Below are 137,161 nucleotides of genomic sequence, written 5' to 3' on the forward strand. Positions count from 1 at the left end.
GTAAAGTTTATATGGTCCTGAATCTTTTTCAGAATGAGTGTGGGTATATATAAATGAAATATAAATGCTCTAACACCGTATTTATGGTCCATGCTGTACTGAATATAATAAGGCATATGGGATCAACAAGGTTGAAGCAGAACACTAAAAATTTATGGTACCCTGTAACCAGAACACCAGTAAAAGCAATACTACTACTAATAAAAATGCTAGCAGTTAGTTTTCTTCCAGTATTTGCACCAAGCCTCACTGTTAATCATTTACTTCCTTACAATTCCATGGGGTTTAAGACGTAGGCCTTAGAGAGCATTTGCTTCTGAAAGACCCTGTTTTCAACAAATTTAGAAATCTGATCCAGTCTGAAGCCTTCACACTTATTTGTAAGTTTGGTGAGTCAGAATCACTGTAATTGCTAAATGGTAATTCTTATGAAGCTACCTGGGGGAAAAGTATTATCCCTCACATAACACAGCAAGGTTTTAATAGGAATTCTTGGCTGGGAAGGGACACCACTGTAAGTAAGAATTCAATTTTGCTTTCTGGATAAAAAGAAGTAAAGGAGAAAATTACGATAGGTTCTGAAATTTAGGAAAATGGAGGAAAGAAGTTGTTTCCAGAGACTTTCTATAAAAAGCACATGTGATTGCTGATATGACATTGATGAATATAGATTGAAATGAGTTTATTCACTCCATTTTGTGATGAGATCACTCACTAGTTAGAGATGCCATGCAATTAAATTAAATACAAACTTGCTAAAAACAAGGGAATTGAAAGGGCAGAATTCTACCTGACATCCCGTAACATGAATGGCTTTGAAAGTGTCATTGGAAAGCGTCACTTAGGTGCAAATCCTTAGAGGTTGGAATTTAAAAGAGAATGAACACATTTCTAGGTTACATGAGACAGAGGTTATCAGGATCCTCATACCCATGAAGAACTATTAGAAGAAAATAGAAAGGGAAGAAATATACAGGTTCATCAACTTGTATAAGTTCATTCTTAAATAACAATAGTAAATAACTATTCAATTAAAAAAAGGTTAAAAAAAAGAAAACAGGTAAGTCAATCTGAAAATGTCCCTATGTACATTATCTTGAACAATTAAAAAATTTAGGAATCAAATGCATATATCTACATTTGCTGAGAGATATTTGTTCATCCAGTTTGGGCAAATGTCACAGAATTTAGAGTCAAAGGCCTAGGACAAATTCCCACCTCTACCACTCACAGGGCTTGGACAAGTTAACTGTTTGGAACTTATGTTTTCATTTGTAACAGGGTTCCCCTGTAACAGGGGAACCCTGTTCTTGAAGAACAGGGTTCTTCAAGAAACAAACATTTTTGATCGCCTTACTACGTGTGGGCTCAAGGATATGGAAATCCACAAGACATGACGTTGGTTTGCCAGAAGCTTGTATTCTTTGGCAGATGGTGATACTGAAATCACAGGATTGTTGAGATGACTAGAAGAGTGAAAGTGTTTGCTAAACTATAAGATTTTATGCAATTTTTATTAATGAATAAAGTGATTCATAGTTTGCTAATGGGAAGACATAAAAATTAGGCATTTAATAAAGAAATGTTAGATAAACTTTATTGCCTCACAAGATTTTATAATCCTGTTCTTCCCAACCCCTTCCTTTGCAATGTAGTATAATACTGATTTGTTTATTTATAACTCTCCCTTTCAATTCTGTTCCAAACAGGGATTTAAGACTTTCCCAGTCCTACTCCATTAACCACCATGACCAACTATGTCCATAATATAAAAGCTAACATGACGTTCATTCTTACCAGGCTCAATTCTTTCTCTGTGGAATTGCGAGGACGAGGTGAGGCAGACATTTCATCTTACTCCTAATTCCCATCTGCTTTAATATTGCTGGGATGCGCAGAGTCATTCATTCAATATCTCTTCAAATCTGCTTACTATCCTAGGTTTGCAGCAATATCATTTGAGGAGTAAAGATTTCCCATTTGGGCAGGAACATTCAGTGCCCTGGGGATGTGTATTCCATTCTCTTGTCCATGGTATATTCTTGTGGCATCTTTTAGATCATTTATATCAAACTTATAAGCTCACTGATGGTCATCAGTGCTTCCGACTGGGAACCTTACATTTGACACCAAAACAACTGCCTGCTTCAGGAGAGTATTTGCTACCCTAATATGTTGTTACTTCCTTGGGATATGGTATTTTGGTTTTCACCCAGTTTTTTATAAAATAATATAAGCCTAAATGAGCATAAGATTTTTGTATTTAGAGCATGGGAAAGAAAAGCTTATTAATTGGAAAGCATGCATAAGGGAAGAGGACGGATCTTAGCTAGCCAGTGAGTTCCAATTACAGTGGTATTGAATCATGTTAAAGTTGACTTAAAGGGGTCATACACCAGGGCAATCCCCCCTTTTCCTTACTTATAATAAAAATGATGGATGCAGTGAAATCAAGAATGAACATTTGTGAAACCAGTGGAAACATTTGTGGGTGGTTTTAAGACACAGTGTTCAAGTAGTAGATAAATGTTTGGTGATGGCGTGATCAATATCCTTAAGAAAGGAAACAAGTAGGATTGAGGGCCATCGATAAACAAGTACTATTGAAAGAATGAAAGAAACTAGGTTAAATTCACAAATTACACGTATAAGACTATATGGGTGATTTAAAGGATTTTTAAAGGTAATTTTGACTATTGGAGATTTTCACTTTACTCATTAACCTTCAAACCTAAGATAAAGCTCCACTGTATACCAATACAAACAAAAAACAAACCAATTTCTTGGTTTCGTTTTCAAAGATGTGGCTCTAATTGCAATAAAAAACAATATCAAGCATGAAAATAAAAGGTACTTAGTAAAATTATAAGTAAAATAATAGAAGGAAGAGAATATTTTATATTTTAAAGGGTAAAAGTTAATCATACAGTTGAATAATAAATGGAAACCCAATGCATGATTAATAAATGGTCTCCGGGCTTCCCTGGTGGCGCAGTGGTTGGGAGTCCGCCTGCCGATGCAGGGGACACGGGTTCGTGCCCCGGTCCGGGAAGATCCCACATGCCGCGGAGCGGCTGGGCCCGTGAGCCATGGCCGCTGAGCCTGTGCGTCTGGAGCCTGTGCTCCGCAATGGGAGAGGCCACAACAGTGAGAGGCCCGCGTACCGAAAAAAAAATAAAATTAAATTTAAAAAAAAATGGTCCCCAAAGAAATTTTGGGAACTATTAGGTCAGTAAAGCCAGAGAAGCTTCTTTTCCTAAGTCCCTAATGCCTATCTCAGAAGCTACATATGCTTAAGGAGGAAAACTCTCTTTACACCCATAAGAGCAATTAGTATCGTATTGAGTTGACGTGGGAAAGTGCAGAGGGCTTGCTGGGTGGTCTTGGTAAATTTTTTACTTGGGTAGTTTAACCTCTGAATTTAATTTACCTCATCTATTAAATGGGGGTAATAATACCTTGAAGGGCTATTATGAGAATTGGGTGTAATGTATTTAAAGGTCCTTACCATAGTGCTTGGGCTCCTAAAAAGTAGAGACTGCTATGATTATTACATTAACACCTGGCCTGGGCTTCCCTGGTGGCGCAGTGGTTGGGAGTCCGCCTGCCGATGCAGGGGACATGGGTTCGTGCCCCGGTCCGGGAAGATCCCACATGCCGCGGAGTGGCTGGGCCCGTGAGCCATGGCCGCTGAGCCTGCGCGTCCGGAGCTTGTGCTCCGCAACGGGAGAGGCCACAACAGTGAGAGGCCCGCGTACCGCAAAAAAACAAAAAAACAAAAAACACCTGGCCTGGGCTGGGCACCATTATGATGACTTGAAGAAATTCATTCACAACCTTTACTTCTAAATCAGAAAGTTTCAAGAACAATCATAGAGGAGATTGATACAATATTAATTAATCCAATATTTAATCGTCTTGCTTATTCTCTGGTTTCTAAAATTCCAATAATAAAAAATTATAGAATTTTAAACAAGAAGAAAATAAATGGAGGAAAACTATATTTTTTTCTTTAGTCAGGTTTATTTAATTTTCAGAAAATATACTTTCAAACAATAAAATTACACGATTAGTGACAACTATGACAAAGAGATGAGCACAGCTTATAACTTATAACCACAAAAGAAGAATACTTAGTTCAGTGATTATCATCCGAAACGTGATGACTCAGTGATGATAGATTATAGGGCAATGAAACAAAAGCCAAATTGTTTGTCTTGTAGTCCTGTTTTAAAGAACTTTGGTGGGAGAATTCTTATTGCTTCTTGGAAAGTGATATCGATGTTATAAGTCCCATATCTGACTACCTTGACTGGAATTGCTGATGAGATATGGCAGTTTTCTTCATCAAAAGGGAAGTATTTGAGCCAGCTGAAATATAAGATGAAACTCTCCTTAAGGTTATGACTTTACCGTTCTGATTGTTTGGGACATTCTTTGGGGAACTATAGTATTTTGAGTTGCTTCTCACAAAAGAGAGCTGGGTTGGACCAGAAGGCTCTAAAATCATTTGAGAAACGAATAATATACTCTTGACTGAAATGTTAATTCCTTATTCAATCTGGGAGTGAATGGAATGTCCTGCACTTAATGAAATAAAAGTGTTTGATTTAGATCTCTTACCAGTTTAATCTTTCATTCATAACCCACCTTTCCCCTCCTTATTTAAAGAAGTGGGGATAATTGAGAGAAAAACAGTCATAAGGGCATGCAAAGAATGTCTATTGCTCCCTTCCACAAATATTCACTGAACACGCATGTGCCAGACGCTGAGAATAAGCCCTCCCTGAGCAGTATGTGTATCACCTTTGGACCTCAGCTTCTAACAATCACATTATAGGGATCATATTCTTCTTTAACAACAACAACTAACTAGGAGATACAGACTTCCACCAGCTACCTGTCCCCCCCACCTCTAAATCAGGTTTTGCTCATCTTTTCAGTGTGTATAGTAGTAAAAAAAAAAAAAATACAGTCGGAGACAGGCTGTACTACAGCACAGCTTAAATGACTTACCTGCATTACAATTACCGCGAGGGTAGCTAAGTGAGGGGTGTTTAGGAAAGGAACTTTATAGTTTGAATGCACTTCTAGTATATGATAGGCACTGCGGTAAGCAGTTTACATCCTTTCTCTTAAATTCTACATATTATTCCTATCTGAGCTTAATTTCCTCATCTAAAAAAATGGGATAATACTTCGAAACCCTCTCAGGAGGATTAAATGGGACTTATAGAAAGGAAGGTAATTAATATTTATTGAATAACTACTATGGGTCAAGCCCTGCGGTTTGTTCCTTCACATACTTTATCTCTTTCATTAGCTCCATCTTAAGAAAATGAGGTTAAGCAGAAGTGACTAAAGCTATTTTTCCCCAGTAGAGGAACCTTCACCAAGAACCCAGAAAACACATATTTACGAAGTGCTTACAATGTGTCAGGCATTTTTCTTGGTTGTAGTGAACAAGACAGAGGTCTGTCTCAAAGAGGTTTGGCATACTCATTCAGAAAATGTTTGGGGCTGAGAGGGGGCAGATAATGGCTCATACAGAAGAAAAATCAGTGGCACTGTTTTGGGCCAAGGTACGTTTCAGATGCCTATTAGACAGCCAACGGGTGAGGCTAGGAGGTGGAGAGATACGTCTGGAATGTAAGGGAGACATCTGGGCTAGAGATAAAACACTGTGAGTCATCAGCACATAGATAATGTTTAAAGCTATGGTGCTGAATGAGATTTCCTGGGAAAAATGTGTAGGTGGAGAATACCGTTAAGGGCAGAGAGTCCCGAGGCCCTCCAACAATTAGTCATCTGAGAGACGAAAAGTATTCAAGAACCACAGAAGTGACCAATGAGGTAAGTAGAAAATCGCATGAGTTCAGGGTCATGGAAGCCTAGAGAAAAGTTTCAAGGAGGGAGTCATCACCAGTGAAGCTACCTAAAGGTGCATAAAATACAGAGAACTGGCCACTCATTTTGGCAAAAAGCTACCGTAAAGGCGCATAAAATACAGAGAACTTGCCATTCATTTTGCCTTTCACTGAACAGGTATTTATTGAGTACCAACTCCGTACTAGATACTGCTCAAGGGACTAGAGTAGAGATACACCTGTGAACAAAACAGAGGAAAATCCCTGTCCTCATGGGTTTCACATTCTAGTGAGGGGGGAAAAAGATAAACAATTAAATTATAGTATGCTAGTTCATTCTGAGCCCTTTACAGGAAGCGCAAGCAGAGGCGAGCGCTCTGGGTACGGAGAGTGGGGCTGCAATGTCAAATAAGCACAGTCAGGCTCTGGACCGGGAGCTGGCACCTGTCTGTCGTTACATCAAGGAAGGAAGCTTCCCTTTGCTTCTGAATGGCACTCGGTCTCCTTCAATTGACTTGAAGGACACCGGGGTTGGGGGGAGCGGGCGGCGTGTGTGGAGTGGGGAAGGACCCTTACTGGGGCCCTACTTGAAAGATCCAAACTTAGCAAATGGAATCTTGCCTAGAGTGCTGGGAAGGCAAGCCCTCCTCGTTGTGTCGCTGGCAGTCAGAGGAGGATCTAATTCACACAAGGAAGACCTTTAGAAGATAACCGTGGAGCCACACATGGGAAGAGCATCCCAGGGAGAGGGCCCAGCAAGGGCAAAGACTCCGAAGTTACGGAGCATTTAAAAAAATAAAAAATAAAAAAATAAAATAAAATAATCAGGGAAGACAGCACAGAAGTGATCTGTGAAGTCCTGAATGAGCAGAGGGAATGAGCGAGGCAGGTGTCTGGAGGAAGAGGTTTAAAGAGGGAAGAACACGTGTGAAAGTGCCTGGGAAGCTGTAAAGACTCAGGAGGATGCCAGAGTGGCTGCGGCAGAGTAGGTGAGGAGGAGGGTGACTGAATGAGGCGAGGGGATCGGAGCCTTCATTGTGAGACAGGAAGCCCGGGTTTTGAGCAGAGGAGTGCCATGCAGGCTACTGTGTTGAGCAGACACTGTTGGGACCAGGGATGAGAGTGGGGAGCAAAGGCTGAAGCAGGGAAATTAGTTTAGAGGCAATTGCTATAATTTAGGTGAGAAATGGTGGACCTTGGGCCAGGTGGTTAAGTGAATGCAATGAGAAGTTTAGAGCAGGGGTCCCCAGTCCGCAGCCTGTTAGCAACTGGGCCACGCAGCAGGCGGTGAGCGGTGGACAAGCGATGGAAGCGTCATCTGCCGCGCCCCATCGCTCACATTACAGCGGCCTGAACCATCTCCCACACCCCGACCTCCTGCCGCCCCCGTCCGTGGAAAAATTGTCTTCCACAAAACCGGTCCTGGTGCCAAAACTGTTGGGGACCACTGGCTTAGAGACTAGTCTCAATGTTAAAGCTGATGGGATTTGCTGATTAGCTGGATGTAGCCTGTGAAAGAAACCGCCAAGCAGGATGCTAAGATTATCTGCCTGGGCGACTGGAAGGATGGAGTTAAGGTGGGGAAGACGCCAGGAAACTGGGAATTGTTTTTGGACTTGGGAGATCTACTGCTTAAGGGGAGAGGCTGGCCTCAGTGGGAGTCATGGCCAGTTCTTCACGAGAGTATCTGCAGGCAGAAGAGGAAGCAAGTTCTTTCTTGGTGGTTTCTATTTTTTTCAGTGACATAGCAGTCAAGGTCATCAGCCAAGAGGGAGTATGCAGGGAGGTGTCTGAAGTTTGAAGAGAGACACAGTTGTCGAGGGGAGGAGGGGAATGAAGAAACCGGGGTAACAAAGTAAAATTCACCAGCAGCATTAAAGGCCCACTTGACCTTGACGTGGTTGCGTTTCCCTTCATCCATATTAAGGTGCACAGGTATGGGTTTGGAGTTGCAAGAGAGCTGGAATCATCTGTGACTGACGGTTTGCTGAGTACAATGGAACAAGGAGGAGGGGAAAGACATTTAGAGTCCAAGGAATTCACTCACCTGACTGCCAGGGGTAAGAGAGGAAGTGAAAACAACCACCACTGACAGCTTCAGGGGAAACTGTATCCCCAGGGGAGAGACAGGATTCACTCAGAGCAAAGAAAGCAAAGGAAGCATTCAAAAGGATAAGGATGCGGGGGATTTCTTATTCTTGGTAAAGCAGTTTCAGTGGCCATGATGCCGCTGGATTGGAGTGGGTCAAGGAGCAAGGGAGAGAACAGAAGTTGACAGAAAAGCAGATCACTATTTCAAAAAGCGTTGCTCTAAAGGCGCTGGAGTTAGCTGAAGGGTGGTTGAAGGCAAGGTATCTGTGTGTATTTTAACGTGAAAAGTATTACAGCATGTTTTTATACCAGTGGAAGAGGGTAAAAAATTAACAATGCAAGAAAGAAATGGGATAAATGTGGGGATCTTTGCAGAAAGCAAAGCCCTTGAGAAGGTCAGCGGACATTGGATCCAAGGCATAAGTGGAAGAACGAACTTAGAATTCGGCAGAAGGAAAGAGGCAAAGAAAGCTGAAGGCAGGAAGGTTGATGGAAACGTGAAATGGGAAGATTTGTTAGTTCTTGGGAATGAATCTACTTATCTCTGAAAGTATGAGGAGGTTACCATCTGAGAAGTGATGGGGGGAGGAAGATTGGGTATTTGATGTCAGATAAATAGCTGTGAGGAGAAATGGTCACCAGGTAGGGAAAACGAACTAACTAGGGAAGTGTAGTAGGTTTGTTTGACAGCATGGATTGCCCACCTGAGAGGTGTGGTCATAAATCTGAAGTGAGATCAGTCAACATAGTTGTGTACTTTTTCCCATCAGGCCTGGCTGCTTTGGTACAGGTGCCAAGTAACTGGCTCACAAGGACTGTGGGTTTTGCCAGGTGAGTATGATGGGGGGGGTAAGATACAAGGGGGTTAGGATGTTTCCAATAAAGTGGTGAAAATGCTGGGCCATCATCTATGCTTCATAAGGAAGGAAGCAAGGATATGAAAGGAGTCATGGACAATGACAAATGGTAAGATCAAGGGACTGGAAGTCTGGATGAGGTTAAAGACTTGCTGGAGTGAAAGAACTGGGGTAAATGAACTCAAATGGTTCAAGACGATAAACCGAGAGGGGGGTGTATGAGGTTATAATTTAGAAGATGGTGTATTAGTTTCTCTCCCAATTAAATAAAAGCATTAACCAAATAAAACCTTAAGATCAAGATGGTGTTGCTTTTGGCTACATTAAAAAAAAAACACTTTCTGATTACATCTCTGGGTTGGTCACAGTTTATTTGGCTAGGAGAGTTTGAGTTAATATCACTTGATTTGAATTTTACAACAGATCCCAATATAAGATGAGTGCCCTGGGTTACAATACAGGCAAGCACTACAGCATATAGGGGAAATCTATAAAATTGTTTTGACATCAACATTGAGGGATATATATGTCCTTGACTTTTCATATAAATTTATGATATCAATATTAAAATAAGAAAATGCTCATTCTGTAATTAAGTAGACATTTTCCAATGAATTCTATTATCCTAACAACTTTAAAGAGTAATAGGAATTCTCTGGGAGTATATATAAAAAAAAATTAAAGGAAAATATTTTGCTGTTAAGGGGTTTAGAAATAAACACAAAAAACATTCACTATAAAATTTTTATTCCATTGTATTGCCACTTAAAATACAAGAATAGGGCTTCCCTGGTGGCGCAGCGGTTGGGAGTCTGCCTGCCGATGCAGGGGACACAGGTTCATGCCCCGGTCCGGGAAGATCCCACATGCCGCAGAGCAGCTGGGCCCGTGAGCCATGGCCGCTGAGCCTGCGCGTCCGGAGCCTGTGCTCCACAACGGGAAAGGCCACAACAGTAAGAGGCCCACGTACCGCAAAAAAAAAAAAAAAAACAAAAAAAAAAAAACAAGAATATAAGCAAATATCATCCAGTTGTCAGAAGATCTGCAGCATTTAGTGACAAATCAATAGCTTCATGGAAATTTTCAATTCATTAAAAAAAATACCTGAGTCATTTAAGAATAATTAAGATGAGCTTTGTCTCTACGTATAATAAACTTCCACTTGGCTTATACAATTCCATTTTCTCCAACGGGAAGCTGTGTAGGATCCAGTCCTACCTTCTTCATTGATACGGCAACATCAAATAAATAGTCATAACACTCACACCTGTTAAAAAATAAAAGCAAAAAGAACTAAAAGTGTTCAGTGAAAAGAGAGTTCTCCAATCCTAACAATCACATTTTTCCTCTGCATCAAGTTAACCCTGTTCCTAGCAGATTTTTTTTTCTTTCCTCAATTCTAGGCAAAGTTTCTCTTAGTCTGTCTCCAACATTATTAAAACACGGAATCATACCGAATCATGCCACCATACTATACACTTCTCAGGAAATAAAAGGGAGTTTAAAATATACTACTTATGTAAATTTAAATTTTTTATTATGTGCCATTTTTTGAAATAAATACAGCAAATCTTAATGCAACTTGGGTTAGCTTTATTCTAGCCCTCAACTCAGAGAACAAGATCTGTATCTCCTTCTTTGTATCAAAGAGCATAGTGCCTTGCCAAATAACAGCTCATCTGAAAAATATTTCTTAACAAAAGAATATATAATACAAATAAAATATCTAGAAATAATTAATGATAAACTATTTAAATTTAAACCAATTTGACCAGTAACACACAAAAAAATCATACTCCGTTTTCAATCATAAAACACATTTCATTCTCTTTTAGAGTGTGGTGACTTGCCCCGGACGTTCTTTGGTTTCGGTTTACACTTACATGCTTTTAGCCTTCTCCCATGTCTCTCCCCAGACATAGACTCCATGCCGTCTGACTAGTACTGCACAGGAGTCTGGGTAATCATTCATTGCTCGGGCCATTCGCTCTTCGAGGTCTTTCTCCTCAGGTGTATTCTCAATAATGGGTACTACTAACATATCATCATATCTATTAAGACAAAACAAGCCATTTGCTTTCCTTTTTAAAACAAAGGCATTCATATATAAAATTTATATTTCTCTCAAATAACAAGTTAGACGTTCTCTTTATATCTGAAAAGCCACTCCAAATTAGGAACAAGATGTTGCATGTTATTCTGTGTATCTTGTATAAACAACTGTATCAAGAGACACCTTGGGAATTTGGCAGGCGTTGTTACAATCCTAAGTATAAGTGGCAGAAATTTGTACAGGATACCAAAACCTAACAAAGAAATTATCAAGATCATACAAATATTTCCCTGAAGGATAGAGAATCACAGTAGTTTTAACAGGAGATGAGAAATGATAAATTTCAGAATTAGAAGCATAGGAAGGATTAACAATTGAACTACGTATTAAGGCAGGAATTTCCCAACGATACAAAATCATTCTGTTCTATCTCTGCAGGACCCAAAAGTGTCTTGGATAGACAAATAAATAAATGCAGGTGTGGTTTATGGCCCTGGGATAGCAAAAACCTTTTGGAGCTAAGGTATGACAATATTTTCAGAACGTTCTCAAATCTGTGACATTAGAACTTCTTTACCTTATTTTTAGTAAGTACATGTGATGAAATCAGAGTATGCATTTTTCATTTTTGTTTCTGCAGTAATATTTAAGCAAATAGCTTGTTACTGGTAAAACTATGTCTATTTGTGAGGTCATTTACAGCCAATCAAAACTCAGACATGTTTTCCTTTTAACATGAATTTCTCTTGCCTTGTTAATGTTACATCTGCTTTTCAACTACCTCTGTGATGGCTAAACTTAACCAAAATAAGTTCTATCCATATATTATCAGAAGTTACTACTTTAGGGAAGGTACAGACTGAGTAGCTGTCATGTGATAAAGAACCTGGCCAACCATTATCAGGAACAGTACGAGGTTGCCCATTACTTCACTTAAGTAAAATAGAGGTAATTATAAAATATCCTTAAATGTGGAAGGAATAAATTGCTAGTCCCAAATCTTTCCTAGTATTGGCCAGGAGAACCACAAACTTATATTTTCCTCTACCATATACCGAACAGTCAGAAATATCTCCAGGTGCAAAATAATTCACAGCAAAATAAGACCTGAGGAACAGAGCCAGGGTAGTCCTTTGACCATCAAACAGTATTCTTTTCATTCTACCATAGGCATGTTGCATCCAAAAGGTACAACAATTATAGTTAACATGGTAACCTCCCCCGATAAGAATTAGGCATTTGAAAGTTATTATAATTTTTTTTAAGATGGACTTAAAAATTTAAAAAGTAGAATAGAAAATGTAAAAACTCCATTCTTTCTTACTCATCCACCTTTTATTGCCCCTTCTTTTGACTGGACACTTAGGATTCTCCCCAAATACTGATGAAGTATCACTGCCCCTGAGCTGTGATAATGACCCTGTTACTGATTTCCCAGCCAGGTTCAAACAGAATTGCAAAAGCATGTCAAAAAACTTTGTACTCTTTAAATTCTGAGACATTCAAAATAATATATAAAGTGTATACATTGTGATGCATAACAAATGACATCTTTTTATTCATGGCATTTGTTTTTCCACAAAATTCCAAAGGCTCTCTATTGTGCTCCGCTCCTCTCCACCGTCTCACACGTTCTTCTGACTTTTTTTTTTTTTTTTTTTGCGGTACTTAGGCCTCTCACTGTTGTGGCCTCTCCTGTTGCGGAGCACAGGCTCCGGACGCGCAGGCTCAGCAGCCATGGCTCAGGGGCCCAGCCGCTCCGCGGCATGCGGGATCTTCCCGAACCGGGACACAAACCTGTGTCCCCTGCATCGGCAGGCAGACTCTCAACCACTGCGCCACCAGGGAAGCCCCTTCTGACCTATTTTTATTTCTTCACCAAAGCAATCAAATGCCGATGAAACTGATAGCACACATAATGCCTCTCCTTCAAGACCCAGATATGGAAAAGGCAATATGCGGCTATGCTTTTTTTAGTATGTACACTTTCATAATTTAAATATTTAACTTTTGTAAATAGGTGTTTCCCAGTGCTGAGGAATGCTTTAGGCACACAATAAATATTAACTAAAATCAAGTCCAATTAACTTCTCAGCACACTAGTTTAAACACATACAGTCTATTATGTTCAGTAACAGTAAGATATTGCTGTAAGAACACTTCAGAAAAACTGGCACCCTTTTCCTCTAAACAAGGCAAAGTGGATTCAGCCCCTTTAGGAAATTGGGAAGGGTGAAGGCTCAGGAACAAGAATGCCTGTACATTCAAACAAAATGCCGAGCCTGTCCCTGAGCCCTGGGAACGTGTTTCTTCATGTCACTACTCTAGATTGACGAATAATTGCTACATTTTTGTGGGCTGGTGGGTTTAGCTGATTTTATCCAGAAGGCCTCTATTCTATACTATCTATGCCAGTTTCCACACTGAAAAATTATAAATGTATAGAGATCTACTTAATTAAAATAATTATAAAACTTTTTTAAAAATGAAAATATTCCAGAAATACTACATGAGATCAAAATGAAGCATAAGATTCAGTCAGAGCTGAAACTTCCTGAAGACAAAGTGAAGGTGAGGAGAGCTTGCTCTTGGGGTTTTTCAATAAAGGAACACACTCTTTCCAGCTCTGTAGATATCTCAGCCAGGATTTTTGCATTTTACTCTGACAAACATTTAATTATTCATGTTGGCAATAATTTACCAAGGCTGGGTTGGGGATGGGGAAAAGGAGGGGAGGCATCTGATTTGTGTCACTGAGAATAGATCTGGAAGTATAATATTAAGGGGGGTACTATCTAACACAGATCTACAACATCTCATTAAATACATAAAAAGATCAGTATCCTGTTTATTACAAGAAGGAGAAATACTGTTCAAATTTTTTTTTTTTTTTTTTTTTTTTTTTTTGGTACACGGGCCTCTCACTGTTGTGGCCTCTCCCGTTGTGCAGCACAGGCTCCGGACGCGCAGGCTCAGCAGCCATGGCTCACGGGCCCAGCCGCTCTGCGGCATGTGGGATCTTTCCGGACTGGGGCACGAACCCGTGTCCCCTGCATCATCAGGTGGACTCTCAACCACTGCGCCACCAGGGAAGCCCTGTTCAAATAATTTAAGCAAAAAATAGGGGAAAATACCTGTAATACCCTCCTGAGATACATTTCTTTATTCCTTTGATCATCTCTTGATGTGTAATTTTAAACTCCCTTCCTGGGAAAAGAAGGGTGGCCATGACAGCAGCTTTAGAGTGGGTATGAATCACAGCACCTGCTCCTGGAGGGGGAAGAATACAGTTATATGCTCAGTGAAAACTAAATTGCACCTTTTAAAGAAAAAAATATATACACATAAACACACACACTTATTTGTATATGGCTGTGGACTCGTTTTTCTTGGCATGGAATAATAAGTTGGCAGCGGGTAGGAGGGGAGAAAGGAAGAGAGGAAAGAGAACTACTGATAGAGAAGTCAGAAAGCACAAGGAAAAAAAATTAAGCTTTATCCAGCATCAGGACAACGCACGATACTTTACACATGCTCAAGAAATATCCTTTACATGGTCTGAAATACAACTATAATGACTGTGGAGATCATAATCATAATACTACCACCACTCAATTAGGGATTCCTATGTGCCAGGCACTGGGCAAATCCCCTTTATAGATGTTATCTCTTCGTATCATCACAACAACCATCTCCCCCATTTAATGGTCAAGGACATGAGGCTCAGAGATGTTAAATAATTTGTCCATGGTTATTTAACTACGTTGTCCAACTAGACAGTAGTTGAAGAACTTGGATTTGAACCCAGTTTAGTCTGTCCCTTAATCATCAAGATATGCTTCATAGTGTAGGCCATATCTTAGTAACATAAGGGGATGGTAGGAATTTTAAGACATAGATGCAAGGGATTTACCTAAAAAAGAATTTGTATGCTATAAAACTCAGTAATGGCTACTTTTGCAATGGGAAGTTTATTTAGCTTTTTGCTAGGAAAGATTCTTCATGCTGTTAGAATCTGTTGCTGAAGTTTCATCCTTTCAGTAGTAGCTGATAATGTCTGGGAACAGCACATGGCATGATTACTAACTCTATATTGATTTTATTCAGGGGCTATACTAAAGCATGGTCCTAATGACTTCATTGCTAAGGCTGAGCCAGTACTTCAGTTATACTTTCCTATTTTTACATTGTCCTCTAGGTTCAACCTTTCCAGGTTGGTTTTCTACCACAATTTCTGGGAATTAAAGTAAGAGTCCTATTTTTATCATAAAGTAAATTTTTCAATCACTCCTACTGAAGTGAAGAAAAGGTCATGATTTTCCCTCATTTGTATTTTGATTAACTTCTACTACAAGTTCCCAGAGATATAACTCTGAACTAAGAGTAGGAATTGGATTGTAAATATAATATTTAGTTGGCTAACTTGACAATCTAGTGGAATCATATTGATCTAGGTTGGAATTCTGGCCCCAATACTCACTGGCTGTTTATTTTGGGAAAATCTTCCCAGAGCCTCTGTCCTCTCATATATAAAATGAGGTAATAATGGACCTCCCACAGAGGCTGATGTGAGGACTGAATGAGTTAACATATTTAAAGTCCTTGCACATAGCAGGTATTCAAGAACTGTGAACTACAACAACAATTGCCATTATTTACAGGAGCCTACTCTGAAAATATTCTTTACGTTGAATACATTTTCTGCCTACCTCTCATTATGTAAGCATTCATGAAAAGAGGAGTACACTGGCTTTTTTTAAGATTCTTATATGGTGGAGGTCCACTTATGTCCTTTTCATTGATGTCACAAACAAACATGTCTTCAGGCTATTTAGAGGGGGAAAAAGAAAAAAAGAAGGCTTATACAATATCAATTAGAAATGTCCCCTTTCTTGTGTGTGTGTGTGTGTGTGTGTATATATATATATATATACACACATATACACAATCCCATTTATATATAGTATATATAAACAGTGCTAATATATATACATATTTAACTCATATTTTAAATATTTATATAATTATAGTTTCTCTCTCAAAATTTTTTAGCCATTTTGAAAAATAAAAAAATGTTTTCTACTAATAAAAATCATCTCAAGAAAGTTAAAAAAATCGACCTTTAGAATTTGAAGAAAAAAGTGATATGGAAAATTTAATATGCATGTAATGATGTTGATGTCATTTCATCAACTTAGTTTCTCAGCTTTGCCATGTAATTTCACAACTATATTTCAGAGAGACTATATATAATCATTTTAGAATGGGTGTTATAATTTTTTTCACATTTCATAATATAAGAGGAAAAATACAGAGTAAAATTTTCTTATCCCTTGAGAAACTTAACTGCTACTGAGAAATGTTAATCTCGATGACGTACTTTATTTTTAAAGTTCTAAGGAATTATGTAGATCCACAGGTTTTTCCTAGTAATACATGCATATCTCTGACTTGTAACTTTCGTTTACCAGAGTTTATTACAAACTACAATATAAATGTTTTATTAATGAAGCACTATGCCTTAGACAGAATTAAGTATTATGTGCTTGTTTTAACTCTATTCTGGGTTTATTCTAGCATTAATACAGAATGGGTCTTCTCAAAATGTTGATACAAAGTTTTATAACTTTAAATTGAAAGAGCTTTGCCATTATTAAATATGAATCAGTTTGGTCCATTTGAGACCACCAATCTGATTACCCTATTAGCCTGATAAAGATGGTGTTATAATGCTGCAAAGTTAGAATCATTTTTTATTATGACTTAAGATTGCACTATTCGCTTTTGCCCTCTAGAGGCTGAATGAGAATTCAAAACACCTGATTGCAAGCAGGATACTTAACACCTTAAAAAATTTTAATAGTTACTTAACAAATGTTTGTTGATTAGTATTTAAATCATCACAATATAACCTCCCTTCAAAACTAAGATTTCTTTTAATATTAATTCCATTTCACAAAACAGTAATCAAGTAGAGAAGAACAGACATTTGGGTTTAAGAAGTATCCCTTTACCATACCTGAATGCGTTCCTTTTGCACTCCTGAAGGAGCAATGTAGATTTCATTGCTGGTAACACAAAATACAGAAATTGGTATTTATTTAACTCTAACGTTCTGCTTTTGCAAAAAGAAAAGTATACCCTTGCAGTCCAATCATTAATGATCTTTATAAATCAAGTCATACAAATAGCTGCTTTATTTAATTAATGGTGTAGGCTGTATAGAAAGAATACCAAATTAATTTTATAATGCTGGTGACACAGTAAAATGTTGATAGTTGCTTTTGTTACATTTTCATATATATTTCTTTATTTCCTTTTATGGTGCAAAATCAATGGTAACCAGGCTTTTATCTGGTTAGGGGAAATACAAATCTGAAAACATAAGTCTTTAGCATCTTTAAGCATGAATAAGCAGAGTTTATCTTACTATACATGGAACACAGTTATTCTAAAGTCCAATCAGGGGAAATATGCTCACTTGGAGTAGATCTCTGCTTGCAAGAAATCAGGGTTAATTTTATTGTTTGAAATGCTCTTATTATAAAACATGATGCTCAGAGACCTCTGCTGGATGGTTTGTTAAATTACAGCATTAACACTGGGCTACTTTTTGGGTGGAACAGTATATGCTTCCTAATTGAAAAACACTTCTATTTTGTGAAAATATTTGGTAACAAAGCCAGAACAATTGCAGAAAGTTAGAAATATAAAAGGCATGGCTACATCTGGAGATCTCTGTGTTACACAGCACATTGTGCTAAGGGAGATGCTATAACAATACCACTTACCACAAAGTGCTTTCAAACTTGCTCTGGAAATTAATCTAAAATCTTCTCTAAATTCTCTCCACCCTCAACAAAGGTCCTTTGGCTCATGTATCAGTTTCAGTTGCTGCCAGAGGGCGTTAAAGAACTGCCACATAATGCAAATGAAGGAAATACCAGCACCTGCGCGCTCCAGCGTCTGCCACCGAGGCATGGACGTAGGGACCCTGAATAAATATTAACTGTTTCCCAGTGAAAATGAGGATGACTGCCTATATTGAATTGAGCTATCGAAGTTGGGGTTACTAATAAACCTATAGACTAGGAACTTAAAAAAATTTAAGAAAGCACCTTTAAGGATCTACTGGTAAATTAAGGTCTAGAAAATAAATGCCTGATAATGGGAGTGAAATCCAAAGCAGAGTAAGCTTTGTTCAAGCATTCATTTTCACAAAGTACCTATTGCTTTAGAACTTTGTTGCATAAGAAAACCATAAAGTGGCACTCCTCTGGAACCAGTGGGAATGCATAGGGATCATTACTGTTAAAACGGCCCCTTATAAATACCAGGGATCCAAATCTTTTGTCCTCATGTAACATGAAAGAGACTCTAGAATCATGTGTGGTACCTAGTCCAGTCACCTCCGCTGTTAAGTGGACTTGTAGGTCTTCTTGTGTGCGGAGATATTTATGCAGTCCTGGGAACAGACTCAAATAAAGTTCGAAACAGTCTGCTGGTAAATAAACTCCACCTACGAAGTGGGAAAATCCAGGGTTTTTATTCAGTTTGTTCAAATAATTTGGGATGCTAAATGTCTTTTCTTTTTTTTTTTGGCCATGCCACATGGCTTGTGGGATCTTAGCTCCCCGACCAGGGATTGAACCTGTGCCCTCAGCAGTGAAATCGTGGAGTCCTAACCATTGGACCGCTAGGAAATTCCCTGGTATGCTAAACCTATTTTTATTACTGCCTTTATAAAATGGAAATCAGTTTAGACTTTGATCAACTTTGAGTAATTAAAAGATTAGCTAAATAGGTTTTAGAAAAAAGTATACCTACAAAGAAGGAGATACATGGATAAAAATATTAATACAAAGATGACAGAGCCTTTATTTTAGGAGGGAAACATGCCAAAGACTAAAAGTGAAGTATTTACTTGGTACTGTAAGCCACAAACAAAAGCATTTTGAGTTTCAAGGTATTAAGCTTTAGAATTTATTTTCTCCATACTCCCTGCTCTTTCACAATGTGGTAAGCAGGTGAACAAAACACAAGAGTTTATAATACATGTTCAATTTTTATTTACTTAAAAAAAATCCTTTAAACCTTCCTATGATTCAATTATCTTGTCTACAATATAGGTTTATTAATTTTAATTCTAATAGCATACAACAGGATTAGTGTCTCTGACACATAAAAAAATAATGCTGTGAAAGACAGGAAACCAGCCTAAGTACAATGGCTGCTTAGTATCCTGGAATTGCCTTGATTATATTTTCTTGGTCCTCCATTTTCTTCCTTCTGATTTAACTGTTATATGTGTCTTAAGCTATCTTTTTTTTTTTTTTTTTTTTTTTTTTGCGGTACGTGGGCCTCTCACTGCTGTGGCCCCTCCCGCTCCGGAGCACAGGCCCCGGACGCGCAGGTTCAGCGGCCATGGCGCACGGGCCCAGCCACTCCGCGGCACGGACCCGTGTCCCCCGCATCGGCAGGCGGACTCCCAACCACTGCACCACCAGGGAAGCCCAAGCTATCTTTTATTATATACATTTTTGGCACCATACACCAATAGCACAAGCTGAACTGATAGTAGCCAAACCTTGGAATCAGTAAATAATTTCATATTCCCCAAAGGGCTTATTGCTAGAATTATTCTGGAAACACAATCTATTGGGTTTGTGCTTCATTCCAAATTTATTCGCTCTAAGCATCAGATAAAGAAAACCAAACTTTCACTAACATGAGAATAATACTGCTGATAAAATTATTGATATGGGTCTATGAAGTCATTTAAATATTAGGGAGAAAATTCAACATGTTACTACAAATTACCCACTCTACTCTGTAAAGCAAAAATTTAGTAAGATTCCAAATACAGTGCCATAAAACTGTGGCTGTTTTCACCTGTGACCTCCAGGAGGCTCCTCACCAATTAAGAAGCTGAGGAAAAAGCATTTTACAAACACAATGCAACTTCCCTATAAATTGACTGTAGTGCCATAAAACCAATTAATTTTAAGAGCTGCCAGTGAGTGTTTTAGGGTGACCACACATAATTTTAGTGCATGGTTCTACAAAGAATTTTAGTTTTACAAAGAATATAGTCTTTTATTTCTTTATGATCAAAAATATTCCCTCTTGAGATCTGCAATGGTCCCTTACCTGCATTCTATTTTTAACTTAGCTGTTTTTTTTGAGCCAGTTGGAAAAGTTATTTTAACTCAGTTTGGTAGAAAGCTCTCTTTTGTACATATACAAACTATTTCTGCAAATGCAAAAAAAAAAGCAGTTAACTAAAGGCAATGTTTAGAATATAATTTATTATAAGTAATACAGGTGAGAAACCAAATTACTAGGACTCAACTCCTAAATGAATAAATGAAACAACAAGTGTTGTTATTATAGGACTTTGCTGTGAACAGATCAACTTGAAAGTTTTGGCAAAATAACTTGAAAACCTGCAAAATGCTGATTGACACATTAGCACTGGGTTGATGGTAAGAGAGGACGCACATGACGGATGTCCCATGTATTGATACCATGTGGAACAGAACGTTTCCAGACTGAGAGCCTCCCTACACATGAACTGTGACATTTGTTTACTAAGGGCTCCCCTGTCATTTCCCACAGTTTAATTAATATTTCATGAATTCCTTGGTAATTTGAAGCAGATGAAATTTCAATGGCATCATCTTGTGGTATGCCATAAAATCCCCTTTGTTCAAAATGTTCTGATTACATTTTACATTCCGTTCTTTTCTAAACAATTCAACATTACATAAATATTGTAGTAATCCAATTTTGTTAAAGAAAGTGAATTAGGATAAAGAAATAAATCAAGTTACTCAGTTTTAACATTCAGCCTCCATACAATATTATTCCTAAAATATTTCAGGAGCAAATACATTAATCCTGTTCCAGAAACACTTAAGAGAGTGAGATTCCACAACCTCTATTTTCATTGTTAGTAGGTTACTTATTTCTTCACCCTCTTAAAGGAAAGACAGTGAGTAAGTCTAAAGAACAATTAACTACTATTCATTCCTTCTGTTTCAAGGCCAGTACCTCTTGTTTTGTCCTGTGAACAACATGGACCTGCAGGTGCTATGTCCATTAATAATGATACATGCATTTAGAAAGGCATATTGCCTTTTTTTGGACTCAAAAAAATGTAATTTTTAGCATTTTAGGTGGTTAGTAATCTATATTTAAGTGACTTTAAAATATGTATCTGAACCTTTGAAACAAATCCTGTCTATCCCGAGGGGACCCTTGGTAGTTCCAGACATATGAACATACCCAGCAACATGTTATTTAACTTTGGTACTCCATGGACTGGGGACCAAATTATTCTGATTAGAAATTATGGTTCTTAAATCCTTAGATATTTATTATATCTGCAACATCTGCACAATTATTCCATTCAGTTATGCAAATACCTATTTCTCTATTTAGAAACTAAATACCTTCAGTATCATAAAACTGATCATTGGTTGTTCTTTGTACGTAATACATGTTAGGCTCTCTGTGGTCTACTTATATGGAGAATTCTCAGAAATGAAATCAGCCAGAAACTTACCCGTGCTTCAAGCTGATTCCTCCTCCAGTCCCAGTGACCCAGCCCAAATGGTAAAACTGTTTGCAGAGCTCTGGGATCAGGTATTTTGGATGTTCCTTGTCCTTAAAAAGAAGATAATGATTTCTAAAATAGACATTATTTTATCAAATGACTATTCTAGATGATATCTCTATTAAGAAACCAATTTAAGGAAGTTTAAGAAAATCTACCATAGAGAGGTACGGGGAGGGAGAAAATTATTACAAAATATATTTTGTTTTTAATGTTTGGAATGTGGATCTACTATATTATTTTGCAACCAGGAATTATTCAGGGCCATACAGTCTAATATTATGGAACAGGTTGCAAGAACAAGGTGGAGAAATGCCCAGATTATATTACAAAGTATCTACTGAAATGGCTGAAATAAAATAGGATCTAGTGCTGAAAGGGACATGCTTCAGTCTGTCCAGAAAATTTCTTTACACATAACATCTTATTCAATTAAGGCATGATATACATGATATACTATGATAGTTATTTGTTTATTATCTGTGTTGGTTCAATTTTATTTTTATTCTAAAAATGTCCTTTTTTTCATAGCAATTGTATTGTTTTCTCTTATTACAAAAGCAATATATATGTATTATGGAATTATAAAGTCAAGAAATAATATAAAAAGCACTCAGAAACAATCATAATTAATACTTTCTAGGCCCAATCCTATGAAGATATATGTTGGGATAAACACTGAGCCTTATTTATTTATTTATACTGAGGTATAATTGACATAGAACATTATATTAGTTTCAGGTGTACGATATAATGATTCCATATTTGTATAAATGGTGAAATGATCAGTACGATAAATCTAGTTGAAATAAGAGCCTTACTTTTAAATGTCTAATGATTACCTCTTTAGAAAACAAAACAAGGCGTTTCCCCCTCTGTTTTAAAGCTAAAATTAATGAAAACAAAAACTATAATAAAGAAATACAATGAATTCCATTTTGGCAGTATAATATACAACCTTACCTTGAAAACAAGTAAAACTGCTGAATAAGTCATTCAAAAAATATTTCAAAATATACTGCTGAGCTGGCAAGAAAATAAGGTTTCACAGCCATAAAAGAAACAAGAGTGAGTCTACCTGGGAGGGAAGTGAGATCCAAAGCCCTAATTTCCCTGAAGGTATTTGCAAATCTCTGGTGACCTCTTCAATTTTGATAGCTATGCCTGTCACTAGAAACACAAGATAAAGCCTTGGGTGTGCTCAGAATAGGGCATCTAATAGAAAATCCCTACATACACATGGGACCCCAAGGGGCTATACCCTCCAGGTGAAAGTGAACAAGAAGTAGTCACACTGTGCAGAGAAGCACAGCTAGCAAACCTGCATATATAAATCTTGGCACTGGGTAAAGGGGAAAAAAACATCTTTGAGTCCAAAGAGGGATTATTATTGAACAGACTAAATTTTCAGCTATTTAATTGGATTTCTGAAATTATGATATTTTCCCAAATTCACTGTTAATATTTTACATACACATTTTATTTTAGATAAATGCTACGAATGATCATTTGATGGAGTAGACTTAAATATATAAAATTAAAAACATGGGAATGTTGACATTTTTTAAAAGTTCTGATTGAACACAGGCTTAGGAGTTAATGGACACAAAGGCAAATCTATATTATACCATTTATTGCTTACGTGACCTTGGGCCTCAGTTTACTCATCCATTAAATAAGAACATTATGAGGATTAAAATGAGATATAATGGATACAAAGCATGAAGCACAATGTGTGACACAGTCAATATTCGTTTTCTTCCCATTTTAACGAGTTAAAAATTCCTGAATTAAAATTAAAGTTATATTGGTCTTTCTTACATCTTTCCTTATGAAATCTAGCCAAAATTACCCATGCCCTGTATAATTTGCTATTTCCTTTTTTAGGGATACAAGTGATATTTTAATTACATATTAAATTACAGCTAATGAGAAGACTCCTGCAGTTTTCCAATCCTTAACCATCAACTTGCAGGGCACGTTGCAAACATTATAGAAAACAGTCTGTTATTAAGGGCCTCCCCTGTCCCTTTTGTCTTTCCAGTACTGAGGTATTAGAACAATTGGCCTGCTTCATGCTACAGGAATAACAATGGTAAGGCAGCTGTTGTTAATAAAGTTTCATTCAATCGCTCAAACCCACAAAATTACAATTTCAAGAAAAATAATCACTTAGCAGCAGGAACCAACAGAGATATTTAGTAAAAATGCAGTCATTTAAGTTATCCAGAATAATAAGAAAAGTAAAAATTAAAATATGTATTTTAATAAGAATTCACAAGAAAGAAAAGGTTTAGTTAGTATTTAGCTCTTCCCTGAATGTCAATATTACTTGCCTGTTATTGTTAGGTCTGTTAGAATAAGAATTTTGAAAGACATATCTAAAGATGGATTACAATCAACTTCTTACAGTAGAGGTTCCATACAGTGAGGAAGAAACATTTAACAGTATTTTGTATACACTTTCAAAACACTAAAGCCTAAACAGTTTTTGAATCAATACTTCATTTCCCCAATTTTTCAATCTAGTTATTTTAAGGAAATCAGCCTCGACTGTCACTGAGAGATACCTGCTCACAGCCAACAATGGCTCTAATCCCTTCCCCCACCTTTTCTTTCAATTTAAGCATAATAGAGGCATTATTCCTCAGGTAGAGGTTTTCCCAAGGGACTCTTAACAAACATAAAATGAACACGTGTCAAATGTATTTAGCCCATCAATTAAATGAGGGAACCAAAAAGATGATACAACGGTGTCCAAAGAGAATTCAAAACACACACACATAAAAATAATCAGGAATCCTGGATTTACAAATAAATGATATAGAAAAACTGGACAATATCCGCTGAAGCAATAAGTTGAATCTCTATAAGACAACTTGCCTTTCTATGAAAAATAATCATCTGCATTACTGTCAGCATTCTACAATTCATAGACCTGTCAAATAGCGTAAAGATAGCCCCAAGACACCTAGTGGTCTTTTCTGATCATTTCAGTCTTGCAGAATTTTTCCTCGCACTGGCCTAAGAATGGACTGTATACAGGCACAGTCAAAGTGTCAGCATTTTCTCTGTCTCTGGTCTTTGTTTCCTTCTGCACTTCTGATTCATTCTCCTCGTTGCATACTGGTTTTCTCTGCAACTTCACCTCCACTCAAAGCCCTATTTCTCCCTCCTACCTTCACTACACTTAAAAACTCTTCTTACGGCGCCTCCCTGGTGGCGCAGTGGTTGAGAGTCGGCCTGCCGAGGCAGGGGACACGGGTTCGTGCCCCGGTCCGGGAAGATCCCACATGCCTTGGAATGGCTAGGCCTGTGAGCCATGGCCGCTGAGCCTGCACGTCCGGAGCCTGTGCTCCGCAACGGGAGAGGCCCGCGTACCACAAAAAACACAAAAAACAAAAACTCTTCTTACCAGTTAAGCACTGACTAGAAATCAGAAGACAAGGAGGCTGGCTTTAGCTTTGACCCCCACTACAGCGAGTCTGTGACCCTTTCTGGCCATCAGTGTCCTTATTTTAATAATCTGGATCAGTGATTCTTAGACTTCTGAATTTCAAGACCGGTAGTTTTTGTTGCTGCTTTTAAAATTTTAGGGACTGACATAAGGTTACCAGTTAATGACATTGGTTATATTTAACCATCCATTATCACATTTTTCAAAAAGGAAAGTGTATTTTTAACATAAAAAAAGTAGAAGGATAATGTTGTAATGAAACATAGTCCTTTAAATGAATGCAATTAATTTTGTGAAATTCACTTTACCATCGTCCTTATTTTTCTTATTTTGTAAGAATTGAGTAAAAGCTCTCACGGACACATATTTGGGGAGGATTAAAGTTATCTTTTCCTATTTGGTCTCCTTGCCTACAATTTCTCCTTTTTCTTCTTCTCCGGCTTACCCTTCACTCTATTATTAGTACAAAAATAATAACACTACTTTGATCACTGAACTCCCTTCCTCAAACCATTTAATGTTCAAATATCACCCCCTGGGTCTCTTATTTAAGTCCATCTGCTTTCTTGCTCCAATTTAACTTTTCACATATTTTCTTTCACTTTTTTACATACATCTCTCAGTTCTAGTCAACCTAGTTGTGGTAATCAACCTCCAGGATGGCTCTCCCTGCTTCCTCGTATTCACATCCTCATGTAGAGTTCCATCCCACATTGTACCAGGCTGGTCTGTGTGAAGACAGACTAAGATGTGACAGTATGTCACTTCTGATGGCAGGTTACTAAAGCCTACAGCTTCTGTCTTGGTTGCTCTCTCTTGGATCACCTGCTCTGGGGGAATCCAGCTGCCATGTTGTAAGGGTACTCAGCCTACGCAGAAGGCCATAGAGTGAAGAACTGAGGCCTCCAGCCAATAAAATGTGAGGAACAGAGGCCTGCCAATAACTTTGTGAGCTTGGAAGCAGATCCCAGCTGCAGTCAAGCTTTGAGATACCTGAAGCTCCAGCTGACAGCTTGACTGCCAACTCATGAGAAACCCTGAGCCAGAACCCTGAGCTAAACTCTCCTGGATTCCTAATCATCAGAAACTGTGTGAGACAATGATTGTGCATTAAGCCTAAGTTTTGGGATACTAGCTGTGCAGCAATAGATGACTAAGACACATTTTCTTGCCAGCCAAGAATACATCTTTTCCTCTTTGCACTGTTATTGCTCATGCTGGATCTCCAATTATCCCACCTCTAGCTGTCAAACTCTTGCTTGTCAGCCTTTACACCAGGCTTCCTACCCACTTCCCCTATGATTCCTTCTCTCATCTTCTCCGCAGGAAGTGATACTTCCTCAAACTCTGTGCCATGGCATTTGCACTGTGTACCTTTTTTTGGTATCTATTATATAGCCTCTCATTCATTCATTCAACAAACCTTTACTGAAGGTCCTGAATAAATAAATACGAGTAAGAGAAAATCCTTACCCTTGAGGGTTCAAACTCTAGTAAAGAAGTTAACAGCTGTGAAACGACAAAGCAATATATAAAACAAGATGGTCCAGGGCATTATGGGAACAGAAGCTACTGGTGGGAGGGGGCAGGAGTTGGGAAAAGCTTCATAGAGGAAGGGATGCTGAGCTAAGTTTTAATGAAGGATGGCCAAGTATGCAGGTAGGTGAAGAGGAGAAAGGGCATTTCAGTCAGAGGGAACTCTGAGTAGTTGGAACCGGAATTAAGTTCTATGGGATGGAGGGGGGAGGGAAAAAGACTGTAAGGACCTTTCATCTAAGGACCAACCATCTATGCTATAGATGGCTGATAACTGCTGAGTAGTTTTAAGTAGAAGATGATAGGATCATACTTTGTTTTTGAAACGTATCTACAGTGGCAATAAAGAGAAGAGGCTGAAGCATGACAACCAAGGAAGCAAAAGACCAGACCAGAAGATGTGGAGGATGTGGAAATAATTCAAAATGAAATGGTAAGGTGGTGATGGTGGAGATGGATTTGGAAGATAATTAAGAAGTTAAAAAGAAAGGGTGGGCTTTGGGTGAGAAGACTGAAAAAAAGGAAGGCTTAGAGGAATTCTAAGTTTCAGTTGGCTGAGTAGCTAAGTGGGTAGTGATGCCAGTCATAAGTATTTCTTGAGTGTCTATGTACCAAGCACTTCCTGGGAATTCAGCCATGAACAAGACAAAGTCTCTGCGCTAAAGGAGTTTATACTCTAGGGAGTAGTTTAAAAAAAAACGATGTCGACTGAAAAAAAATGCACAATGTGACAGTTAAGTTTAATTGGGGGCAAAATAACCCGGGAGGGAGCCTCTCAGCTCATAGGAACTGCTCCAAAGCGGTGGGGTGGGGGGGAGGTCAGTAGAGAGGTGATTTTAGTGAAGGGGAGTTACATGGAATCAAGCACAGTGAGAGGCCCGCGTACCGCAAAAAAAAAAAAAAAATCTGAAGTCCTGTTCTTCCTCGAACATCTCATTCCTAACTCCTCTCTGAACTCCTTTCAGCGTGTGTTGACGGTCAACCACTCCAGTAGATAGTGACCTAAACCTTGCAGAGGCAGACAGTGTACGACAATTTTAGTTGGCAGTGAAAAGAGGAAAAAATAAATAAGCTGTAATAAGTGGGAAAAAGGAAACAAGGGACTTTGCTAATCTGTGTTAAGCCACTTATTTGCACAAGATAGTGGTTGACAAGTATTTCCCAATAAAATATGTCATGTTACTACTTTTTAATTGGGGCGTTCAGCCCCGAAAGAGAATAACAGGAGGAATAAGGACTTTCCCTGTATCTTAAGCAAGGCTTCTCACATTTTAATTGTTTATTCGTCTAGCTCTCCTCCAAACCCCAGGCCATGGTCTTAATCACCACCCTGAGCACTTGGGTGTTCCATAAAATTCTTAGTGCGCAGAAGTGAATGAAAAGTTATGAGCAGCCTGAGGGTGGATTTTCCTTTGACTTCTGCTTAAGGAAAAATCCTTTTCACGATCATCCCATAATCAATCTAAACCGAGACAGGCAAAGAGCAACTGTGCAGATGAAAAGTGCTGGCTACAGTCCACAGATCTGGCTCGGAGTACGTTTCCGAGTATCTACTGGGCGGCAAACGTCGGGCTGGTCGCCAGGGCGCAGAAAAGAAGCTCGAGACCACAGTCTTAGCTTCATTTCCACTCCAGAGCTTCACGTTTCCCAGCTTGGTCTGTCTTCATGTTAAGTTGTTTTGAAACACACACGAAAGACGCCCGACGCTCTCCTCCGTTATTTTTCCCTTTTCAACGTTTGGTGCCCAACCCCCGCCATCCAAGAATCCCATCGCTGGAAGGAGGCCCGCCTTGGGGCCCGGGGCCTCAGGTCTGCACGAGGAACGGAAGCGGCGGCGCGCGTGGGTCGCGTCCGAACCGGCCTGAAGCCCCACCCGACCTGCACCGCGCTTCCGCCGTCGCGCAGCGCCAGCGCCTCGCCTCCTGGGAATACAGTGCCCCGCCCCTACCTGCGCGCGACACTGCAGTGAGCAACAGTCTCCCTCCGGAGCGTGACAGCTAGACATGGCCCGGACGAGGGGTACCCGCGCCCTCCAACCTTCTCACAGCTTTGCTTCTGGCGCTCCGCCTGGGTTGACGCGGCAAGGGCAGAACTGCAATCAGGCGGTCCTGAGGGCACCCTGGGGGCGGGGCGGACAAGGCGAAAGGCGGGTCTGGGAGGGCCTCGCTGCCTGGAGACCCAACCGCGGAGCCGCCTGACCGGGAGGCGGGGCCAAGCTGTTGGAGGCGGGGCTAGAAGAGCTTGATTCCAAGGCTCAGAGGGGCGGCTGGCGTCCAGGGGGCGTGTCCAACAGGGTGGGAGGCGGGGCCTGAGAGGGCCTTGATGACTGGGCGATCAGGCTGTGCAGAGGGCAGCCCGGGAAGATGGCGGCCTCCTGGAGGCTAGGCTGTGATCAGCGGTTGCTGCGTGGGCTGGTTAAGGGGGCTGCTGTGTGGTCTGCCGGTCGTGGAGCTAGTTGGAGATGGTTTCACAGCACGCAGTGGCTGCGAGGTGAGTGGCTGGGGCTCGCACAGCTTCTGTGTATCTGAGCAGTGGGCCTGGGGCTGGAGCTTTTCGATTGAAGGCCTGCATCTGGGTGTGAGTTGCCAGGGGCTCACTGTTCCCTTGGCTTTTTCTCGGGGAGGAGTCTGCTGACTTGGCCTACTGCATGCCGCAAAGGGCTTTTGGGGAAACTAGGAGAACTTGATTCCGTCCCTGGCCGCCTGGGTGATATGGCTTCTCCGTGACCTTGCCTTGGAATTTGGGTTGTGAGGCATCTCTCGGGCCTTTTCCCAGTCACATTTCAGGTTTCTTTAGAGTTGTTAGGTTGACCAAGTTTGTTGAGATTTAAACGTCACCGTTAGCCGTTTTTATTCATTCTCCTGACCTGTCTCTGTTGGGAGACCTTCGAGGCCAGTTGGGTTGCTCCACGCGACGACTGTGGTAAAGGACCCAATTTGTAAATGTCCAGCCATTAGACATAGGTCGGGAAGAATGTTTAACCAAAACATGAGCCTGAAAGAGTGAAAATTTAGGAGTGGAATCTTACCAAGAAGATGTCGACTTAAAGACATACAACATAAGAGTTGTGAGTTAAGTTTTATTCAGCGGCCTACTGACGATTATAGCACGGGAGACAGCCACTCAGCTCCGAGGAACTGCTCTGCAGAGGTAGGGGGGAAGCCAGATTGTATATGAATTTTTTTTGTCTAGGAAATACATACAGTCAAGCATATATCTTGGTAAAAGATTACTGCTAATCACAAAGAACAGATATCTCATGTTAATGGTTTTAGTGTATTTCTACGAATAGGAAGATGTAAGAATCCAGGGTCATTGAAATTCTTCCTGAGATATGCTTCGAACTATCTAAGGGCCTGTTTATCCAAAGCAGAGTGCTTCATCCTGAATTACTCTCAGGTCGCACTGTGGCTGGGCAACTTGAGTGGGTTCTGACTTAACCCTTGTAGAACTGGATAGTCATTGAAATTCTTCTTTGTTCACAAAATTTATTATAGAAAGTTGTCATTAAAGAGTGGTATTGACACAATTAACATAATTCTTACAGTGTTTAATACTATGTAATATAGTGTGCCCGGCATTATTTTTCTTCACATGGGTGGCGGGCAGGTACTGAGTGTATTACTACCTGCGCATCATTCAATCACTCCACAGGATGAATTGTAATATAAAAAATTAGGTGCAGTAGGCATTGCCTACATATTCTGAGCTACTTGAGGCTCAGAAAAAAATGTTACACGAAGTTAATGTTAAGATGATTTCACTGAGATTTTAAGATCCAGTGATGAGACTTTTTTTTTTAATAAGTGATGTAGTCTGATAATATCTACATTGTGAAATGGTATTTCAGCAACCGTCATGATAGCATTATTTTAAATAAGGCACTAAAATTCCAGACTGTGTATAAAGGATGGTAAGACCATTTAAGAGTTAAAGTATACGTCACTGACCTCGCTGTAAGTTTCTAAGATGATATACTCTTAAATACACCTTATTGTTGTCTTGAGCATCATTTGCCTTTGCGAAAAAATGTGTAAATCCCCAAACTCTTATGTATGTGTTCATTCTTTTCCTACACTCTTGAGTGGTGATTTCTTTTTGCCCTTGTTCCAAGATTGCAGAATAAACTGGGATTCATGTAGAATTTAAATTTTATAGTTTAATACCAAGAAGACCAATATTGCAAGCTGAAACCTCTTCTGAAGTGTTTGGTTTATTTCATCCAGAGAAAATAGTTCTGCAGCCATTCTGACATACCTTACAGTTCCAGCAGGGTCTTTATAAATGTATCATTCAGTGCTAAGTGTATGAAGGAATCAACAGATTCTGTAAATAAAATGGAGTGTATGGTGACTCTTTTTATTTTTTGTACTTGGTAAGCAATACATTTACTATAGCTGGTGATCTACTGGATACTTTTCTTCAATCAAGGCCTTTCTTGTGTTAATGAAACATTTCTAGGGAAGAATTAAGGTTGGTAAATTTAAATTCAGGCGAGTTTCTTTGGGAATCTACTAGCACTGATTTTTAGAGAGGCGTAAACCTATTTGAAAACTGATAAAAGCTATACCACTTCTTCAGAAAAATGCATACATGCAAAATTTTGTATGTGATTCTAGGGAACTTGTAGGTCTCCCTGTAATTTATCTATAAATGCCACCTAGTCTCCAGGCTATTACCATGAACATTTTGGTCATTTCCTGCAGAAAATAATTGTGCTACTTTGCAAGGGTGTTTGCCATATCTGAGAACAAGAAAGGTGCATTTTAATATAGGGGTTCGAACTATAAACAAATGACTCTTGGATACATTTACACAAGTGACTACAACAAAGGCAGTTATCTGGAAATTTTGATTCATATCTGGGTTTGGGTTAAGTTTGTGCGTTTAGGCTCATCCGATCATTCACCTTTACCTAAACATCTGTACTTCTCTTTCCTTTCTTTGCTCATATTGTTCCTTCAAATGGAGTGACCTTCCTTGTGGTTTGAAATTTTTCTTGTTACTTCAATGCCACCCTCTTAAATCTTTTTACAGGCTCCTGGCAAGGGAATCGATGACACTCTAGAAATGGGTAATTTGAGGAGAGTTTTATAAGTGACTATTTTTGTGAATTTAGGCTGTAGAGATGGTGCTGTACTAATGGGCTGTTTTTTTGTACTTTTTTTTTTGCGGTAGGCGGGCCTCTCACTGTTGCGGCCTCTCCCGTTGCGGAGCACAGGCTCCGGACGCGCAGGCTCAGCGGCCGTGGCTCACGGGCCCAGCCCCTCCGCAGCATGTGGGATCCTCCTGGACCGGGGCACAAACCCGTGTCCCCTGCATCGGCAGGCGGACTCCCAACCACTGCGCCACCAGGGAAGCCCTAATGGGCTGTTTTGAGTAAGGTGCTGTGACCACCTCTTGGCTTGAAGAGGCATGGGAAGCGAGCACTTCCTGGAACTGGGGAGGAGGGAGCCTGTGGGAGGACCTCTGATGGAGCTGTGCCCTTCAGTTAAAGGATCCAGCCAGGCCAGGCAACCCTTCAAGGAGGGGGCTGGGGAAAAAAATGTCCTGACCTCACTATTCTCTCTCCTTTCGGTCTCCTGCTTATTCTGCTCATTGGCAGAACCCAACTGGAGGCCAAAGCAAGGAGGCCTGTTGATGTAGCCCATATAGTAGTATGGGGGAGGGTTGATGAATAGATCTGGAAGGGCAGATGGGAGATGCCTCCCCAACCCACCTGACTTACCCATCAGTCATTACACTTTATATTGATGCCTCAGCTTTAGCACTGATACGATCAAGTCTTGGCTCGTGTGTGTCTGCATGGTAGGTCTCATGCTAACAGAGGGGAAGAGAGCAATTGTAGTTTCTACACTTGGAAGAATCAAATGTAGTTTCCTTGGGTTGTTTCCCTAGGCCAGTGCTTTGCACAAGAGTAAGCACAGGCTCTTTATAACTGACCTGATTTTTAATGGGATTTTTCTTTCTACATTTGAATAGCTGAATAGGAATCAAGTCTATGTAGGCTTCTGGGGCACTTTTTTTTTTTTTTCCGGTACGCGGGCCTCTCACTGTTGTGGCCTCTCCCGTTGCGGAGCACAGGCTCCAGACGCGCAGACTCAGCGGCCATGGCTCACGGGCCAAGCCGCTCCGCGGCACGTGGGATCTTCCCGGACCGGGGCACGAACCCGTGTCCCCTGCATCGGCAGGCGGACTCTCAACCACTGCGCCACCAGGGAAGCCCCTGGGGCACTTTTTATAGAAAGAAAAATGTTCCTTTTGGAACTATGGCATCTAATTTGCATTTTGGGGTTTTTTTACTTGTACTCCTAACTCGAGTCATCCTTGACTCCTGACTTTCGTATGCCACATCCAAACTATCAGAAATTGTTGTTGACTCTACCTTTTAAATGTAATCTGACCACTCCTCACCACTTCTGCTACCAACTAGACTGGTGCAAGCTACCACCACCTCTAATCTAGATTACTGCAGGAGTGTCCCAATAGATGTCTCTACCACCACCCTTGGCCCAGTACCGGCCATTCTCCATGCAGCTTTCAGAGTGCTGCTTTTAAATTATAAATCAGATCATGTTACTCCTCTGCTGAAAACCCTCCAAGAGCTCCTCATTAAACTCAGAATGAAATCTGAAGTCCTTAACTGTGGTTTACAAAGCACAATATGATATGAATCCTCCACCTCTCTGAGTTCAGCTCTGACCATGCCTCACCTCACACTCACTTCACTCCAGCACACAGCCTCCCTTGGTGAGTTCTGAACATACCAAGCATGCTCCCTGCACATTCTTTTTTTTTTTTAACTTAAAAAATTATTTTTAATTTATTTTTCTTATGTGGGTAAACATACAATTTATTTTTTCTATGTTCTTTTTAAATATTTTTAATTTATTTATTTTTGGCTGCATTGGGTCTTCGTTGCTGCATGTGGGCTTTCTCTAGTTGCGGCAAGCAGGAGCTACTCTTCATTGCAGTGTGCAGGCTTCTCATTGCGGTGGCTTCTCTTGTTGTGGAGCATGGGCTCTAGGTGCATGGGCTTCAGTAGTTGTAGCACGTGGGCTCAGTAATTGTGGCTTGTGGGCTCTAGAGTTCGGGCTCAGTAGTTGTGGCACACGGACTTAGCAGCTCTGCGGCATGTGGGATCATCCCGGACCAGGGCTTGAACCTGAGTCCCCTGCATTGGCAGGCGGATTCTCAACTACTGCACCACCAGGGAAGCCCTCTGCTCATTCTTGTGCTTGCTGTTTCCTCCGTTTCGAAGGCTCTCCATCAGAGATTTGCATGGCTTCCTCCATTCAGCTCTACTCACTTTGTCAGAGGACGCCTTCTCTGATCAAACAATAAAATAGTTCCTCTACTGCGACTGGGTCCCCTTACTTTCCTTTCTTTTCTTAGAAGGATCTGGTCCTTAACATGCCTTTTCAGTCTCTCAGGACAAGTGTTCTAAGTCAGTAAAGGAGAACAGGTAACATGTTCATGGGTATCTTCACTTTGTATTTAAAATCCCATTATTTTAGCTTTTCTGCAGGGTTTATAGTTGTGACTGTCTCAAAGCATGTGCAGTTTTTCTTCTTTTCTTTTTTGTAAATTATAGCCTTGTGAACATAGCCATGTCTGTGGAACTGTAAACAAGTTCAATTTTTTTATTGTGGTTATTTATTTTACTCACTCGAAATTTTTTTCATGACTTTCCATTGCTATTTAAATAATGTCAAACCCATTAACTAGGTATTAGAGTGTACTAGAAGGTACTATGGCTACCTACCATAAGTCAGTAGTCCCAACATACTTTTTTTAACTTACATGGCCTACCTTTCATTTTCATTACATTCTACTCTTTAGCCAAACTAAACTGTAATTCCCACCTCTTTATTAGCATATGATGTTTCCCTCACTTGGAATATCTCTGCTGGTCCCTCACCTTGTTTTATTTGCTCAGCAGATTTTTTAAATTAAAAGTTATTTTTTATTGTAAAATATATATAAAATCTACCATTTTAACTATTTTTAAGTGTTTAGTTCTAGGGCATTAAGAGTGCTCACATCGTGTGCAGCTATTACCAGTGTCTCCAGAACTTTTTCTTAATCCTAAACTGAAACTCTGTACCCATTAAACAACAACTCCCCATTCTCCCCTCTACCTAGCCCCTGGTAACCACTCTTCTTTCCCTGTGAATTTGCCTCTTCTAGGTACCTCATAAAAGCAGAATCATAAAATATTTGTCTTTTTGTGTCTGGCTTATTTCTCTTAGTATAATGTCTTCAAGTTTCATCCATGTTGTTGCAGATATCTGAATCTCGTCCCTTTTTAAGGCCAAATCACATTTTATTGGATGTATATACCACAATATTTTGTCTATGCATTCATCTATCCATGGACACTTGGTCTGTTTTCACCTTTTGGCCATTGTGAATAATGCTGCTGTGAACATGGTTGTGCAAACACCTGTTCGAGTTCCCGCTTTCAGTTATTTGGGGTGTATACCCAGAAGTGAGGTTGCCTGATCAAATAAATGGTCATTCAATGTTTAATTTTTTGAGGAACCATTGGGTTGTTTTTCCACAGAAGCTGCATTGTTTTACTTTTCCACCAACAGTGCACAAGGGCTCTAATTTCTCCACATCTTGCCAACACCTTGTTTTCTGGTTTTTTTTTTTTTTTGATAATAGCCATTCTAATGAGTATAAAGTGGTACTAGCACACAAATCAAGATTTCCTTTTTTGAACAGCTAGAATCTCGACTCTCAGCTCTTTGGCATTCTCATAGCACGTTTATATGCTACCCTCTAGTACTTATGTATTTGTCTTGACCTCCCATTTAAACTATAATCCTTTGAGGTCAAGATTCTGGTCTTATGTAGGTCTAAGGCTAGGATAGCAGGAGCTCAGAAAGCATTTGTTGAATGCCTAATTTTACCCTTTAGCTTTGGTAGTCAATATGACAGTACCACAGAAAGTAAAACATTTGCCAGTGACATTAATGAGAGTTTGGTTTTCAAATGTGCAATACAGTTAAAAGAGAGTTCAAGAGTTAGTGTACTTTAGCAATGAGGACAAGGCTGGATAAGGTAAAGAGTAGAAAGGAAACCTTCATGTTTAGATTGGGAAGGTGAAAGGAACCTGTGAATCCATGGCTCATTACTGAGGAAGGATTTGTAAAGTAGGATATTGTGATACATCTAGCCAACTGGCTGCCTTCAGAGTCTACTCTTAACCATTTCTGTGCTGCCTATTAATAATAAACAGCTAACAGTTTTGAGACTTACTTTTTGCCAGACTCCATTGTAATGACTTGGCATGTGTAACCTTATTTAGACCTTACCAAACTCTTTATTTTACAGAAGAGGCAATCAGAGCACAGAATGACTAGGTAACTTGTAGGTGCTGGATTGATAATTTGAACCTAGGCAGTTTGGCTCCAGTGCCTGTTCTCTAAATCACAGTGGTGTGCTGCTGCTTAAGTTAAAAAGAAAAAAAAAAGTCATTTTATTAAATAATAAAATATTTTAACACAGTCGTGCATGCATATAGTTTAAATAGTCAAATGGTACTAAAAGTCTTATAACAATACGGTGGGTCTCTGACCCATCTCTCCCTGCTCCCCCCAGTCATATTCCTCCTTAGAAGCAACAAGTTTTGTCTCTTGTTGCTTCTAAGTGTCCTCTGGCATTTGTTCATCTCTCTATTTTATGTTATATATTATATATGTTATATATTATCTGTGTATGACTTCTGATCAGTCATCCCCGTTTTCCTTCCACCATTCCCCCAATGTAGTTATTTTGCAATTCTTAATTAAATCTATATTCAGTGCTTACACCAAACAAATAATGCTTAACTGAGAATTGTCCTATATCGTCCCATATTATGATTGTTACCTTTCTTACTTCTTGCTTTTTTTCAAGTCGTTGCCTTTAAAATTTTTTCTTCAGTTTTCTCTGTAACTATTACTAATTCATCCCACACCATCTAATAGCTTTTTAGCACAATTTCTGTTATTGTCAGTCACTTCAGCTGATCTCTCAGTTAACTTACTTTTGCACTTTCTATATACAGTATCTCCAGGTGTGTAGGTTCAACCTCTGTTCCAAAGGTCTTCTCTTTTACCTCTGCAGAGGAAACAACCTCCAGTCTTCGGTTGAATGAGGGTTGTGTTACCCAGCACTTAAACAGCATTTACGCAAACCTGCCACCCCACCACCCCCAGTGTTTCCAGAGGTCCTCAGTACTGCCAGTTCTTGGGCCTTTGGGAAATTCTTGTATAAACCAGGTTGATTATCTCAGCTTTCTCCACTTCTAGTTTAGCATTCAGCTTTCTAGTCAATTATTACTATCTACATTATTTACTTTTCTGCTTCCAAAATTGTGTTCTATTGTTCCTTCTTTTCTCCCTATTCTTGTGGGTTTTTGTTTAAAGGTAACAAGAAACAAAGAAATAAAAAGCAGGTATAATAAAACCATCAACTAGAGATAGGTACTATTGTCATTTTGGAGTATATCCTTTCAGTCTTTGTGTACATACAAGCTAAGCAAGTAGAAATTGGATTATGCCATATATACTGTTTGTGGGCGTCTTTCATTACATTTATTACTCTAAATGATATTTTCTCACAAACTATTACGCATACATTTTCTATTGTTGTTCATTGACATTTTCAATGTATTCTTATACCAAAATAAGTATTTGACATTTTCAATCTATTCTTATACCAAAGTAAGTATTTGTGACATTTTCAATCATTCTTATGCCAAAATAAGTATTTGAACAAAGAAGACCCATATGACAAGCACTTATCTTTTAAAAAATTGCTTTACCTTTATTCAAAACTGCAGTATTAATATTATTCTATGCCCTGGTATTGATTTTGAAATTACCTTTACGTCTTATGGCTTTATTTCATCCAGCCTGCAGATGGCAGAATTGTTTTATTTAAGCAGAAATTTTAAAGGTCAATTTTATTTAATGAGTTCTTGCATTAGAAAAGAGAGGTGATTAAATGAGCAGCATCTCTTCCTATTAAAAAAGAAGCAAATTAATATAAGGAACAGAGAGCTGCACTAAAAAAGTACAGGGTAATTTATTTCTTCAATTTATCTGTCTTCATTTCATGATTTTTGTGTTTGGATTATAGTCGTATAAATGGACTAGAGCATGACGTCCAAGCAGTACCATAAGTAAATTGTGGAATTTCCTTAATTACTTCAGTCAGAGTAATGGGGCTTAGATCTGTTTCATTATTAGCCACAAAGCTATTTGTTCTGCATTTGTATTTTAAGAGTTTGCTTATATTAATCTTTTTTTTTTAAATCTGGAAACCTTTTAGAATTGATGTATAGATCATCAGTTTAAAGCTTTTATAGGTTTTGCTGAAGTACGAGTGTTTTGAGATAAAAGAAATCCTCTAGAGAACAAGAAATTAGATTAGTGTAGTTTGCTGTAAGATTCAGTAATTGATCATTTGCTCATGTGCCTGAGAAGGAAGGTAAAGCAGCAATATACTGAGTGAAAAATTTCAACTTATTGTGTCATTATATTGAGGCAATAAAAAAAGAGATTAAGACAGTTGTGACGGATTTGTGAGACCCTGCTGTTAAAATCAGTATATTTAAATATAAACTGGAACAACGTACATTACGGTAGTTACCTTAAAAGGTTTTAAATATGTTTTTTAACTGCTATAGAAGGGCAGACTTTATAAGCCGTTAGGTATACTTTGTTAGCTTGATGAAAAGAAACAGAATTCTAAAATGACTACAAAAGGGTTAAAGTCTAACAAAATTTGGGGTATTTTTTGAGTACTAATTGAAATAACCTGTATGACCAGTGGAGTAAAAAACTGCATTTCCTTTATTCTTACTATAGTTGTGTCCAGTTATGAGTAGGAACTGTAATTGGTGCCCATTTCAAGGCCTCCTCAGTTTGACAGGAAAAAGGTAGAATGTACTGCTTATTGGAATGAGAAGGGAAGCTCCGTATAATTCCTAATGAAATTAAACAACATTATGTGTAGGTTAAAATTCCAAGGAGTCTAGAAAAGCCCACACTATCTTCAGTAGAATTGATGGCAGCCATAAAGACCAGATATTAGTTATATGCAGCCCTGTCATTCAAAACTGATATTATGATTATATAATTACTTTCCCACTGGAAAAAATATATTTGGAAAAGATGTATATAATGTTCAGGTTGAAAGAGGATATACTAGAATGAAATATGCATTATTATTAGTAAATTAATGCTTCCTTTTAAAAATCATTTTCTAGCATGAGCATCTGAGGATAGGTTAGTTAGACTTAGCAGAAAATACATTGCACATTGTGCTCTCCATATAAGTCAGTATAAGCAATCCAGAGATAGTACCGAATAATGGAAACGTCCAAAATGTCTTTCTTTGGTTTTTGTCACCTTCATTTCGGAGTAAGGATAATGATCTATTACAGAATTTTTATATTTTATTGTCATTCAGAGAAGCAGTTTCAACTCATCTATGAAGGGTGGCTGTATGAGGAGTGATTCTGTTCTTTTTATTTTTAAAATATGAAAAATTTTAAGATTCTTGATGTGGTAATTCATAAAACGCAAAAAGTTTCATAATGAAGTACTTAATGTCAGGACAAATGTGAAGGTCTCGTAGGTGAGAGATTGTAATAGGAGAGAGAATCATAAAATAAACATTAATTGTATCATGGCAACTAGAACCAAGGTATAAAAATATTGAAGAGAGACTTTGTTTTGAGAGAACTGAGTTGATATTTGTCATAAATTGGAATCTGGACATAGAATCATAGAAGTTCATTTATTTTGCTTCTTTGTAGTGGAACTCTATTTGATGTATAAATTTACTGTGTGTATGATTTTGAAATATTGCATCTTGTAACGCCAGGCTTGAACTTTTTGATAGAGAGGGATTGTTAGGCTGCTTGATTGGACACGTGAAGAATGCTCACATGGATTTGATATGTCTGGTTCTGTTTGAATTTCTGGATGAATAGGCTATAAATAACCAATGATTAATTAGGTGATAATCCATATTGGTAAGGATAATCAGTTAACGATGAGCAGCAGTACAGTGTAGGAGAGGACAGCCTTGAGAGCTAGGCAGAATTCAAATCCCTGAATCAGTGGATTGTAGTTTTCTCATTGATGAAATGGGTGTGTTGACTTAGAATTTGGTTCAGGCTCTATCATTGTTGGGGTATTGAGAGTGATGATTCTACATTTCTATCCTTGTAGATTGGTACCAATTGAGAAGGCAAAAACCAGACAGATGGAGATCAGAGTAACAGTTTTAATGTTGATGGTTTTGTTGTATTGGAAAATGTGACTTAAATCTGTGGCCTTCTACAGTTGGACTCCTCAGCACAACCCCTGTTTAGACTTTGGGCTTTTGTTTGAGAGAGACAGTTTGTGTATACAAAGCAAACACACATCCTGAATTGCTTCCCAGCACCCACTGGGCCCTGATGGCAGGAATAGAGAGAGGTGGGCTTACTATCTGCCCTTGAAAGGCAGGTCCATTCAGGCCTAGTGCATAGAAGAACTGAAAGGAAAATACAGGTTCCCTATAGGCAGACAGGTCTTAAAATGAGGAAAAGGCTGAGGCAGTTGTATTTGCCTGGATCCTTTTCCCAGTCCTTTAGAGGGGAGTGAATGAACAGTGACGGGAGGATAAAAGCTTCCTTCCAAATGCTTCAGAAATGGTACTTCTTTACCATGAAGCCATAGGAACTCTCCATTTGAAATTACAATAACATTAGTTCAGTTCCCCAAAGGAAATATTTAACTACATTTAACATTAGCATTCAATTCCCTTATTATTATTTTTTTTAAGAAGATGTTGGGGGTAGGAGTTTTTTAATTAATTTATTTTTTTATTTTTGCTGTATTGGGTCTTCGTTTCTGTGTGAGGGCTTTCTCTAGTTGTGGCAAGCAGGGGCCACTCTTCATCGTGGTGCGCGGGCCTCTCACTATCGCGGCCTCTCTTGTTGCGGAGCACAGGCTCCAGACGCGCAGGCTCAGTAGTTGTGGCTCACGGGCCTAGTTGCTCCACGGCATGTGGAATCCTCCCAGACCAGGGCTCGAACCCGTGTCCCCTGCATTAGCAGGCAGACTCTCAACCACTGCGCCACCAGGGAAGCCCCCCTTATTTTTTTTTAACACATCTTTATTGGAGTATAATTGCTTTACCGTTGTGTTAGTTTCTGCTGTATAACAAAGTGAATCAGCTGTATGTATACATACATCCCCATATCTCCTCCCTCTTGAGCCTCCCTCCCACTCTCCCTATCCCACCCTTCTAGGTGGTCACAAAGCACCGAGCTGATCTCCCTGTGTTATGGGGCTGTTTCCTACAAGCTATCTATTTTATATATATGTCAATGCTGCTGTCTCACTTCCTCCCAGCTTACCCTGCCCCCCACCCCCATGTCCTCAAGTCCATTCTCTACGTCTGCGTCTTTATTCCTGTCCTGCCCCTAGGTTCATCAGAACCTTTTTTTTTTTTTAGATTCCATATACATGTTAGCATACGGTTTTTGTTTTTCTCTTTTTGACTTACTTCACTCTGTATGACAGTCTCTAGGTCCATCCACCTCACTACAAATAACTCAATTTTGTTTCTTTTTATGGCTGAGTAGTATCCCATTGTATATATGTGCCACATCTTCTTTATCCATTCATCTGTCGATGGACACTTAGGTTGCTTCCATGTCCTGGCTATTTGTAAATAGTGCTGCATTGAACATTGTGGTACATGTCTCTTTTTGAACTATGGTTTTCTCAGGATATATGCCCAGTAGTGGGATTGCTGGGTCATATGGTAGTTCTATTTTTAGTTTTTTAAGAAACCTCCATACTGTTCTCCATAGTGGCTGCATCAATTTACATTCCCACCAACAGTGCAAGAGGATTCCCTTTTCTCCATACCCCTTCCAATATTTATTGTTTGTAGATATTTTGATGATGGCCATTCTGACCAGTGTGAGGTGATACCTCACCGGGTTTTGATTTGCATTTCTCTAATGATTAGTGATGTTCAGCATCCTTTCATGTGTTTGTTGGCAATCTGTATATCTTCTTTGGAGAAATGTCTATTTAAGTCTTCTGCCCATTTTTTGATTGGGTTGTTTGTTTTTTTGATATCAATTCCCTTATTTTTAACCCTAAAACATCACTGGGGGAAAAAAAGCCCTATTCTACCCTTTTCCACATTTGAATTATGTCAGATGTGGTGTATTTTGCTTTTTTGGGTCAGAGAGTTGAATAATCTGAGGAGAGAATAGGTTTTGTGGAAGATTTCAGGCAATGTAATTTGTTACTATGGCTACTGCTAAATAAGAACTGGAGCACTCTGAACTATTTTATTAGTATAAACTTTATGTAAATTGTAATCTAACAGCTGTGTGCTCTTTAAGTATGGTTCTGGACAGTGGAATTATCGGGAAGCACATCTGGCCAAATATATAGCGTGTCTCCTTTTTTGATATCTAAGGAAAAAGTGGCTATGCTTTATTGAGAGGTCACCCTGGTTTGAGTCTATCTTTTTGGATCCCTAGCTGAACTGTGGTATGAAACACAATCTGAGATTAATTTAACTACTTAAGTTCACTTACCGTATCATTCTTAACAAAGCAAACCTCTGCTTTTCACACTTAGCAAGAACCTTTGATTTCTGAATAGTGTAATATTAGATTAAAGTAAAAACACAACCAGTTTCTAAAGTTTAATCTTGATTATTCTGTTGTAAGTCTAATAATTCTTCTGTTGTAGGTTATCAGAACTCTAGTTTTTTTTTTTTTTTTTTGTCTTTTCCTTTGGTCATTCTACTTGTAAATATTTTTTTTCAGCAACAAAAGGGGAAGGAGAAGAAGATGAAACATAAATCAGCTTTTCTTTTTTTTAATCTTGTAAGCACCTGCCTTGAAAATATGCATAGAGGGCTTGGGGAACTATGAAAAAGGAGTTGAAAATATTCCGGAAAAGATTACTGAACACTTAGTTTGACCAGTTGGGTGTCTTTCAGACTGTGGAATATTTTTTTTCTCAAATTGAATTAGATATTAATTTACTTGAACTTGTTGTTGCTGCCTCATGAGGTGCATTATTTTTTGTGTTTAATCTTTCCTTTTTTCAATTTCAGCTGATCCTATTACGATACTAATGCCATCACTGTCTCCTACAATGGAAGAAGGGAACATTGTGAAATGGCTGAAAAAGGAAGGTGAGCAATGCATTTCTAATACCTGTGTTATTTGATCGTTCTGGTGTTTTCCTAATCAGGTGGTTTACACAATACATGATATACATGAAATGATTGGTTCCTTTGCTTATTAATCTTAATTGTTTAAATAAAAATTTCTCATGGTAATGTAGCAAAGGTTTTCTGGGTTCAGCCTGTATCTCTTCACAAGCAGAGAATGGTAAACTATTTTAATGCTTTTTTCCAAGTTTTAGTTCTTATTCTTAGCTTTTAGTTTCAACATCATAAATTTGTCAATCCCCTAAAGTTAATTTGTGACTTTATAATGATTCTTTGTGTCTGCTTCCTGTAGCTAGGCAAGCTGATTATAAATTTCATTGGAAAGAATAGATAAGAATAATAAGAAAAACTCTCATTAAAGAAGAGCAGCAGAGGAGAGCTGTAGACCTACTAGATATTGAAACATGTTATTAAGCCTTTATAATAAAAACTGTGGTATTGGTGCTTAAAAAGACAGACTAACAGAACTGAATGGAAAATGAGGAAATAGACATGAATATTTAGTGTTTAAATAATGAAGGAAGACGATATTAGATTTAGTCTTTGTACTATCCCAATGATAAATTACAAGTGAATCTGTCACTTAATATACAAAAATGAAACCAGACGAGTACTAGGAAAAAGGCTGGTGAATTCCTCTGAACCTGGAAGTGGATAAACACCCTAACTACAACTCAAAATCCAGATGCAATAAGGGAAATATAGATAAATTTTATGGTAAAAATAACAACTTTATTATAGCTGAAAACATAATAAATAAATAAATAAAGTAAAAAAGATGACAAATTGGAGAAGGATATTTGCAGTTTTTAATCACAAAGGGTTAGTATTTCTAAAAAATAGAGAATAAGAAAACTATCAACTCAGCAAGAAAATGGGCAAGATATACGAACAGATGGTTTGCAGAAAAAGAACTGCAAATTGCCTCTAACATATGAAAAGCTATTTAATATTTGTACTAATAAATATGCAGATTAATACTACACTGATACATCATTTCTTACCAATCATATTGACAGAAATTAAAAAGTTCGACAAGTTATTCTGTTGATGAGACTGTGGAGGGAATGGGGGGAAGCAGGCACTCTCAAACATTGCTGTAGGAAATGCAAAATGGTATAAGACCTAGGGGAGAGAACTTGTCAATACCTAGAAAACTTACATTTATATTTACCCTTTCGCCAGGCAGTTCTATTTCTAGGGATCCTATCTAAAGGCAAAAATAAGAAAAGATGCACATATGAGGCTATTTATCGCAGCAGTGTTTGTAATAGCAAAAGTTAGAAACGATCCATCTGTTGGTCAGTACACAATTTGATGAATAACATATACTATATCCACAACTATAGAAAGGAATGAAGAGTGTCTCTTTATACTATTGTAGAGTGACTTTCAGGGGAAGAAAGCAGGGTGGTGACTAATAGATATAGTGTGTATCATTCATTGAAGAAAGGGATGGGAATACTAATATTTGGAAATTTTTTTAAAAAAAGGATAAAACAAAAACTTAACAACAAAAAAATGGTTATTTGGAGTGTGATGGAGGAAACAGTGTGGTGGGTGGAGAGAGGAGCAGAAGCTAGACTTCTCTGAATACATCTTGTTTTGTCTCCTTAACTTGGAACCATATACATATTTTGCATAATTTTAACACAGAATTTAATTTTAAAAGATCCCTAAAAATGGAAACCAATTGAAACAGAAGAACCTAATTATATATTGAGTTGCTGATATAACAACCATGCAGGGAGGGGCTATTTCAGATGTCAACAAACTTGACTATCGCTACTAGATTGTAATTAAAGGACAATGACATCTCTAAAAATATCTTAAACTGTTTAGAGTAATAGTATTATAGTGGTTATGTTGGTATTGTTATTCTAAGGTTTTTAAAAATTATGGGATAAAGCAAATGAGTGGTTAAGATGATATTATTGGGAATCCAGCCTTTGAGTGTGGTTTAAAGGAAAAACAGATGAAAGATAGCTAAGGTTAAGGAAAGATCCTGTGATGGTAAATTTTCTAGCTCTTTTTCATGGCAGGGCCTGGAAAAATGACAAACCCACTAGCAATGAGCACCCCTAACAATGAGACTATAGTATCTAATGTCATTTCCTACTAAAGTAAACCAAAGCTCCTTGGAAAATAGCTATTTCCAGGTCTGGGGCAGGAAATGTACAAGATGAGCTTGTAACATCTTGTCAATTTAGAAAGGAAAACAGTTATCAAAAACTCCTGAGGGCGTCTTAAAGGACTCAGGAGCCAAAAATGGGACAATTTGAGGATCAGTAAGAATAATATCTACAGTGTATTGAAACACATTAAATATATTTAAATTTGAAGCTCACAATAATACTAAAGAAAAATACAAATAGTTGGTCTGCTTTGGGGGATGCTAGTAAATTAACTCATTTTGAAAACTGGTAATAAGTGGAAAGACTCAAGTATTTTTCCCTGCCTTTCCTATATGAACTGTAGCATAGAGTAACCAAGTAGTTGGTGATGATAAGTTTCTAATTATTGGCATATCCCAACTCTTAAAAGATGGAGGAATGATAGAATGTCACTGTATCACAATTTTGCAGTCTCTAATGAATTAAGGGATATAGCCAGTGACCATCAATGGTTGCTAATATCACAGAAAGAGAGAAAACCAGATAGTACCACCAGCTATAAGGTTGTCTTGCCAGAAAATTGAGCTGAATTGATCAAGCCTGTAGTTCTTGCTACCAATTTCCAGGAAATATAGGGGAAAGAGGCATGTATCTAATGACACCGTGAGGAATATATCAGCATAACCCAGACTGTGGGGATTTCTACAGGCCAGTTTCGTCAACAAATAAATGTCAAGGGATGGGAAGATGGGGAAAGGAAGGAGGTAGGGGAACCTATAGCTTCAAGGAGATTTAAGAGACCGGTTCCAATGTAGGGAACTTATTTTGTTGATGATTCAAGCAAATAAAACGTTTGGGGAATTTGAAAATTATATGTTTAATTAGATTAAGAAATTAATCATTTTAGAGGTTTAATGATACTATGCTAATAATTTTTAAAATCTTATCTATAAGAGATATGAGTTGAAATATTTATGTATGAAATGATAGTACATCTGGCCTTAACTTCACAACACCTCTGGTGGGAGGATAAGAGTATAAGTATTCATGAGTCAGTTGACAGTGTAATAGTTGTAAAAGTTGGTTCATTAACTTTCCTTATAACTTTTGTATATGTTTGAACTTTTTGTACTAATATATATTTTCTAAAGTTGTCCAGTCAGTAGTCTTTGGGATATAACTTGGAGTGAGAAACTACTCTTTCCTCAGCTTTCTATAAGCTCCAAGTGAATTTGAATCTTGCTGTTACTAAGAAAATACTTGCTACAATACTACCTACAAAGCTGTATTAATCTATTGTTTATAGCAACCATTTTGCCAGATATTTTTAAATTTATTTTTTTACTGAGGTAACATTGGTTTATAACATTGTCTGTTTCACGTGTACGACGTTATATTTCTACTTCTGTATATGCTACAGCATGCTCACCACCAAAAACTTAGTTTCCGTCTGTCACTACACAGTTGATCTTCTTTGCCCATTTTGTCCTCACGTCCTTCCCCTGGCCCTTCCGCTCTGGTAACCACTACTGTGTTCTCTGTAGCTACGTGTTTGTTCCTGTTTGGTTTGCTTTGTTCATTTCTTTTGTTTTGTTTTGTTTTTTATATTCTACATATCGTGAAATTCTACAGTATTTGTCTTTCTTTGACTTATTTCATCTAGCATAATACCCTTAAGGTCCATCCATGCTGTTGCAAATAGCGAGATTTTCATCTTTTAATGACTGAGTAGTATTCCATTATATATATGCATATATCTCACATCTTTTTTTTTTTTGGGCAGTGCGCGGGCCTCTCACTGTTGTGGCCTCTCCCTTTGCGGAGCACAGGCTCCGGACGCGCAGGCTCAGCAGCCATGGCTCACGGGCCTAGCCGTTCCGTGGCATGTGGGATCTTCCCGGACCAGGGCACGAAACCATGTCCTCTGCATCGGCAGGCAGACTCTCAACCACTGCGCCACCAGGGAAGCCCTATATCTCACATCTTTATCCATTTATCCATTGATGGGCACGTAGGTTGTTTCCATACCTTGGCTATTGTAAATAATTATTTTGCCAGATTTTAATACTTAGTATGGTGCTTAAAAAATAAGACTAAGCATATGAAGGCCAAAGAGATAAGGATGCTACAGCGCTCATGGTGCAGAAGGAGGACAGAGGAAAAATTACTGTGAAGGAAGCTGGAGAAGGAGACTTTTTATTTTTCTGACAGCTGCTTTCTTTTCCTTTTTCCTTCCTCTGGTCATTGCCATATGTGTCTGTAGAGTAACCAGGTACTGACTGTGGGATGGATTCTTTTAGCCATCTCCCTATGCTTTACTCATTCTGCAACATGTTAAACTTTTGGGGAGATGAATCTCCAGTCCCTTATTAGGGCTCATTGGACAGATGCACAGAGAAATTGACCAGATGAGTTCCCCATAGCCATTATTATGCTTCAGCGTGAGAAATGGTCTGGGAGGATTTGACTGATTCCAGAGACTAGCCCTGGCAAGGACTTCTGGGGTCTCTATATGTGATTCAGTGGGCATGGGAGGTCATCCAGGCAAATGTTGGTATTGAGTGGTCCAGGCTAGCGCTCATAAAATTGTATAGATTAAAAGCTTTTGCACAGTAAAGGAAACCATAAACAAGATGAAAAGACAACCCTCAGAATGGGAGAAAATATTTGCAAACGAAGCAACTGACAAAGGATTAATCTCCAAAATACACAAGCAGCTCATACGGCTCAATATCAAAAAAACAAACAACCCAATCCCCAAATGGGCAGAAGACCTAAATAGACATCTCTCCAAAGAAGATACAGATTGCCAACAAACACATGAAAGGATGTTCAGCATCACTAATCATTAGAGAAATGCAAGTCAAAACTACAGTGAGGTATCATCTCACACCAGTCAGAATGGCCATCATCAAAAAAATCTACAAACAATAAATGCTGGAGAGGTTGTGGAGAAAAGGGAACCCTCTTGCACTGTTGGTGGGAATGTAAATTGATACAGCCACTATGGAGAACAATATGGAGGTTCCTTAAAAAACGTAAAACAGAACTACCATATGACCCAGTAACCCCACTGCTGGGCATATACCCTGAGAAAACTATAGTTCAAAAAGAGACATGTACCACAATGTTCATTGCAGCACTATTTACAATAGCTAGGACATAGAAGCAACTTAAGTGTCCATTGGCAGATGAATGGATAAAGAAGTTGTGGCACATATATACAATGGAATATTACTCAGCCATAAAGAGAAACAAAATTGAGTTATTTGTAGTGAGGTGGATGACCTAGAGACTGTCATACAGAGTTGAAGTAAGTCAAAAAGAGAAAAACAAAAACCATATGCTAACACATATGTATGGAATCTAAAAAACAAAAAAAAAGTGGTTCTGATGAACCTAGGGGGAGGACAGGAATAAAGACGCAGACATAGAGAATGGAACTGAGGACACGGGGAGAGGGAAGGGTAAGCTGGGACGAAGTGAGAGATTAGCATTGACATATATACACTACCAAATGTAAAACAGATAGCTAGTGGGAAGCAGCCACATAGCACAGGGAGATCAGCTCGGTGCTTTGCGACCACCTAGAGGGGTGGGATAGGGAGAGTGGGAAGGAGACACAAGAGGGAGGGGATATGGGGATATATGTATGCATATAGCTGATTCACTTTGTTATATAGCAGAAACTAACACAACGTTGTAAAGCAATTATACTCCAATAAAGATGTTAAAAAAATTGTATAGAGAGAACTTAGGCAGTGAGTAAGAGTTCAGAGTCTAACAGAGTTATGCTGTGATTCTAGGAGATGAGCCGTTCATGGCAGTGAGGACAAATGTTGGGCATTGGGAAAAAGGCTGCAAGTATTTAGTAGCTTGGGAGTTTGAGAGAAGGTCTCAGTTCTTGCAGGTGGGGTGGGCAGGGCTGGGGTGCTAGGAAACTCAACAAGAGAAATTACAGAATGGGCCTCACAGCAGGAGTTTGGGACTGTGGAATGGGCCACTATAGAGGATAGGAGGTATGGCACAATGAGGCTATCCAGATGACAATGACTGGTCCTTGATGTGCTATGCACCACCTCTGATTGGAAGCACAAGTTAATTCTGTTCCTTAGTGGTGAACATGTCTGAGTTTTGATGTTTCCTTTTGTGGTTATAACTGGCATATTAATAACCAATAGAACAGACCCAGCAGCTCTGTAAATGGCTGATCAGTAAATATATTGGCAGAGGGGAGAGTAAGGCAAGAGCAGGAGATGTGACAGGCATCAAGAAGGCTTTACAGATGAGGTACTATTTGAGTTGGTCCTTATATAATACATGGGCTTTTTTTTTAAAAAAAAAAAGAAGGACATTATAAGTAATGTAAACAATTTGTCAAAATCTTGGAAGTGAGATGTCATGACATATATTTTGGCAACTGTAGGTAGTTCTGGCTGCATTAAGGGCATGGTGGATGTGAAATAAGATAGGTTATAGGAAGGATCTTGAATATCAAGCTGCAGTTTATCAGTCTGTGAGTGTCCTTATCCTAAAGCCAAGAGGTAAGGACACTCATGGTTATTTTGTAGGAAGTGGTCTTTACGTGCTTTCTTGAGCCCTGACAGTAGCCTTGCACTAAATGGAACAGGCCCTGGGAGTGCTCTGGTATCAAGAGCTAACTGTAGGCAATTTAAGTAGTTCCCTTTACAGGCTCACATTGGAAAGGCCAGTCCTGAGGACTTCTAGTCAGTATGACCATCTAAACAGATGCGGTCAGGGTTCTGCTCACTTCGGGGTAGAAAATTATAAGACAGATTTTTTAAACGTAAGTTGAGCTTAAACACAGGAAAGAGGAATCACCAAATCCAGCAATGTCCAGAACGGTGAGCAGGAGTTGACTACATGCCCCGCTGGGCCTGAGCTGGAAGGGTGGAATAACTGAGATTGGGAAACAGTGGTGTTTTTTTGTGGGCAGGTGGGGAAATTGAGAATTAGGTTCAGGAGGAAACTTGCAAAAGCCTCTTAGTCTCATCCACCAGAGGGCAGACAGCAGAAGAAAGAAGAACTCAAATTCTGCAGCCTCTGGAACAAAAACCACATTCACAGAAAGAGAGACAAGGTGAAAAGGCAGAGGGCTATGTCCCAGATGAAGGAACAAGATAAAACCCCAGAAAAACAACTAAATGAAGTGGAGATAGGCAACCTTCCAGAAAAAGAATTCAGAATAATGATAGTGAAGATGATCCAGGACCTCAGAAAAAGAATGGAGGCAAAGATCGAGAAGATGCAAGAAATGTTTAACAAAGACCTAGAAGAAATAAAGAACAAACAAACAGAGATGAACAGTACAATAACTGAAATGAAAAATACACTAGAAGGAATCAATAGCAGAATCACTGAGGCAGAAGAACGGATAAATGACCTGGAAGACAGAATGGTGGAATTTGCTGCTGTGGAACAGAATAAAGAAAAAAGAATGGAAAGTAATGAAGACAGCCTAAGAGACTTCTGGGACAACATTAAATGCAACAACATTCTCATTATAGGGGTCCCAGAAGGAGAAGAGAGAGAGATAGGACCCGAGAAAATATTTCAAGAGATTATAGTCAAAAACTTCCCTAACATGGGAAAGGAAATAGCCACCCAAGTCCAGGAAGCACAGAGAGTCCCATACAGGATAAACCCAAGGAGAAACACACCGAGACACATAGTAATCAAATTGGCAAAAATTAAAGACAAAGAAAAGTTATTGAAAGCAGCAAGGGAAAAACAACAAATACAAGGAAACTCGCATATGGTTAACAGCTGATTTCTCAGCAGAAACTCTACAAGCCAGAAGGGAGTGGCATGATATACTTAAAGTGATGAAAGGGAAGAACCTACAACCAAGATTACTCTACCCGGCAAGGATCTCATTCATATTCGATGGAGAAATCAAAAGCTTTACAGACAAGCAAAAGCTAAGAGAATTCAGCACCACAAGACCAGCTCTACAACAAATGCTAAAGGAATTTCTCTAAGTGGGAAACATAAGAGAAGAAAAGGACCTACAAAATAAACCCAAACAATTAAGAAAATTGTCATAGGAACATACATATCGATAATTACCTTAAACATGAATGGATTAAATGCTCCAACCAAAAGACAGAGGTTCGCTGAATGGATACAAAAACAAGACCCATATTTATGCTGTCTACAAGAGACCCACTTCAGACCTAGGGACACCTTCAGACTGGAAGTGAGGGGATGGAAAAAGATATTCCATGCAAATGGAAATCAAAAGAAAGCTGGAGTAGCAGTACTTATATCAGATAAAATAAACTTTAAAATAAAGAATGTTATAAGAGACAAGGAAGGACACTACATAATGATCAAGGGATCAATCCAAGAAGAAGATATAACAATTATAAATATATATGCACCCAACATAGGAGCACCTCAATACATAAGGCAACTGCTAAGATCTATAAAAGAGGAAATCGATAGTAACACAATAATAGTGGGGGACTTTAACACCTCACTTACATCATTGGACAGATCATCCAAACAGAAAATTAATAAGAAACACAAGCTTTAAATGACACAATAGACCAGATAGATTTAATTGATATTTATAGGACATTCCATCCAAGAACAGCAAATTACACTTTCTTCTCAAGTGCGCACGGAACATTCTCCAGGATAGATCACATCCTGGGTCACAAATCAAACCTCAGTAAATTTAAGAAAATTGAAATCGTATCAAACATCTTTTCTGACCGCAATGATATGAGATTAGAAATCAGTTACGGGGTAAAAAATGTAAAAAACACAAACACGTGGAGGCTAAACAATATGTTACTAAATAAGAGATCACTGAAGAAATCAAAGAGGAAATCAAATAACTAGAGACAAATGATAATGAAAACATGATGACACAAAACCTGTGGGATGCAGCAAAAGAAGTTCTAAGAGGGAAGTTTATAGCTGTATAAGCCTACCTCAAGAAACAAGAAAAATCTCAAATAAACAATCTAACCTTACACCTAAAGGAACTAGAGAAAGAAGAACAAACAAAACCCAAAATTAGCAGAAGGAAAGAAATCATAAAGATCAGAGCAGAAATAAATGAAATAGAAACAAAGAAAACAGTAGCAAAGATCAATCAAACTAAAAACAGGTTCTTTGAGAAGATAAACAAAATTGATAAACTATTAGCCAGACTCATCAAGAAAAAGAGGGAGAGGACTCAAATCATTAAAACTAGAAATGAAAAAGGAGAAGTTACAACAGACACCACAGAAATACAAAGCATCTTAAGAGACTACTACAAGCAACTCTGTGCCAATAAAATGGAGAACCTGGAAGAAATGGACAAATTCTTAGAAAGGTATAACCTTCCAAGACTGAACCAGGAAGAAATAGAAAATATGAACAGACCAATCACAAGTAATGAAATTGAAACTGTGATTCAAAATCTTCCAACAAACAAAAAGTCCAGGACCAGATAGCTTCACAGATGAATTCTATCAAACATTTAGAGAAGACCTAACACCCATCCTTCTCAAACTCTTCCAAAAAATTGCAGAGGAAGGAACACACCCAAACTCATTCTATGAGGCCACCATCACCTGATACCAAAACCAAAGATACTACAAAAAAGAAAATTACACGCCAGTACCACTGATGAATGTAGATGCAAGAATCCTCAACAAACTACTAGCAAACAGAATCCAACAACACATTAAAAGGATCATACACCATGATCAATTGGGATTTATCCCAGGGATACAAACATTGTTCAATATATGCAAATCAATCAATGTGATACACCATATTAACAAATTGAAGAATGAAAACCATATGATCATCTCAATAGATGCAGAAAAAACGTTTTGACAAAATTTAACACCCATTTATGAAAAAAAAAAGACTCTCCAGAAAGTGGGCATAGAGGGAACCTACCTCAACATACTAAAGGCCATATACGAAAAACCCACAGCAACCATCATTCTCAATGGTGAACAGCTGAAAGCATTTCCTCTAAGATCAGGAAGGAGGCAAGGACGTCCACTCCCCTCACTGTTATTCAACATAGTTTTGGAAGTCCTAGCCATGCAATCAGAGAAGGAAAATAAATAAAAGGAATACAAATTGGAAAAGAAGAAGTAAAACTGTCACTGTTTGCAGATGACATGATACTATATATAGAGAATCCTAAAGATGCCATCAGAAAACTACTAGAGCTAATCAATGAATTTGGTAAAGTTGCAGGATACAAAATTAATGCACAGAACTCTCTTGCATTCCTATACACTAATAATGAAAAATCTGAAAGGGAAATTAAGGAAACACTCCCATTTACCATTGCAACAAAAAGAATAAAATACCTAGGAATAAACCTACCTGAAGAGACAAAAGACCTGTATTCAGAAAACTATAAGACACTGTTGAAAGAAATTAAAGATGATATCAACAGATAGAGAGATATACCATGTTCTTGGATTGGAAGAATCAATATTGTGAAAATGACTATACTACCCAAAGCAATCTACAGATTCAATGCAATCCCTATCAAATTACCAATGGCATTTTTTACAGAACTAGAACAAAAAATCTTAAAATTTGTATGGAGACACAAAAGACCCTGAGTAGCCAAAGCAGTCTTGAGGGAAAAAAACAGAGCTGGAGGAATCAGACTCCCTGACTTCAGACTACACTACAAAGCTACAGTAATCAAGACAATATGGTAGTGGCACAAAAACAGAAATATAAATCAGTGGAACAGGATAGAAAGCCCAGGGATAAACCCACACACCTATGGTCATTCAATCTATGACAAAGGACGCAAGGATATACAATGGAGAAAAAATAGTAAGTGTTGCTGGGAAAACTGGACAGCTGCATGTAAAAGAATGAAATGAGAACACTCCCTAACACCATACACAAAAATAAACTCAAAATTGATTAGAGACCTAAACGTAAGACCGGACACTATAAAGCTCTTAGAGGAAAACGTAGGAAGAACACTCTTTGACATAAATCACAGCAAGATCTTTTGATCCACCTCCTAGAGTAATGGAAATAAAAACAAAAATAAACAAATGGGACCTAATGAAACTTAAAAGCTTTTGCAAAGCAAAGGAAACTACAAACAAGACGAAAAGACACCCCTCAGAATGGGAAAAAATATTTGCAAATGAATCAATGACAAAGGGTTAATCTCCAAAATATATAAACAGCTCATGTGGCTTAATATTCAGAAAACAAACAACCCAATCAAAAAAGGGGCAGAAGACCTAAATAGACATTTCTCCAAAGAGGACATACAGATGGTCAAGAAGCACATTAAATGCTGGTCAACATCACTAATTATTAGAGAAATGCAAATCAAAAGTACAATGAATGAGGGGGCTTCCCTGGTGGCGCAGTGGTTGAGAATCCGCCTGCCGTTGCAGGGGACACGGGTTCGTGCCCCAGTCCGGGAGGATCCCGCATGCCGCGGAGCGGCTTGGCCCGTGGGCCATGGCCGCTGGGCCTGTGCGTCCAGAGCCTGTGCTCCACGGCAGGAGAGGCCACAACAGTGAGAGGTCCGCTTACTGCAAAAAAAAAAAAAAAAAAAAATCCTACAATGAGGTATCACCTCACACCAGTTAGAATGGCCATCATCAGAAAATCTGCAAATAACAAATGCTGGAGAGGGTGTGGAGAAAAGGGAACCCTCTTGCACTGTTGGTGAGAATGTAAATTCATACAGCCACTATGGAGAACAGTATGGAGGTTCCTTAAAGAACTAAAAATCCATCGACAGATGAATGGATAAAGAAGATGTGGTACATATGTACAATGGAATATTACTCATCCATAAAAAGGAACGAAATTGGGTCATTTGTAGAGATGTGGATGAATCTAGAGACTCTCATACAGAGTGAAGTGAGTCAGAAAGAGAAAAACAAATATTGCATATTAATGCATATATGTGGAACCTGGGAAAACGGTACAGATGAACCGATTTGCAGAGTAGAAATTGAGAGACAGATGTAGAGAACAAACGTATGGATACCAAGAGGGGAAAGCGGGGTGGGGTGGGGGTGGTGGTGGGATGAATTGGGCGATTAGGATTGACATGTATACACTGATGTGTATAAAATGGATGACTAATAAGAACCTGCTGTATATATACCAAAAAAAAAGCTGGAGAAAAAAAAGAATTAGGTTCGGTTTGGATGTGGTAAAGTTTGAGTTCCTTATTAGATATTCAAGGGAATGTGTTCAATAGACAGTTGATTATAGGAGTTAAAGTTTAGGAGTGAAGTCTGACTTGATAGACATTTTAGAGTCACCACCCTATAAATGGAATTTAATGCCATAAAATGGCTAACAGACAAATATATTTATTTGTCTTGGAATAAAAATGCTTACCTTGTTGAAAATGTTCTCTCATCGGCATTTCTTCATGAGGCTTTGGTGTTCAGATTTGTGGTATTTGCATTTTCTGGAAACCCATACGTAGAGGTAAAGTGGTCCTGGGCTGATAATCTTCCTTGGTTACTTGGCAGAAGCCATTATTCTGGAAGAACATAGTCTCTAATCCAACTCACACAAGATTCCCAGATAAAGTCCCACTTAACCACAGATTCACAGTTCCAAATTTAATAATTGACATGGAAGCTGCCCTTTAGGGGCAAACGTTATTAGGCATAACAAGTAACAGGATTAGACCTCCAGGAACTTCAGCTAATTGGAATTACTAGATACGTAAAAACGTATGTTTGAAACGACAAAACGTGTAAGAGAAGGAATTGAAAATATGAAAAAAGACAAACACTATCCAAAAAGTCCAGACAGGTTTGAAAAGAACAAATAGAACTTCTAGGAATGAAAAATGTTGTCTCTAAAATTAGAAAATGAAAAACTCAAGGTTGGATTAAGGTGTGATTAGACGTGTCTTACCAAAGGATTCGTGAAGTTCAACCTGTTAGCCTGCATGCAGTAGCAGTAGAGAATATAAAAGAGAAGCTAAGACACGAAGAATAAAATGAGAATCCTCTGCTAACCCAATAGGAAGAATTCCAGAAGGAGAAAAAAGAGAGAATGAGGAAGAGGTAATATTCAACCAAAAAATGGCAGAGTTTTCTAGAATTTGAGAAAGACACATGTCATATAAATGAAAGAGACAGTGCTTCATTAGGAAGCATTTTGAGCAATCGGCTCTGCATGGCTGCTGCCATCTTCTAAAATAATTATCAGTATCTAAGAAAGTTTCACCTTTATAAATAATGCAGTCAGTTGGAATCTATTTTTAAGTTTTTTTCCTGATGAATTACAGAGCTTTGGCTATTTCCATATCCAGTATGACAGAGTGTTGGTGTCATTAAAGAATGATTCAGACACAGACCAGCCTTTTAGGATTATTATAAAATGATTAAATTTCTTCACACTTTGAGACCTTGATAGGCAAGTAGATAGGAGGATTCTTTGGACCACATTTATCTCTCAGACTTCTAGCTCGCTGGCAGTCTGATAAGTTATTCACACCCATTAGAATATGGTGAGTATAATGCAGAGCCAGGAGACAAATGGTTTCATCATTCTGTTCTTTTTCTTTTGATTACTTGTGCTATTTTCATGCAGGACAAGCCAGGGTGTACTTTAAGCCCCTGGAGCCTGTTTCCTTGAAGGTTGCTTTTAAAATTCTGTGTTCTGCCAACTCAGGAGAAATGTTGTTTACCAGTACACATAAGTAATTGAGAGCAATCTAAATCGTTGGTTCTCTGTAATTCACTGGCTTCATTTTTAGTTCATCACCTTTGTGATTTTTTTGAGCATAATTTAGTTCCTTTTTTAAGATTTTTAAAAAAATATTTATTTATTTATTTGGCTGCGCCGGGTCTTAGTGCACCACACGGCGTCTTTGTAGTGGCGTGTGGGATCTTTAGTCGCGGCATGTGGGAATCTTTTAGTTGCAGCATGCAGGCTCTTAGTTGCAGGATGTAGTTCCCTAACCAGGGATCGAACCTGGGCCCCCTGCATTGGGAGTCTTAACTACTGGACCACCAGGGAAGTCCATCGTAATTTAGTTCTTTAACATTTATGTATTGTTACACATGGGTATGACTATATATGTCTAAGTATGTTTGGTGCTTGGTACATAACTTGGTTCAGTCGTTATGTATTAAAAACATTTATATTCTACAAGAAAACTTTTTTTTTTTTTTTTTGAGGTATGTGGGCCTCTCACTGTGTGGCCTCTCCCGTTGCGGAGCACAGGCTCCGGACGCGCAGGCTCAGCGGCCACGGCTCATGGGCCCAGCCGCTCCGCGGCATGTGGGATCTTCCCAGACTGGGGCACGAACCCGTGTCCCCTGCATCGGCAGGTGGACTCTCAACCACTGCGCCACCAGGGAAGCCCCCTAAGAAAGCTTTTTATATACCTTTTTTTCTTATTAGCTATGTTTTTAAAAATTTTTATCTTGAGATCTTTATTGTATGGTCACTGTTATTTAAAACTGAGTTTAGACCTTCAAACATTAAGGGGATTGAATTTTTTTCATGAAAATGAATAGTGTTGTATATAATTTTGAATCTAGTTTATTTTTAAGCTAATGCTAATGATCTGATAACCTTTAGTGGATGGCAGTTCGGTCTTACAAATCTTTAAGATTTCTTGAAAATCTGAGACTCTGTAATTCACAACTGTTACTAATGTGTGTGTGTGTGTGTGTGTGTGTGTGTGTGTGTGTGTGTGTCTGTTTTAAGCCAAGGCAATAAGGGTGCAGTGAAAAGAACTCTAGTCTAGATTTGTCCTTTGGGGTTCCCACTCTGTCATGAAATATCTGGGAGTGAGTTGAATTAGATGATTTCTAAGATACATCCTTGACTTTAGAATTCTGTGATAACTCAGTTTCCTTTTCTTTTTTGAAGTCATAGTGTTGTATCACAACCTCCTCAGGAGCTTCCTGGGTGTAATCTGAAATCGGCCTCATTCATGGAGGATAGGGAGCGATGGCAGAAAGAGGCTCCAGGTTGGTAGGTGGCAGGTTTAATTAAGCAAAGGGACTTTCATGGGAGGAGGCCTTAACTGGGCTTGATCACGTATACTGTCCAGGTGGTCTCAGCACCACAGTACTATCTCAAGGCTATGTCCTTGGGCAGCTTCCAGCACTGGGAAGGCAAGCGGAGCACACATTTCACAGATGGGGAGGGGGTGAGGGACCTGCAGTTACTCTTGCCCAGCTAAGTGGTCACGTCCTCTTGATAACCTGTCTCATCACATGGAGACATGCAATAATATAGCATGTAAATTATTCCCATCTTCGTTGATCTAATGAATGTTAGAAAAGTAGTTTTGTAATGAATATTAGAATACTTAATTTCAGTCTGAGAGGATTAAGTAAAGAATATGCATTATTAACTTAGTAGAGAAAACAGTTCAAAAATGCCAGGTAACATGTACAGTTTCAAAACCTGAAAGGTGAATTGAGCCACATTCCACATTTTTATTACAAGCTTGTTATTTGGAAGGGGAAGTGTGTGTCAGATTATTTTTAGTTTAATTAAAGTGTATACAGATTGTTTTTTCATCAGTTGTAAGGTCATATCTATTAAAATAACAAAAAGGAAGAAAATATTCTTGTTCCACCCTTTTGTGAGAGAATATTTGAGGGTATGAAAAACATTGTTTTCTTTCTTGAGATATTTAAGAGCTTATCCTGAAACACTGGAACAAAACTAGACTGAGATAGTTACATGAGGTACTTGGCCGCACATTGTCTGGAACAGGCGTAGAACTTGCTTCATTAGCCATGTTACTGCTGCTGCCCTTGGTGTTTGTTATCCTTCAGAGACTGTCATTTTATGTGGGCTTTCCTTTTTTCATGGGACTGGGAATCTTGAATATTTAAAACAATTTTTGTGTAAATCTTAGATTGTATAATTAATACAGTGTGTAAAATTCAGAAGTAAAACTGTCTTAAAGGTGTTGTTCACTATTTGAATTGTTATCACCAGGTGCTACTAGAGAGTTAAATGGGTCTCTGGCTTCTATTGTAGATGAGGCTTTGGTTTCTGTTATTTCTGGGGATTTGTATACATGTTTGGATGCTAAAATGGAAAATTTCTGAAGTGTGCATTTCACAAATAACTTCAGTGTTTTTTCAGTACACTACTATTTTAACAGCTTTTGAGGTATAATTTACACACTATTAACAGTCACCTATTTTAAGTGCTCAATTCAGTGATTTTTTAGTGAATATATAGAGTTCTTCAGCCATCACCAAAATACAACTTTAGAACGTTTATATCACCCCCAAAACTCCCTAATGCTTGATTGCAGTCACTTCTTTCTCTTATCCCTATCTTGATCTGCGTTCTATCTCTAAAACTTTGCCTTTTCTGGGCATTTAATGTAAATAGAATCATGTATTATGAAGTCTTTTGTGACTGGCTTCTTTGATTTAGCATGATTTTGCAGTTCATCCATGTTGTAGCATGTATCAACATATCAACAGTTCATTCCTTTAGTTGCTGAATAGCATTCCATCATTATGCTTTTTTACGTTTATTGTTAATATTTCTATTATGTCAGAATTATAGAATTGGTGAGTGGAATTGGTGAGATTACAGTACTATTCAATAGAGCTTCCTGTAGTGATGGAAATGTTCCATGTCTGCACTGTCCAGTGTAGTAACCACGAGCCACATGTGTGTTGGGCACTTGAAATGGGTAATGCAGTGAAATTTAAGAGCCAGAAGGATGTAAGGGAGGTCAACTTTGCCTAGCAGTTTCCTTCTCAAACAACTACTCCTGCCTTGAGTCCTCAGAGCAGGATGCCCTAGGAGCCGGGTTGCCTGGGGTCTTGGGCCATGCAAGTAATATCTTTTCGTGTGTGATGGAGAGTTGGCAAACACTGACTAGGGCCCCCTTCTCTATCCTCCCACGCTGCCGTAGGCACTGACTGTATGAGATTGGCATTGCCTGCTTGTTTGTACTCTTCCTCAGTCAGACTTTGTCTTATTTTATCATTATTTTTACCATAGGGTCTTGCACAGTGTCATGCACATAGGGGCAGCCAGTAAATATTTGTTGATATACGATTGAATTATCTTTGTCTCTAATCATCGGTGTCATTATGGTTTACCTTAGCACTGAGAAGAGGTTTCTTTCTTTAATGTTCATATAGATGTGACTTGGCCTCCCACCATTACCACCACACACACCTTTTAAATAAAGACTTTTATTCTTTTTTTTTTTTTTTAAGACTTTTATTCTTAACTTTCGGCAGAACAAGATTATTTTGTGAAAGTCATAGGATGTGCTTAGTTGATAAACATCACCATTAACTGTGTTTGATCAAGACTACACTTCATACCCAGAATTTACAAGAGAAAGGGAAGCCTCTGTATACTCCAGTCCTCAGCTCTGGCAGCTGCCCACCTGGACAAAGGCACAGGATGATGATGATGCTGGCTTCGGTGCTGGGGAGCGGCCCCCGGGCGGGCCTCTGCTCTGGCCCCTCCTGGGGCCCGCACTCTCGCTCCGGGCCCGCTCCACCTCGGCTGCTGACACGCACCACGAGGAGATGGCACAGGGACACGCAGGAACACGGCAAGGCTGCCATCTCCTTCTACAACCAGTCAGCCCTCAACGTGGCAGCTGAGGAGCCGTCTGTCACCTCACACCAGCCATGATGCTCTGTGCTAGCTTCTAAGTCTTCTTCTCTAGACTCTGAACTTGTTGTGAACAGAACCCTATCTTATTGTTTTGTTTATACCCAGTGTCTACCTATAAATGCCTTATATACTAATGTATGCTGAATGGTCTGTCTGAAATGATGGCGTATGGAGTAGGGAGCTAGAATGAGTCTTGGTTCTTAATGGTTATTAATAACATACATAAGTTTTTAATCTAAAGATGTTGTGAAGTGTTATTTGAAGAGGTTTGTGAAGAGTTAACATTTGCAGTTCCATGATTTTTTTTATAATAGCTGCACATTCAAAACTTTCCTTAGAGTCAGAGAGATTAAGTAACTTAGTCAGGATTACCAGTAAGTGTCAGAGCTTGGAATAAACCTGTGTCTGAGTTGGAAGAGCTCCTCATAACTACTGTGCCTTGCAGGTTTTCCAAGATACAGCACTAAATTGTTGACCAGGGCTGAAACTGAGTATATTTGAAATCTTCATGGCTCGTTATTTGTCTCAAAATTTTTCTTTGGCATTCACATTATGTTTGATTATTGACAGATAGAACCCTAGTTTTGTGATATTAGGGGTAATGTGCCTTATATAATAATACAATGTTTTAAACCTTGCTGTGGTTCCTGGGGAAGGTTCACCACACAATAGATGCTTTTCTCTATGTTTCTTTACATTTTATCTCTCTCTCAGGATTCTCATATAGCTAATATATATATATATATATATGTTTTGTAAATAGGTGTACCTTTAATTAAAACAAAATAAAAAGGAAACAGGATACCTAAGTTTTTAAATGTCAGAAACATGCTACAAATCAAATGTTAGAAGTGAAAGAAACATAAAGGACAGTTTGATGTATACCTTATGAGGAAATGAGGACTTGTGATATTATAGCAATTTTTTTCTGAAGTGTTTTAATCTCAAACTCATTATGTATGAGGCAATAGCTGGAGTCCTAGGGAATGAGGTAGAATGTAAAACACTTAAACTGTGTCCTGTTCCTATTATGAAGAAGCTCATAGTTTGGTAAATAGAAGAAAACCAATTTTTAAAAAAGTAATAGAAGTTAACATAACATTTCATAGTACAATTTGTGATTCATTTCAAATTAATTACAATTACTATAGGAATTCAGGAATAGGAACAAAATCATCTAGGTTGATCTATGGCTGAGGTAGAATTTGTGAATCGTTCTCAAAGGGTGTTTGGAATTTGAAATAGGCAAGCACAAGTGATAAAACATTATTTTATTGTTTTCCTATGGGCAGAATTTCTTTTCTAGGTGTCCAAAAGAAGTATTTAATTGCTAGGTTGCCTGGTTCAATTGTTTTTTCCATGGTTACAGCAGAAACATATTAGGGTGTGATTCCTTTCCTTTTGAAATATAATCTGTCTTAACTGCCCTAGGACATCTGTCATATAAAGAAGTGATGTGAGATTGTATAATCTGGCACCGTAGCTTTCTCTGTATGACAGACAAGTTTCCTTTTTGGGTGGGATTCCTGCTTACCTCACCAGCCTAATCTCTCATCACTTCTCTCAGGTAGTATTAGCCAGATCCTCCGAAGTTTCCTGTTTTCTTTCGCCTTGAGAGCTTTGGGTGTGTTGTGCCTTCTGCCTGGATCACTTGCCCCTTTACTTGATTGTCTCCTCCTCATCTTTTCAGGCTCAGACTAGATGTCTTTTTTTTTTTTTTTTTTTAAGGAAGGCTGCTCTCACCTTTCAAAAACTGAATTAGATACCCCTGCTGAGTGTTCCCGTACCATCCTGACTTCACCTAATTCCACTGTTATTTCCAATTAATTTATCACAAGATAGTGAGGATGCTTCTTGAGGTCAGAAATCTTAACCACTTTTTTCCTCCCACTGCTGTATCCTCAGTGCTCTAATACATTTTCAATAAATATTGGTTGAGTAGGAAAATCTCTTTGGGGTTAGACTGAGCACCTTTCAGGTGTTTGATAAATATCTAACAGATAAGTTTATTTCATTAAAATAGTTTGTATTGGTGGTTCTGAATTATTTTAACTGAGATATAGTATAACCATCTGTGTGAAAATCTTGATACACAGTGAAGGAGTTTCAGTACAGTGAACTTTTAGAGCGTATTTGTTATGTCAGCGCTTTAGATTTTCCTTCATGTTCTTTTATTCAGTGTGCCTATTCATATTGCTGTACCAGCTGTTTTTGGTGTGTATGTGAGGGGGTGTATTTGTATGCTTCACATTTTTCTATATCTTACTTTTTATTCTGTTTTTGTTTATGTCCGTCTCTTATAAGCAACATTTAACTAGATTTTATTTTTTTATTCGTTTTGATATCTCTTTTAGTCGGTGGTTTTAATCCATTTATGTTAATTGTAATTACTGATGTGTTTGGACTTCTACCATTTTTGTGTTTTCTGTTTTTATCCTTTGCTTTTTTCTTTTCATGCATCTGCCTTCAACTGGATAATAGTTTTTGTTATTTTCTATATTTCCTGCTTTTATGAATGCTGTAGGTTATGTTTCCATTTTTATATTTTTTGGTATACACCATTAAGTTTTTAGGATACATATTTAATTATATTTTGCCAGTGCAGTCTAGAGTTATCCAGTATTTTCTCCTCCTATCTGTATCAAAGTTCTTAGCATGTTTTATCACCTAAAAATATCCTTATCCGTCTTATTGTTTTTTTTAATGTTTGAGTTGTAAACTTTTTTAACCCCTCAGAAATTACCTTTTAAATGATTAAATGTTAACACTTTATCGGTTTCTATGGTAACTTGTTTTGTGTAGCCCATGGGTCCCCTCTGTGTCTACCTTTCTTTTTGATAAACTGCATTTTGTAAGAGCTCATCAGTAAGTGGTAAATTTTCTTAGCTTTTATGTCTGAACTTTTCCTTCGTTCTTGAATGATGGTTTGGCTGCATATAAAATTCTAGACAGTTATTTTTCCTCAGCTTTTTGAAGATATTACTCCGTTGTCTTCTGACCTCTATTGCAGCTGCTGAGAAGTGTGCTCTCAGTCTGTCATTCCATTGAGGTAATCTATTTTTTTCCCTCTGATAGCTTTTAAAATTGTGTTTCAATTGTTGAAAGTATGTAATTTCTATACAGTGTATGATGTGGAGTCATGTTTATACAGTCTAATACTCTTTTTTTCTGTTGAATTCTTTTTATCAAGGTATTACCTGCACAGTGTAAGCTCAATTAATTTTTACAAACACATATATCCAGGTTACTAATACCTAGTCAAGATACAGAATATTTCCAGCAAGTTCCAAGGCTCCCTGTGCCCCCTCCTAGTCAATACACTATAGATAACCACACTCTAAACTCTTTCAATGCTCTTTCATTTTGAGGATATATATCTCTTTTTAACTCTGGGAAATTCTCAGCAATTATCTCTTCAAGTATTGCTTGTCCACTATTCTCTCCCATCTCTTCCCTTGGAACTCCATTGGACAAACACTGCAGCCTCAATTTATGTCCCTTAACTGCTCTTTTCTACTTGTCCTTTTGTCTGCCCATATTAAGTTCCGGGTAGTTCACTGAAGCTGTCTTTAATTTACTAAATCATTCTTTCACTATGTCGACTGTAGAATATATCCCATTGATTGTTTCTTGTTATTTCATTAATTGTATCTTTCATTTCCAAGATTTCTAATTAGTTTTTTTCCTTTCAACCTGATGGTGCTTTATGTCTGTACCTTATTTTTCTTTTTTATCTCTTGTTCTTGTGATGGATCTTATACCTTCATTTCTATTTCTGAACATCCTTAAGATACTTATTTTAAAATCTTTGGTGGGTTGCACTAAATAGATTGCATCTGAAATGAATTTCTGTTCCAATTACTGATTTTTGTGGTTTTCTTTCTTAGCATTAAATTTCTTCATGTTTTGGAACTTTGTTTTGCAATTTACTTTTGAGTGGAATGTTTCTGTTTTAGTTTCGATGTCTTCCTACCTGTCCCCTGAGTCTCCCTTTCCACGCCCCTCAATCCAGGGATTTTGCTATTGATATTTGGGATATTGGCAGATAAAGTAATGGAACCAGAGGGTGGCTTGACTCTGTTCTGGTACTGAGGTAGTGTTTTTGTCCCCTACCTTCTTAGACCCTCATTTCTGATATAAAGCCATAGTTCTAGTCAAAGGTTTTGGTTGCAGCCAGCCCTAGCTTTAAGCAGAGAATCGATTTGAGTCCCCTGCTTCATCAGGCCACTTTTAGTTCCCTTTGCTCCAAAGGAAACTACTGTACTTCACCCTTCCTCCCCACAACCTGCTTTTAGCTCCAGAAACCAGCAAGTCAGGTCCTGCTCAGCATTTTTGAATATCTATACTGTTTCTGTTGCACAGAAGTGTTTCTTATTTGACCTTAGCTATGTCTTTGATTTTCTCTCTTTATGCTTAATATGTTTTTATTCATTTGTGCTCTGTGGTGCAGACAGGGTTTCTGAACTCGCGTACAGTGTTAACCCGGAGGTGTTATTAATTGTAAAACTGTCTTCTTAAGGAATAATAATCAAAATATATTAAAAAGGAAGAAATATGGGGTCTGGAATTGATTTGTTTGGAGGAAGATACGCATCCCTTTCTATTCTCTATAAAATGCGATTTCATTTTTAATGTTTGCTTAATAATCTCTATAATCACTTTTTTATTATAACATATAATTTAGGTTCATTATTGAGCTTTTGGGAAATGCAACAAAGCATACACATATACACCACAGAAACACACACACAACATGAGAATTACTTGTAATTCCACAACCCAGAAATAGCTGTTGAGTGTTTTGGTACTTATTATCGTGTTTTACACACTTTACACACACCATCTCACATAACTAATATTCATATTTTAAAAAACAAAACAAACCCAGTCTTGTTTTGTAGGTGAAGCTGTGAGTACTGGAGATGCCTTATGTGAAATAGAGACTGACAAAGCTGTGGTTACCTTAGATGCAAGTGATGACGGCATCTTGGCCAAAATAGTGGTAAGTTTTTATTTTGACTGTCTTCAACAGGATGAAGATTTCTTAAATGTAAAGTTCCTTGAAATTGAGTTACTGTTTATTTTTACCTCTTTTTTTATAGTGTTATAGTATACATAATACATTTTAAATTCAGATGTTTAAAATATTTTAGTGTTAAGGTCTAATAGTAGCCAGTAATGATCAAACAACATAGAACTATTTCAACCATGATAAAGATAACTCAGTGTTTTGGGTTCCCTAGTGGAAAATGAGAAGCATTCTGGCCTGAAGGATGAGAGAAGTCTATTTGAGGTGGAATTTGAAGACAAAGAAAGCAATAGGTTAAAGCTTAGAGCTAGTAATTTCCAAGTTTATAGTTGGTAAAATTTTTAAAAAGAAATGTTTTACTCTAATCTCATGAAAGCAAGAAACCCTGTCTTCATCTATCCCCAGGACTCCGAAACCTAGAAAGTGTATAAAGTGACTGTCTGCTCAGCTCCTTTCTCTAGATGAGACTATTTGAAGTTGTCCTATGCATAGTCTTGCTTGTGGGTTTCATAGCCACACTCAGTGTCCTGGTCTACTTCTTACTCTTTCTTACAGTTTTATTCATCCTTTACATTTTTATAATTATTTAAAAATATAATTATTTAAAAAGATATGTGTATGGAATATTTCATATACTTGAATGTAGTTGACAATCTTATCTTTTGATAGCATATTTTCTGCTTCATGAGCAAAAGGAAATATACTTGTGGGGCTAGCAAAACCAAAGTCATTTCCTTTTAGATCTAAATTTCAATACATTGCAGTAATTTTCAAGGCTCTTCTCTGAACAAACTTTGCTTTATAACTAATTAAAAATATGAAGCTGTAACTTGGATACTTTGGTGGCATTATTACAAGCTGAAGTTAGTACAACCCTTCAACCAAAATGTGTAGCAATACAAGAGAGGTTACTTAATTAATGGAAGGAAATACGGAATATCATATAGCCAATGAAAAATTGTTTCTAGGAAAAAAATGTGATTTCTTTGTAAGTTAACAAAAATTCAAAAAAATTTTGGAAAAATGCTTTTACAGTTGTGTGTGGACAGTGATTACAATCTTGTAGAACTTTAAAAACATAAATACAGAAAAGATTAGAAAGAAGTGTTATAAAAATTTGAGTATGTGTCTTTGGTTAGTGGAACTAAGTGATTCTCCTGCTCTGCTTTTTTCTGTTTTTCTCTATATTCTAAATTTTCTATAATAGGCATGTTATTTTTATAATGGAATATTAGAATTTATGTGAAAAGTAAAGTAAAATGAAATGCTTAAAGCCTGTTTAAGGTTACATGGTATACTCACTGATGGAGCATGTTTGTTTCTTAACATGTAGGACATTTAATAGACAGCATGGTATAGCAGCTAAGATTGTAAGCTCTGGAGTCACACTGCTGCCTGATTCATATAGCTAATAAGTTCTGCGGGTTACTAGTTATGTCATGATTAGCAAATTCTTTTACCTTCATAATAAAGTGGAGATAACTATAATACCTAGGTCATGGGGTAGTAGTAGAGATTGAGTGAGATAATGCATATACACTCATCACAAGACCTATCACCCACCAGGTGTCAATAAATATCACTGTTCCCATTATTACTACAGTTATTCATTCAGTCTTGGTGACCATAAGCCCCCATTTCAGTCTGTATATTTGTCTAATAATTTGTGTTGGTTGTGACTAGACACTAAGCATCCATTTGTGCCTCTGTAGTTTGATTTGTACAGATAAACTGCACGTCTATTAGTAGTCCATTGTTGATGTGGTTTTAATTCTGGGCTACCAGCTTACCTCTGCTTTGACCATGCATATAATGCCTTCCTTCATACATTCTATTCAAAGACCATACCTTGGGATGTCATACTTGATATTTTATCTTTTACATTCTAATTTGTCAAACTTCCTTGTCATCTTCAATATTAATAGCCATGTTAAAACACATTGTTGAACATACTTCCTAGGAGGAAATGTGAATGGAAGGGTAAAATTTCTATACCTTTATAACTAGGAAAAAATAAATGTTCATACCAAAAGTAGTTTCTTTCACTAATTTATGCAGCATTTTGAAATGGAAAAAGGTTGTTTGAATTACCATATGTAATAAACGCAACTACATTTTATTGTGTGTGCTTTTGGCAAGCTGTGTTTTTGACCCTAGTTCTGGATTGTTTGGCTGTGAAAGTCTTCCAGAATTGACAGCATTTTCCACTCAGGTATTTAGTAATGCATTTCAGATTACTAATGATGTCATAGGTCAGTAGTGACTGTTCATCTGGCCCCAGAGCTCTGAAGCGGTGTGGGGGGTGTGATTGACGGCAGCTTTAGCGGCACAGATAGCTATTTCCTTGCCAAAGACTGTATGTAGTTTAGGGCTTTGTGCTTTATTATTATTCCACATGCATTTTGGATAATAGGAATAGGAGTATATTCATGTCACAATGTGTGCAATTTTATGGGGAAAAAATGGAGAAAAAAATTACGGTGGTTTTACTGATAGTGTTTGGTTTTTGTCTTTTTTTTTAGCCTTTCACCCCGCTCCATTCTCAACCACCCCACTAGCAAGTTACAACTTTGTCTTTCAATGTGGAATAATCCTCATATTTTAGCACACATAATAAATGATTTTTAAAGGGATACATATAAGAGATTTTTACTTTCAGCATCAAGGAGTTGGATAATTGAGCTTGTTAAAAGGCAGGTGATGATATAAAACTCTAGTTTTTAGTTTGCCCACATTTTGAAAGATTAGGAATTATAACCTATTTTGCTATTCATAGGGATTTACTTCCATAGTCTGTGAGAGGTTTTTATACTCTCCCTCTCCTCCCAATCTTATTCTTTTCTTTGTACTCATAATTTTTACCTCTGAATTCCATTTTAAATGTAAAATAATATTATTACATTTCAATTAGAGCCAGAAAAAAAGCTTAGAAGCTCTTAATAATATTAATAAAGAATAATTGGTATCAGTGTAATTTTATGATTTATTTCCAATTAAGTTAATTGGAGAGTTGTTAAATTCTCATTTAATCACTAGTAAGTTGTCATGCAAAAACCTTACATTATTATACATATATCAGTTCATAAGTTTAGTCTTAAATTTATTCAGCAAATTGGATAGCAGGTGTTTTACATGGTAATATAATAGAATATTAGGATGACATTTTTGGAGAGTTTATTAGAGATTGTGTAGTTTGGCTTCAAATGTATTTAGGGTTACTATATAATTTGTCATACAAGTCAGGATACTTTTGAGGGTGAGGAGGGCGTAGGATGTTAGGATTATTTAAACTTATATAATTAAAAAAATATTTAAACTTACATAATTTTAGAAAATTTTAGTTTATTGACTGGCAATGCACTCATTGATAGAGTTTTATTTTATTGGTAGGCCATTACTCTTCAAAACAATTTTCAAAAACAGAATTCTTTCTAAAACCTACCATCCATAGATATTAAAACAGATTTTTAAAAAACTCTTTATTGATCATCTGAATATTACAAAAACAACAGATCATAATTATTTTTGGTATTGTTCGTCAAATTCAATCAATTTCTTGATTGTTTCCCACTCCAGTACTGTGTCACTGATGTTTTCAAAAGAATGGATTTTTTCAATAAGGTTTTATTTTTTTGTTAGATTCCCTCCTCCCCTCCATTATTTTTTATTAAATGCCTGCAGTCTCCTTCAGCATTGCATTTTGTAGTTTGAAAGTTAATGGTTGAAATTTGAAATTTTAAGACCTTCAGTTGATTCTTCTCTGTAGACTATAATATTTTTAACTGAGAAAATACCCTCTCAAAGCTCAGAGCAAATTCTACTAATTGGGAGATACTCTCAGTTCTAATTTTTTTAATACTGAAATGGGTAAATGACATTGAAGTAGTAAATGAGTCTATGTTCCCCATGAATTAAAAGCTAAATCATTTATAATCTACTCTTCCTTTCTAAGCTTCTTTGTAAAAATAGTAGCAATGTCTTGAGGTGCTGTATGATCATTTTGATTGAGTGAATATAATTTACAGATTGGGTACTGATCATATTGAATGTTGTCTCTAGTGTCACACTGCATTGACTCCTTGCTAACTAGCCCTGTGACCTTGAGCAAGTTATTTAACCTTTCTCTGCCTCAGTTTCCTTATATGTAAATGGGAATAATAATAGCACTTCATAAGGTTTTTAAGAGAATTAAATGAGTTAATACTGTGCTAGAACAGTGCCTGGCACTTGAGTACCAGGCAAACTGGTATTCAAGGACTTAGTGGATGTCTCTCCTCCCCTCTGCATTTTAGCTTGTTATTGATTTGTTTTCTGCTTCATTGTTTCTATGTGTCTTCCTTTTAAACCAAAGTTCATAGTGTATATAAGTTAAATATATATATTAAAGAATAAAAACAAGTTAAAACTGTATAATGGTTCAAACTATGATGGAAAATCTGTACTGTTTGCAAGCCAACTAAGCCAGTCATGTGACTCAGCTTATCTCCACTAACCATTGTGCATGTTCCTTCAGTACTCACTTAGCAGCTCTCAAACTGTTCTGTTTTAAAGAAGAAAAATATTTAAATAATTTCTTAACTTACTGATTATTTTTTAATGCCAGAATCAAAGCAGACAGTATTTACCAGCACCTTTAATGGAATGAACCCTCTCAAACAATTTCTCTGTTGCGAAATACTGCTGTAGATATTTTGTGTCTTTAGCATCTCATATCCTTGGGTACACTGGAGCTTATTAAGGGGGCTGTATTTAGCACATTTGCAGATAATACATTTCAGCTTTGGGGGATGTCTCTGGTAGAGAGGACTCATACCAGGGGTCTGCGCCTAGGGATAGAATTCAGACTCTATAGGTATATGTATATTGAGAAATAGTTTGTCACAGAAATAGTTTGTATCAATGTCTCACATGTCGCTGTTTACCCAGCCTCATGCTGGGCCTTTCGATATGAATTTCCAGTCCTTCCCAATGGGGACAGTCCTCTGTAGTTCAGTCTTGATCCATGTTGAGTATATTTTTGTTTTAAAAATAACTTGGAGGAAAACAACACCGCAATCATAATAATAGCATCTTTCCAATTTATGTAGTACTCACTAGATGTCTGGTACTATTCTGAGTGTCTTGTATATAACTCATTTATTTCTTATGATAATTCTGTGAAGTAGTTAATAGTATTATTTCCATTTTACAGATGAAGAAACAGGCATGGTGAGATAAAGAAACCTCACCAAGGTCACATAACTAGTAAGTAGCAGAGCCAGCATTGAAGCCCAGGGAGCCTATAGAAAACTGCGAGGGAAGGCTAGTAGTTTAAATGACAGACTCCAGATCGAATATTTGAGTATTAACGGGCTGTTTTAGCAGAACTAAGTGTAAAAATCTTGCATTTAATATTAAATCAGTGACACAAGAGTAAGGGAGAGTTTTGATCAAGTAAGTCAAATGCCTGGGAAAAGACCTGGGCCTCTGAGGTGTCGCAAAGCTCCAGATGCTGTAGTGGAGCAGAGCGCATCCACAGTGCTAACTTAGAGGGAGCAGTAACAAAGGCTCATTTGGTTTCTCAGCACAGTTTTGAAAAGAGCATATTCTTCTGTTACTGAGTCTACACAAATTTTAAATATTTGCTGACCACAACATAAGCAAATATCTACAGGAAACTAGCACGCCTCTAAAAGATCTCTTGTTGCACTAAGGGAATAGAAAAAGAGAAGTGATTTTAAATTGTATAGTGATTTTAATGACTTTAAATGGAACTATAATAGGCATTATTTTCTTATAACTTCTATTAATATGTTCAAGTTGTGTGGTAGTATATCATTGTTCATGGTATTTGGATTTCATGTTTCATCGTGTCATTTTTTAATGGAAAAATATGAGTAGTTAAAAATAAAATCTACTTGATATTTAGATATGGTAAAAATGGAAATGATACTAAATGCTCATTATTGCCCACTTGTGAAGGTGTCAATAAGTAGGGTATATACGGAATCATTTATATGATTTATTGTAGTAAATGAAACAAGGTGAGGTGTCAGTTTCAGATTCTACATAGTATCTGATTCAGGTTTTAGAAACCTATTGATATTTTTAAAATAAAACTTTCCTTTTTTTAAAGAATGCTTTTTATTTGAGTGAGGTTCTTTGAACTTGGATATTGATCCTATTTCTGGTTCAGTTTTGATAGGAATTAACATCAAGTGTACTTCATATCACTTAATGCTTTCTTCTATCAATTTTTTAAGAAAATTGATCATTTTACTTTGTGATTTTGAGTTAGCAGTTCATAAGCAGGTAAATAGACATTTTCAGAAGAAGAAAAAGTGTTAACCCATTAGTAATCTTAACTCATCTTTTTGACATAGTAAAGAAAAATGAGCAGTCCACAGAAGTGAAACTTTTTAGTATGTGATGAACAACTAAACAAATTGTTCTTGGGTTGTTTAGCATTTTTCTTTCCTCAGCCACAATTCATTAAACATCCTTATTTAGTTTTACGTACCCATTTCTTTTATATATTTACTGTTCTTCTCCATCAGTAGTTAGTAAACTTAGAAAGCTTCCTAACTCTCAGAATTTATGCCTTATTATTTTAATAGTGCACATATTAATAACCATGAAAATTACTGTTACTTAGAAAATGTCAAACCCATTCTAAGAGTTACGCTTTTACTTATAATTACTATACTAGTGACTGTCCTGCAGTCTGTCATTCTATTATTCATTAGATTACATCTCTAATGAACCTTATTTAAAGTAATTGAAAGGGAACAATAGAAAACTTTGAAGGAATGACATTTTCTTCCAGTACTGAACTTATATTATCATCTGAAGGTTCTCTAGGGACTTCTTTTAATAAGTAAATAAGAATCAACTCTTTCTTTATAAATTAATGCTGCTGAAATGCTTCAAATATATTTGAGTTTAAAAAAATCATCTTCGATCTTATTTATGTTTTTAGTTGGCAATATCTATGAAAAAGTGGTCAGCTGAGACACCACCATGTTTCTTACGTACTTACAGAAAATTCATGAGGTTTTTATTTTATTTCTTAGGTCTTTCAAATATACATACAGGGAAGAAATTAAATATAGAGAAATGTGGAAAGTATATTTAACATTATTAACCACAGTAGTTAACCAATTCTGTCTATACAATGGGATGTCCTTTTTTCCAGAGACTAAGTTTACTGAAAAGATCTTACTTTAAATTAATTTTCATAAATATGACTTATTTGAAGGAATTAATCCCTTATGAAATCTTGGAATTCTCTAAGCCATTGTGGAAACTGTCTGGGAAAGACCAATAGTTAAGATATGTTACTACAACTCCTGTTTTGGATTTGTACTGAATGACATCAAGAGGAAGATGGTAATGGTAGCTCTTATATATTTGAAGCCTGTGGGAAAGAGAAGAGATTCTAGATTTTTGTTTTTTTTTTTTCAGGAGGTAGAATCAGTAACTGGAAGGAGGAGAGTAGTGAAAAAAGGGGTAAGTGCGGGAAGGTAGGCAAGGCACATGAAAGGCGGAGGCAGGCTAGCTCAGGTGTAGATTTTAGCTCACGTTAAGAGAGATTTCTAACTGGTACAGAATTATCCAAGGAATAAACTACTTCATGAAGTCATGAGTCTTTCCATCTCTGCAATTATTTTCTTTTTAAAATATAGGTTGCAGAAGGATCTAAAAATATACGGCTAGGTTCACTAATTGGTTTGCTAGTTGAAGAAGGAGAAGATTGGAAACATGTTGAAATTCCCAAAGATATAGGTCCTTCGTCACCAGCTTCAAAACCATCAGTGCCTTGCCCTTCACCAGAACCACAGATTTCTACCCCTGTCAAAAAGGAACACACACCAGGAAAACTACAGTGAGTATGTTTATTTGAATGATGTTATTTTAAAAAAAAAAAATGTTACAGCAACTTTTTGAGTATTTTAATCATTATCCTTTTTAAAACTCCTTTGTACATTAAGTAGGAAGTTGCTGCTCTTCCCTTTTTTTCTCTTAGGAAACTGAGGTCTAGGAATGATTATTTTACCATCATTGTTTATTCCACAGACAAATAGTATTGAATACCTACTATATTCCAGGTACTGTGAAGGCCCTGTACACCTTGTGGAGAAAAAGACAAACAGCCTGTGTCCCCACTGAGCTTGAGTTAGGCTTTAGGATTCCAGAATGGAATTCAGTGTACCAAACTTCATATTGTGTTCTCATTCGTGGAATCCTAATTACTGTAATGTGAATTACAGTTTCAAATGTATAGCTGATATAAAATGAAATTAGCATTTTAACATGCCTTCTTTTTCTAACTACCCTGCATTTGAGTTTCTGACATGTATTAGAGCTCGATTTTGTCCAGTTGTTCTGTAACAACACAGATACTTAGTAAACATCGTTTCACTTTAGCTTTCCATAACTTTAATCAATGGACTCTGAAAATTATGTTTTATTTATTTACTTTAATATTCTCTATAATTATATGAAATTCCTTTTTTATTGTAAAAAAAAGTTCTTTTTAGAAAAATGGTCCTATTAAGAATGCTTTTGAGCATAAATAAAAATGCAGACGCTTTCATTTTTATATTTTTTTCCAGTTGTTTACCATTGTCAGTTCTTGTTAGAAGAAGTTGCCAGTGTGTTTGAAGTACTGAGTTTTAACTTTCCATTATCATACACAGTGTTTCTGACTCCATTGCCTTGACTCTTTATTTTCCATGAAAATCACAAGGTAGGCTCATGGATGCTTGGTACTTAATGCTCTTTTCCCTTTTGCAAAGGTAGTATACTCTGTGATTTTGTTAATATCCAGTGTTAGAAATTTTCATGGGTCTGAAACCCCATGGTGTAGTTTAAAAACAGCTGACCTGTGAACCTGCACAGTGTTGGCCCATGTAGTGATTTAAAAAAATTTTTTCAGTTGGTTTGTTACTAGCTAATCTTACATTAAAACCTAAAATTTCAGGGCTTCCCTGGTGGCGCAGTGGTTGAGAGTCCTCCTGCCGATGCAGGGGACACGGGTTCGTGCCCTGGTCTGGGAAGATCCCACATGCCGCGGAGCGGCTGGGCCCGTGAGCCATGGCCGCTGAGCCTGCGCATCCGGAGCCTGTGCTCCGCAATGGGAGAGGCCACAACAGTGAGAGGCCCGCGTACCGCAAAAAAAAAAAAAAAAAATCTAAAATTTCAGTTTCTCTTGAAAAATCTGAAGATTTGGTACCATTGAGCCCATATCAACTAGAGCTGTTTCCCAGAAATGCAGAAAATTCCACATTTGTTCCTCTCCTTTTCGGAGTTATAAACTTCTGGATCTAGCCCGTTTTACTCATTTTTAAAAATATGACTGTGTAGTTATTTGTGTTTGCTATTAGGCTTAAAGGTCTTATTTGAAGAGTAGACACTTATTCATGTGACCTATTGGTGTGTGTCTCAGTTTCCTTGTCTGTAGAATCAACATAATTGTGTTTGCCTCTCTTCTTTATATATGAAGTAAAAATGCTTGCATGTAAATACTAAGGACTTGAAAAAATATGTTAAGATGTAATTCAACAACAAAACAACCCAATTTAAGTGGGCAGAGGACTCAAGTGTGCATTTCTTCCAAAGAAGATGTACATATGGTCAGTAAACACATAAAAAGATGTTAGGGAACTGCAAATCAAAACCACATTGAGATAACACTTTGCACTAATTAAAGTGGCTGTTATCTAAAAACAAGGAAAAAAAACCCCAAAACAGAAAATAACAAGTGTTGCTGAGGATATAGAGAAATTAGTATTTCTGTGCACTGTTGGTGGGAATGTAAAATGGTGCAGTCACTCTGGAAAACAGAATTGCTGTTCCTCAAAATATTAAAAATAGAATTACCATATTATCCAGCACTTCCTTTTCTGGATATACTCAAAAGAATTAAAAGCAGGGTCTTGAAGAGATATTTATATACCCATGCTCATAGCAGCAGCATTCACAATTGCCAAAAGATGGAAACATCCTGTATGTCTAAAATGTGCTATATATATACAATGGAATGTTAGTCTTAAAAAGGAAGGAAATGCTGACACATACTGTAACGTGGACGAACCTTGAAGATATGCTAGGTAAAATAAACCAATCACAAAAGGACAAATGATGAATGATTTCACTTATATCAGTTACCTAGAGTAGTCAAATTAGTAAGGATAGAGAGTAGAATGATGGTTGCCAGGGGCTGGGAGGGATGGGGAGTTACTGTTTAATTGGTACAGAGCTTCATTTTGGGAGAATGATAAAGTTCTGGAGATGGGTGGTGGTGATGGTTGTACAACATTGTAATTGTACTTAATCCCACTCAATTATAACACCTAAAAATGCTTAAAATGGTAAATCTTACATACATTTTACTATAATAAAAAAAACATGAAGGAACAACATAGTTTCTTATTGATGTATGTGGTGAGGAGCCATGTGAAAAGTGATTAGTCAAAATAGAAGCTTTCTCCCTATGAATATTTATTCTTATTAAAAGTGTTTTGAAATAATAACTAGTTAAATTTGTATGAAAATGTTTTCATAGTAAAATAAACCAGGTTAGTACAGATTAATTTATTTGACTGTCACTATGGGAGTCATTTTAGCTTTATTATGTTTTAATTTTTCTAATTCTCAGCAAAACTGTGGACATTTAGATATATTTGAATCAAATATAAGTGTTCATTGGTTCCATTAATTTTCATGTTTTCTTTAGGTTCCGTTTAAGTCCAGCTGCCCGCAATATTCTGGAAAAACACGCACTGGATGCTAACCAGGGCACAGCCACTGGCCCTCGGGGGATATTCACTAAAGAGTACGTGTGTGCTTTTTGTAATAACCAGTTCCATTATTTATCATGATCATCTTTTTCTGAAAGTATTTAAAGGAGGGCTTATTTAGTGTTAACATTTAAAAGGAAATACACTGTTCTTTTGTACTTTTAATTGCTTTTGTCAGCATAAAATGTATTTTATGCAAGGGTTGTTTTTTGAATAATTGCAGCGTTACTGAAAAATAGTTCTAATTTGATAACTAAGCCAGAACCTTAGAAATGATGATAAATGGAGAAAATTAGAGTGCAAAATGGTGAATCTTTATATTGTTTTTAAGTTTGTATGAAATAATCATGCAATCACATTTAAATTTCTGAAGCATAGTTTAAGAAAAAAATTCATTCTTAACCCATTTGGATTTTGCTCACGTGTACGATCAAAGCAATTTCCATAGGCAGTTGGGTCTCATTTTAGATTTTCTTTTCTATTCCGTTTCTCAGTCTGTCCGTGAATTAGTACCTCACTTTTTTAGGACCACACTACTAATTAGAAATATTTTATAGTAAGCTTTAAAATCTGATAGAGCTATCCTTTCTCTTCTTTTTCAGTAAACCAGTTTTCTTGGTTTATTTTTATTTTACTATTCTTCCAAATGAATTTTAAACAATTTGTCTAGCCCTACTGGTGGGGTTGGGCAGGAAGACTATGTTATTTTTATTGGGATTGTAGCACATTTTAAATTAACTTTGGGAGAAGTGAAATCTTTATGATGTTGAGTCTTCCTGTTCAAGAACACTATGTGTTTCTATTTGTTTAACTTTTGTGTCTTTCAAGAATATGTTAAAACAGATGACCCCTGCTCTATTGAAAATTAGTCTGGTGAGGAAGACAGAGGTTAATCAAATAGGCATATGAGCTAATGTGAAATTGCTATAGTGGTGTCTGCCACATTTCTACTAGAGTAATATTAAATTTTCAAATTGAGTTAATGTTTTAAAGCAATATGCTTATTCCCTGTTTATCTACTATTGATAAAAGTGATCAGTAGTATTGGGCAGAAATTTTTACAAGGTGAGGTAGAGCAAAGTTATGAAATTATTAAGTGGCAAACCAGGTGACTTTTCTTTCTTTTCATTGGATTATTTTACTCTTCATTAAAGCATTGGTTTATTGTTGGATACTTCTTTTAATGAAAGCAATACCCTTTAATTCTTAGATATTCTCATTTATCTGTACTTCAGCCTTACTGATTTGTTAATCAGACAGGTGTGTGTGGTTTTCTTAAACATATAGTGTGAAGTTTGTGCCAACATACTCACATGAGTTGGAAATCAGCTGTTCTGACCCCTGGCTGAAACGCAACATCCTGGACTGTGGATTTTTAATTAAAAGACTTCAAAGTTTCACTTAGCCATAAAAAATTAAAATAAAGAATCCTGATAGGTAGTTAAGCCTAGTTTTTTCCCCACATTAATCCTTATTTAGTATATACTACTTGTATCTTAATTTTGTTAATCTTCTACCAGTCCATACCTTATGAAAAAGTCTCTGTCTGTAAAAATGGGAGAAAACAACTTCCTTTATAACATGGTAGACTTACCCATATATATCTGAGGGATAAGATAAAGAGTCTATATTTAATTCATTAATTGTTGAAGATTTGGTGAAATGTAAAATAATCATAGATGTAACTTAGATCAATTTTGCAAATTTGTTGTTCACTTTTTTTTTTTTTTTTTTTGCGGTACGCGGGCCTCTCACTGTTGTGGCCTCTCCCGTTGCGGAGCACAGGCTCCGGACCAATTTTGCAAATTTGTGAAAGATAAATTGCAGCAGAAAAAGACTTGAGGTAAGGAGATAAATTAATAGGCTCATAAAGTAGTCTAGCTAAGAGAGAATGAATACTCAAATGTGGGTAGGAACCTAAAAGAGAGATCACTGATGGATACAGCATTATAAGGAGAAAATCCAGAAGCCTGTAAAGGATAGAATGTAGAGCACAGACCAGGATAGCAATGAGTCAAGGGAAGAACTTGGGATTCTGTTCCAGGTGATGACATTTTGGCCCCATAAATAGAAATAAGGGATTTGCAGAAGCATTTGTCTTGGTGGAATAACTAATGTGTTTGGTTTGAAGCTTATTGTCAGTGCTGACAAACCAGATTCCAGATATTAGAATCAGTGAGGTGAAGATGCATCTTGGGAGATAGTTTGGTACTAGAGAGGAAGGTTTGATAGATAATAAAGTGATAGTTACAGTTGAGATCATCAGTAGGTAAACATTTTAGAAGGCAAAAATTTCTGTGTTGGAGGATATCTAGGAGATGGATATAAGTCAGGGAGGAAGGGCTCTGAGAAAAGGCTCTTGAAGTTGGTGATTAGTGACCGTTTAGAGGGCAAATCAGTGGTGTGACGGCAGTGGGATAAAGAAGTAGAGTTTTCTTTTTCTTTCCCTTCTCTTTCCGTATGTGCTTAATACATATACGATGAACAAGTATCTTTTTTAAACCCAAGTTTAAAAGTTGAAAGTTATCATAGTAGTCTGACATCTCCTAAGGAGGACAGAATGGTGTTATCTTGTTGGATACCCTAAGGAAGCACTATTACAGAGTTATGATTTTGATATCTTTGCTATCTTTGTCTGCCTATTACCCAGTCCTTTCCCTGCCCTTTAACTCCCTACTATAAGAGGGTCACCCTTCGGTCTTTAAAATATGACATATTACAAAAGATTTCATGAGGAAAATGGATCCTTAAAGCATGCATTATTGAGAATATTTACTTTGTATACTACTAAAGATACCTTGTTTTAAGTTAAACACTGAGGTGAGCTTTGGAAAAAAAATTTGTCCTCGTGTCATCTACAGAAATGTCATCTTCTGGTAAGACTGACAAATTGCAGCCTTCAGCATAAGCTGTGCCCCAAATACCTTAGCACACATTCTTGAAATAATGAGAGACATCCTTCCTTCTTACCTTGTCAACTAAAAGTGCAAGTAGAAGAGAAAAGTCAGTTGCAAGAGCTGAGGAGGTGTCTCTGACCCATTGTATTTATGAAGAAAACCGTAAGTGTCATGGTTGCTATTTTAATGTTTCATGAAAGCAAGCATATTGCTCAGAGTATATGTTGTGCAAAAGCATGTAGACTTTGCTTTGCCTGTACATGTAACTGTTTTAGGAAAACAAGTGCCAGAGACACTGTTGGAGGTTCTTGGCCTATAGCCTAACTTCTTTGGCATATCTACGTCTTAAGTCATACTTGTAGCTAATGTTTGTGTTCGTATCACAGCATCACAAATATAGTAGGCATGACAGTCATGTCTAGTATGTTTTCAGTGATACTTCTTTTTAAAACTAATTCATAGCACACCCAAATGACTTAAGGGATCTGGTAGAGAAGGTTCTGCCTTAAGTGAATGCCCAAAGCAGAAGTGAATGGTGTATCAGTTTTTCTCTAATTTTTATAGCTTTTAATATCTACCTCATTCTTCAAGCTTAGACTGATTAATTACTTAATGGACAGAAATCATTAAAAATCTTTCTCTGCATTACAGAAACTAAATTATTGGCTGTTATTAAACAATAATTAACATTCATACTTTATGAGGTATATAAGTGTAAAATCAGCAATAAAAGTTTACTGTGAGCCCATGGCCAGAATTGCTTTTCTGCTTGTTTATGATTGATGACTCCTACTTACTTTCAGGGATGAACCTCAACTGCCTTTTCTTGATAAAAATAGTAAGTAATAGTAATGCTGATAGTGAAATAAGAATATGTCTATTTAGTGTGACCAACCTTTTTTAAAGTAGAATGTATTCAGGCATTATTTTAGATTTTTTTAGTCTCCTCAAGTGTTCATTGTTTTCTGTTGTTGTTGTTTGTTGGTTTGTTGGTTTTTAACCGATTACTGCGGGTACACTAGTGATCCCTGTATAAAGAAATCAGTGTGTTTTGTATATGCCATCTGATGCTAAACTTTAAAACCCAGATTAATAATAGATTTTGTTAGAGAGGTGTATTTAATTACCTTATATGATGAAAGGGGACTAGTAATGTTAGACTGTAACAGCTCTTAAACGCGAAATATCCTTTGTTAAAGGCATTTTTCTAAAACAAAAGGCCTTATCTTATATCAGTGCTCACACTTTTATCTATGTGGCCAAGGTTTTGACTCATGACATAAATCCCCAGGAATTGTAGGGCAGTCATTTACTTCACATGTAAATATTATAACAATTAACTGGGAAAATGGTGCTTTGGGTTATAAATATCATAAGTAAATTTAAAATTAACTTCCAAATAGGAGTAAGCTTGCTGTTAAAAAGCCTTAAGAGCACATAAGCTCATTCCCCAGGACACTCAGTCTTTCTGCCGTTACCATCAGGTTTGTGGCTCACCCTTGGAGAACCAGGCTTGCCTCTAGTTATGTTCCTGTTACTTTTTGTGTGGTAGGTGAAGGGCCTTTGTCTGGAGGTCCTACTTTTAGCTCCTTCAGACTGGGTAGATAACTATTCTTCATTCAATCACAGAATTGCTGTTAATCTGAGATATGCTCATTTAATTCTTTCTATTCTAGCCTTTTCTTCTGAGAAAATTGTTCCGACTCTGCCTAGTTTAATTGGCATACTCTACACAGGTATTAGAAAGGTAGTAGGAAATACACAGGCTTTGGAGTTGGCCATACCCAGGTTTGGTCCCAGCCCTGGCAGCTCCTAGCTGCCTACCTCTTCAGCTTCACCTTTAAACCCTCTCCACTTTGTTCACTGCCCTCCTTCTACGCTGGGCTTCCTTCTGTTCTTAGAAGCCCTAATTTCCCTGCCTTTACACTTGCTGTTCTCTGCCTAGAAACATGCTTTTCCCAGCTGTTGTTGAGACTTGCTCCTTCATGTCCATCCACAGAAATATTATTTCTTCAGTCCTTCCCTGACCGCCCTGTTTTAAAGTAACACCTCCTCTCACTCATGACTCTCAATCTCATTACTCTGCTTTATTTTCTTCACTATCTATTCATTTGTTTACTTGCTTAATGTATGACTCTCCTATAGAATAACACTCCTTGTTGGGAAGTGTTTTAACATTATATTTTCAACACCTAGAGTAGAGTAGGTGCTTGAGAACTACTGACTTAGAAATGGAATTTAACCTCTTTGAACCTACTTACTCATTTATAAAGTGGGAATAATAATACCTCCCTCACATGGCTGGTGTAAGATTACATTAACATAACCACAGTAAATACACAAGAGGCTCACTTTTCCACTTCTATTCCCTCTTTCAGTACTTAAAGATCAAGGATGATACAACCTTTAAGATTTCTTTGTCAGTCTGACCTCTTATCTTAAATGTCAGCTCTTTAATTTTGAAACAAGTAACTTACTTGCACTTAATGTTAAGTTCATGTGTCCCTTTCTGGACCTGATATAAAAATCATAGACTCTCCTTCCTTAAAAATGTACCAGTACACATTGGGAGATCCCTCCCATGATGCCACCCTAAGCTAGAGCATTCCTGCCTGTGTCAATTTTCTATTGCTGCATGACAAATTGCAACAAACTTAGTAGCTTAAAACAACACCCACTTATTATCTAACAGTGCTGTGGGTCAGAAGTCCTGGTCCAGCATGACTGGGTTTCCAGCTCATGGTCTCACAAGGCTGAAATCAACGTGTCAGCCAGGGCTAGGGTCTCATCTGAAGGTTGGAGCCCTCTTCCAGGTTCACATGGTTGTTGGCAGAATTCAGTTCCTTGGGGTAGTAGGAGTCTGAGCCCTGTTTTCTTGCTTGCTGTCATCCAAGGATTGCTGTCACCTCCTGGAGGCCTCCTTCAGGTCTTTGCCACGAGGTCACCTCCATAGACAGTTCATAAATGCCTGTTTGCTTCTCCAATGCAAGCAGGAGCATCGCCATTCAAATTTCTTCTTTTTGGAATTCCCTGTTCCTTTTAAAGAACTTATCTGATATGTCTGACCCTTTCAGAATAGCTTGCCTTTTGATTAACTCAGTGTCAGCTGCTTTGGGACCTTAATTATGTCTACAAAATCCATCACCTTTGTCATGTAATGTAACCTAATCATGGCAGTGACATCCATCATATTCACAGGCCCACCCACACTCAAGAGAGATTATATGGGGTATGTACACCAGGAACAGGAATATTGGGGCCATCTCAGAGTTCTGCCTAGTATGTGATAATATCAAATCATTAACTGTGTTTAAGAAATTATAAAAATATAATTTGCCTTTAGATTTGTGTTACCCTGAAGTTGTTTTTAGACTATGTAAAACTTTTTCATTTAAAAAAATTTTCAGATTTAAAACATTTTTAAGTACTTTAGAATTGTCAGATTAAAATTTTTGAAAAAGCTGTTTTGTTTAAGGAAGTACATGACTTTATACCACTGTAACTTCGAATGGATTGAGAGTTTGAATAGTAGTCTAATTATATCCTTGTAATAAACAAAGACACCTTTGTTTTGCAGAGTAATACAAAGGCAAGTCTGTTACTTGTTTAGTTATTTTTCATTCTAAATGCTGCTGTGGCTTAGGTTTATTACATTAGATTGTGCTGATAGCATTTGAGGTATGATTTCCTGGCCATAAACAAGCTAATTTGTACCAGGATAAACAATGCTTTAGTAAATATTCTAATGAAAGTCATAGGTACAGTAAGCTTGACACTTTCTGAATGCTATATGAAAATTATTTCACAAATGCCATGAATGAGGGTATAGCTTAATTTATGAATTGCTCATCTACCAAAAGACACTGCCCCCAGAAAAAAAGACTGATTTTCCTTAAAAAAATAACTGTCTACACCCAATACTTTGATAAAATCTGTTTGTTGTTTTATTTTAAAAATGTGCAAATATTGTAGCCATTGGACAAATATGAATCAGTAGAACAGGTAAGAGACAAGATTTTCTTGTCTAGCTCAAATCGTTTTGCATTGTAGCCTTGACATCAGTGTATTTCTTTATTTTCCCTTCACATCTGGCCTCCATTTTCTGAACGTTCTTATATTCCTGGTTGCTAATCATGGTTATCTAACTCCCTTCTTATCTCCAGGGATGCTCTCAAACTGGTCCAGTTGAAACAGATGGGCAAGATCACTGAATCCAGACCCACCCCAGCCCCGCCAACCATTCCCACAGCGTCTTTACCCCCACAGGCCACAGCCAGCCCATCTTATCCCCGGCCAATGATCCCTCCAGTATCAACTCCTGGACAGCCTAATGTAGCGGTAATGTCATCTGAGTAGATTTTTATTTTTCAGATTTAAGCGAGAGAGAAAATAAGAACCATTACTCTATGTTTCATGAGTTCTTTTACCAGTCCATTATAGTAGTAGCTCAAAGTGATGAAGACAAAAATTCTCTAAATGTTTTGTTTTGCATATTTCCATAAACCAGATTTGTTTGTACAGTGCTAATAACTTCCAAATAGAATTATGATTCAATTTAAATTTGCCACAAGTTCCACAATGTCAGTGCCATGTATATGCTCTATAATCGTGATACTTTTCATATCTTTTTTTTCTTGGGTGTGATACTAATAATTGGTAGCTGATACCAGCTCCCTTTTGTGCATATGTTTTATTTTTTGACTAAGGGAGTTGATAGTCTTACTGTGAAGAACTATAGAGATTGTATAGCTAATCATTCTTTACTTCTTGGATACATGTAATAGCCCTTTTTTGTTTTCAAATTACTCCATTTTGCCTCTCTGTCTCCCTTTCTTAGTACCTTTTATGTCATTTGCTTCCCATCAGAAGAAATGCAGGATAATCAGGATTGTTATAAAGCTGAATGGGCACTGAAAAAAATAAATAAATAAACCTACACTGCTTTTTCTGATGGAGAAATATATTCCAATATAGTATTTTAAAAGAATTAAAAACAGTACAAGTTTCATGAGAAACAGATTTTTTAAATGTACATTAATGATTCGTGACTACATACACAAAAGTTTATGAGTAATCAAATCTTATTTCTTTAAAAAGTAAGTTATTCAAATTTGAAAGATAAACCTTTAAAATTCTTACAGTATGTAGACAGCATTTATTTTATTTGATCAAGTATTTTGCTAACATAAGATGTTTAATTCCCACAGAAAGCATTTATAAAAAAAGAAGTCAGCTGTACTTTTGGCTGATTTGTATTATCCTAAGTGATTGTAATCCAGTCCCAGAATGGAGTGAAGGACAAAGAAGGAATTAGACATAATTTAAGGTCCATCATATTTTTGTTAGAGGTTCAAGGAACAGAATGGAAAAGCTACAGTAAAGTTACAGGAAGATTTTATTATCCCATTCATACTTTATGAGTTTCTTGGAAATAAGATGCTCATGTGATTTTTTATTTTTAATTACAAACCAAAATAGAAATAATTTGGCAGATTATCTAGTATTTTGAATTACCTTTTTCTCATGTATGCCATTTTTACAAGTAAAAATTGCCTGTAGTTGTTGATTTATTGATTGCTTTGAGTTTTATTAAGAAGTGATGTTTGTAACAGAAGCTACTTACAGGCTTGTAGGTGATATCTCAATAAGCACACCCATGAGGGGTTAATTCATGATTTGGTACATTTCTTTTTAATCATCTTAAACATGGTAACATAGATGTTCCATTCACAACTGAAACATGAATTTTTCTGCTTTTTTTCTACAGTCATATACTATAAAGTTGAAATTCCTCAGATTTCTTATATTTCTTCTTATACTAAGAATTTTTCATAACAGTTTTACTGTATTAATTTTTATTTTCATAAGTTAGGTCATTGAGACTGGATTTCAGTTACAGTTTGTTTGCTTGTTTTTTCCAATTCTATTTATGGTTTAACGGACATGTTATTCTTTGCAGGGCACGTTCACTGAAATCCCTACTAGCAATATTAGAAGAGTTATTGCCAAGAGGTTAACTGAATCTAAACGTACTGTACCTCATGCATATGCTACTACTGACTGTGACCTTGGAGCTGTTTTAAAAGTTAGGCAAAATCTGGTCAGAGGTTAGTAAAGTTGAGTTTATTTAATGTAATACACATGCTAAACTAACTATTATGAGATCTTTTATTTATGAAATGCACATTGTGTAGCTTTTTCCATCAGTTTCATCATCTGGGCATATTTTAGCCCTGGAAGAGAATTGGTTCTCTTTTCCTATAATAAATTGGTTATATAGTATTGAATACGTCATACTTTTTGGTACGATATCTGAAGAAGCAGTTCTTAACATTTTAGAAAGTATAAAATCCAAAACTGATTTAAGAATGTTTTAGATTGTAAATATATCTTAGATATCACTCTGTACATTTTAACTTTTAGTTCCTCTTCAAAATGTACTTTCATGTTATTAAATTTGTAATGTTCCTTCTCCAAATCTATTAAAACTAAGGTTGCTGAGAGACATAAATTTTTAGAATGATCTGATGTTTTATTTTTTTCTTTCCAATCTGTATGGCTTTATTTCATTTTCTTGCCTTATTGCACAGTCTAGGACCTCTGTTACAGTGATCAGTATGTGATAAAAGCAAACATTCTTGCCTTGTTCTTGATCTTGGGGGAAGGCATTCAGTCTTTAACATTAGCTGTTGATTTTTTGGAAGATTCTCTTCTTCATGTTGAAGAAATTTGTATTCCTAATTTGCCAAGAATTTTAAGCATGAATGGATGTTAAGTTTTTTCAAATACTTTTTGTGTATCTTTTGAAGTAATCTTTTCTTTCCTTGTTAATATGATGAATTACATTGGTTGATTTCATGTTGAATCACCTTTGTTTACATGAGTGATTCCTCATTAGTGAGTGAGATTAAAATTCATTTAATTATTAAAACTTTTCTCATATATTGCTTGATCCCATTTTCTAAAATTTAGCTAAGAATCTTTACACCTGTGCACATGAGAAATACTAGTCTGTCGTTTTTCTTTTATTGAGTTTTTTTTTTTTACTGGGTTTGTTATCACAGAATAAGTTGGGAAATGTTTCTTACTCCTTTATTTTCTGGAAGAGTTTGAGTAGAATTGGTTTTACTTGTTTTTTAATTGTTCGGTAGAATTTACCAATGAAGCTTTTTAGGAATGCCATTTTCTTTATGGGGATTTTTAACTACAAATTCAACTTTTAAAATAGATTAAGAGTTATTATTTTTTCCTGAATGACCTTTGGTAGTTTGCGTTTTTCAAGGAATTTGTTTATGTCTTCTAAGTTATCAAATTTATTGGCATTAAGTTGATCGTATTACCTTATTATACTTTTAACATCTGTGTATACAGTTGGCCGTTCATATTCACAGCTTCTGCATCTGTGAATTAAACCAACCATATTTTTTTTTAATTCCTGAAAGCTCCAAAAAGCAGAACTTGAATTTGCCATGCACTGGTAACTATTTACATAGCATTTACATCATATTAACTATTACTAGTATTCTAGAGATTTAAAATTTACGGGAGGATGCATGTAGGTTATATGCAAATACTACACCATTTCATGCAAGGGACTTGAACATTCTCGGATTTTGGTATCCAAGGCGTGTCCTGAAACCAGTTCCCCTCGGATACGGAGGGATGACTGTAAAGGAGATGAGATTACCATTTTTTATATTAGTAATTTGTCTTCTAACTTTCTTGGTCAGTCTGTCTAGAGGTTTATCAATTTTATTGATCTCTTTAAAGAATCAGTTATTTGATTTTACTAACTTTTTCTATTTCTATAATTTTGTTTTTATTGATTTTTACTCTCATCTTTATTATTTCATTTTTTCTATTTGCTTTGGGTTTAATTTGCCCTTTTTTCCCCTAGTTTCTTAAGGTGAAAATCGATGTCAATATAATATAATAAACTTTATTTCTAACGTAAGCATATGATACTTTTAAGTTCCCTTTAAGCAGTGCTTCAGCTGTATCCCATAAATTTTGGCATGTTTTACTTTCCTTCCTACTCAGTTCAAGATGTTTTCGAATTTCCCTTGTGATTTCTTTTTTGATTAATCAGTTATTTAGAAGTATAAGTTTAATTTCCAAATATTTAGGGACTTTTCAGTTTTCTTTCTTTTATGATTTCTAGTTTAACTCCACTGTGTTTAGAGGAGACACTTTGTATGATTTAAATCTTTTTAAGTTTGTTGAGATTTATTTTATAGTCATAATGTTACCTGGTCCAAGCTCATACTGCTCACTGCACAACAGGCCAATAAATTGAGAGACGAGATGTTAGGGCAAGTAATAGCACTTCATTCAGAAAGTCAGCAGACCAAGAAGATGGCAGACTGTGTCCCAAAGAACCATCTTACCCGAGTTAGAATTCAGGCTTCTTTTATACTAAAAGGGTAGGGGATGTGACTGGTTGTTGCAGTCTTTTTGGTGCTGGAATCCTTTGTTTTTACAGTGCCAGGGTGGGTCTGGTCACAAGTTCCTGTAAACCTCCAACAAGGCAATTGCTTTCTGCTCTGCAACTTTTTATCTCTATGTGAATGGAAAAGTGTTACACCTTTAAAGTTCAAGCCTCTGCCTGCAGAGCATTGAGAAAGGGCTATTATGTATATTTCAGGCTATAGGCAATATTCTTTTACAAAGATGCAGAGCCAGCACAACTAAGCACAGGCAATGGAGCACAAAGGTTAGTGTCCTTGGAAAGAATGTGTGTCCTACTTTTGAGGAGTGTTTTATGAATGTTGGTTAGGTGAAGTTGGTTGATACTATTGTTCTTACCTTCTGTAAATTTACTGATTTCCTGTCTCTTTGTTTTATTAATTCTTGAAAGACAAGCGTTAAAATCCTTAATTATAATTGTAAATTTCTCTGTTTCCCCTCTTAGTTTTTATCAGTTTTTGCTTCATGTATTTTAAAGGTCTGTTATTAGGCATATACACATTTAGGATTTTTATGTTTTCTTGGTGAATAGACCCATCATGTTATGTCCTGTCTGTTCCTGGTATAATATTCCTTATCCTCAAACCTCCTTTGCCTGATATTTGTATAGGCATTCCAGATTTCTCTGATTAGTGTTTTTCTATTATGTCTTTTTAGATCTTTTTACTCTGAATGTATGTGTATCTTTATGCCTCACAGATATCATGAGTTCAGTTCCAGACCACCACAATAAAGCAAATATTTCAATAAAGCAAGTCACACTTTTTGGGGGGGGGGGGTTTCCCGTGCATATAAAAGTAATGTTACACTATACTATAGTCTGTTAAGTGTGCTGTAGCATTATGTCTAACAATACTTTATTGCTAAAAATGCTAACCACCATCTGAGCCTTCAGCTGGTGGAGGGTCTTGCCTTGATGTTGAGTGCTGTGGACTGATCAGGGTGGGAGTTGCTGAAGGGTGGGGTGGCTGTGGGCATTTTTAAAAGAATAAGACAGCAGTGAAGTTTGCTACATTGATTGACTGACTCTCCTCTCACAAACGACTCTATGTAGCAGCGATGCTGTTTCATAGCATTTTGTCCACAGTGGAGCTTCTTTCAAAAGCGGAGTCAATCTTCTCAAACCCTGCTGCTGCTTATCAACTAAGTTTATGTAATATTCTGAATCCTTTGTTGTCATTTCTACAGTCTTCACAGCATCTTCACCAGTAGATTCCATCTCAAGAAACCACTTTCCTTCCTTATCAGTAAGAAGCAACTCCTCATCTGTTCAAGTTTTATCATGAGATTACAGCAATTCAATCATATCTTCAGGTTCTACTTCTAATTCTAGTTTTCTTGCTGTTTCTTCCACATCTGCAGTTATTTCCTCCACTGAAGTCTTGAACCCCTCAAAGTCATTCATGAGGATTGGAATCAACTTCCAAACTCCTGCTAATGTTGATATTTTGACCTCTTTCCATGAATTACAAATGTTCCTAATGGCAGCTAGAATAGTGAATCCTTTCCAAAGTTTTTCAACCTACTTTGCCCAAGTCCATCAGAGGAATCACTATATATGGCAGCTATAGCCTTATGAAATGTATTTCTTACAAGGACTTGAAAGTCGAAATTATGTTTGATCCACGGGCTGCATAATGGATTGTTAGCAGGCATGAAAACAACATTAATCTTGTTGTACATCTCTGTCAGAGCTCTTGGGTGACGTGGTGCATTGTCAGCGAGCAATCATATTTTAAGATGAATCTTTTTTTCTGAGCAGTAGGTCTCCACAGGGAGCTTAAAATATTCAGTAAACTGTTTTGTAAACAGTATGTAAACTGTATGCTGTTATACAGGCTTTTTGTTCCATTTATATATAGAGCACAGACAGAGTAGATTTAGCATAATTCTTAAGGGCCCTAGGATTTTCGGAATGGTAAATGAGCCCTGGCTTCAACTTAAAGTCACCAGCTGCCTAACCGGAGAGTCAGCCTATCCTTTGAAGTTTTGAGGCCAGCACTGACTTTCTCTAGCTATGAAGTCCTAGATGACATCTTTCAATAGAAGGCTGTTTCATCTACATTGAAAATCTGTGGTTTAATGTAGCCATCTTCCTTAATGTTCTTAGCTAGATCCTCTGGATAACTTGCTACAGCTTCTACATCAGCACTTACTGCTTCACCCTGCACTTTTATGTTATAGAGATGGCTCTTTCCTTAAACCTCATGAACCAACCTCTGCTGGCTTCAAACTTTACTCTGCAGCTTCCTCACCTCTCTCAGCCTTCACAGAATTGAAGAGTTAGGGCCTCGCTCTGGATCGGGCTTTGGCTTAAGGGAATGTTGTGGCTGGTTTGATCTTCTATCCAGACTACTCAGACTTTCTTCCTATCAGCAATAGGGCTGTTTTGCTTTGTTATCATTCATGTGTTCTCTGGAGCAGCACTTTTAATTTCCTTCAAGAACTTTTCCTTTGCATTCATTTGCAACTTGGCTAATTGTTCAGCACTAGAGGCCTAGCTTTCGGCCTACCTTGTCTTTCAACATGCCTTCCTCACGAAGCTTGATCACTTTTTGCTCTTGATTTAAAGTGAGAGATGTGTGACTCTTCCTTTCACTTGAACACTTATAGGCCATTGTATGGTTATTAATTGGCCCAATTTCAACATTGTTGAATCTCAGGGAATAAAGAGACCTGAGGAAAGGGAGAGAGACAGGGGAACAGCCAGTCAGTGGAGCAGTCAGAACACACGCAAATATTTATCAATTAAGTTCACCTTCTATGTGTGTGGTTCGTGGCACCGCAAAACAATTACAATAGTAACATCAAAGATCACTGATCTCAGATCACCATAACAAATATAGTAATAATGAAAAAGTTTGAAATATTGAGAGAATCACCAAAATATGACACAGAGACATGAAGCGAGCAAATGCTGTTGGGAAAATGGCACCAGTAGACTTCCTTGAAGCAGCGTTGCCACAAACCTTCAATTTGTTAAAAAAAACAAAAACAAAAAAACCCCATCACAATATCTGCAAAGGGCAGTAAAGCAAAGCACGATAAAATGAGGTATGCCTGTATTTAGATGGTTCCTTGCAGACAGCATATAATTGGTTCTCACTTTTTTAATCCAATCCTGTGGTTTCTTTTTATTAAGATTTAAACTATTCACATTTAATGATTTGTTCTTTGTTTTTCCTTTGTAAAATTTTCTTTTGTACCATTTATTGTCCTTTGTTTTTGTCCCATCATTCTTCCTGTTTTTCCTGTTTCTTATCTCATTTTGGATTATTTATGATTCCATTTTATTTCTTTTTACTCTCTCTCCTCTCTCATTATTTATTTATTCATGTTTGTTTATTTTTGTGGTTCCTTTAGGGTTTACAGTATAATTCTTTATCACATCTACCTTCATATTTTTATTGCACCACCTCATGTATAATGTAAGCACCTTACAGTATGCCTGTATTCCCTCCCTCATCCTTTATGCTGTTATTCTTATGCTTTACTTCTACATATGATGTCAGCAGAATATATGTATAATTTTTTTTTACTTTAGCAAATCAACTATATTTTAAAGTTTTAAAAATGAGGGGAAAAATGTCTTTTTATACTTGTATGTATTTTTACCAGTTTCATCATTCTTCATTTCTTTGTACAGAACCAGAGTGCTAGCTATCTGCTATCATACTTCTGCCTGAAGAACTTTCTTAATGTTTCTTGTGGTACAGGTTGGCTGGCAAAAAATTCTTTCAGTTTTTGTCTGGAAAAGTCTATTTCTCCTTCATTTTTTTCCATCCCTTGAATTATGAATTCTGGTGAAATATACATAACACAAAATTTACCATCTTAACCATTTTTGCGTATACAGTTCTGTGGTATTAAGTACATTCATATTGTTGTGCAGCCATTGCCACCATGCTTATTCACAAAACTCTTCATTGTGTAAAACTGAAGCACTATACCTGTTAAACAGTAACTCCCTGTTCCCCTTTCCCCTCAGCCTCGAGCAGCCACTATTGTACTCTCTGTGTGAATTTGACCACTCTGTATCTCATTTGAGTGGACTCATACAGTACTTGTCCTTTTGTGACAGGCTTATTTCACTTAGCATATTGTTCTCAAGGTTCATTCACAATGAGCATATGTTAGAATTTTCATCCATTTTAAGACTGAATGATATTCCATCTTATGTATATTCCACATTCTATGTATTCATTTATCTGTCAGTGGACAGTTGGTTGCTTCCATCTTTTGATTTTTATGAATATGCTTCTGTGAACATGGATGTACAAGTATCTCTTTGCATCTCTACTTTCAGATCTTGTGGTTGTATCCCCAGAAGTGTTACTGCTGAATCATATGGTAATTCTAACTCTAACTTTTTGAGGAACTCACATACTGTTTTCTGTTGTGGCTGCATCATTTTATATTCTTATCATCAGTGCAAATCAGGGTCCCAGTTGCTCTATATCCTCACTAACACTTGTTATTTCTGTGATTTTGATAGTAGTCATTCTAATGGGTGTGTCTCCTTCATTTTTGAAAGATTCTTTTGCTGGGTATAAAATTTTGAGTAAATAGGTTTTTTTCCCCCAGTATTTTTACTTAAAGATACCATTCCATTATCTTCTGACTTGCAGAATATCTGCTGCCATTCTTAATCTGTGTTTCCCTGTATGTAATGTTTTCTTTCTCTCTGGTTGCCTTCAAGATTTTCTCCAATAGCAGCTTGACTATTATATGCCTAACATTTTTTGTTTTTTGTTTTTTCCCTATTGCATTTATCCTGTCTGGGTTTCTCTCAGCTTCTTGGATTTGTGGTTTGTTGTCTTTCATTAATTTTGGAAAACTCCCAGATACAGTTATTTTTAACTATATCTTCTGCTTCATGTGTTTTCTCCTTGGAACTCTAATTATAAATGTTAGACATAATTGTAACGCTTAGATGTAACCTCAGCTCCCTAATAAGCTCAAGAAAGTTATGATTTTGTAGTTTATGTTGCTTTTCCTCCCACCCTATTTGGATGGGCACAACTTTCTCTTGTGGCTTTCTGCATCCTAAGTGAAAGCAGAACTGAAAAATCAGTATAGGTACAGGCTTTCAAACCTGACAGATTTTAATAGTCCAAGGAACTAAATGGAAAGCTGTTTTAGACAGAGTGATCAATATTCAAAAAGTTAACCCTGAAAGCTCCCCTTACAGGTTTCAAATCATACTTGCTAGTTATGATATAGAGGTTATTGTGGGAATAATTTTCCTGATTCCTTCCTCTCATGAGGCAGGAAAAGTACTATTTCATTGGAGGTATGGATTAGTGTAGTATCTTTGCCTGGACCAGGTTTGGTATGTCCTTTCAATTAGGGATTTTTTGATGAGTCTTCAAAGGGCCCACATTAAAGGTTATAGTATATAACATTCTATAAGTATGTTCCACACTTTGTTTTGTACCAGTATGCAAAGGAGAATATTTGATATTCCCTCACAACGTATTTCCTACTCTCTTCTTAATAAATGTTACCAATGGTCTTTCTGTATGTTTGAAAATGTCCACAAAAAAAAAAAAGCAAAAAAAACTTTTCTGTAAGTTTTAAATTTTATTTTAAAATAAAGGAACTTGAAAAAAATCTCCTTTGCACATATTAGATTTGAGATGCCTATCAGACTCGTAAGTAGAAAATGTCATGTGAGAAAGAGGGTGTATGAGTCTGAAGCTCCAGATACACCAGGATTCAAGATAGAATTTGGAGGAATCATTATCATATAAATGGTATCAAACTGAAAGTTCTCACCTGGCGAGATGTCAACATTGAGAGAAAGGGACTGAAAGTAAGTAAGCAGAGAGTGGAATAAAACCAGGAGAGTCTGTGACACAGAAGTCAGAAAGAGAACATGTTTCAAGATGAAGAAAGTGGTCAAATGTAGGAGTATGATGAGGGCAGGGAATTTTAAGTGAGGCCTATGGACTTGGGCAGTAGATTTGGAAACCATCAGCTGGTAAATGGTTTGGGAAGTCTTCACTGTGGACACCTATGGATAGTAGGTAAAGTGAGAAGGAGGCAGAGGGAGGCATGAGAGGTAAGCAGAGTGTGTTCATAAAATATTCTGTCTGCATATTTGAATTTATGCAGACCAAATTTTCTGTATGTGGGTATCATTAAGTCTCTAAGCACTGGAAATCCGTTTGTTTTTCTGCTCCCAGAGGAGTTTTAAACAAACAAAAATGCTTGTGTTTCAGGAAATCTGAATTGTAAGAGCTGTGTATTAGAAGAGCAGCTGACAGTTACCATGACAGTTTGACAGTATTTAGGTTTATGGTAATACATCTAATCCCTTTCTGAAATCTTAGCATGCCTTTGGAATGAGATATCATTCATGTAAAATTCCATCATAGCAGAGTAACAGGATTTGTGTATCCTACCACATACCATCAACTGACTAGATACCATCTTAAAGTCTTTTTATAGAAGCCGTTGCAATAAAGAATCAAATGTAGTTTACATTTTCAACACTTTCATACGCACTGGGAAAAGCAGAGGTATAAACCAAATGCTTTCATTAAGATCAGCTCTTTGGGAAGGGAGGGGACCCCAGCTTTATCTTAAAACATTATACTGGAAGGAAATTGATTTAAATGGATTCACCATAAAACTAGACAGAGAACCTCATTTTATTCATTGCATTAAGACCCACGCCAGCATTGCTTCATCTTTGGCATTTGCTATATCCTGTTTTGTTAAGTTAAAAAGCAGCTCTTATTTAATGCAGTGATCTTAAATTTATTGATTGTACACTTTGTTAGTAAAAAGAAATTTCTGAACATCCCCGCTCTGAACGCTATTTAAAATTTGTTTTTTTAAAGTGACTACAGCTACCACTGTTCTAATATAATCCATGTATTATAAAGAATACACAGAATACGGACGTTTGAAAAGGATGTGGGAAAAAAATGAATCATCTTGTAAACTTCCTGACTATATATGCCATGGACAGACCATTTGTCTTTTTCAAGACATGGAACTTGGATCTTTTCTCTCTGATTATGGTTGTCATGTGTCTTTTAAGTTCTTGTGTATGCTATCTGAGCAGTTTAAAAGAACTGTAAATCAGGATCAGGAGAAAACTTTTATATTCATGGTTAATATTAATCCAGGACCTCATATAATGCAAGTTTTTCTACTCAGAGGAACCATGACTAAGCGAACAAAACCTGTAATATTTTTTATCATTGTTTGTCAGTGCAGTCCATAATTTAAAAGTTTGAAATCATAATGGTTAATTTAAAAGTTTTATTATGAACATTAATTTTAATACACTTGTTTTTCTTTCAGATGACATCAAAGTATCAGTAAACGATTTTATCATCAAGGCAGCGGCTGTTACCCTTAAAGTAAGTAGCAAACCCCAAATAATTTTGGCTTCCAAAGTAGTCTCACATCTTGGGATTTTAGATAATAAATAGAACTCTTATTTTTAAGTGACAAAAATTTTACAATTTTAATGCTAAATATATTCTGTTATTTAATCTCACTCAGTTTTGCAGATGGAGAAACTGAGAATCACAAAGGCTTACAACTAATTACAGCAGAATAAAGACCATTTATTCTACAAATACTAATTGATCCCCTAGCATGTGCTAAATACTAGAGATATAATAGTGAGCAAAAGCCTACATATTTTCTGCTCTCATGGGGCTTATATTCTAGTTGGGAGAGGCAAACAAATATATATGTCAGATAGTGAAAGTGCTGAGGAGAAAAAGAAAGCAGGTTAAGGGAACAGAAGAACTAGAGGTGTTATTTTCAAAAGTTAGCCAAGGAAGGCTTCTCTGGCAGGATGATAATTGAGACAAGTCCTGTGGAAAGAGAGGGAGAAAACCATGTAGAGATGTGGTAGAAGATGCTCCAGGCAGAGGGAACAGCAAACACAGAGGCTGTGAGGAGTGGATCGTGTCACCCAGAGACATGGTGCTGGGGATGAAGTGTGCCTGGAGTGGAATTAGTGAGACTAGGAGGGTAAGAGATGAGATTAAACATAAAAAGAAGAGGGAGAGGGGCTAAGGGGGTCCCGAAGTACACGAGGCCTTGGTGACCATGGGAAGGAGGAGGAATTTTATTACAAATGAGAAGGAAGTCTTTGGAGGGTTTTGAGCGAAGGATTAACATGATCTGACTTGAAACTTTAAAAAGAAAAAGGAGAGCCTGCTGCAGCGGTTGTGTGGAACACAGCTTGCGGAGAGGCAAGGGTGGAAGTGGTTACATTTCAAAGGCAGAACCACCAGGGTTTGCTGGTGGATTGGATGTGGAATGTGAGAGAAAGAAGGACAAGGGTTTTGGTCCAAGCAGTGGAAGGAATGGAATTTCCCATGTGCTAAGACTGGGAGAGGAGCAGGTTTGAGGCAGGGAATCTAGACTTCAGTTTTGGACAAAGTAAGTTCAGGAAACCTCATAGTGTCCCAGTGGGGTGGCAGGAAGGCAGGTGAACGTCAGAGCCTGCAGTTCAGTGAGGTGTCCGACTGGAGATGTAAATCCAAAGCCCAGGCTTCCTGAATCCCTGCTCAGCACCATTTGCTGTCATGCCTTCTTTCTATAACTACGCTATTTTCTGCATCACTGCTTACTAAGTGCTGTATTTAAAGTATTTTTGTAAGGAGTTTATTTTTAGTTCTTGGAGAGCACAACTATAGAGAATTTTAAAGGCATGCCTTTTCAGTCGTTTGGTATCTCAGTGTTCGTATGTTTTTTCTCTTTGGACCAAATAATATTTTGATTTATATTAACGATCTTCTAATTATGAATCATTCTTGCCTTCTTCAAGTGAGTCTCTAGTGGTCCATTAACTATTTGTTAAGATTTCATTTTATAATTTTGTATCAGAAACCATAAGTAATTGTAATTTAAATTGTGTGCTTGCTTTTTCAGACTTTTCTTTTTTCTAAATCATTTGCTTCATAAAATGAATTTGGTTGTGTTTTTCCCTTTCCTTTCTCTGTGCTTGTTTCAGTATCACAAAGATTTGTATTTCTTGAAGTTTTATAGAATTGACCAGTAAAACTATCGGAGCCTAGTGCTATTTTGAGGAAGGGGCCTTGGCAGCTTTCCCATTTTTTTCCCCTATAATTATCAAGCTGTTTGGTTTTCAGCTTTTTCTTGAATCAATTTTAGAAATTTACATATTCCCAGGAAATCATTCATCTCACCTGGATTTCCAAACTTATTAGCCTAGAGTTATTTGAATTTGCTTCTTATAATTATTTTAATGTCCTCAATGCCTGGGTTTATTCTGAACTGTCTCACTTTTATTATTGCATATTTGCTTTATCACTCCTTTTACATTGTTTCATTATGTGTTCCCTCCTTCTTTTCCCTAGGTTTATTTTGGTTAGAAATATCTTGTTAGAAACTTGAATGTGTAATTCATTATAATTATTTTTTATTAATAAGAAAGTTTAAGATGAATTTTCCTTTGAATACAACCTAGGCTTTATCCTAGAGGTTTTTGTTACATAACTTTCTAATTAAATTTATTTGCCAGACGTTCTTCATTTGTGAGGGTTTGTTTGTTTTGTTTTGTTTTCTTCTTTTACTTCATTGTCCATGTCCATGAAGAATTTAAAATCTTCTGGGAGATTGGGACTTTATTATTTTGACACAGTGGCATTGTTGAATGAAAGAGTTGAGCCTTGAAAGAAGAAGTGAAAATTGCAGTTGAACAGTGGTGAAATAGAAATGAGTGTAGCATAAGAATGAGAAGCCTGAGTAAAGTGGAAATTCATCTTAGGGGAGTGGTCAGGAGTAAAATTAGATTGGATGGAATCAAATTGTGGATTGCCATGCTTAAATGACATGCTGGGAGGCTTGGGTCTCACTCTGCAGAAAGCAATGAATTTTTGAGAAGAGAAATTAGTTTTTGATATCTGTTTTTCAGCATCATTTTCTCCAGTGATGTCTGGCAACATTATCAATACACACTGTTTCCAGGCATTTAGTCATCTCCCGGTTTTTTTCATCCTCAGTGTAGTTGTATGTATATTAAATATATACATGCTCATATATAGTATGTAGCATATGTTTATGAAGCCTAGGAAATCTCTCTTAAATAGGGAAGTCATTTATTAAGGGCCTACTAATATTTCCCAGGGCTGCACTAGAAAGTCAGGCTTCCTCATGCCATAGAAGTAATGTGGTTGGATGTCACTACCCCTCTGCCCTCCCCTCTTCTCCTCAAGATCATGTCGGTCATCATATGAGACAGGAAGGTTAACAAACGTTAAATACTTCCTAGCAATTAGGTTTAACAAAGGAAGCCCTTTTCTTAACCATGATATAAAGAGATCAAAACATGTGTACATCATCAGAATTTCCTCAGGCTTGCTTCAAAAAGGATGGTATGTTTAATTATTCTTCCCAAACATAAAAGATATTTAATATAGAGGTCCAAACCACTTTTTTCAAATCGAAGTTTTATTTATTTCCTTCAGTCTAGCTATATTCCCTTTCAAAACTACATAATAATGTTAGTTATTTTTCCATAACAACCTTGGTCTAAAGCCACTTCTTCAGCAACATTTTTCTCTACTTCTGCTTTCTAGCAAATGCCGAGTGTTAATGTAAGCTGGGATGGAGAGAGCCCAAAGCAACTGCCCTTTATTGACATTTCAGTGGCTGTGGCAACAGATAAAGGGTTAATTACACCAGTCATCAAAGATGCTGCTGCTAAGGGTCTGCCAGAGATTGCTGCCTCTGTGAAGGTAGGTTAGCATACTCTGCCACGCTGTGAGATCCTTGCGTGTGCATGTACGTAATGTATATTTCTGGTATTTCCAAGTGCTTATCAGTTACGTATGTAGACTTTTAAGCTTTTATCCAGGTACAACCCATTTTAAGAACATTTAACATTTAAAAATTCAGAAATAACATGTGTACAAGTTAAGGCCAGCTGTGTTCAAGTTGGCTGCTTTGTTTCCCAAAGTCTATAATGCAACTCTAGAGATGGTATTTTAGATAAATTTTAAAATTAAAGCTGAAACTATATCTCTATCAAAGTGGTAATGGACAGACCTCACTTTTCACAGCATTTTATTCTTAGAAGTTTATTCATTTCCTCTCTACAGTCGAGACCACTAGAAGTACTTGGTATTCCAGAAGCGAAAACGCTTTCTTTTTCCTGGGGTCCAATATGGAAGAGTCGGCTCTCACCAAAAACATCACATTGAATGGCGGAACGCAGGCAGTAGGCCAGCTTCAACAGTTTTAAGAGGCAGAGGCAAAGTTTAGCTCCTTAGTACCCAGTAAATTTGTTGAATAAATTAGTAAGGCATGTGATATATTTTAGAAGTATTTGCTAGTCAGCTTGTATTATGTCTTGTCAACTGGATGGTTCAGGAAACATGAGCTTTGATTTTTACGTTCACACTCCCGGGAAATACCAGTGAGAATTAGTTACTTTCAAAACCAATGATCCTCATCAGAATCTATTCTTATTCCACACTCTTAGGCATTCGTTGACAGGAATATCCTGCTGATGTTTTGGGTCTATAGAGATTTTCTTAAAGTGTATTTATTACGTGTGCTTATCATCTGTTGTTGTTGTTTTTTTTTAATGAATATGTTTTTTATTTGTTGTAGCCTGGTAACTCATCAGGATGTGTTATGATCATCTGCCTTTAGAGAAATGCCTTTTAAAGTTCATGTGATACGTGCTTGTTCAGATCATGTGAAGTTATTATATTGCTTAAGGCAGGAGAAATGCATTTGTAGATTGTCCTCTCTACTTCTAATATTCCAAGGACTATACAAGTCTAAATTCATCTCTTATTTTTTTCATTCTGGATCTAAGTAGTTTTGTAAGTAACTATATCCAAATAATATAAATCTGTAATCGATTCATTTGGCAGTAAGTCACAGTGATATGTTGAGATCGTTTTTTTGATTTTTAAAGAATGTTTTATTTTTCAAAAATTAAATCATCTATGGTTCAAAATTAAGTAGTTTTCAGTGGGGATTGTAATTGTACCTTTTGTTAGCTATACAATATAGAATATTAAGTAAACCCCAGATTTATATCATCTACCCAATGACAGTAGCTTATCTCTGTTGTCCCCCTCATAAAGTAATTCTTCATTAATTTTTCGTATGTAAAGACTCAGTCTCTGTCCCCTTGCTTTTGAAGCATTGAAAAATAAAAATTAAGATGTGTGGTTAATTCCAAGTAGAGGGAAATTCAACTACTTTTCCTCATATAGCTCTCAGAGTGTTATCTGTCTTTCGCTCTAAGGTTTTAGACATCAGTTTTGTCAAGGGTGTAGTGAAATTACTACATTTTTACATTCCTTGTAGCAGGGTAGACTAGCTCACAGGAAATGTTTTAGCTATAGGATCAAGAACCAAAAAAAAAAGTTCATTTTCTAGGGCTTTGTAATTCCATTTCTGAGAATTTATATGAAGGAATTCAAAAGAAACAAATGAACCAAATTACAACACTAGGAAAATGACTAAATTGTGGCAGGTGCAGTATTTAGAATGTTAAACAGACATTTAAAAATCAGTTGCAAAGACTAACAATACAGAAGATGCATATAATACTGAAAAGTAACTATAAAATTCTCTGGTTTTTTTAACAACTGTTTGAAGTTATATATATGTTATGGGTGAAAAAGAAGCAAACACTGAAATGAAAATCGATGCATTGGTTGTGAGATTGTTGCCGTTGAATAATTTATTTAAAAGCTACTAGAGTAACAAGAAAGGCTCTTCTAATACTTTGTCTTACAAGAAAAAATTTTATAGGCAAAATGGAATACTTCACTGTATATATAAAAACCACTGAAACATTCTGCATAGTGTACAAGGTAATTCCAATATTTGAAGAATTTTTAAAGGGAAATGATTTTTCTAGAGTTCTGATTCACATGTGTATAGCTTCTTGGATTATCTATGCTCTAACTTACTCATTTTTTTAAGTGTGTTAGAGAAAATTTTATATATATAATTTTAAAATATATATATATATATATACACACACACACACACACGTATGTATATATAGTCTCTTATAAAGTCAGGTCAAGGCATATCAAAGATGAGAGTGTACCCTATAAACATATTTTTAAGTGACAAAATCAGCCATATAATGTAGTGTTGGTTGTCATGCTCTGTTTGTATTTTTCTCAGGCTCTATCAAAGAAAGCTAGAGATGGAAAATTGTTACCTGAAGAATACCAAGGAGGATCTTTTAGGTAAAATTTAAACTTAATTATTTGTAGCATCAGACATAAGACTTATGAAGTCCTTGTTAACCTGTTTTCATTTATTTTCTGAAGCATTTCTTTAAAAATTTAAGCTAAATATCATACTTTATTTAGACAAGAGAATATGTGAAAATGTTCTTCAGACAGTTAGTCTTTGATATGAATCAAAGCTAGTAGGAAGCCATTAGGGTTAGCTAGTTAACCCATTTAGATGTTCATAGAATGACATTCAGGGTCTGACATACAATAGATTTATAAACGTCAACTATTTTTTTTCTACTTGTGATTTATTTTAAGGTCCTTTGGGGTAAAATATTAACACATAGACTCCTGAGTTATTATCAGCTCTATTTTTGTTTATAACTTACAGTACAGTACACAGAGTGTAGCTGCAATGTTTTATAAAGTGAAGAAAGCTGTGTAACCAACCAAAGCAGGATAATAAACATTATCTGCATCCCATAAGCCTCCCTTTACCCTTCCTAATTCTCACCCCCTTGAGGGTAACCATGATTCTGAAAATTATCACCGAAGTTCTTGTTTTGCCAACTTTGATCTTTACATAAATACATATTTTTCAGTGTCTGACTTCTTTCGCTCAACATTAATGTCTGTGAGGTGAACCATGCATGTAGTTGTGTGAAGCAGTCATTTATTTATTATTGCGTTATAGTATTCTGTAGTATGCTGTATAAATATGCTAGTGTCCATTTCACTGTTGGGCATTTGTGTTGTTTACAGTTTGGTGCTCGTGAACATTTTTGTTAGTGTCTTATGGTGACTATATGTACATATTTTTGTTGTATAGACCTGAAAGTAGAATTGCTGGGTTTATAGCTTTGGTAGGTCCTGCCAGATAGTTTTCCAAAATGGTTCTACCATTTTTTTCTTCCATCAACAGTGTATGAAGAATTCCCGTTGCTTCATATTCTTGTTAACTCTTAATATTATTAGGTTTTAAATTTTAATGAATCTTGTTGTGTGTAGTGGTACTCTTTGTGATCAGAGAAATGCAAATTAATGATGTTGAATACTGTTTTCATTTATCTGTCAGCCATTTGGGTATCTGGTAACTCATCGGATAAAATACCTGTTGAAGTCTTGTGTCTATTTTTAAAAATGTTTTATAGTAGTTCCTTTTTCCTGATACACAGACTTTTATAGGATATATATTATTTGAAATACCTTTCCCACTTTGTACCTTGCCTTTGAAACTTTCTTGATGGTGTTTTTTAATGAACAGAAGTTCTGAATTTTAATAAAATCCTATTTATCAGTATTTTTCTTTATAGTTAGTACTCCTTGTTTTCTGCTAGGAATTATTGTCTATCCCAGAGTCATGAAGTTATTCTTCTGTGTTAGCTTCAGAAGCTTTGTAACTTCTCACATGTAGGTTGCAATTCATCTGAAATTAGATTTTTGTCTTTGATATGGAAGTAAAGGTCACGATTCTCTTTTTTTTCCCCTTTGTGGATAATTAATGGACTAAGCCTCAATTATTGAAAAGATTACTACTTCTCTGTAGCATTGAGAAGGTAACCAAGTGTGTTTGGTCCTTTTCTGTATTCTCTCTCCTTTTCAATTGACCTGTTTGTCCTTCCCTTGCTTAATACCAGCAAACTATAACTTGATATATGATAATGAAAGTCTTCCAAATTTGTTCACCATCAAGATTGTCTTTCCTGGCTTTGTACTTCCAAATAAATTTTAGAATCAACTTGTCATTTTTCACACACACACACACACACACACTAATCTTGCTCAGATTTTTATTGGGATTGCATTGAATTGTTTGATCAATTTAAGTTTAAGGAGAATTGACATCCTTATAGCGTTGAGGCTTCCAGTGAATGAGCGTGGTATAAACCATTGTTTACTTGTTCTTTGATTTCTTTCAGTTGTGTTTTATAATTTTTTGTTTAGAGGTCTTATATATGTTTCATTAGATTTAGTCCTAGATATTTTGTATACTATTGTAAATGGTATTATTTTCTAATGAAAGCAACTTGTATATAGATATAAATTTTTATATTGACTTATTATCTAGTGACTACGCTAAATTCATTTATTAATCTTACTAGTTTATCTATAGAGGCTTAGATTTTCTTTGTACACAATCAGTTCATCTGTGAATAATAAAGTTTAATTTCTTTTTTCTAGTCTTCATACCTTCTATTTCTTTTCCTTGCCATATTCCTCTGCCTAGGACTTCGAGTTCAATGCTGAATAAATGTTTATATTAGATACAATATTTGTGTGTTGATACTTGCTTTTTTGATCCTACTGTAAATGGTATTCTTTGTCTTTGGTCTTTGAGTAACTTGGAATAAGGTTCTGTGGCACAGTTTTTTAATAAAGTAAAAATATATGACTCAGGGAAAGGGTTCTTTGATTAAGGACATGCCATCTTCAGAGCTTTTTGTTTTCCCCTAGTATTTCCAATTTGGGGATGTTTGGCATCGATGAATTTACTGCAGTGATCAACCCTCCTCAGGCCTGCATTTTGGCTGTTGGGAGATTCCGACCTGTGCTGAAGCTCGCTCAGGATGAAGAGGGTAATGCCAAACTGCAGCAACACCAGCTCATAACGGTCACAATGTCCAGTGACAGCCGAGTGGTAGATGATGAACTGGCTACCAGGTTTCTGGAAAGTTTTAAAGCAAACCTGGAGAATCCTATCCGACTTACCTAATCCTCAAAGATGAGAAGTTGGTCTTTGGCTTAGTTAATTGTATCATTGTTACTGAGAAACATACACTATAGGAAAACAATTAGGTATTTAAGTGTAAAGTGAATGAAATGTTTATTTAGGGTGAAAGAGTTTGACCTGAGTTGTCTTCATTTTCAGTTTGGGTTCAGAGTTATATAAATAAATAACAAACTGTAACTAATGGAAGGAAGAGAACATTTGGTTAGTCAGATGCATTTTTAATTTAACCACTGGTGCTGTACAAAAGGGATGTTCAGCTAGATGTAAATTAAATTAGATATTTGGCTCATTGGAGCATTTTAGAATATTTGAGGATGTATGATAAGTTGTAAAAGCAAAAAATTTTAGAACTCTACCTTAATTGTGTTGAAATTAGAAGTGGTCTTCAAAGAGATGCCCATTAATGTAGCAGTGGGACGTCACTTTTATAAGCACTGCTCTAGATGTACTTGAACAATTTAGTATGTACAGAAGTTTATTCTGGATACTAGCAGATAAATAAGAGTCACTCTGTATTAGGGGTTGTGGCAACATTATTGAATTTTTTATGTATATAAAGCCATATGTTTTAGAGTGGTTTCTATCAGTCTTATTTTACACTTCTGTGACACTGTGAACTAAAGAAGAAGAATTAAAAAGAATCAAAGCTGAAGAAAGAGACCAAAATATTTTGTTTGCTTTGATAATAAACTACAGTGAAAACATCTAAACCTTCAGAAATAAACTGCTCACCTTCATACTGAGTTGGGATATATTAAAGTAAGTTATGCTATTTCCTACCTAACATTTTAAGTTAGTGTTGATTTAAACACATGTTGTTACTTAGTGCATTTTAATCAAGTTTATACTGTGCAATAAAATATGAGAAAATATAAAAATTTCTATTGTATTTTAAATGTCATGACACAGAAGTTTAGTACCTGGATGTATATTAGTAATTTCCCTGGAATAGCTTAAAAGGGATTCTGCAGGAGGAGAGAAGGAATTTAAAATCACAGTTAACCCTTGTGAGGGTGAGGGGAGCTGATCCCAAGCAGTTGAAAATCTGCGTTTAAGTTTACAGTTGGTTCTCGTATCCATGGTTCTGCATCTGGGGATTCAATCAACCGGGGATCAGGTAGTACTATACTAGGTATTTACTGAAAAAACTCCACGTGTAAGTGGACATGCACAGTTCAAACTCGTTGTTCAAGGGTCAACTGTAATATGACATTAGGAAAAAATGGATGTGAAATGTAAAACTTCAGAAAGAATAGAAGGCCTGTGAAGCAGGTGAGAACTATCCTTTTTATTCCATTGATAATATGAAAATTTGACTAATTGTTGTAAAGGTTAGAAGAGCTTATTTCTCTCTTTTAACAACTCTGCTACGACTGACAAGCTAACTGTAACTGGAATTGGATGGTGATTTAATTAACTAGTCACAGAGCCGTGTTACTCTCTGCTGATGAGAATCACCAGAAGAAAGACTATGTGGTACAAGTTGTATGCTATGACATGATGAACTACTTACGCTCTAACAAAAGAGCTTTCTAAAATAGTTAGAGCCCCAGTATATCAATTGCTAAGAAGTTGCTTAATCCAATTAGTTTTGACAAGCTATTCTTTAAAAATAGTCTTCAAAACTTTTGTCATATTACTGAAAATTGTAACCAAATGCTGTTTTCAAAATAACTTTCATGAGTTACATTATTTTCAATCAGTTTTAACTGAAATTATTAATTTTTTTTTTCTAATTTTTAAATCTGAGCAATAGAACGTGAGACAGCTGTAAATCACCCTTGGCTTGGAGTTCTGTTTTTCCAATGGACTGACACGCTTAAACTGTAGTGCATCTGTTTCCCTGTAGGTGAAATGGGTGGTGATACCCGCCCCTGCCTGCCTTACAGAGCTGACATGGACTGCACAGGAGAAATGCTCTGTAAATTCAAGACATTTTAATTCTTCATGGACATCACAGCCAGGCTTTTCATATAATCAGTTGCTTCTCATGGTTTGACTTTTCATGGTTTGACTTCTCAGCTGTTGGAACAAATGCCCGTTCATTCTGACCAAAAAATATTTTCTATACTATTTCTATACTGCTTAGGTTTATGTAAGAAAATCGTCATTTCTAAAAATAGTTCTGTTGCAGCGTGAGGTCAGAGAATAACACTGATTTGAGAAAGGGGTATGGTGTCTTGACTGGGATCCTTAAACAGAGGATGAACTGTGTGCTGTATGAGCAGGCTGTCTTCCACGTTATAAATTTATACTTACTTGTAGTACTGATAGGGATCACACTGAGAGCATATGAAAATGAAATTTTATACCTTTTTTTTTTTTTTTCTTATTTAAACAAGGAAAATGACCAAAATGTTGGGAAGACTTCTAAGGAAAAGGCAACACACATTCTAGTTAACGCTTGGGCATGAAAATATCAATGAATATTAAAATTTATAAGTCAAAACGGCCCTGCTTCTCCCTGATTGCGACTTCGAGTTAACATCTTCAGGCACAGTTCACTGTCTATTTTGTGGCAGATTAAAATCTTCAGTATACTGCTGGCCAGACTCCTTTGTTTGAAACATTACTAAGAAATTGATACATACTGGTATAAGTGTTTTATATACATGTCAAATGGAACTTCTATTTTCAGATTTTTTTTTTTCCTTCCTGCATTTTAGACTTAATTTCACACTAAATTGTACAGGCCAGATATTTGGGCATTATGCTAAAAGTAAAACTAGTTTCCTAACCTTTTATTGAAAGATAGGTGGTGCTGTGAGTTAATATATTGTAGTTAGAGTGTGGGAGAAAAATAAAACTGACAATTCTCAGTTTTCAAGGAAAATTTGTCCTTATTACTCATTGCATCATGGTGGACTTTTTCTCAGGTGAAGTGAGGAAATGAAAGAACCAAGCGTATTGCTGGTAAGAATTAACCATTATTTTAAATGGTGACGTTATTAATGGGAAACTTTTGTTGACTTTTGAAAAAGGCAGTAACAGGGCAGAATTACTTTCAAGTTAATCTGGCCACAATATGCAAGGTAGGTCAAAATGGAGAGGACAGCCATCAGCAGGACCAGCTGGAAGCTTTTGCTATAATGAAAGTGTCCATTGGTTAGATTCTGTACCAGGTCAGGGGCTTTAAAGATGGGAGAAACTTAAGAATATTCGACATGTTCATTTGCTGTGTATATTATGAATATGTGGGGTTGGTGTGTGCTATCGGATAATGCAGCAACAGTGATGCAGTTTCCCAGTCCAAAACACCACCCTCCATGGCCCCCATCACCAGTGTACAAAAGGTTAAGATTCTGATAAGTTATGTACAGCAAGTGGTATATTTCAGGAAACATTTAAGCTTTTTGTAAATGGGAAACACAACAGTTTTCTAATAAAATCATTTGAAATAGTTTTGTGGATTTTTAAAATTTATTTTCTAGTGTCTGTTGATTTCGAGAGATGGGGCCGGGGAGGACTGAAGGAAGGTGTGGTTTGTCTAGACTTGTAATATTGAAGACACCATTGAATTGAAATTGTAGGGTACAAAGATGTATTTTGAAAAACCATTTGCCTCTGTTAGTGGCAGTCTTTTATTTCTTTGACCATACAAAGTTTACTTTCACATTTACTTACTTATATTTTTTGCAACAAATCCAAGCAACCTTATTCTTCCTAGCAAAGTGGCTACTTTTTAAACCTCTAATTTAACCTCTTCTATATATGATATATACAGTTAAGAGAAACTTGGGCTTTTATTAAAAGTTGAGAAATTATAGCAAAATCATTAATTAGTCATGATTTTCCTTTATTCACACCTAAAGTAATTTATTTTTTCTGAAATTTCTTAGTCTATGAAATTACTACTATAACTAAAAAAATAGGTCTTTTAAAGATAAGGCTACTGTGGTCAGATTAAATTATATTAGTCATAGCACTTTATAAAGCATAAAGTATTATATGAATATGTTAAATTTTTAATCACATAAATTGCACTTGTTCTACACTTATGGCATTTATCAGGCAGCTATAATTTATTATTTACTTAATAAATTACTATCCTTATCGAATGGAGCTACTGGTCTTTAGTACATACTTCATTTCCCAAGTTTGCATGCTTAAGTCAAGAGTATTTTAAGCCTAGTTTCAACTTTATCTGTAAACTACTGTGCTTTTGGTAAAAACTTTATCTCTGTGCCTCAATATTCTCTTACCTATAAAATGAGGAAACAGGAGGGAAAATCATACTAATGGTTGCTTACCTTGTTTAATCTTCTCAGTTTTATAAGGTAGGTATATCTTACTTTATAACCATCATCACAAGACAGGATAAGGAAAGAAACTCAGGGATTATGTTATTTGGCCAAAGGCACACAGCTCAGAAGCGCCACAACTGGGATTTGAACCTAGGTCTTTGTAAGTGCCAAACTTCAAGCTCACCACACTGCAGTATATAACTTTCTAGGTTGTGTTATTGCTGCAGGTATAGTTCTGTACTAACAGATAGCATATTCTACTTGCAATAATTGGAAGGTCCTGTTCTTCAATAATAAAATGTGTCTACTACATGGCCACTCTTTTTTTTTTTTTTTTTTTTTTTTTTGCGGTACGCGGGCCTCTCACTGCTGTGGCCTCTCCCGTTGTGGAGCACAGGCTCCGGAGGCGCAGGCCCAGCGGCCATGGCTCACGGGCCCAGCCGCTCCGTGGCACGTGGGATCCTCCCGGACCAGGGCACGAATCCGCATCGCCTGCACTGGCAGGCGGACTCTCAACCACTGCGCCACCAGGGAAGCCCTCCCTACATGGCCACTCTTAATTCATATTTCTCTGTAGTGTAGTAGTTCACTTTGTGCCTTTCTGGTGATTGATGCAGAAAGTGCTGAGGAATTTTTGTTTTCATTATGGACAACTATTAACCTGCAATGCTGAAGTTAAGGGTTGTAACTTCTATCTCCAAATAGAAGGCTTAGGAAAATAGAAGCTTAAAAAAAAATTAGGGGCTTAGTTTCTCTAAGGATAAAAAACATGATATAGGACATTTTACTTTAATAAATATCTTTGGTCCGAGTTCAGAGCCAAAGGTAATTAATTACCTCAGTTTTTATTTTGGAAGCTCCAGGCTTCTATATTGACAACTGTATCTCAGGGTGAAGCCTTCTATATTGACCCACCTTATCAGTCAGCATCCAGTATTTGCAGCCCACTGGGTGTTGGAGAAGTTCATTGCATTGCCCAGGACAGATCTGTCTGCAGTCTCCAGGGAACTATGAAGCCACCCTCCAGGGCGCGGGTCAGCCTCAGCTGAGAGGGTCACCGTGCCACTGCGGGTGGGAGGCCTGGAGCACCTGCTGTTTGTGTGGGGAGAGCCATGTGGGAAGGTAGTCATCAGGCTGAGCTGGGGCTGCCATTCTGGGCACAAGGCAGGGGCAAAGCATCACTGGGTGTTCTACGCCCACTGAGCAGTCCGGCAGCAGCTAGAATTTGGCAGTGTCTCCCAGGCGCCTTCTCAGAAACACTGTGCTTGCTGTAAAGGAGAACTGCTTAGAAGAATCATCGATTAGTGCAGAAGTTCAGAGCAGGCATTGAAGGGTACAGTTGAATCTGAGAAATTAATTAGTGGCTGGCACAACAACCCAACCAGATAGGCTGGGAAATAAAATGCGATCTTGTAATTTGGAATAACTCCAAATGATAAGACATCTTAGTAAGGGATAGCAGTCTATGTTAGGTCTACTTTGTGGGTAGGAGTTATTTCAAATAAATTCCCCTGTTAGGTGAAACATTGATTAAAATGTGAAACAAAAGAAGATGTTGAGATATTATTCATTCAACAATGGTGAGCATCTACTGTGTGTCGGCACTGAGGATTCATAGTAATGGCTCTTACCCTCAAGCAGCTTAAACTACAGATAAATGAAATGCAATTCAGAGTTGCAGTAATCAGAGTCTGTGCATAGGACCTGGGCTGAGAGGCCAGTGTCACAGAGGAGGTAACATTTGAACCAGGTTTTTACATTACTGGTTATGACCAGCTCCTTACGGTTTCTGGTTTCTCTAATTTTAGTAACCAAATATTTAGCACTTGTTGTACAAGCTCAGCAGTTCATTTTCCATGACCTTGACTCAGTACCTGTACCTATTACTATAATAACTTTAATCCCAGCAAAGCTTAGAAACTTAGTTGGGAGGAAAGCTACCTAGTGGCAAGTTGCATGGGCAGAGAGAACTTTACACACTACTGCTCGCAAAGAAAATATTCTTTGCCAGCTCATCATGCCTAAAGAAAGAGACTGAGTTTGGAAGAAACGGTCACGCTTTGTATGATGGAAATGTGTTTCATGCCTCCACTCCTCCTACCTCTTCGCCAGGCCCGACTTTTTTGAAGGTGTCTTGTGTGTGCAAACGCATTTTATTAATAGAATAAGTCATCTGCCAGGACAGCCACTTCTTTAGGTAAATCTTCACGCCCATTGTTTTGCTTCTCAAGGGACCATCAGTCGGATTTATTTTCAGAGAATCAGGATCCTATCTTTTGAGTTCTCCAGCTGAGCAAAAACATAGGAGCAGGTAAAAATCAAGTTTTACTTTTACCATTCGGTATTTCTAATGCTAAATATCAAGGTAGTTTGTTCTTTAAATGTATTAGTTGAGAACGAATGCTTGTGAAGTGGAAGCCAACTTTACTCAGCAGTGAGCACATGCAGCTCTTGCCGTGCTACACAGCCACCACCGTTAACTAGGTTTCATTACTTAGTAAATAATTTGTGGGCATTCCATTTTGACGCCAAATCATCTGTTAATTATTGATGAATTAATAAGAATGTATCTTATCTCAACCTGTTAATTAAATACTAATTAGAATATCATGATGAGTTTCCAGGTATTCTCTTTATACCTATGCTTTGATGCAACTTTAGAAGAATGGAAATAGATGCTAAGATATATAGATGTAAGTGTTCCTGAGAGCAAACTCTGTCCTTTTAAAATTTCAATTTCAGTCATTTTTCAGAGAATGCTTAAAGTCATTATTCCTTGCAGGTGAGAGTATATGAGCCTATGAATTAGGCAAAATTGGAAACTTAATATTCAGTGGGGTCACGGGGCTTTTGTATGTTTTGTTTCCTGAATGAGTCATCACAAGTTTGGAAAATATTGGGAGGAATAGCTTCCTAAAAAGCCTTAAAAATGGAAAAACTGGTAAAATAAATTAATGTTTTAAAAGGATCATTTGAGAAATTCTCTACAGTACTCTTATTTTCTAGGTAGATATTTCAATATAATTTTCTGGTTACCTAGTTAACTTCATTCCCACTAAGTAGATACAGACCTTTTCTTCAAACTATACGTATGCTGACCATGAAAATATAATAATACAATAGTAATAGCTAACTTAGTGTGTTTCAGGCACTGTTCTCCATGTTTTATACATGTATTATTAACTCAGAAGTTTTCATCATAACCTTGTAAGATAGGTATTAGTATTATCAGCATTTCACAAAAGACATGTTAAGTAACTTGTCTAAGATTACACAGCTAACAAGCGGCGATGACAGGATTCAGACAAGCAGGTTGGTCCCAGAGCCTCACAAGAGATTCTTCTTTTAAAACATCAATTTAAAAGGAAATCCTGGAGGTTAGCACATTAAAAAGACTTACGAGTTGGGGAAATGCCTCTCTATTGTAGTGAAAACACCTTGCTGAACTTCTCGGTAGCACCTGCTACAGGACTATAGAAATAAGAATATTACAGAAATAAGTCTGTAGCTAAAGCCTCAGAAATCTTAATGTCCTCTAGATTTTAATATTAATGAATGATACATTCCTTTAACCTTCCGATTCACAAAGAGGTGGTAACTGGTGTGGATTAATAATTAAGGGTCCAACAGGAAAACACCTCAGTGTTCTCACTTAGAGGGCAAGTTATTGAGTGATGACCAAAAAGTTCTTTAGTTTTGCTATGAGATAACGAGCTATGGAAAAAGAAAAGTCTAATAAATTTTAATTTAGTAAATGTCTCTGTGGTTGAAAGTACATGTTCTTTCTATACAGATACCAGAGCTTGGTAAGTAGAAATATCTCCTCGATTTTCCCCAGATTGTTTTGCAAGTGTCTTGAATATGTTTTTCTTTGAAGTGTATTGCTCCTCCACCCTCATCCTTACTACCACCAATGCAGTTATTAGTTTGTAAAATATAACACAAGGCTCATACCTTGTAGGATGCCAGGCTGATTGGGTTTCTCCCACTCTTCATCTGTCTCAGCTTCTAAATGTGTCAGTTTAACCTTCACCAAACACATTCCTTTTTTAAGGACCTGAGGAATCTTGTTGGAGCAGTTCTGTGCCTAGGTTTCAAGAACATACCGATTAAGTAGAAGTATTAGCATTTGTCAGGACTAGCCCATAACCTTGTGTTTTCTCTAAGATGTTCTGAGGCCAGTTTCCCTTTTATGGTGGGTAAATATGTGAACATTTTTATGACGGTAGCATTGACTCACCTTCTATTAAGAGGTTAGAGAAGTCTTTTTGTGCATTTATATTTGCAATACCATAAGGCATTCAAAAGGAATTTACCGGAAGACTCCTTATCTGCATCAGTTGTGTTTTTTCATAATTGAAAAATTACACTTTAATTGGAGGATGACTCTTTAGTAGAAGTTTCTACCACATGGTACTCAGATAAAAATAACAGATATTCGGTGGACTTCCGCTTCTTTTGTTTTTAAAGAAAAATTAAGAAGTTGGAGGGGGAATAAGACTGTGACAAATGTAAAAGTACTCATAATATTGAGTAGATTCATGGACTAGGACACACCAGTAACATGGACAGTCAGAGATCTGATTTGATTAGGGACAGATTTTGTTAAAAGAAACCTTTAAAGTTTCATTACAATTTTTTTTTTTTCCAGCACTGAAGGAAACTCCTCAGTAGTTAGTGTTGGCTATTGGCAGTGGCCTAAAGTTTCAAACAACAAGATTACCACGCAACAGAATTTTTAAAATTTCTATACATCTTGGTTTGGTAATTGCATTTTATTTCACCTTTAGAAAGATATGTTTAAATCATAAGCAATGACAACATTCGTGTACACTTTGCTTGGTGAAAGGTGGAGATGCTCACTGACCCTCATGTCCCCCAAACATGTTCCAAATTTGACAAAAGATCAAACTCCTTGTTCACTACTTTGACGCCTCTACCCACCTCTCTGCTCCCAAGGAGCCATTGATGTGGATTCAAGGGGGAGGACATTTATTAGGCTATGGTGCCAAGACTGCCTGCCACCTGTTAGGATTCTCTTATCCTTTCCACATGGCATGTGTGGTCAGATCAGCCTAAAGCCGTCCCTACTTGGAAGGCAGCCTCCTTAGGAAAGGCTGGATTAGGCGGATTCACTTATCTGCTTTGCATCTTCAGGAAAATCTCTTTTCCTTTTGATTTGTGTTCTTGTACAATTCTTTGTGTTTTTCTTGACAGGGGAATGGTAAACTGAAGAGCTGAGATAAGGGCGTGGACCTATAGGATAGAAGGCATAGAAGCTGTTCAACCGGTTTTTGTTCTTGGGTTAGGCAGTGGTGTGCTGGTAAATGTTTTAACAACCAGCTCTCTGGAAAACAAATGTATATACATATATAATCAAATGTAAGTCTATTAGAAATTCTACTGATATACAAAAAATAATTTATACAATTTGCAAGTTTAATGGAATATACAATACTATTAAACAGTATATTATAAATACAGTAAGAATTCAATAAAATATACAGTTCACACACAATAGAATGTACAATACTCTACTGTAAATTTTTTATAGCTCACCAATTCTCCAAGAATGCTTTCATTGATTTTATGGAAGCCTTGTATCTGTAGCCAAGCTATGATTGCAGTTGATGAATAAGTGTGGTTCCTGACATGAATGCTGGTTGATGTTTTTCTTTACATGAAAGAGTAAGATGATAGTTAAAACAACAAAGATGTCATATTTTGGAATTTCGCTTGTTTGTTAATGAAGAGAGTAGCATCCTTTCTAAAATCAGACAGTTTTCAAATATTTAAAGAACATTTCCTCAAATTTTGTGCTATTCACAATGTACCAGCTACAGGCATTAAACTTTAAAGTTTAATCTGCATTATTTATATTTTTCCATCACTTTAAGTCTATAGACAACAATAAATCAAGCCCCAATTTTTCAGCGTTTGCCGATTTCCATGATATAAATGTTCTGATCTCAAGCTACCAATGTGTTGTCACTGAACATGGAGTTGGGAAGAGATGCATGGCCATGCACCATTATATAGCATTTCCCACCAGTGCATATACACAGATGTAAAAACCTCAAGAACATAGATAATAGTAAAATGTAGTTAAGTGATTAGGACATGATGAGCTTTGCATATTAGCTTTGTTTTTGATATAATTTATTTAATAGTAAGCTTATATAATTAACTTTTGGTAAGGGTTTGCAAAATTCCTGAAAATTCAACAGTCAGCTTTTGTGAGCTGGTACAAGCCAGTTTCAGCACACTACTGGCCTTACACCTTCCAACTCAGATTAGTGGTCCCCTAATGCCAGTGGTGATGGGGGCAGGAGAAGACATGCCAATATGCCATGCTTTTTAAAATACAGAATCCTGGCCCCCACCCCTGGAAATAAGTCTGAGATGAGACTTGAAACTGCAGTTCAGAACAAAACCAAACCTCCCCGGGTGACACTGATGTGCGACTACATTTAAGAACTGTTCCTCTGTAAAGAGTGCTTATAGTTCAAGCCAGCTCGCCAGGGGAGTCTTGAGTCAGGAATCCCGTTAACAGTATGTCTTTCTTTGCCTGGCCTTGCTCTCTGCTCATGTATTGTTTCCCTTTGGAACCTCAGCGGGGAGAGAGGAGAATGGGGTCTGAGGAGAGCGAGTTCTCTTTTTTGAGATTCTGGGGCTCAGCCACTTTTTCTTCCCCTGTTAACATGGGGTATCTTGGCTAGCACCACTTCGGATCCTACAGAAGTAGAATCTAGCCCGCTTTCTCAGTTCTTGACCAGAAATTAGACTCTTAAAAGATACTCAAAAAGCAGAACTAGATATGAAAGGCTGTGGGCTCATTAGTTGGAACCATGAGATCTTTGGCTGGCGGCTGACTCATGGGGAAGTTCTGTCTCAGTAGCCCCCATTTTCATGTCTTTGTTTAGTAAAGCTTAACAGCAAAGCGTGATTGGCTCTTGTGTTGGCGTAGAGCCTGCTCAAACAAATGTAAAACAATGGTGGCCTCCATCACTTTTTTGAAATTAATTCATGAAAACCTGAAATTAGAACACATGAAGTAGGGAATGATGTCATTGTTTCAAAAGGGCTTTTGCTTTATGAAAAGGAGAAAGTCACCTAGAAAATACCCTTCAGATAATTTTACACGGTGCTTACAAAATCCTCACTAATGTATATATTTGTGGAAATACTATAGCATTAAGCATACTGAACCTATATGTTCATTGTACAGTATCCAGAACCTGTTTTCTTATAGCTGGGAAATAGAAAATATGGTCCAGTTGGGGCGGGGTGGGGGTAAGGGGGAGAATAGGGGAATTACATACTAGCATAAGTGTATCTTTGGAGACACTCACACCACCAAAACCTTCTTCTTTGCTAGGCTGAGAGTTATTTGCAGGCAACGAGACTGAGCCAGCAATTTTGAAACTGCTTTTGTCCCTGTAACACATCCTGGCCAATGAAATTGCTAATGAAAATTAAGGAACCTTAGCTTGAGTGAAAGTTTTAAACTTTTCTTTTAAGTTCTTGAAAAATCCATCATAAAACTTATATATGAGGGAAAAGATTATGGGTTGTGGAGCAGGGAGGCCAGTGCATGAAGTCAGATAAACCTAAAATTGCATGTACTCATAAAATTCTGTTATTTATTAATTCACTTTACCCAAAACTTCTCATGGACAATTTAAAAAGCCAGTGTCCAGGGGTGGGGGGGCGTGATCTGTCCAGGACCATTAGGAGTCAAATTGTTTTCCTCATCAGTTCCCAAGTCCTCTGGTGAGCCTTAAGTACATTAGGGCACATGAGCTATGCTACAGATAGAAGCGAAAATAGGAGATGATTAGGGCATTACATTTTTTTTAAGTAATGACATTTCTATCTAAAAGCTTCCTTAAGACCTGTGAATGCATAATTTCAAAGGGAGAATGTCTAACCTGATAATGACAGGCAGGCTGCTCTTGGGCATGGAGAACAGAGATTGGAAACAAAAGCAAGCAAACTATGTGATTGGTTTTACTGATTTGCTAGTGCCTCACATTTGTGCTGAGACCATTTACTCTATTTCCTTCTACCTTAGCTACTCCAACTTGGAAATGTGTAATGTTCTGTGCAGCAAGGTGGTCGTGGGACAAAGGGAACCAACAGATCTGATCCCTTTCACCACGTTTCCTACGTCTTCCCCTACCCCTCTGTATTTCACGTGTCACACGTGGGGCTTGCTGACTTGTGTCTCTGCCTCTGTGCATCCCCTATCTTCCCATCTACGACTGCTCTCTGCCACCTGGATCCCTCATTTCATGACCTTATGCAAAGAGATCTTGTTCCAGGAAGGCTTCCAGGATAATCACTATCCTGTAATCCTCTGCAGACCAGACTACAGAACAAGCACAGCTCTCCCTGAGAGCCTGAGGAAGGTCATTGCTATAAGTCTCTTGGAGAGGTAGACTGATGCCATGAACTGGTGGTAAGTCCTGACTGGTCTCCACATGCTCTGTATGCTGTCCCTGGGGCCAAGAAGCAATGCCAGATGAAGCAAATGGGGACACAGAATCTTATCATGAACTTAGCAGGGATATTGTCCTTTCATGATACCATTCTGTATTACAATCCTGCTGTCCCTTTCCTTCCGTGGCTCCTTTTTAAGATAAAGTTAAAATTTCTTAGCCTAAGGGACAAAGCCCTTCATGATCTGGCCATGACTCTCCAGCTTCTCCCTTAATTATGTCCCTCTGCTGCATCCACATAGATCCATCTGTTTTTTGCATTCCCCCGAAATGACCACTACTTGCCTTTTTTTTTTTTTTTTTGCGGTACGCGGGCCTCTCACTGCTGTGGCCTCTCCCGTTGTGGAGCACAGGCTCCGGACGCGCAGGCCCAGCGGCCATGGCTCACGGGCCCAGCCGCTTCGCGGCATGTGGGATCCTCCCGGACCGGGGCACGAACCTGTGTCCCCTGCACCGGCAGGCGGACTCCCAACCACTGCGCCACCAGGAAAGCCCCACTACTTGCCTTTTAAAGTAAAGTTCAGGCAAGCATCACTTCTTGGCTCTTGGATGTATTCTTCTGGGATCTTGCAGGTGGAGTCAAACAGTCCTCTGCACACCTATAAATGCCTTGTGGATCTTTCCTTAGAGTCCTTCTTGCTTTGTCTAAACATGACCTTTCTTATTCACCATATTGTGAGCTTCCTAAAAGCAGACCATGTTTTTTTTATCTCCAGCACCCAGGCAGAAGTGCCAGGCACGTGGTAATTCCTCAACTAGTGGCTGAATGAATAAGTGTCCTGTTGCGCACCTGGAAATTAAAATTAATGAATATGAAGAGAGGAAAGAAAGATAAGAGATTATCTCTGAGCCCAACTCCTAAAAGACATCAGAATTTTAACACTGTTCAGTGACCTGTGGGAGTGACCCCCCGCCTGTGATTAATGAGTGCTGGCAATCTAACGACATGTGACTCAGGTATTCCTAGGAGTAGAAAGCCCTGAGAAAGGGCAAACACACTAGTCAGGAAGAGCTTGAAATAAAAATTATCATTAAACACTGAGGGAGAGCTGCCTTTGATAAGAGGTAATCCCCTAAGAATGCATCAGGATCCAGAACAAATAAATCTAGATTAAGAATAGATTGTATCAAAAGGAACCTGTTTCAGTTAGCTGGAAAGGGAAGAGTGATTCATAGCTCTCCTGGGTTGACAAAGTACAGGAGGTAAATCAATGACATGGTAGCAAAGAACCTACAGCTTCTTATTACAGTGTACTTTTAGCTCAGGAGAAGAAAGGTATTTCATTCAGTTTGACAGCATGTATGCCACATGGCCATTTGGTTGATAAGGTCACAGAAAGTATCAATATATAGGACTTTTCCCAAGTTGGTGATAGTACCTATCAATGAGCACTAGCAGCCTGAAGCTGCATAAAACAGCATAGTTGTGTTGGTTTCCCCCCAAAAGGTAGTGTTTAACTTGTGGATGTGCTGGGTTGCATAAGGACAGCTGCAACCAGTTATACTGTGTTGTTCCCAGCCCAGCCCCACCCTGCTCCAAAAGGATTAATTATGGAAAAACCCCAAGGGCACACAAATAAACAACACTCCATTTAAGAAACTGTTCTATAGCAATTAACCATTGAAAAGAGGCCCAATTCAGGATCTTGGGCCCTCACGCTATGAGCTTAGAATCAAGATAGGATAAATTCTCATCACTACCTTTCTGCAGTGAATTGGCAAGAACTTTCCTGGTAGAGAGTCTTACTGGTAGAGAGGCTTACGGTTCTTACCGGACCTACTTTAAAAATGATCAAGCATGTTGTCTTTTCCTCGGCAAAGATCTTGCTGGACGGGTGTTGGGCTCGGTGAAAGGCGCTTGCCTTTGAGGAGGCTAAAGCTAGGAGTCCAGAATAGGGCAGTTAGGATCTCAGTGGCTTTGTTTGGAAGACCCCTGGAGACAGCTCTTTTTCTAAACTAGTCTGGAAAGTAGCTCTCTTTGCCTGGCCTCTTGTGTTCCCTCATCTAATATCATTTGACTGTTTCCCCCAAACCGCGTCAATGCACTGATAGGTCAGTAGGTGGCAAAGAGATCCCAGGCTGATCAGTTTATGTTTTAATGATTTTAGGCTTCGCTGTCAGAATCACCCTAATTTACACCATTGCCATGAAGTGCTTGTGTTTGTCTATGGTAATGTGTGCGCTAAATAATGCAGGGGAATCCAGCAGGTGGTAGAGAGGGCACTGTCTACCTTTTGTCCTGGCTCTTTGTACATGCTGTTGAGGTAAACTGTGATTCTCACACTTCCTTTCTCACCTAAGCAAGCGAAGAAGAGGGAAGCTGAGTCCTCCAATCTGCCGGTTATCCTGTATCCATGGTTATAAGCACTCACCTTAGAGCCAGACTGCCCGAGCTCCTACCCCCACTCCACTACTACTGTGTAACACAGGGCAAGCTGCTCGACCTCTCTGACTTTACCCCATCTGAAAAATTGGGGTCATCATTATAATACCTTCCTCATAGGGTTCTAAAGAGGATTAAATGAGTTAATATATGTAAAGTACTTGAATGTTAGGTACTATTATTTTTAAGCCCTTCTGGCAGGCACAGATTCTCAGATCTTCAGCCTTGCCATTGCAAAACAGAATTTATAGCTGAAAGAGATAGGGCTGATTGTCTAGACAGCTTCTCTTTTTTAATAAAGGAGAAAACTTAAATCCAAAGAAAAGACGGGCCTTTCCTAAAGTCAAATGGCTGTTAGGGATAGAGGGAGGACTGGCATTTGGGCTCTCTGACATCCGAGGCATCTTTTTAGTGGTCCATGGCTCTTGGGCAGTGACCATAGAGTAAACTGGCTATTTCTCAGACTAACTAGTCTTGTTTGCTTAGGCTTTCTGAATGGGCATAAAGGGGAGGACTTTATAGTTTAAGAATATAATGCCAGAGTCAATGTGCAAACTCAGGAGACACAAAGATTTCAGAGGGCAAAATTATAGCCAGTGGCCAGGACTCCCATACTTAGAGGGCCTTGGAACTCTGCTTTGGTAGGAACTGATGGCTGCATAGGGATGAAGGTGGGCTGCATAGGAGGAGCGGGAAGTGGATTTGCCAGCCGGGGCTTAAAATTAAAAGACCTGTGGTCCATATACATATTCAGTTTGGCATCCAGGCAGTAAACTCAGTGTCTTTATTTTATAGTCCTGTCTCACATATTACCTACACAAAATCCTCACCATCCCTCTCCCAAGATCGTGACTATCCTTATCAATCAGACAAAGTGGGCATTATGGCCCTCTTTACTGCCTCGTCTTCCCCCTTCCCCCGTTTGTGGCTTCTTGACCACCCTTAGTGTCCACTTCAGTGTGACTGAACCTCAATAGAAAGAGCAGGATGAGGCACAGTGTGAACTGCCATGATAGGAAGAAAAGAATTAAAAATCCCCCTTTAAATAAAACTAGTCCACAGGCCCAAGCTGCAAGTGGTTACAAGGGTTACGCTATTTTTGTGTGTGGGGAGCTGTCAACCTTGCTGGTCAAGTGGTCTCCCAGAGCCAGGGACAAGGGGTTACCCCCAAGGACAGGAGGAGAGTTCCTCTCCAAGACTGCAGAGCACAGCATTCCTTTATTTTTGTTGCATCAAGATAGTCTCTTCATCCACCTGCAAGGTGAGGATAACTTACTGTTTATCTCTCGGGTTTCCAGGAGCTGGCAGTTACCAGATTTTGTCCGTTAATTTACTTAATTAATTCTTTATGCCTCTCTGAGCCCTGGCAGCTTGGGAAGTAAGTGTAGTGTTTTCTTCTGGAACTGAGCCTGCTGACCTTTTGAAATAGCCTAGGGCAGCTCTGGTGTTGGCTCCCAGGAAGAGGCATGTAGGGTTCCCTCTTTCCCTCTGAGGTTGGGGCAACCTCCAGTAGACCTTCTCCCCCTTTCCTTCAAACTAGGATGTTGCAGTTGAAGGTGAAGCTGGTATGAAAATGATTAGCCTGAGAAAGCCCAGCAGGATGTGAGTAAATTAAAGAATTGGGTTTTTTTCCTTTGGGTTTTTAGGCAGGGGGAACCTATCTACTATCAAAACTAAATAAAAAGTACCAACATGAATGAATGTAGGGGCAAGTCCAAAGCCAAGATACCATTTTTGCTCTAAGTAAATCCACAAAGGGAATTTCCTCCCTTTAAAAAAAAAAAAAAGAGCAAACTATTAGAAACTACTGCTTTTACCATTCTCTCTATGCCTAATTTTCCACTTTCTTCTGGGGTAGGGTGAGGGGGTAGGATGGGGGGGCTCTTGGAAGCTAATCAAGGAGAATACTGTCATTGGGCTAGATGGTTGGGGAAACTAATGACCATATATTTGGAGCCTTTATTGAAGGGGAAAGCAAATTGCTGCAGTTGACATGGGACAAGGTGCTTGAATACAAGGCCAAGGTGACAAAATAAGGATGAGGCTGCAGTGAGGGAGTATACCACTATGTTACTAATGAGTCTGGCGGTCCCGATTTCTTAGAGGGAGGGGGCATCTAGATTTGGAGTTGCCTGCCTCAAGCATTAGAAAACATTTTACCTGCTGACTCTGTCCAGAGAGATAGAACTGGCTAAATATCTCAGTAGCCCAAATTCTAGGTCCCTGTTTGTTGAAAGAAGTCAGCCAGCATTCTGACCCTACTCAGGTTCCTAATTACTTTGAATTAGGTGGCCTGGAAAGCCCCAGAGATTTCACGTCTGATATCTGGAAGTCAGTTGAAAGAGAAACTTAGCAACAGGATCCCGAAAGACAATATAAAAGTCAGCACCTTCTAGCAGTGGGTTCTTGGTCTCTGGAGTTTGTGTCTACACGTGGCCAGCGCCATGAGGAGTCATGCCTCTTAGTTTGGGGAAGGGCACATGGCATCGTCTCACACTGGACAGTATAACTTTTACTTAAAGATTTGCCTGCCTGAGAGAGATGTTGCTTCCTTTATTGTTGTTGCTTTGAAACACAGTTGTCTTTTATTTTGGTCTTGCCATGGAAACTGTAATAAATAAAGAGAAGGGTGATTTCTTAATGGTCTTCATCTTCAGATGCACTTGGCTGCCTGATTACATCAGAGCATGTAGCTTATGGGAATGAAGAAAGGGGAGCGGGAAGGTGAGTATTGGCAGGACTAGGTAATACATTCATGTCTGGAAAACAGTGTACTCTTAGGCCAGTTTCTGACATTTGGTGTGGTTTTGTTTGCAAAAGGATGTGGTGCTTTTATTGTACAATTTAAAAAAAATTTTTTTAATTGAGTTAAATCCAATTTTTTTTTTTGTATTTTGGCTAGCCTTCACGTAACTTTCTTTAGGGGGGTGGTTTTCAATTACTTCAGCGTGGTGTCGCACAGACTCATTCCAGTGGAATCCAGTTAGATGGTCCAAATGCTTTTGTTCCAGAGGTAGACATGTGTTTTGATTTACATTGTGCTTGGATGGACCATGTGTATGCTTCATTCCTATGGAAGACATAATTTGCAACAGAAGACTCCGAATAGCAGCATCCTGCTTGCAGAGCTATTGGAGGGGAAAAAAAGAACTTTCCGATTAATTCCAAAATCTAATACTGCTCTTCAGATAGGTACCATTTCAAGTAGTTAACCCAGTGTGATTCTCAATTCTGGGTCTACAACAACCTCACTTGAGTGCAACATTAATCCTGCCCATCCTTATTCTACCCAACCCCATCACTCCCAGTTCCAGAGAGTCCAGTCTGTCTTGGCTGGGGGCCTTGGGATAGATAGGTAGGTAGGTAGGTAGGTAGATAGATAGAGAAATACATAGAGAGATAGATAGGCTGATTGATTTTTTTTTTTTTTTTTTTTTTTTGCGGTACGCAGGCCTCTCCCGTTGCGGAGCACAGGCTCTGGACGCGCAGGCCCAGCGGCCATGGCTCACGGGCCCAGCTGCTCCGTGGCATGCGGGATCTTCCCGGACCGGGGCATGAACCCGTGTCCCCTGCATCGGCAGGTGGACTCTCAACCACTGCGCCACCAGGAAAGCCTGATTGATTTTATTAATTTTAATAAATAAAAATAAGTTTGAGCCTCAGCCATGGTTGAGAAACTGAGTTTAAAAATGTGGGGGGTTTTTTAAAGGCAATTTGCTTTAATGACAAATAATAGATAAACCTAAGGATACAAAAAGAAGGAGATGCTTACAGAAATAAAGACAGCCAAATAATGTCTGTGGCCACAAGGCATCTTGCTTTTATAACCAACTGCTCCCTTATCTCGTGGGGTAATTTGACTTTACATAAAGGTAAGTGCTATAAAACTATAAAATTCCATTACGTTTTTGAAATCAAAAGCATGGGAAAAAGTCACCTCGAGCCATTAAAAAAAAAGACTGCCATTTCACTGGGCTAAATCTGGCCTCACATACCAAGGTGACATGTATTAGTCTCCACATAAGGAGTGGTTAATTATCTGGAGAGTGGTTGGCTGGTTCCTGGTAAATACAGTTTCAGTTGGATATGGACCCAAGCTTTATAAGGATTGTTCGGTACATACAACAGATAACCTGATAACAGCTACTTACCGTGTGCTGGGTACCCTCCTAAGGCTTTATGTACATCACCTCCCAACATCTCTACAAAGTCGGCATTGTTATTCCCACTTTACAAATGAGAGACTAGGTACAGACACTTGTCCACATCCTCTCGGCTAGTTGGCAGGGATTGGAACTTGGATTTGTATGGCCCCAAAGCCGTGCTGCAACCACCAGACCACTTTGTCTCACCCCTGCCCTGTGGAGTGGACCACAGTGGAACAATAAAGACCATGGAGCTGACAGCTATGCAACCACTTCAGAGAGAGATGTCAGAGATTTACACCCAAAGATGTGTTCTTAAGACATGTTATAGCAAAAAACCAAATATTCTTGTAAATGTGGCAGTGATGACTGAAGGGTTTTATTAAAAAATATTAAGTATGTACAGTGGAGTGTTAACCTCTGTTAAATCCAGGTGGCTTTATTTACCTCTCTATTTTTCTGTATGTTTGAAATATTTCATGGCTAATCATTCTTGGGCAAAAGGAAATGGAAGAAAGCTGATAAGCTCTTCTGCATTGAGTTATTCAGGTAGTTTTGCGTAAACTGGAGGGCAGATAATTGCTGATATGACCTCAAAAGAGCTAAGGAAGAGAAAGGAATGTTTGCTAATTAGCTACCAAGAAAAGAGAAATGTTAGAAATAATTAAATCACCTGGTTCTGTGTACTCCTCCAAAGTATTCTCCCTGTATGTCTCTTCTGACCTAATAACTAAGAGCAATCGGCCAACAATACACTCCGGGAGCAAAGAGATCTTGTTAAGCTTTGAGTATCATGTCAGTGATGCATGTATTTTTTTCACAAATTATATTAGCGCTCATGAACTGGAATTGCTCCACTTTAAACACTCAAAATTATGAGACTAGCTGTCCCTAGTGGTTGCCTGGTGTTTGGAGTGAACCTCAAAGGCGATCCTTGGCTAGGAAAGATTCTTCCAGATTCCAGCAGCTTTTGTTAAAAGCAAGGCATATCTTATTTATGCTCCCTTCCAAGTTCAATGTAACACGGATGGTTGTGCTTTGATTGTTTTCTTTTGGTTCATGGAAGTTATAAATGAAGTTTAATTTTCTAATCTTGCCCTTCAGAGCAGCTGACACATCTCAGCCAATGTTTGTGGTACGTGCAAAATATAAAGAAGGAGTAGCGGCTTCTCAGTGTATTTGGCTGTGGGACATTAATGTGCATGTCTTGTTAGTGGGAGCTGTTGATTTTAAGAAAGCTACTTAGATAAATAAGCTACGACAGAGGGAGTTCGTCCAAGTTTTAATGAGACATCTCAACTCTCCCTCTGCTAAATTAATACATCTACTTTGATATTTTAATCTCTAGGAAAAGTGACAACAGAAAGAGCAGTTGGAGAAACACTTCTTGTACACATTCAAGATATTTTTACAAAATCAAAGCTTTACTATAATTCCACTTTGTCTAAAAAAAAAGTGTATAAATGCAATTAAGGCTAGAAGAATATACAAACCAGAATGTTCATAGTGACTCATTTTCTCTTGAAGGTGATATTTTAGATGATTTTTATTTGATCTAACTTTTCTGTGTTTTCAAATTTCTCTGTAACAAGCCTATATAACTAGTTTAAAAGGAGAAAAAATACAAGAAATGTTTAAGTGTCAAGAGAAAAAGAAATATAAATATGCCCCTACATGTGACAGCTAGACCGTTTCTAGTGCTGGAATGTCCCAGGCTTCATTGCTCCCTTTGCAAATGAAGAACACAGTGCACCTGTGACAATAGCTACTGCGATGGCCAGGAGTGACTTCTGGCTGTCCTGCAGCTTCTGCAATGGAAAGAGTCTAAACAAATCTTCCTCCCCAAGGAAGCCTTTGAGGAGTGGAAGCTTCAGGAGGAACAGGCAGAGAGATGTATATATATGTATACATATATATATATATGTATATACATATATATATATATGTGTGTGTGTGTGTGTGTGTGTGTGTTACACACACAGAGGTAACGAAAACTTGATTTACCATAAGATATTCATTTACAAAATGAAAAGATATCACAGGTTCTTATCTGCCCACACTGGTCCTGCCACTGTACTTGTAGTCACAGTAATATTACCTATAATTATACTGATGTCTACACATATTCAAAAACAGTATTAACAATGAGAATTGTTATCTGTGGGTACAGATATGGTTAAACAGAAAAGAGTGGCCCTTTCTACCCTCTTGACCACTGCACACATGTAGGCTGTTTTCCCCCCATTTTGTTATGAACATTTTCAAACAAACAGTACAGCTGAAATAATTTCCTAGTGAACACTCTGTATCCACCACCTAGGTTCTACCATTAACCTTTTTTGTTAGGCTTAGTTTATCCCATGTGTATCTATTCTTCTCTCCATCCATCAATCCATCTTATTTTGTAAATTACAAATGTCAATACATATCACCCTAAATATTACATCATGCATATTTTTAACTTGTTACTTTGAGGTAAAATTTATATACAATGAAATGCACAAATCTTATGTGGGCATTCACTGAGATTTGACAAATGCATACAGCTCTTTAATCCAAACCTACCAGGCTACAGTATATTACCATCACCCCAGGAAGTTTCCTCATGCCTCTTCCCAATCACCCCTGTCCTCACTCCCCAGGGCAACAAATGCTGTCATCTTTTTTCTACCATAGGTTAGTTTTGCCTTTTGTAGAATTTTATGCAAGTGGGATCATGCTTCCACTCAGCATAACTAACACTCTTACTAATGAGCTCAGATAGAAGAGTGTAGGGACAATTTACTTCCTTCTGGTCTCCAGTGTGTTGAGACACTCATTTGCTGCTGCTGCCACCCCGGCTGGCCACTTGATGTAGCAGCTAGTTGTGGGTCTTGCCACAGTCTGTGAAACTGATGATAGTGCCAGGCCACCATTCACTGGGATCAGAGGAAAATGGAAATCCTAAGTTAGGCATTTATGGAATGCGTGCAGGAAGCAGACACTGCCCAATCCTACTGGAGAGTACATAGGGAGGAGTCAAAACAGTCTGGCGCAGTGGTTTTTGTCATTAATCAGGGAGTGCAAATCTGCAACTCTCTTATTGTTTGATAATACTTTTATTTTGCAATAAATCTTCTGGGCAACAATGAGCCGATTTTTTTTTAACATCTTTATTGGAGGATAATTGCTTTACAATGGAGTGTTAGTTTCTGCTGTATAACAAAGTGAATCAGCTATACATATACATATGTTCCCATATCTCCTCCCTCTTGCATCTCCCTCCCACCCTCCCTATCCCACCCCTCCAGGTGGTCACAAAGCACTGAACTCATTTCCCTGTGCTATGTGGCTGCTTCCCACTAGCTATCTATAACTAAACTAAAAGTACACATTTAGTGAACAATTAAATACTAAGCTTCTGTATCTCAAGACAAATGATGATGAAAGTGTAACGTGCACAAAATATGCTTGGCATTTACTATCAAATCCCTCACTACCAAGGGTAAGATCCCTTTTAGTTAGGGTGTCATAGCCATATCACCAACCACTTGAAAACCAGAAGGCACAAATCTGCTGCAGAAGAAGCATCAGCATCTGCTTAATCCTAAGTGGATATTTAAAGAATGTGCCCATAGATAATGACTGCAGCTACAGAATGTACAGTTACAAATCACTTTACGAAGCATAGCATTTTCACTTAGATCAATGGAATATTTTCCTAAATTAATTTTACTTGTTTTCACTTTCAGGTTTCTTGTGCACATTTGAAAAGTAAAGTATTGGGCAACTGAGAAGGGAAAAAATGGAGAACTTTGCAAACAGTTAAGTAATTCCAATTTTACCACTGATACTTCAGATAGAAAATCAGTTCAGTTATTTTCTGATATTGGATTTCTTTTTAAAATCCAATTCATGGAGTCCAAGGAAAGCTTTGGAAGTTCATCCTGTCCAAAGGGAAACACTTGAGGATTTTTTGAATGTTGCTGTAAATTCAATTAAAATGCTTAACAACGATGATAAACTTATTTGCTTTTCCATTAATAATATAAAAGCAAATTTTGGTGAAGCATAGCCATATAGTAAAAACTGTTCTTACTGAATGAAAACAGCCTGTGGAGCCAAATTGTACTCAAAATTGGTTGGGTGAACACATAAGCCATAATTTTGTACAAACAAGTCACAGTGTTTTACCAATTTTAAAAAAAGCTGTCATTGTCAAACTTTATGCACACACGTACACACCCACAATAACTAAACTACCAAATGTTTTGTGACAAGGTTAATGTTGAAATTTAAAAAACTCCAACACGTTGGCACAGTAATATGAGCTTTATCTCCTTGCTGCTCATGATCAATCAGATTTAAAACATTTTTAAGTCTTTGAATTTTTATTTTATAAATCAGCCTGTGTCCTATAATGTATTGAATTTTTGTTTATTTAAAAATGAGAGCTCTAAAATTTGATTGAACTCAATTTAAAATCAGTTGGAAATCTTTAAAGTATGCAATAAATGGAAAGCTCCCAAAGTGCAACTTTTGAAACTTGGAGAACTGCCATGAATAAAAGCAAAGCTTGCAAACAAGAAGATCCTGAAATATTTTCTTATTAAAGCAAAGATGGAACTAAACAAATAAACTAATGATCACTCAAACAGTATATGAGATTTGATTTGGAAAATTGGTAATTGAGTTTGGAATGTCTCAACATGTAGGAAGAATAATTTGATGGGGCTTCTATTTTTTTTATTAGATAAATTGGTATTCTGTGCCAGAATGAAGTAAAAAAAAAACCTATGATTTTTCACCATTTAAATCTGATGAAGCATTAAAAATAATAATAAATACAGGCAATCTTTACAGTAAATTTTGTCTTTAAAAATAGTTGTCAAAAATAGTTACTCCAAATGGAAGCTGAAAGATAGTATCTGAAATATTTAGGCTGAAATATTTAGTTCTTTCAATATAGAAAAATATTTTTGAGAATATCCTTCATCCAGCAAAAATCACCTTGCTCTTACCAGCATCTATAAGTTATTTTCTCAATTAAAAATATTTTTTTTACTACAAATGACTCAGCTGAATATGTCAAGAATTTCAAATTAACCATAAATTACAATTTGAAGATCTCAAAAATCTTATGAAAAAAATCCACGCAAAAATAGAAATATATTGAAGGGACTTCCCTGGTGGTCCAGTGGTTAAGAAGCCTCCTGCCAATGCAGGGGACACATGTTCAATCCCTGGTCAGGGAACTAAGATCCCACATGCCGCAGGGCAACTACTGAGCCCGCGTACCACAACTAGAGAGCCCACGTGCCGCAACTACAGAGCCCATGCACTCTGGAGCCTGCTCGCCACATCTAGGGAGAAGCCCGAGAAGCCCACGCACCGCAAATCAATGAAGAGCCTGCACGCCGCAAGGGAATATCCTGCATGCTGCAACTAAGACCTGAAGAAGCCAAAAATAAATAAATAAATAAATATTTTTAAAAAGAAATATACTGAAAAAAGTTCTTCGGAAAAATACCGGTGACACCGTTTTAGAGTTTAAAATGGCTAAGAACGAGTAAGCAGAGCACAGAAGATTTTTAGGGCAGTTGAAAATACTCTGCCTGATACTATGATGGTGGATACATGTCATTACACATTTGTCTAAACTCATTGAATGTATGCCTCCAAGAATGGACCCTAATATAAACTATAGACTCTGGGTGGTAACGATGTGTCAATGCAATAAATGTACCACTCTGGTGGGAGATGTTGATAATGGGAGAGTTGTGCATGTGGCAGGGGGCAGGAGGTATAAGGGCAGTCTCTACACCTTCTGCTCAGTTTTGCTGTGAATATTACTCAGCCATAAAAAAGAACGAAATTTTGCCATCTGCAGCAACATGAATGGACCTGGAGGGTATTATGCTTAGTGAAATAAGCCAGACAGAGACTGTATTTTCACTTATATGTGAAATCTAAAAAGTAAAACGAACGAATGAATATAACAAAACAGAAACACTCACAGATAGAGAACAAACCAGTGGTTACCAGAGGGGAGAGGAGTTGGGGGGAGGGGCAAGACAGAGGAAGGGAGTCAAGAGGTACAAACTTCTAGGTATAAAATATTAATAAAATACAAAGATAGGGGCTTCCCTGGTGGCGCAGTGGTTGAGAGTCCGCCTGCCGATGCAGGAGACATGGGTTCGTGCCCCGGTCCGGGAAGATCCCACATGCCGCGGAGTGGCTGGGCCCGTGAGCCATGGCCGCTGGGCCTGCGCGTCCGTAGCCTGTGCTCTGCAACGGGAGAGGCCACAACAGTGAGAGGCCCGCGTACCGCAAAAAAAAAAAAAAAAAAAATACAAAGGTATAATGTGCAGCACAGTGAATATAACCAATATTTTATAATAATTTTAGTATTTTAAATGGAGTATAATCTATAAAAATATCAAATCACTATATTATACTCCTGAGAATAATATAAATCAACTATACTTCAATAAAAAATATATATCTTAAAGGATAAAAATCACTAAGAAACTGATTGAAGAACAAGGTTATGTACCAAGAATTACTATTCTAATTATTATTTTTAATGGTCATATAATCAATATTTAGACATTTAAAGTTTTTGCATAAATATACATGGATACATGTTACTTTCAGTTTATTAGAAATAATTTTTGAAAATATTTTTGAACAGGAGTTGTCATTCTATCAATATAACAAAACTTTTCTCAGTCAATAAATATTTCAAAACTATGTAACAAATTATTTTAACACTCCTTTCTCCTCTCTAAAGTGTGTTGTCATCCTACTTTTGAGGGCAATTAAAAGAATACTATGCGTCCTGAAAGCAGTCCTCAAAAGGGAGCAAAGGCAATGGGATAACCAGGGCACTTCTGAAGCAAGACACTTGATGAAGGACAGTAGTCATGTAGAACACCCAGCAGAAAAAAAGAAAAGGTCGGTTCCATTGACTCTGTTTTCTTGTCTGAAAAGAAAAGTTTGTCTTAAAGTAGATCCTACAAACCAGAGTGTGGGAATCACCTGGAATATTTTAAACAAACACTGATCCCAAATCTCCATGAGTGATGGAGAAAATGCAGAAATCCGCATTTTCAAAGGCTCCCGGGAGATGCTGAACCAGCTGCCTACTCAATAGTATGCATATACATATGTATATGATATATGTGTGTGTGCATGCACACAGACGTGTGTGTGTGTATATATATATATTTAATGGATATACACCAAAATGTTAGCCATAGTTAAGTTACCTTTGGATGGCACTATGGGTAATTTTTTAATGTATTTTCTCATTTTTGTTTGCCCATATTTTTTGAATTTTCTACAAGGAACATCTATTTCCTGTGCCATGTTGTAAATTTTCAAAGATGTTCTTTATTAAATGCTTTTTAATAAAAGCAAACAAAATTTTTCCATATGTGTATAAATACTTTATTTTGACCTTTTAGTTTAATCTCTACTTCTTGAATTACTTTTCTGTGGAGAATACTTGGATAATTTTGCAAGTGATGGTAAAATACACATAGCATAAAATTTTCCGTTTTAACCATTTTTAAGCATACTGTTCCGTGGTATTAAGTACATTCTCATTGTTGTGCAACTATCACCACCAACCATCTTCAGAGCTCTTCATTGTGCAAAACTGAAACTCTGTACTGATCGAACAACTCCATATTCTCCCCTTCCTCCAGCCCTTTGCAACCATCATTCTGCTTTATGTCTCAATACATTCTGAGTACTCAAAGTATCTCGTATAAGCGGAATCATACAGTATTTGTTCTTTAATGACTGTATGATTATTTCACTTAGCATAATGTCCTCAAGGTTCATCCATGTTGTAGCATGTGTCAGAATTTCCTTCCTTGTTAAGACTGAATAATATTCTATTGCATGTATATACCACATTTTCATTATCAATTCATTCATCCATAGACACATTGCTTCCATCTTTTGAATGTTGATAATAATGTTGCTATGAACATAGGTGTACACATATCTCCTTGATTCTCTGCTTTCAATTGTTTTAGGTATATATCCAGAAGTGAAATTGCTAGATCATATGGTAATTCTGTTTTTAACTTTTTGAGGAACTGGCATGTCAGCTTCCATAGTGACTGCACCATTTTACATTCCCACCAACAGCACACAGGGTTACAATGTCTCCACATCCTTGCCAACAGTTGCTCTTTTCTATTTTGTTTTGTTTTTGTAGCAGCATCCTAATGGATGTGAAGTGGTATCTCATTGTGGTTTTGATTTGCATTTCCCCAATGATTAGTGATTTTGAGCATCTTTTCATGTACTTGTTGGCAGTTTTTATATCTTCTTTAGCGAAATGTCTATTCAAGTCCTCTGCCTATTCTTTTAATTGGGTTGTTTGTCTCTTTGTTATTGAATCATGGACATTTTTTGTATATTCTGCATCTTAACACCTTATCAGATATATGACTTGCAAATATTGTCTCCCATTCAATGGGTTGCCTTCTCTGTTGATTGTGTCCTTTGATGCACAGAAGTTTTAAATTTGGATGTAGTCCAATTTATTTATGTTTTCCTTAGTTGTCTGTGCCTTTAATGTTATATCTAAGAAATCATGGCCAAATCCAATGTCAGGAAGATTTTCTTTTATGTTTTGTTCTAAGAGTTTTACAGTTTGCTCTCATATTTAGGTCTTTGAGTTATTTTTTTGCAGGTGGTGTAAGATAAGGTCCAACTTCATTCTTTTGCATGTGGAAATCCAGTTTTCCCAGCACCATGGATTGAAACCACTGTCCTCCCCCTATATGGTCTGGGCACCCTTGTCAAAAATCATTTGACCATATGTGTGAGTGTTTCTGGGCTCTCTATTCTATTAAACTAGTCAAATGTCTGTCTGTATGCCTGAACCACACTATTGATCACTGAGTTGGAAATCAGGAATTGTGAGGCCTCCAGCATTGTTCTTCTTTTTCAAGTTTGTTTCGGCTCTCCAGGGTCCTTTGAGATTCCATATGAATTTTAAGATGGATTTTTCTATTTCTGGAAAATATATCTTTGGGATTTTGAGAGCAATTGCATTGCACCTATAGATCACTTTGGATAGTATTTACATCTTAACAATGTTAAGTCTTCTAATCTGTGAACACTGAATGTCTTTCCACTTTTTGGTGTTTTTTTATTTCTTTCAGCAACATTTTGTAATTTTCAGTGTATAAATCTTTTGCCTCCTTGGTTAAGTTTATTCCTAAGTATTTTATTCTTTTAGATGCTATTGTAAATGGAATTGTTTTCATTTCCTTTGAAATTCCTTTTTAGTATATAGAAATGAAACTGATTTTTGTGAGTGATTTGGGGGTATTTTTCCCCTTTTTTTGGAGTTGGAAATGTTCTATATTTTGATATGAGTGGATTACACTGAAGTATACTTATATAAAAATTCACCAATTTGGACAGCTAAGATTTTTGTTCTTTACTGCACATAAATTAATCCTCAAAAAAGTAAAAAGTTATGAAATATTCCAAGCAAAAAAAGTGTGAAGGATCATCCTTTTACAGAACACCTTAAAAATAACAACCGAGTCAGTTGGAGTCTTAGGTATAGACAGGTTCTTTCCCACTCCATCCCATCCCAGGTAACCTCCAATCTGAAATTGCTGAGTATTATTCTCTTCATGGTTATTTTAATGGTAAGTTCACATTATGGGTTCTCCACCCAAACCTAGAAGTCCTTATTACTTCTTCTATTTGAAATTTTAAAGTCAATTATTAAGTTCAGTGACAAAAGTTATCAGAAGAATACTTTTCCTGAAAATTATTTTTCCTTAGGGATAAAAAAAGGAAAATCAAAACCCTTCTCAGTGTAGCCTCAAATGCTGTACAGTCAAGTCACCCTGCAGATGGGGATGGGCTGTTGGTCATTCTCTGGGTCAGCAGGATTGTTACTTGGACCATTCTCTCCTCAACCTCTTGCTCCAAGTCACCCTTATACTGGCACAAAGCCTCTCTGACCTCTATGTTTTGGCAGCATCTTCTGAAATGGGATCTCAAATGTGTCAAGATCATGATTTGTTTTAAATCATTGTTTCCCACTTAATTTTTTCCTGCTTGTTATTCTTCTTCCACTCATTTCTTTTATTTGACATTTTTCTTGTTTCCTGAGGCAGGCTTGCATCACTATAAACTTCCCTTTTAGAACTTTTCTTGTGCCCCACAGATTTTGTATCATTGTGTTTTTATTTTCATTTGTCTCCAAGTATTTTTTTATTTCGTCTTTGATTTATTCAGTGACCCATTGATTGTTTAGTAGTAGCATTTTGTTTAGCTTCTATGTGTTTGTGTTTTTGAAGTTTTTTTCCTGTAGTTGATTTTTAGTCTCACAGTTTTGTGGTCAGAAAAGATGCTTGATATGATTTCAATTTTCTTAAATTTACTGAGGCTTGTTTTGTGTCCTAGCACGTGATCTATCCTGGAGAATGTTTCATGTGCACTTGAAAAGAATGTGTATTCTGCTGCTTTGGGATGGAATGTTCTATATGTATCTATTAAGTTCATCTGCTCTAATGTGTTGTTTAAGGCCAGGGTTGCCTTATTAATTTTATGTCTGGATGATCTGTCCATTGATATAAGTGGGGCGTTAAAGTCCCTTGTTATATTGTGTTACTGTCAGTTTCTCCTTTTATGTCTGTAAATATTTGCTTTATGTATTTAGAAGTTTCTATGTTGGGTGCATATATATTTACAATTGTTATTTCTTCTTCTTGGATTGATCCCTTGATAATTGTGAAATGTCCTTCTTTGTCTCTTGTTACAGTCTTTGTTTTAAAGTCTACTTTGTCTGAGATAAGTACTGCTATCCCATCTTTATTTTTGTTGCCATTTGCATGGAATACCTTTTTCCATCCCCTTCCTCACTTTCAGTCTTTGTGTGTCTTTAGATCTGAAGTGACTCTCTTGCAGACAACATATAGATGGATCTTGGTTTTGTATCCATTCAGCCACTCTATGCCTTTTTATTGTAGCATTTAGTTCATTTACATTTAAAGTTATCATTGACAAATATATACTTCTTGCCATTTTGTTATTTGTTTTGAGGTGGTTTTTGTAGTTCTTTTCTGTTTCTTCATCTTTTGCTCTCTTCCCTTTAGATTTGATTACTATCTTTAGCTTTATGTTTGGATTCCTTTCTCTTTTTTGTCTGTGTATCTATTATAGATTTTTGATTTGTGTTACCATGCGGGGTGTGTGTGTGTGTTTTAAGTTGCTAATCTCTTAAGTTTGAACACATTTTAACAACCTTGCATTTTCACTCCCCTCACCCCCACATGTAATGTTTTTGATATCATATTTTACATATTTTGTGTGTGTGTATCCCTTAACTACTTATTGTGGATATAGATGATTTTACTACTTTTGCCTTTTAACCTGCCTACTAGCTTTATAAGTGGTTTGTCTACTACCTTTACTGTATATTTACCTTTACCAATGAGATTTTTCCTTTTGTAATTTTTATATATCTACTTGTGGCTTTTTCTTTTCTTCTTAGAGAAATCCCTTTAACACTTCTTGTAAAGCTGATTTGGTGGTGCTGAACTCTTTTAAATTTTGCTTGTCTGTAAAACTTGATCTTTCCATAAAATCTGAATGATAGCCTTGCCTGGTAGAGTATTTTTAGTTGCAGGTTTTTTTCCTTTCATCACTATAAATATATTGTGCCACTCCCTTCTGGCCTGCAGAGTTTCTGCTGAAAAGCCAGCTAGCTGATAGTGTTATGGGAGTTCCCTTATACATAACTAGTTACTTTTCCCTTGCTGCTTTTAAGATTCTCTCTTTCATTTTTCTCATTTTAATTACAATGCATCTTGGTGTGGTCCTCTTTGGGTTGATCCTGTTTGGGATTCTCTGTGCTTCCTGGACATGGATGTCTGTTTCCTTTCCCAGGTGAGGGAGCTTTTCAACTATTATGTCTTCAAATTTGTTCTCTGCCCTTTTTCTCTCTTATCCTTCTGGAGACCCCTATAATGTGAATGTTAGTGTGCTTGATGTTGTCCCAGAGGTCTCTTAAACTGTTCAAATTTTTTTAAATTCTTTTTTCTTTTTTTCTGTTCAGCTTGAGTGATTTCCACTACTCTCACTTCCAGTTTTCTGATTTGTTCCTCTGTATTCTACTGTTGATTCCTTCTAGTGTATTTTTATTTGTTGCTGTATGCTTCAGCTCTGTTTGGTTCTTCTTTATATTTTCTTTTTGTTAAACTTGTCACTGGGTTCATCCATTCTTCTCCCAAGTTTGTAAAGCATCTTTATGATTGTTACCTTGAACTCTATTGGGAAGATTGCTTATCTCCACTTCACTTAGCTCTTCTTCTGTGATTTTATCTTGTTCCTCGATTTGGAACATATTCAGCTGTTGCCTCATTTTGTCTAATTCTCTGTTTTTATTTCTATGTATTTGGTAGGTTGGTTACACTTTATAATCTTGGAGAAGTGGCTTTATGTAGAAGATATTTTATGGGGCCCATCAATGCACTCCCCTTTGGTCACCAGAGCTATATGCACTAAGAATGCCCTCTAAGTGGACTGTATGACCCTTCTGTTGTGGTGGACTGACTACTGTGGGCACGCTGGTAGGTGTGACTGGCCCCTAGTCTGGCTGGTTGCTAGTCCCTGCCTAATGCAGAGGCTGCCTGCTTCTGATGGGTTGGGCCAAGTCCTGGCACAGCTGGCTGCATGGCCCTGGGAGTCCTGGTCCTGAGGCTAGCTCATTGTTGGGCAGGGCTGTGGAGCACTAGGGGTCATGGGGCTAGTTCTGGCCCGCTGATAGGCAGAGCCGGGTCCTGGGGTAGCTGGCTGCAAGTCTGGGGGTCCTGAAGCTAGTATCATCCTGCTGGTATGCGAGGCCAATTCCTGACATGCTGACTGTGGGGTCCTGAGCGTCCTGGAGCTGGTGTCAGCCCACTGGTTGGTAAGGCCATGTCCCCGGGGTTGTTGGGGGCTCAGGAAACTGGCCTGCTATGGAAACTGGCCTGCTCGTGGATGGGACTGTTTCCCTGTCTGGCTAGCTGCTTGGCCTGGGGTGTCTCAGGACTGGTGCCTACTGGCTGGTGGGCAAGGCCAGGTCCTAGTGCTAATAAGCTACAGGGAGGATTCCAAAATGGTGCTTACCAGTACTAGTGTTCTCACTAAAATGAACTCTCAAAAATGGCTGCTGCCAGCATGCATGTCCCCAGTGGGAGTCCCAGTTGCCTCCTACCCCTTCTTGAGGCTCCCCAAGATCAGCAGGTCACTCTGACCAAGGCTCCTTTCAAATTACTTCTGCCTTTGGTTTCAGAGCATGTCAGATTTTGTTTGTGCCCTTTAAGAGTGGATTCTCTTTCCCACAGCCCTCTGGCTCTACTGAAAATAATTCCCACTGGCCTTCAAAGCCAAATGTTCTGGGACCTTATATTCCTGGTGCAGGAGCCCGGGGCTGGGGAGTCCAACGTGGGACTCAGACCCCTCACTCCTTGAGGAGAACCTCTGCAGTTGTAATTATCCTCCCATTTGTGGGTTGCCTACCAGAGGGGATGGGTCTTGACTATATTGCATCTCTGCCCCTCCTACCCATCTCATTGTTGTTCCTTTCTATATTTTTAGTTGTGGAAGATCTTTTCTGCTAGTTTTTTTCTGTAGGTCATTTTCATAGATAGCGCTCTGTAAATAGTTGTAATTTTGGTGGGCCCATGGGAGTAGGTGAGCTCACTGTCTTCCTACTCTGCCATCTTGGTTACCAGAGATGTGTGTTAATTTTGTATCCTGCAGCTTTGCTAAATTTGTTTGTTAGTTCTAACAGTTGTGTGTCTATGTGTGCGTGATTTTTAGGGGTTTTACGTAAAAGATCATGTCATCTGCAAATAGAGATAATTTTACTTCTTCCTTTCCAGTTTGGATGCCTTTTATTTCTTTTTCTTGTCCAATTGTTCTAGCCAGGAATTCTAGTATTATGTCAAATAAAAGTGGCAAAAGTGGGCATCCTTGTCTTGTTGCAGACCTTACAAGAAATACTTTTAGTCTTTCACCATTTAGTATGATGCTATCTGTGGGATTTTTATATATGGCCCTTATTATGTTGAAGTAGTTTTTTCTGTTCCTACTTCCTTGAGAATGTTTTCTTTGTCATGAAAGCGTGCTGAATTTTGTCAAAGGTTTTTTCTACAACATTTGAAATGATCATGTGGATTTTTTTCTTTATTCTGTTGGTGTGATGGATTACATTCATTGTTTTTCATGTGTTGAACCACCTTTATACTCCAGAAATAAATCCCACTGGTCC

The 137,161-nt window shown here is 37.4% G+C and overlaps 2 protein-coding genes across 5 annotated transcripts; one reads left to right on the forward strand and one right to left on the reverse strand.

Moving 5' to 3' along the window:
• Positions 1-4,057: 4,057 nt before the first annotated feature.
• On the reverse strand, positions 4,058-28,569 carry APIP (APAF1 interacting protein). Of its 3 annotated transcripts, none has more exons than XR_009520400.1 (8): positions 28,428-28,569; positions 21,436-21,536; positions 16,888-16,936; positions 15,578-15,695; positions 14,003-14,138; positions 10,699-10,866; positions 9,920-10,082; positions 4,058-4,371 (listed from the first exon to the last, which is right to left on the reverse strand). XR_009520400.1 is itself a non-coding variant. In XM_060018689.1 (7 exons), the coding sequence occupies exons 1-7, from the start codon at positions 28,482-28,484 to the stop codon at positions 9,983-9,985; spliced, it is 729 nt and encodes a 242-aa protein (XP_059874672.1). In that variant the 5' UTR covers positions 28,485-28,569; the 3' UTR covers positions 9,170-9,982. The 3 variants fall into 3 exon arrangements, 1 of the variants encoding a protein (XP_059874672.1); XR_009520399.1 differs by lacking the exon at positions 4,058-4,371 and adding an exon at positions 9,170-9,738; XM_060018689.1 differs by lacking the exon at positions 4,058-4,371 and having other exon boundaries at positions 9,170-10,082.
• A 268-nt stretch (positions 28,570-28,837) lies between these two features.
• PDHX (pyruvate dehydrogenase complex component X) lies at positions 28,838-107,290 on the forward strand. Of its 2 annotated transcripts, XR_009520401.1 has the most exons (12): positions 28,838-28,969; positions 42,620-42,700; positions 65,388-65,488; positions 73,180-73,379; positions 76,233-76,331; positions 83,357-83,531; positions 85,153-85,300; positions 94,977-95,035; positions 98,237-98,395; positions 100,818-100,882; positions 103,328-104,363; positions 105,454-107,290. XR_009520401.1 is itself a non-coding variant. In XM_060018690.1 (11 exons), exons 1-11 carry the CDS (start codon positions 28,843-28,845, stop codon positions 103,584-103,586), a joined length of 1,473 nt encoding a protein of 490 aa, XP_059874673.1. In that variant the 5' UTR covers positions 28,838-28,842; the 3' UTR covers positions 103,587-105,446. The 2 variants fall into 2 exon arrangements, 1 of the variants encoding a protein (XP_059874673.1); XM_060018690.1 differs by lacking the exon at positions 105,454-107,290 and having other exon boundaries at positions 103,328-105,446.
• The last annotated feature ends 29,871 nt before the right edge of the window (positions 107,291-137,161 follow it).

This window comes from Delphinus delphis, chromosome 8 (genome assembly GCF_949987515.2).
Source record: "Delphinus delphis chromosome 8, mDelDel1.2, whole genome shotgun sequence".
Lineage (NCBI taxonomy): Eukaryota > Metazoa > Chordata > Mammalia > Artiodactyla > Delphinidae > Delphinus > Delphinus delphis.

What these genes read in the sequence shown, in the direction of transcription:
- APIP (XM_060018689.1), bottom strand. Translation starts at nt 28,484, where the DNA reads ATGTCTAGCTGTCACGCTCCGGAGGGAGACTGTTGCTCACTGCAGTGT. An exon ending in GGAATCAGCTTGAAGCACGG is followed by an intron (nt 16,937 to 21,435) that starts GTAAGTTTCTGG and finishes TTGTGTTACCAG; the next exon opens with CAATGAAATCTACATTGCTC. An exon ending in ATCTCAGGAGGGTATTACAG is followed by an intron (nt 10,867 to 14,002) that starts GTATTTTCCCCT and finishes TTGTCTTAATAG; the next exon opens with ATATGATGATATGTTAGTAG.
- PDHX (XM_060018690.1), top strand. Translation starts at nt 28,843, where the DNA reads ATGGCGGCCTCCTGGAGGCTAGGCTGTGATCAGCGGTTGCTGCGTGGG. An exon ending in CTGGACAGCCTAATGTAGCG is followed by an intron (nt 83,532 to 85,152) that starts GTAATGTCATCT and finishes TATTCTTTGCAG; the next exon opens with GGCACGTTCACTGAAATCCC. An exon ending in AGATTGCTGCCTCTGTGAAG is followed by an intron (nt 98,396 to 100,817) that starts GTAGGTTAGCAT and finishes TATTTTTCTCAG; the next exon opens with GCTCTATCAAAGAAAGCTAG.